We start from the raw sequence: 144,179 nt of genomic DNA, 5'->3' as shown, positions 1-144,179 counted from the left end.
AAAAAAATTTAAAAAAAGATGATTCCAAATGCTAGTGAACTCAGATTCTATATACTTGCTAAAAAGCTATTTCTTTATTTTTCACCTGTCCATTTCATTTCTTTTTCATTTCTTTTATCTTTACCTCCATATTCCCAGAAACATACTTTTTATTTTCTCTTAATTCTTTCAACTCATAGCTAGTTTTTTTTTTTTTTTTTTTTTTTTTTTACTTTCTGCCATCTAAGTACTAACCAGATCTGACTTTGCTTAGCTTCTGAAATCAGACTACCAGTCCATTCAGGGAAACAAGGGCATAGACCAGCTCTCCTACCTTCTAAAGCACTGGATCCATGAACATTCTAGCATTCTTGTTTTCTTTCACACTGAACATATGAATTTACCTCTGATTTCCAAACTGTTCTTTGTTCACAAAAATCGTCTCAAACAGAGTATATCATGTTCTTTACGAATCCATGCGTTCTCAGCTTCTGTGTTGCGTTAACAGCCGTCCAGAAATCTCTGGATTCCTGCATTATGATTTTCTATGGCTTTATCCATAGGTTCTCTTCCAAGACTTTTTCAGACTCCCTTAATCCAGTCTTTGTGAATTGTCTGCCTTGAATTATTCCTCCTTTGTTATTTTCTAACAGAACCCCGGTTTTATTTGGGCAGCAAAACGTTCAGCCCTAGAGTAAAATTTTGATTGATCTAAACCAGTCATTTCAATTCCATTTTCTCTGCTAATAATTGATCTTGGAATGACCCCTGACTAGTTTTGGCCAATGAAATCGAGATGTTTGCTGGTGGCTTCTGAAGAAGATGATGTCCATACCCTATGTGTGTACACATGTGTTTAGAAACATATTTTCCTTCTACTTCTGCTCTACCCACTTTGGAGCAGTCATGTGACATGATGCTTGAATCTGCAAAAGCCATCCTAACACTTCGGGGAAGGTAGAGAAAGTTTCAAAGATGACAACCCATCCTGGAACTGTGTACTACCAGACTTCTTACAATCCGAGACAACTAACTGCCTTTACATTACTGTTAAGAATCATGCTAATTATAAGCAAAAATATCCTAGCAGACCCACTTCTTAAGTTCCAACACTCACAACTGCTTCTTGAGTGGCCACAGACATTGCCTTGTACTTCAGTCAGACCCACACTGTCCAGCAATGGCACAGAAGAGTCATTACCCATTCTATCCTTCCTCTTTCTTAGCAAAATTAGTGCATGTGTCTTTTTGCTAGTTACTTTGCTTGTCCCTGATCTAGGAAATTGTTCCATCAATCTTTTCTTTCTCCTGGATCTTTCCTCTTTTTATTTGCCTAGGAGGGATTCCCATCTTAAGGTTGCAGGGATAGCCAAACACAGTCACCCAGAACTGTACACATAAGGCCCACAGTGGTTTATTAGTCACCAATACTCACAGTCAGGGGAGAAGGACACCACCTGCCACACACACTCACAGAGGGTAGCACTGGGCATGGCAAACAGCTAGAGGTGTGGCATCAGGCTTTGTAGTGCCAAGGTTAAGTGCCCTCTGGTTCCTATAGGAGTAATGTGATCAACCTGTTTGAATAACTCTATGGATTGAAATCAAATTGAAGCCTGCTACTTGAGGATAAGCAGGAGCTGTCCTGATCCTCTTGATGAGGAGGACTGGGTGATGCTGTAGGCTGGGTATTTATTGAGTGTCCTCAAGGCCTGGGTTAAAGGCTTTGTGGTCAGCCTACAGTGCTCCTGGGAGGTGGTGGGCCCCCTAGGAGGTGGGTCCTAGTGAGAGAAAGTGAGGTCACTGTGGACATGCCTTTGAAGGGGGTTTGGGGACCCTGGCTTCTCCTCTCTGTCTCTGCTTCCTGGCCAACATGAGATGAACCAACTTCTACTGTTCAATAATCATGACTTTAACTTATTTTCTAGTGTTTTCTCTTGTTCTGACTTCATAGTTGCAATATCCTCTGAGATTTCTTTGAAAGTTTGATTACAGGTTTTCTCAAATTTTCTTCTGCTTCTTTCAATAGCTATGTTCCGTAAAATAAATTTAGTTACTGAATATTCCTGCTTACCGATTTTTTATTTTTCTAACTTAGATTTAAATGGTGCTTTTAGATATCCCCTGGGTCCACATTTAAATTGTTAAAACTCTTTGATAGTTGGAAAAATAAGATTTACTCAAGTTCAACTTTGCCAGATCCATATCCAGGAACTTTGAGTGGAAATAGATACTGCGTATAGTATTCCAGGGAGGCAGGTTGACTTCTGTGCTAGAAAGTGCCTTTTGCATGACTGTCATGGCAATCTGAACATGGCCTAGCCAATGCTCCCCCTGGATCACTTCATTAGCAGCAGTTGGAATATTACCCATATTTTACTTAGCTTGTTCTTTACTTTGCAAATCAAAGGAGCAACTTCCGAAGAAAGTCTCTACTTGCCCCAAGAAACCAGTGAATCAACAATAGGCTTTTTGCCCCCAGAGACTTCTCCACTTTTAGTGTTTTATTCTTTGCACTCAAAGATGTTATTGCAATTCCTTTAGGTGGAAAGTGCCATTTTAACACACTTTTTCTGTTATGGGATGAACAGTAAGTTGCTCAGTAATTCCTTCAATCCTACATCACCACAGGTATATTCCCAGTGTCCTTCTTTGATACTATTCAAAGTGTTAGCATGTTGATAGAGCTCTATCTCTATTTCCAGTGTCAATATACATCTCTCCATTATTCTATTATTAGAACTGTTTTTTAAAAGACATTTTGACACAGACAGGAGATGGTTCTCTTCCTTTTATATTGATATTTTAAAAGAATAGCTGGCTTTCTTTCCTTTAATTGTTTATCAATAGTTCATTACTTTATTTTCATTTGTTTATTCTTTTTTTTTTTGGGGGGGGGAGTAAAAAAGTAAAATTTATTCAAATGAGAAGAAAAGATAACTCCTGTAGGGCAAAAGGATACCTGATAGGGGTTGCCCATTATTTTATTTTTAAGCTGAACTAAATTTTAATCAGTTTCTAATAACAAAGTCATTACTTCTGCCTGTGCAGTCAGAATAGGTTTCTGTGCTTTCCTAATATGAGTGGCTTTAAACAGCTGCAATACATCTTTCCTTGGAATTACATGCCCTTTGTGGGTTGGCAAGGGACTCTGCCACACGATGTGTCTTTATGTTCAGTCCCAAATTGAGGAAGATTATCTAAATCTTCAGCCACCATGGGAGAAAAATGAAAAAGGGACATTTGCACTGGCTCTTCAAGGTTTCAATGGAAAATAACACACAACAATTCCAATCACATTTCATTAGCCTAAACAAGTCAGGGAAACACGATCTTTAATGCACCACAGAAGAGAGAGAGAGAGAGCTGGAATATTTATGGGCAATTCTAATAACTACCACATTTCCTATCATTTTTAACCTTTAGCAGTAATGCCAACCCAAACTTCTAAAAATTCCCTCTTTTTTTTTTTCCACAACACAGAATACAAGTGGCCTCTCTTTCCTAGCTCTCTGATTGTTTATCATATTTTCTCCAACTCCTTTTATTTTTACGATGACCTAAGTGTACTTGATCCTTAAATTTCTGTCCTTGTTCATTTTCCATTTTATCTTCTTTCTGTCCTTGAGTGACCCTACTGTCTTATTCAAATATCTGTATGTCTACTCACTCTTTAATCATTCATTTAGCATGTAATTTTCATTGTTCTGTGGGATATAATCCCTACCTTTGAGGAAATCCAAGATTTGTGGGAAAGATGAAGGTCAAACATTTTCAGTAAAATAAGCTGTATGTTTTAACAGATGTGTGCGACATGTAATATTAAAACTTGTTATTCCAATGAGTATGATAATTAGGAAATTTGAAAAATGGCAGTATTCAAAGTTATTCTCATAAATTAAATGGGAAAAGTATTCATGATAGCTCTCAAAACTTATTTGAAATGTTTGACTTTATCACTTTTAGGTAAAATTTGCTTTATGAACATCTACAGGCAAAAACTCTGGAAGGAAACCAACTTGAAGAGGAAGTACCAGGAGAGATGGTAAAATTCCGTGCAGATATTTCCTAGCCGTGAAAACATTTTTCATCAGGTAATTTGAAACTACGGATGTCAACGTTTAGTTTTGTCCTTATTTTCTCTAAATTGATTAGAAATTACATAAACTTGTTCTCAGTTCTAGGAGGTCAAATACTCTTTGATTTTTCTGTTAAGGAGAACTCTATATACATCAGCACCTCCAAAGTATTTATGAAATAAAATGAAACCAATTTACCCACAATCTAGAGACAGCTGGCTTTTTCATCCTAACTATTACCTAGAGGTTAAAAAATATCCATGGTTACAGGAGGCTGGGGAAAGTGGCTTATAGGTGAAGGTGATCAATGTGTACTAAGTTCAACAGGAGAAAGTTTGGGTATGCTAATCCACAGTAGGTTGACTGCAGATAAAAAAGATATACTGTATGTTTCAGAAGGCTAGAAGAATGTGTTTTTAACATTTTCACACAAAAAAAGTGATAAATGTTTGAAAATTTTTAAACTGATTCAAAGATTACACCATGGTGGGCTGGGGTTGTAGCTCTGCAGTACAGTGCTGGCCTAGCATGTGCGAGGCCCTGAGTTTAATCCTCAGCACCACATAAAAATAAATAAATAAATAAAATAAAGGTATATTGTGTCCAACTACAACTAGAAAATAAATACTAAAAAATGATTACACCATGTATGCATGTGTCAAAAAAACTACACATAGTGACTGCGGTTGTAGCTCAGTGGCAGAGCGCTTGCCTGGCACAATGAAGCACTGGGTTCGATCCTCAGCACCACATTAAAAAATAAATAAATAAAATAAAGGCATTGTGTCCATCTACAGCTAAAGAAAAAAAAAACCACGAGTATTTACAATTTTGTTTTTACATCTTTGTTAAAATACATTCAAGAAAAATCTACAGGGTAGATAAAAAAGATAAATAAAAACAGTAGCCAAAAAGTTTTTTTGTTGTTTGAATTTAGATGAAAGATTTGGATCTGCCACTGGCTATGTATGACCAAGTTAGTCTGCTTTGCTGTGGTTTGGTGTTTTAACAAAAAAAGTAGAGTAATAAATTATTTCAAATCATAAAGGGATGGAAATAGGGAACATTTTGTTTTGTAGGGCTTTGGATTTATATGTATTTGAGTTGTCCAAAGAACTGGACATCTTTAAAACTCCTAATCCCCAAAGCCAGATCCTCTGTATATAATATTTTGAGAGTGGGGAAATGATGTAAAATGGTGACAGTAAGTTTATAGGGGTCAATATTCACCATTTCTAGAAGCAGACATCTCACGTTAGCATCCAAATACATACAAAATAGATATTTTCCCATAAAATTCAGTAAATCTCTGGCATTTCTCAAATTCAGTATCATATCAGAAAGTACAAAAGAGAGGAAGAAACAGGCTTTCCATTTCAGGACATGCATAGTCTCTGAATTAATTTTATATTTTCATAAATAAAGATCAGTTAATTGCAAACATTTACAACTGGATGCTTTGGGAAAGTCTTTATAGGCTGGACCTACATTAAGATAATTTGAACTATGAATAAGGCCATATTTAAGCCCCTTTTGTAATTTAAAAACAAGTATGTGTTTGATAAAACCCAGATGACCCTAGAAGATGATCCTGTTGGTTGAATCCTGTTTAGGGACAGTCATTCTTAATCAGAACAGGGGAGTAAATGCCCTCATCTAATTCCATGACAGAAAGCATAGGTTTAAGGCCTGGAACAAACTCAAGACATTTCATTAGCAAGTAGGACCTAAATGACTTTGGAGGCCAAGGCATCTAATCCTAATCATGAAGTACACATCAGTCTTCGCATACGCTGTCACTGGAAACATTCACTGTGGCAATAATTTTAGCTGATGACTAAGCCACAGACCTAATTGTCTATTAAGTGCTCTGTCGTGCTGTTTGTCTACTAAATCGTGTTGACACACTTATTTAACATTATTAAACTCTGGAATAGTATGCTTTTGAATATGTAACAAAGGGTTTAGCTTTTCATGTATAATTCCAATTTGCTTTTTAAACCGTTTTGTCATTTTGGGGCAGAATATGGATAAAAAATGAGTGATTTATATTACAGATTTGAGTAGATAGGCCTTAATAAAAACCAAATGTACCCAAGGATTAAACTATGTGTTTTTTTTTTTTCATAATGTCCTTTTGAAAACGGTATATTCAACCTGACACCTTGAAACTTGACTTATGTAGTTTTCAAAATTCTATTTTAGTTCCCAGCTTGGCTCTGAGAAGTGTGATTTCTTTCCCTAACAGAACTTATGTGAGTCTTTCCGTTTAATATATTTCGGTTTGGAACTCTGACTTCTCACTTATTGTTTGTAAGGAAATGGCCAGGAAAGATCACACATCAGCTTTTCAGAGTAAAAATAATGAATGGGCACTTGAAATGAATAAGCGTTCGTCTTCCCCTCTGTCCCACCAAGGCCACGTGTTTGCCTTGTGCCTCATTTCCCACAACTGGACGCTCCCAGCTGAATAATCAAATCCAACATGCTGAGCTAATTGAAGAAAGGTGCTATAAAAACACAAGGTACTGTTATTATGGTCATTTTCCCAGACCTTGGGCTTCCCCACCCACTTCCTCTCAATTTACAATGACAGGGCCAGCGTGGCCTCTTCCAAGTGGGCACATATCTGACAGCAATGCCTTTGGTGCCCCCAAGTGGTTCCCTTGTGTAGAAGTCACTTGAGCCACAGAGTCTGTTCACAGAAATTCTTTTCCTGAACAGGCCAGTTTAGAGGGGAGAAGATACACACACAATAAAAATGCCTGAGACCTTTAGATAAATATATGTAAGAAGGTATTTCCCTATGGGAACATGTCAGGCAGCATGTTCTGTTATTTAAATGTAACATGAGCTTCTCTTTGGAGTGATAAAGGTACCATAAATATTTTTCTTGCTAACCTAATCACTCAACAAGTTGTTACGACGAATGGTCCCATCCTTAAGCTGGGGCCACATTATAGATTTTTAAGGGGTGTGGAGGTACTTAGCAGGCAGCCAGTCATTTCTAAACGCTTCATACATCTGCATCTTGTCTCAAATCCACCGCTCTCTGGCTGGGTGAGGTCAGACCAGCCATCTGTCCTGACTGACTGAGAATTTCTGAATGCCTAGAAGGAACGCACTGAACCAGTCAGGGATGCTTAAAGTTTATCGGTTGGTTAAACCAGCTGAGCCCATTATATAGAAGAAATATTTGGCCAAACTCCAACATTTAGAACAAGTGACAGTAGAACCACTGGGCTTAGTCTGCTCTGAGGAGGCTGAGTTTTGTCTCTTCGGTTTTTATTTTTCTCCCAAAGACCCTGATATATCTTTAGGGAGCCCTAGAGTTTCCTGGGACATAGTTTAAAAACCACAGCACTAGTTTGTCTCTATTGCATATGTAGGCTCCAGTTTAAAATGCCTTACAATGAGGCATTTTATGAATTTATTTATGGATACTTAAAATTTTTTCTGTTGTTCTTCTATAAGACGTTTTGTTTCTACTTCAATCATCAATGCGTGCACGGTGGCAATGAGGTAGAACAAGTGAACTCCCATAGTTTCTCAGAGTTTGCTTTTGAGGCTATCTAAATCTGCTAATAATTCTATAAATTACACACACTGCTGAGAGTCAGATACTCAGCTTGATGCTGTATTGTGGCAGGACAAATATTCTGATGAGATTATGAAGCCCATACACCCCTAAATCACAACATGCCATTTATAGGAGTGCTGAAATTTATCTGCAAAGTAGTCAGATGAGTTAATGACTGTTTGGAGGAAAGGGAGATTAGTAGGCTTCAGAGAGAGGACAAAGTGACAGCTGATGCTTGAAATGAGCAACTAGGGGTGGACAGAAAGGATCAGAGGTTGATGATCTCATTTTTAAAGTCTGGGGTCAGGACTGAATATACAGAGCCCAGCTTTGTGAGGCTGCATGTTCTGCAAGAAGACCCTAAGCTTTGGAATGAGAGCCCATGGCTTGAGTGTGGTGACACTCCCTCAGTCAATGGAAGGATGCTGTGAGGACACAAACAATATCTGGCACCAACACAACATCTGGCACCCAAACCTGTGAATTTCTTTTCCTCCCTTAAAGGCTGATATGAGGAAAAAATGAATCCACTCTGTTCCCATTTACATATAATTTTTACCACCTAAAAGATTAGGAGATTGCAAGATATTGACTGTGCCAGTAAACAGAGCACACTGTATTTAGAAACATAAAGTTTTACCTTTGAGGAGATAGTTTCCTTTTGGGAGATGGCAGATCATTTATTTTTAATATATAAATACGCAATGCTAAGAATTGTCATAATATATTCAAACACGAATGCAGTAATTATAGGAAAAGTTTCTCACTGTCACATAAGCTCACCTAAGCAACTCTGTGTGCCAACATGATGATCCCCAGATGTCAACTAGCCAAGAAGTGGAGTATGCATTCTCTTGGTAAAGGAACAGGGAAAGTCCACTTCCCCATAATGAAGTTGATTTAAGTGGCTTTCCTCCTCTTATGTTGCCTTTGTTCCTGGTTTTCATTTGGGGCCTGCACTATAAGCTGTTATTGCTATTACAATTCATTATTGTAAACAAAAGAGTGAAGAGTTTATGTGCAAAGAAAAGGATTACTGAAGGAATTTACAGAAATTTTAGAGATGTCACAGAAATAAGCTTGTGGGTTACAAAGACATGAGAATGCTCCAAAGTATAACCCAGTGTGCTTCTGTCCCTGCTGAGATTCAAAAGGTACCTATGACAGATGATGAACACTAATGCCACTGTCACTGTGGCTGTGGGAACCTCGGAGCAGCTGCTGACTCTTACTATGCGTCAATACAATATTAACTTTCCATTACAAGTCAAGGTAGGGTTTCTGATTAGCACTGCATAAACCGTGTGACCACAACTTGAGCTGGGGAGTGTGAGAATGCAAATATCTCCCACTTACATGTCTCTGGGAGGTAGACTTTGCCCCTTCAGAAGAAGGGATCCATAGGTGTAGGAAAGGGTTCTGTGACTGGGCTACAAAAAAACAATGACAAGTACCAGTGGGAGCAGAAGTCCTTTGCCACCTAGTTTCTTTCTCAAAACCTTCTCCACATCTGTCTTATTTTTTGCCTCCAAAAAGTATCTTGCCTCAGTCTGGCTGGGCACAAAATCACGAGCCACTCACAGCTTTGTGGATTCAAACAGCAATTCTTTATTTCCGAACTCACACCGGCACTCTACAAACACGTTCTGGGGAAAATTCACATACTCCACCAGGCTCTAATCAGCAGGATATGCCCTATTCCTCGCAGGGTACATCTTAAGCCTGGAACCGCCTTAAATCCAAAGAGCGGGATACTCCCTAAAACCTGATCCGCCCTAAACCCGGATCCGCCCTGGTCCTTGAGCAAGGTCACCTTACTCAAGCATACATGCAATGTCACTGCAAATGACCTGAGTCTAAGACAAGCCCATTTCCACAATGGAGAGTCCTTCCTCTAAGCAACATGGGGTAGGCTGACAAGAAAATTTGATGTGTCATTCCTACTTGGCAATGGCTCTCAGCAGTATCTTAAGACTAATATATTTTCATATTATTAAGTAGAGTTCAAATTTTCCTTAGAGTAGCTTTACATCAATGAGACAGTTTGAAAAAGGGTACTCACATTTTTCTGATAATTCAGTATTTCCATCCAAGAAATTCCAATCCAAAGGATTCACACATTCATCTATGTAATAGTTTTTATATATCTTCACAAAAAGATACATTTACTAAATTTTGTCTGATAATATGATTTTTCCAAATGAGGTCTATTTTTAAAAAGGCTATTGTCAGTATGTAGAAAAGCTATTCACTTGTAAATTTCTTACACTGAAACATAACACACCTATAGGAAAGTGTGCATATCTTGTGTGAGCTGCAGTCAGCCCATCAGGACTGAGCACCTGGCGGGCTTGCGTCCCTGGTTGGCACTTCTCCCTCAGCCTCTGCCCCCACCTAAGCTCTCTGGCACCCCCCCATCCCCACTCTGCCTTCCTAACGCAGGAGACAGGGCAGCACGTCCTTGGTTCTTCCTTGCTGTGTCATGGGAAATTCTGAAGACTGGGGCGGATGTAGGAGTTTCCTCCCTGCTTCCCACCTTCCTAGGATCACCGTCCTACATTGTCACTGTCCTTCTCTTTTGTGATTTTGGAATATTTCATGAGGAGATTACACATTCTTTCAATATTTAGTAAAATCCGTCTGGGAAGCCATTCCGTCTGGGTTTTTCTTTGTGGAGATTTTTTTTTTTTTTCATTACTGATTCAATATTGACTCACCAGACATCTGTTGAGATTTTGTTTCTTCTTGCATCCGTTTTGATCAGTTGGTGCCTTTCTAGGAATTTGGCCATCTCTTCTTTCTCATTTTTAGGTGCACCATTGTTCATAGTGTCCCCCTGTACTCCTATGACCTTGGCCGTGATGCCCTCATTTTCATTCCCTTCAGTGATTTTTTTTTTTTTTGGGGGGGGGTTACTGGGGATTGAACCCAGGGATGCCTAACCACTGAGCCACATCCCCAGCCCTTTTCATATTTTATTTTAAGACACAGTCTCACCTAGTTGCTTAGGGCCTCACTGCAGTTGGGTTTGAACTTTCGATCTTCCTGCTTCAGCCTCCAGAGCTGTTGGGATTACAGCATGTGCCAACAGCCCCACCCAGCAGACTTCTCTTTTTACATAGTCATGTTATCTAAAGATTTGTCAGTTTTGTGAATATTTTGAAAGAATCAACTTTGGTTTCATTGATGTTCTGTTCTTTACTACATTTAATACCACTCCGTACTTTGTTATCTCCTTCCTTCTGCTTGTGTTGGGTCAGGATGCTCTTGTTTTTACAGTTTCTTAAGGTAGAACATTCGGTTATAGATTTGATATTTCCTGTTTTTAAAGACAGGTGCTCACAACTATAAATTTTTCTAAAATCAATGTTTTAGCTGCTTCCCGTGGAGTTTTGGTATGTTATGTTTTCATTTTCATACATCTCCAATTATTTGGCAATTTTCTCTTGATTTCTTTTTTGGTGTCGAAAATCAGCTCCCTAAAGATGCCTACACGCCTGTCCGGGCCAGCACTGAGCTGTTTTGATTACTGTTACGACCACTTCATAATGGGTTTTGAAGGTATTGCCATGTTTCGGCTTTCTTCTTCTTGCTCAAGATGGCTTTAGCTAGCCTACCTTCCCCGCATCCCTTTGGTGGTTCTATAAATTTTTAAATTGTTTTTCTAGTTCTTTGAAGAATGGCTTGGGGGTTTTGATAGGGAATGCGTTAAGTATGTAGATCACTTTGGGTAGTATGGACATTTTAATAATATTGATTCCTCAATTCTACTTTTTTTAGTTCTCATCAATTTCTTTTATCAATGTTTATGATTTACATTTTATAGGTCTTTTATTTATCTGGTTATCAGATTACTTTCTCTCTCTCTCTCTTTCTTTTTTTTTTTTTTTTTTGGTACTAGGTATTAAGCTTAGGGGCACTCAACCACCAAGCCACAACCCCAGCCCTATTTTGTATTTTATTTAGAAACAGGGTCTCACTAAATTGCTTAGTGCCTCATTTTTGCTGAGGCTGGCTTTGAACTCACGATGCTCAGGCCTGGGATTGCTTTCTTGATTTTTGTTTTAGATCATTCGTTATTGGCTTATGCAACACTACTCATTTTTGTATGTTAATTTTGTATCGTAAAACCCTGCTGAATTCATTTATCTATTATAAGAGCTTTAAGTTGGAATTTTGAGGGTTTTTAGGTTCATCCGTTTATATTAGGTGTCTGTATTTTATTTTTTTTAAATTAGTTTTTAACTGATACATTAAAACATAAAAGTTGTACATGTTAATGGAGCATTACATGTTTATATATATATATATATATATATAATATTAAAATAATTGTAAACATATTTATCTTCTCAAACATACCATTTACTCCTAGATATTTTATTCTTCTTGATGGAAGTACGTTTATTAACTTCATTTTTGTATCATTACTGTTTCCTTTATTTTGTGTTATTTTCCAGTGATATCTCTGGTAATTCACCTGATAAATTAAACACTCTACTTCAGATTAATATTGACTAATTTCAATAGTTGAGGCATGCTTCAGGATGTGGTCTTAGTTCCAGACCACAACAATACAGTGAATATTAACAATAAAGCAAATTATGCTCAATTTTTTTTGTTTCTCAGCATATACAATTATGTTTATGCTATCCTAGAGCATACAATAACATCATGTCCAAAAATGTACACACCTCAATTTAAAATGTTTTATTGCTAAAAATGACTAATGATATTTGGAACCTTTATCAAGTTGAAATATTTTCGCTAGTGGAGGGTCTTGCCTCAGTGTCCATAGCTGCTGCTGAGTGATGAGAGTGGTGGTTGGTGAAAGTTGGGGTCCAAACTTCTGTTAATGTTTGACCTTTTCCCACTTTGCCCCATGTGGTGGATACGAGGCTGCTGGTTTTCACAGCTACTGTGTATTTGTGAGGCTGTGGCTGGGAAATGGAAATTGGATCTAGACACGTTCATGCTCTTACTGAGAGTCAGCCACATTCATGAGTACAACCTATTTGGACTCTGCAAGCCTTAAGATTTGAAGAGTTGAACTTGACTTTTTTGCCAGCGTTCTCCTTGCTGGCTATTATGGAAGTGCTTACGCTGCCGTTCCAGAAGTCAAGTTCCTGGCATGGGTTGTAAAGTGGCAATTTTATTTTTATAAACATTAATCCAGTTTTCCAAGTTGCTGACTCTATCATCTGCAAACAATGTTAATTTCATTTCCTCTCCAATGCTTACATCATTTATTTCTTTTTCTTTATTTTTCCTGGACTCCTAGAAAGTCCAGAAAATGTTGAATGACTGCAATCAGAGGTGGCAGTTCTATTGTATTAGTGAGTTTAATGTCTTTACCTTAGCTTTTATTCTGAAAGAAAAAAAAGGAACTCTATACCCGGTGTTCTGATTTTTAAAAAAGAAATATGACATATTAAGGTGATTCAATGATAATGATTAATTATATTATGAAATAGTTTTCTCCTTGGATCTGAAAACCTAATAAACTTACATTATCAATGAAAATTAACCATATTTTTATTCCTGAGGTGGGTGATATCCTATTCAATTATATTTATTTTATGTTGTACTAAAATATATGCTAATAACATTGACATTTTAAATCATTTTTTTAATTAGTGAATTTGGTTAATGACTTATTATTAATATCATCCTGTGATTTTTTGGAAGGGTTTTTAAAAAAGCCAATTCAATTTTGTTTTCACCTCTGAATTTCTTTCCTTTTTATATGATTAAAGAATTTGATGTATTTACTCTTATTTATACAGATGACTTTTTTGGTCTTATCCATTTATCCTTTTATATATTTTTACTGTTAACTTTTTTTCTGTTAAGTTTCTCTATGTATTTTATTTCTTCCTCACCTTTGTATTAAAGTCAGCAGCTTATTAATTTTCTAACAAAGTAAACATTTTAAGCACATGTCTAAACATGTTTTTCTAACATGTTTAATATAAAAGGCATTATTTAGAATGTATGTTTTGAGTGAAAAGCAATCAAGGGACATTACTTCCTAATAATTCCATGTGTATCTGAAATTATGGTTGATTATAAATATCTATCTCTATATATAATATATGTAATTTTGAATTTTACTTTTTATGACTTCTCTTAGCTTTAAATAGCTGTCTCTTCATAAAAGTTCTTCCAGATGTTTTAATATTTATTTTCTCGAACACTGACATATTTATTTTTATATTTATTTCTTGCCTTATGTCTTTTTTGTTGATTCTCTACCTTTTAAAAAGAATCCTTAATTCATTTCTCCTAATTTGTTTTTGTAATCAAAGAATTTACTGCAATTTTGTCTGAATTTCAAACTTAGGGTTAGTCCCTCTTATTGTCAGAAGATAATCTAGAGCCTACAGTTTTACATTTTATTAGTCAGCAGTCATTGATAAAATACAGAGCAGTATGTTTGCTTAGTCCCACTCTATGAACAAAATACCTTAAAGCGTTGGCTATACGTCAATAACATCAAAATGTTCTCTGTGGTTTTTGGGACAGCCATAACTTTTGCCAGTATTTATTTGGATGTCAGTGCTTCAATGAGCACTCCTATTAGTCTATTCCAAAATTTTTGACACCATTACTCTATTGTCTGTACTTCAGTGTAACTTATGATAATAACTTCTAGTTTAGTTTATATGGTCTGTGAGTATACTTTTGTTCCAATTCTAAGAGATTAAATTTAAATAAGACAACACACTCCCCCTTAAGCTGTCTCACCACATGAAGCTGATACCAGTTACTATAGCTCATTGTCTAACACTCCAGTAGTTTTATAATGTATGATTTTTAACATATTTGTGAGGAAAAAGCCACTTTCAACTAAGCTATGATCAAAAGGCTTCTTTTCATTTAGTTTTTATTTTATATATATTGAAATATACCACTTATCTTTATATAGGTAAATTTAATTATTATTATAATCAAAATAGAGTAAGATTTTGTTTTAATTCTGAATCATAATGTGAACTTTTGTAGATATTTTAAATTGTGAGCTTAGTGTTTGGGATTCAAACTTTGGAAAACTTTGCTGAGGTGAAAACAACACAGATGTTTTTGATCAGATTCATGTGTGGGGACAATGACAGCTTTCCCATGACTCCAACTTAGCCAGCAGCTTTTGCAAGAATTCAGACTACAGCACTTGGTCTGCAGCCTGTTTTAGAATCCCTGTGAACTAAGAATTATTTTTACTTCTGTAAGGATACAAAAACCAAGAAGCAAACAAAAAACAGTATGAAACAGAGAATAAATATGGGATGCACTGAGTAGAGTACTGAATATCTCACCCCTTATGGAAAAGGTTTGGTGGCCTCTTTGTTAAGGTGGTACATATTTGATTGTGTTTATTACCAATAATTACCTGATTTGTGATTAGCTTAAAGGTTTCTTGATTCACTGAATCTTCTGTGACACAATTGAAAGAACAATCAAGGCTTGCTGTTGGAGAAAATGCCTGTTTATTGAGGAACAGCTCTGCATATTTATAGAGCCAGGGGTGGTTTGAGAGTTATGACAGTTTAATGGTTGAAGGGTTTGACAGTCGGCATGGGGTGCTTTTTGATTGGTGGGTAAGGATCATGTGAGCCAGCAGGGCTAGTCTGATTGGTGGGTAAGGATCATGTGAGCCAGCAGGGCTCACCATTGGACAGCTCTTCTTGGGGGATGGGGAAATTAGTCTTTAAAGCTGGGCCACTCCCAACAACAATCATTCCTTGTGGTACTGTAGACCCAAAGAAATAACTAAAATAAAGCTTTTTAAATAGTCACACAGGGACTGGGGTTGTAGGTCATTTGGGAGAGCATTTGCCTTGCATGTGTGAGGCACTGGGTCCAAACCTCAGCACCACATAAACACAAATAAATAAAATAAAGGTATTGTGTCTTTATACAACTAAAAATAAATAAATAGTGAGGTACAAAAACATAATAAATGTTTGTTTTAACAACTTATATCCATTTGAAAAACATAAAAAGTAAAATTTCAAAGAAATAATGGTATTTTCATTTCATTTAAAAATGAGCACATCAGTTTGTAATGAGTTTGTGTGGCTCTTAGTCCTATACAACTTCTTAAAGCCCAGAGTAAGACCGGACATAGTCACCCTCATTTCTTGTTGTACACAGCCTCCTAGTAGCCACAAAGAAAACACCTTTAGCACGGTCACCAAAGAGAGAAATGAATTGGCACCTACTACTAAACTATATCACAAAAATATATCAAGTTTAGAAGAAATAAACTATGAAATAGTAAAAAGAAGAAAAAGAAGAGGAGGAGGAGGAGGAGGAGGAGGAGGAGATAGAGAGTCCCTAACTGTCAACAATTACTTTAAATGTAAATAAATGGATTCATCACATTTTCTAATAAAAAAATAGAGTGGTTGAAATGTGTGTGTGTGTTTTAAGACCTAACAATATACTACCTACAACAAACTGACTTTCTCTTTAAGAACACCAATAAGTTTAAATTAAAGGGATGAGAATATATTCCATAAAAATAGTAACCAAAAGAGAGAAAGTATGACTATTATTTTATATCAGACAAGAAAGACTTTTAGTTCAAATCCATCACAAGAGACAAAGTCACCGTATAATAATTAAGGGTTCAATTCATCAAGAGGATGTAAACCTTGTGTACATATATGTATACAACATTGGATCACCTAAATATGTAAAGTGAGATATCATAAAACCAACAGAGAAATGGAGAGCAATACATTTGTAGTAGCAGAATTCAACACTTCACTCTCAACAATGGACAGATCTCCCAGACTAAAGGAACCGATGAGGAAATTGTAGATTTGAACAACCCTGTAGACCAAATGGACATAAGGGACATATTGGAAGATACTGTCCAATACGATCTTTTGAGCAATCTCTGGAACATATAATAGTGGACCACAGAAAGAGAATTTTACACATGTAAGAAGATTGAAAAGTCTTGTATTTTCTGACCACAATTCTGTTAAACTAGAAATTGGTAAAAGAAGGAAGACTGGAAAATTCACTAGTAAGTGGAAATTAAGCAATATATTTCTGCAACCAATGTCAAAAGAGATCAAAGGGAAGGATTTTAAAATACCTTGAAATCAGTGAAAAAGAAAACATAGCACACCAAAACCTATGGGATTCAGCAAAAGAGGTTCTAGAAGGGAAGTTTGTAGCAATAGATGCTTATGTTAAAAGATATATAGATTGGACTGGGGTTGTGGCTCGGCAGTAGAGCGCTCACCTAGCATGTTGGAGACCCTGGGTTTTATCCTCAGCACCAAATAAAAATAAATAAATAAATAAATAAATAAATAATGAAGGTATTGTGTCTAACTGCAACTAAAAAATAAATACTAGAATAAATAAGTAAATAATACAAAGATTTCACATAAATGACTCCACCAAAAAACTGTTAGAACAAAGAAATGCAGTAAAGTAGCAAAACAGAAAATCAACATGCAAAAATCAGTTGTTTGTATATATTAAAAATGAATTATCCATAAAAGAAATTAAGAAAGCAATAACATTTACAATGGCATAAAAATACTTAAGAAGAAACTTTTATCAAGCAGGTGAAAGATACGCACACTGGAAACTTAAAAACACTTGGTGATAGAAATGTTTTAAAAACACAAATAAATGGAAAGATACCAAGTGTTCATGGATTGAAGCAACTGCTATTGTTCAAATATCCATACTATCTTTTACAGATTGAATGTAATCCCTACCAAGATTCCAACATAAGTTTTTGTAGAAACAAACGTAAGATCCTAAAATCCACCCCCCCACACACACACACCCGCAGACAAACCTGAATAATCCAAGCAATCTTCATTAGGAAGAACAATGCCAATGGCATTACACTTTCTGATTTCAAACTATTTTACAAAGCTACATTAATCAAAATAGTGTGGTCCAGTTCTAGAAACATAAACACTGATAGAACACGATCCAGAAATAGACTTTATTTTAGTCAGCTTTTTGATGCTGTGACTAAAAGACCTGACAAGAAGAACAATTTTAGAAGGAAAAGCTTATTTGGGGAGCCAAGTTTCAGAGGCCTCAGTTCATAGACAGCTGGCTCCATTCCTCAGGGCTGGAGGTGAAGCAGGACATCATAGCAGAAGGGTGTGGTGGAGGAAAGGGCTCAAAGCATGAGGATCAGGGAGCAGACAGATAGCTCTGCTCAACAAAGACAAAATATATGCCCCAAAGGCATGCCTCTAAGGACCCACCTCCTCCAGCCACAACCTACCTACAATTACTACTCAGTTAATTCCTATCAGATGATTAAGGCACTGTTTGGGTTAAGGTTCTCCTAACTCAATCATTTCGCTTCTAAACCTTCTTGTGTTGTCTCTCACACATGTGCTTTTGGGGGACACATGTCTAAACCAGAACAAACCTATGTACCTGTGGTCAACTGATCTTTGACAAGGGCTTTAACAGAACAATGAAATTAGACTCTTCCCACACTTTCCAAAACCATCAACCCAAAATTGTTTAAAGCATTACATTGTACCCTAAAAAGGTATATAATTACTGCCTACCAATATGAAAATTTAAAGTAAAAAAAAATGTATATTTCTAAAAAATCTAAAGACATATATGATATAAAGACACATAATATTTGAAGGTCTGAAACTCTCAGAAGAAACAGGATAAAAGCTCTTGTTACTGGTATTAGCATGTATTTCTTAGATATGACACAAAGTATAGGGAAACAAAGTAAAGTTTATTAGACCCATTTCAAACTAAAAGCTTCTTAATGGCAAAAGCAAAAATAATAACAACAAAAATAAAGGAAATCTGTGGAATGAGAGAAAATTCTTACACTCCTTATATCTCATAAGAGGCTAATATCCAAAATACATTAGAAACTTCTAAAACTCAATAGCAAAATGTAAGTACAAATAAAATGGAGAAAGAATACGAATAGGCATTTTTTTCTAAAAAGACATAGGAATGACCAATAGGTATATGAAATGGTTCTCAACATAACAAAAAAACAGGGAAATACAAGTCAAACCATAAAGAGATATTAACCCACCTCTTTAGGAGAGTTATTATCAAAACGAAAAGATTAACAAATATTGGCAGGGGTGCAGAGGAAAGGGACTCCCTACATATGGATATGCAGACCCATGCTCATACAACTGCTGAAACTCAGGTTTTTAGAGACACTTCTTCAGAGGGGCTACTGACATGGGTCCCGATCACCAAGCTGCCTGTGCAGCCAGCCCACTGGCTCCCTGGAGAGAAAGAAGCAGCAGGGGACTGGGAAGCCAGAGTGATGACCCGTGGGCTAAAGGATAGCACCAAGCAAGGGCTGCAGGGCAGAGCCTCCCTGGCGCCCCTGGCCTGAGGCCTGACAGGCCAATGCTGAGGTGAACCCCAGCCAGCGGACCTGTCACCCTGCAGCAGCCCCGCCTGCACACACGGGGACTCCCACTGCAGAAGCTGGTCCCATACAGGCTGCAGCTTGGGACACCCCACTGAGCATGCTGAACTCAGTGGCTTCAGCCTCCCGAAAGGAAGGATCCAAATGCAAAGCGGGAAGCCTCCTGCCGCAGTCTGGCTGGGCACAAAAAAACCGTGTCACCACAAAAACTTGTAGATTCCAACAGCAACTCTTTATTCCCGAACTCTCACCCGCACTCCACACGCTCGTTCTGGGAAAAATACACTCCCTCCACCAGGCTCTGCAAACCAATTCTCTCAGAACCCGGGGAGAGCTCAACAGGAACTCTAAAGGAGCAGGCGCCTGAGACAGCAGGATCCACCCTAAACCTGGAGCCGCCCTAATCCCTGAGCAGGGTCACCTTTCAAACCCAAATGCCGTGCATCATTCTTACTTGGCTATGGCTCTCAGCATCCTCCCTCCACCATTGGGCAAGTCAGTCTGAAAACCAACGAAGAAGCCAACCCTTGAACTCATCTGTCGGCCTGGTTCTGGTTCCAAAGAGAAGCCAGAGCACAGCTCCACCGATACTCCTCATAGGGACCAGGGAGACGGAGCAAGCTCCTCCAGGTGGCCCCACACAGGCCTCTAGACCAGCCTGCGCTATCTGCTGCTGCCTGGTCTTTTTCAGAGATATTTCTAAAAGGAGTATAGAACTCCAGGGGATAAAGCGGTAGTTTCGTTGGTCCATTTTACTCACCCTTCCAAGGAGTCCCATCTGCGTGGTCCAAAGACGGGAAGTTTCCCCTTCTAACGGCGGTGGGGTCTGTGCAAGGTGCAGGCCTTGGTAGCTGAGAGGCGTTGCAGCTCTTACTGGGGGGCTGTGTCCTCCAGTGCTGCAGCAGACCCCGGCAGCTCAGCGTCAGTTTCTTCTTCTAGACTTGTTCTTGTTAATTCGGAGAATGAAACCCACAGACCAGGATGTGTAAGTGTTAAGAGTAGGACTTACCTGACAAAACAGGAACAGAAAACTCTCACAGCAGAAGACAAGACCACACACTGACCTTCTTCCACCCAAAAACCCTGGTCTAAGGTTTATATAGCACTTGGGTCACGGCTATGGGTCCAAATTTATGTTAATTAGGGTTTGGAAAAGTACTAATTCTATCCGTCCAAACTTAAACCAATCAGGACTTGGAAGAGTAATATAGCTATTGGTTACCCCTGAATCCTATTCAGGTTTGCCTGATTTCCCAGATTTTGGGAAGCAGGAGGTTGAAATCATTGAATTGCGCATGCTCAGTAGATCTGTGGCGTGAGCTGCTGCAGAGGGCATCCCTGCAAAGCGCAGGGGTCTGCTGCAGGGTAATAGGTCACCTCTGCCCTGGCCTGCCTCTCCTCAGGCCCACACCGCCCCCGCAGGCGCCAAGGCAGCCTGCGCTTGAAGCCAGGCTTCAGCCCACCTGGCTCAAAACTGCTCTGGCACCGCTCCCCTGCTGCTTCTCTGTGGGCACCTGTGGGCTTGCTGCAAGGCTTTTGGGCGGGTACCACATCACTGCTCTGGAAAGCAGTAAGGAGATTTCTTATAAGATAAAAAACAGAAATACTGTATGATTTGACCAACCAACTTCTGAGTATATAGCCAGAGGAAGTGAAATCAATATCTCAAAGATATCTGAGTCCTTGTGTCCACTGTAGCATTATTTTCAGTGGTCAGTATGGAAGCAGTTTAACGTCTATCAACAACAATAAAGGTGTAGCCTGTCCTGGTGGCGCAGGTCTGTAACCCCAGAGGCTAGGGAGGTGGAAGCCGGAAGATTGGAAGTTCAAACCAGCGCCAGCAACTTATTGAGGCCCTGTCTCTAAAATATAATAAAGGGCTGAGGATGTGGCTCAGTGGTTAAACGTCCCTGGGTTTAATCCCTGGTACCAAACAAACAACAACATGAATGTACATAGGAAATACACAAACATGGTGATATCATGAGGCACCCACAAAATATATGAGACTCCTCATGTTCATTTTCTTTTTTTTCATAGGTAAAATCCCAGGCTAAGAAGATGTCCCTTGGTACTTGTTCTGCCTTAGGGGAGGGGTGATAGAGGTAAAAAGAAACTGTTGTTTTAACCTTCCTCAATGCTTCCATTTTCATATCTTTGCTTCAGTGAGGTGCTTGTACCTGTCCACTGGACACTTGGACTTCCACAAAGGTACTGTGACCTATGGGTAGTTGGCAAAATCAGTATTTCTATTAGGGATAGCTGAAAACTCTTCTTATATTTCTTTGGTCACAATTTTGTAAATATATTTCATTACATTCCTATTGCTTTAGTATTCAATTGATTTTTAGTGAATAAACCATGTTAAGGAATTTAATAATTGAGAAAATCTTATGTATATTTTCCCGTTTCTGATGCTACTCATTCTTTTGTTAAGATACCACTAGAGAATGAAACTGCCAGGCACAGACCGAATGAATTTATTGGAAATAGATAGAAAATATTATAATTTCAAAAAGGAATTATACAGACATATGAATAAAGTAGAACACTTGATATATAAGACTCTAATAACTTATAATTTGGTAGTAAGATAAAGAGTAACAGAATGGGGATAAGATTTGAATGCACATTTAACTAAGGAAGGTCTTGCAAGCCTGAAATGAACATAAATAGATACTTGACATCATGAGTCACCAACAAAATATCAAGCCAAAAGTATTAGAATCTACATATCCTCCAGTATGGACATAATCAGAAAGTATAGCTAAATTTGATGATATCAAGTACAGGAGATACTGTGGGAAAACACAACATTCTCAAATACTAGTGAAAATATAAAGTAGCAGCAACACTTGAGAATACTTTGGCAATATCTAAGTTACACTTTTGAGAACAACCATGAAATTTAGCAATTTATCGTTACTTACTCCACCTAAATAAAAAAAAAATATGTTCATATATTATCTTGTACACACATGTTCTTAGCAGCTTTATTAATAATACCTTAAACTAGAAATTCAAATGTTAATGTATGAATGAATAAATCATAGTGCATTTACACATTGGAATCCTACTTAAAGATAAAAAGCAAGCTTCCCCACACAGATACTGACATTGATGAATATCATAAACATTTTACTAACTGAAAGAAACCAGATGTGTAAGAATAACTACTGTATGAATCCACTGCTATATTCTATATCAAAAAGTTCATCTCCTACACAAAGCATAGCACTGGTGATGTGGTGGAGACAGAGGAATTGCCTAGACAGGGACGTGAGGCTTCTTGGTGTAACAAACCCAATGTACAACTCCACTGTGGTCGTGATGGTTAATTGGGTGTACATGTTTTTCCAAACTCATCAAGCTGTGTAACTAAAAGAATTGCATTTTTTTCTATGTATATTATATCTCATAGTCTTCATTTACAGAATGAACAATGATGATTTGTTCTCTAAAGGAACATCTAAGCTTAGTCATTCTGGGGAAGGTAGTAGTTTTGATAGGGAACAGACAGACATGAATGGTGGGAATTTGAGGTTAAAGGAATAATTCTATAAACTGGCCCTACTGTACTGACCCCCACGTGCTTTCTTTTTCAAGAAGCAATATATCTGCAGCAGCCTGGCCTCAGTGGACAGGATATGTCATATCTCTCAGCAAACTACTTGTTATCTACAGGAGAAATGCAGGCCCCAAATAATGTCCATAAGAGAAATTCAAGTTACCCTTCAGGGGGGAGACTTTGTGACCTTTTTCACACACCAGGTCCCCATACTCAGGGAGAGAAGGATAATTCCTTCTAACCATAAAATCTGTAAGAATTTACAGTTAAGAATCCAGTTGGAACTGATCAGTATGGGCCAAAGTGACCAGAGTTGTCATGGCAGTGGGGACTTGAAAGTCAGATGCCACCCTGATGTCAGTCAAAGTCAAGAGGTGGACCTGGGCAGAACTCTCTGGAAATGTCTCTGGGATTCTCAATAAAACTGGAGTGCACGCTGTCCCTCTCCCCTCTGAGAGACCCGACGTTCTCCCTTGAGAGTGTGCCCTTTTCCTATCCCTTCAATAAACTTATGCCTCTCACTCTGAGTGACATGTCTGTAATTTTTTTGACTTGATCACAACAATTGGGTTTGAAGGGAGCCTCCATTTCCTGGAAAGCCCCAGCTCTGTATCATTTTAATAACTTTTTCTAATTATTCTTTGAAAATCAGTGTTTTTATTTTCTGTGTCTTCTGGAGTCCAAGTCTAAGTGTAGGATATATTTTTAAAATATTTTCTATTTCATTAATATTTTCCAATTGATTTTCACAGAGAACAAAATTATCTTCCACATATCTTCATTTCTCTCTCTTTCTGTGGTCATTTAATCCTTTTAATTCTTATTTTAAGTAATTGTGCATTCTGCCCTTTTTCTTGACTAGATATAGATGCTTATTTAATTGGTTATAGAATCACATTTTTAGATTGTTTTATTAGTGTTACCTTCTGTTTCCCAGCATATCTTTACTTTTATCTATCGAGTTAACTTTTCATTTCTCTTCAACAGATTTTGTTTTTCCTTTAGTATTTCTGGGTTGTATGCTCCATTCATTTACTTATTTTTCTTTAGTAAAGCTACAAATTTTTCTATATGCTATACTTTGACTGAAGCCCAGAGGTTCTCAAATATAATGTCATCATATCGCTATTTTTTGGATACTGTGAAATTTTGGGTTGACTTCAGGCTACTTAAAATAGAATTCTTTAATTTTTTTTTTTTTAAGAAATAGGAGATTTTGGTTTTCTGGCTTTCTTGGTAGTTTCTAGTTTCTTGAAAGACTCTTTGTCAAAAGGTTTTGCTATCTTACCTTTAGAAAGAACTAAAACAGCTTGTTTCTGAGAATGTTCTCTACCTACTGAGAATGTCCATGTCATGGCATTTCCGGTAATATTTTGGAATTAATTCCAGAACTCCATTCATTTGAATTTTTCAGAAAAATAAAATGTGTGAAACTTAGTATTTTCTAAAACATAAAATAAAGTAGGGATTACTAAATATAGTAAGATAGTGTTTCCTCCTCAACTGGTTCTAAAGTCACTTCCTAAGAAATTCCATGACATTATCTAGGGCAATTGCAGAAGGTCTTTAGCGTAATTAAAGAAGGAGAAAGCTTTTCATGCCTGACACTTCAAAGTCAATAACACTCACATAGAGTTGCAAACTCTGTATTGTTTTTGAAAATCCTCATTTGGTCAACACAGTCTTGTTCAAAATTGACCACATTTGAACGGTCAGTTTGGAAGGGCCTAGCTTTCTCCTACCTTGGCTGTTCCTAAATGATTTGATCACTAGATGGCAGCAAGATGTAGGGAAGGATGCTGGAGCTCTGTCATGTGCTTGTGAAAGTGAAGGTTCTGCAGAAGCAGAGGCGGCTTTGGGCTTCCCTGTTGGTGCTGTCAGCCCCAGTTCCTTCCAGTCACTAGGAACACATTTCATAGCGGATGCTAATGAGCAATGCCCCAGTTTCCTTTTCAAACACCTCAACAGGATTGTTAGCATGCCCTTGGGAATTTCAAACGTTTTTGGTGAGACGTATGAACAATGTACTTTAAAAGTTGATCCCCTCCGCACTTGGACTACCTCTTGTTTGGCTCCCATGAGCTTGTCCTCTATTGATCTGTTTCTGTGGTTACATCATGAGCCCCTGGTGAGGGTATCTGACATCTTAGCATTTTTGTTTGTTTGTTTGCTTATGTCTTACCACCATTCTCGAAAATTTAGTTATAATTGTCTATGAGAGACCAGTCAGAACAATAGAGTTTAGAACTAGTTGGAATATTTTCAAAAAGTATTTTGAAATAAATTCAGATTTTTAGAAAGGTTAAAAGGATAGTACACAAAATTCCACCTATTTTTTTCCTGGTAAGTGTGTTTGACTTGTCTCTGTAGCTAATCCTGGAGGCTGTATCTATTCCTCATGCAGCTAAGTGAACAATAATGACTCCAGAAAATATTTGATCCATAATGGATTTTGTCAGATGGTCTCAGTCACTTGGGTTGCTGTAACAAATACCATAAACTAGATGACCTTTTATCTCGATTCTCAAAGGATTTTCACACACTTACCATTTACTGCAATTTTTCCACAGTCTTGGATGAAGCAGGCATTTGTCTAGGGATTGCACAGATTTTATAGACAATTAAGGTGAAAATTGGTTCCAGATGCCAAAACTTCACCCTCTATCGTTAGAGAGTGGGGAGAGATGCTCTTCTGGTAGATCCCAAGAAAATCTTAGGATTCACTCTTTCTTTTTGGCCTGAATTGGATATTATGACATTTCATCAAATGAACCACACAGAGCAGGAGACAGGATTTGCTGAATAGCTTGAAACTAATCAGGAGCCATTCCTACAGTCAGAAAGGAATCCGTCCCGTCCAAGTCATGTGCGCAAACGATGGCAATGTGGATTCTCTGAGAAGGGAATCTGGGTGGCTTCCTCAGCTTAGTTCCTTGTCAATTGTTATCTCCTCATATTTACTCCGAGTTCATCTTCTCTCTTTGAATTCAGATACCTTCAGTGGAATTTTTAAGAATTGAGTCCTTCTGTAGTGTGAAGGCCCTGTATCGGGAATCTTATCTGGTGTGGTTCTTGGGTGCAACATTTACCAGCCATGGAACTTAGTCACATTAGAAATTCTCTGATTCAAAGTTTCAACAGCAAAAACAATGGATCCTGCAGTCCTAAATTCTTGAGAAACTGAGATAGAAGTAGGATAAAGTCCTAAATTCAGACCATTAGTTCTCAAGAGGGGGGGACTTTGTCCCCTTATGGGTCTCTTGGGAATATATGATGGAGCCATTTTTTGAGTTTGCAGATGAAGAGGGATGTTAGTACTGGCATCTAGAGGATGGAGGCCAGGAATACAACTAACCATTCTATAGTGCCCTGAGCATCCCCTGACAAAAAGTTCTCTCTACTCAAGAGCATTACTGCAGATTATGGGGGAGAAAAAAGAAAACACTTTTCTCTTTGGGGAATTTTTATATTCTAGAATCTATGAGATTTGATGTTTGTCCTTAAGTGTGTGTGTGTGTGTGTGTGTGTGTGTGTGTGTGTGTGCACGTGCATGCCTGTGTGTGTGTGTCCTGTTGAATAATAAGGAAAATAATCATTCATTGGGGTGAGAAAATTTTGAAAGGACTGGACTTGGAATGTTAGTGGCTGCTTTAAGCCCTTTCATAGAAGGAGTTTGAGATATAGACCAACAAACACCTTACCCTTGCTCTGCCACTTGGGAATTTCTAGATCTAGTTCAGACTGTGAAATTATGCTTCTTGGGAGGAGGATTGTATTGTGGGTGAGATGGTGATTCCCAGAGTGTAGGGGAGAGTCACTCAACAGAACTTAGGAGAAACAGCTGTTTGCAATACAAGTACAAATGTTTGTCCTGCTATGTCGTAATTTTTAAAATTTTCCCTAACGCTTCCATAAAATCTGACATAGTCACAGATCTGCAATCAGAAAAGAAAGCAATAGGCTTGCCTATCTCACCCTCTCTGACACATGGCAGCTGACTGCAGAGTTTAGGGACAAGAGTGGTACCCACAGGAAAACAGAGAATAGAAGACTAGGCAAACAAAAAGGATGAGTTCTTTTAATTTAAATTCTTTTGATGAAGGACTTGTAAAGCTAATTTAGTTGTCTAGCCGTTAGATTTTTCTTGCATCGTAAGCTCATTTTCTGCATGATGCTTGGTTCTGTTTGTATATCATTTAATCATCTATTGTCTTCATTCCCAGCACAGTTCCTCCCTGTGCCTGCCCCAGTGTTGGGTGCAATGACTCTTCCAACAGCGGCATCTGGCATTCTTGGTTCTCGCTTGTCTAGCTGGCACTTCTTCTGCTCCTCACCTGGCTCTTGGCTGTCATTTTGTTTGTGGCCTCCCTTTTCCAGGTTATTCATTGAGTCCCTACTCATGTTCATCCTTGGCACATAGGAAAAAAATAACAGCAATGCCCTGCCTGGCCTTATGAGATTGGTGTAAGAGAGGAAGGAATAATGACATTTGTGGACTAGACCAAGATCTGAGAAGTAGTGTGGAAGAAGGAGAATGCCAGGAAAGCATGTTTGTGGAGGTTTATGCGGCATGAGCAGAGAGGAGAGCATAAAGTCCAAAGAACAAAGAGCAGCCTAAGTGGGGTATTCTCTCTTCTGTCTGGCCACCAGATCATCTAGAGAAGTTTCTAAAATGTGGATGCCAGATCTCATCACAGACCTACTCAATGAAAATTATCCAGAGTGGTTCCAAAATGATGTGTTTTGGAAGTGTTTCAGGTGATCCTGGTGATTGTTCAGGTTTAAGGTGCTGGGCTCTGGTGATTTCTGGGGAGGTCACGCATATGGTTTCTGCCATATGCAGGAATAAGCTTCCAGAGCCCCAGAGGTTCCAGACTCACATTCCTGGCACTTGAACTCTGCCTGGGCCCAGCCTAATTTGTATCCATTTGTCCTCCTGCACTCCAGCCTGGAGTCGGGTCCTCACCGCCTCAGCTCCTGGATTTAGATATTGTGCTGACCTCGTGCATCCATCCACCCATTTGGACTGAATCTTACCATATTTCCTTTGGCTTATTCCAGTGGCACAAAAAGAGAAGAGATTAATCTCTTTAATTTGACATGATAAAATATATACATTCATTTTTTTTCCCCATAAAATCTATTCCACAAGGAAGGAGTGGTTTCCAGGCCTGAAAAATCTTCTCACTATTGGCATGTGTGCTTTTTGAATGGCCCCTCTAAGTGGTTTGGCTCATCTCATCGTTTGCAGCTGGGGATTTTTGAGCTACAAGACATTTGTAGCATGGTTTGCAGGAAATTGGCCTAACTATACACAGTGAGGCTTCAGTGTTTAAAAAGGATCTTGTCTCCAATTAGTACATGCATATCTAACCTCTTATTCATAGCATTTTTAAAAAAATTTAAAGATCTGTATTTCTCTGTTTATCATACTTCCCTGGCTCTGTAAAATGCTACTCTTATATTATTAAAAAAACATTAATTTTGCAGTAATGAGACTTTTAAGTACAGTCTTCCCACAGTTCCTTCTATTAGGGAAATCTAATATTATTCTTTACTATTATTTATGCTATAGTAAGTGTAGTGTGCACACGTTTCAGTAAACAAATACAGAGGTTTGGAATTTGAAAAGTAAAAGTGAAAGCTAATCTCAAACCTGGTGAAAAAGGGGCTTGAAGGGCATTTCACGAAGTGAATTCTGAGATGACATGGATATTGCTAATTATGAGTCAGCAAGCAAGACGAGTTTACCCATAGCATCTCAGGGTCACCTCCCTGGACTTTGGTATGAAAAGTAGAAATCTACATCATAGAATATAAATCCAGGATCTTCAGCAGTATTCTATATCTTGTGTAGTATTTGATACTTGATATCTCATGGATTTCTTCCATCATGACCTTGCTCCAATTCCATTTCATGTGCTTTTCGTCTATATGACAACTGAGGTTGCTGAGCTTAAAATTCTCACTCTCACTATCTTCCAAGACTTATTTTGCACCAGCCTGCCATGATTCTCAGTCTCTCTCAGATTCACACAATCTCCTCATCCCCAAGATCTTTGCTCAAGATCTTCCACTCTTCAGAAAGACCTCTTCAATGAAAATCACAGAATACTAAAGAAAGAAACTGAAGAAGACCTTAGAGGATGGAAAGTTATACCATGTTCTTGGATAGGAAGAAATAATATCATCAAAAATGGCCATACTACCAAAATCATTCTACAGATTTAATACAATTAAAATCCCAACAATATTCCTCATAGAAATAAAAAAAGCAATCATGAAATTTATTTTGAAAAATAAGAGGCCCAGAATAGCTACTTTTCTCTTTAGTAAGAAATGAAAAGTAAGAGGCATCATAATCCTAGACTTTAAATCATACTACAGATTTATAGTAACAAAAACAGTATGGTATTGTCACCAAAACAAACCTAGGAATTAGACCAGAGACCTTGTGCCTAATAGAAGAAAAAGTAGGCCCAAATCTTCATCATGTCGGATTAGGCCCCAACTTCCTTAACAAGACTCCTAAAGTGCAAGAAGTAAAATCAAGAACCAATAAATGGGATGGAATCAAACTAAAAAGCTTCTTCATAGCAAAGGAAATAAGCAAGTATGTGAAGAGAGAGCCTACAGAATGGGAAAAAAAATCTTTGCTACATGCACCTCAGATAGAGCACTAATCTCCAGGATATATAAAGAACTAAAAAAAAAAAAAACTAACAACAACAACAAAAAAAACCCCACAAATAATCTAATCAATAAATGGGCAAAGGAACTGAACAGAAATTTCTCAGAAGAAATACAATCAACAAATATATGAAAAAAGTGTTCAACATCTCTAGAAACTAGAGAATGCAAATCAAAACTACACTGAGACTTCATCTCACTTCAGTCAGAATGGCAATCATCAAGAATACAAGTAATAATAAATGTTGATGAGGATGTAGGGGAAAATATACACTCATTAATGGTGGGACTACAATTGTTTCAACCACTATGGAAAGCAGTATAAAGGTTCTTCAGAAAACTTGGAATGGAACCATCATTTGACCCAGTTATCCCACTCCTCAGCATATACCCAAAGGAGTTAAAATCAGCATACTACAGAGCTAAAGCCACGTCAATGTTTGTAGCAGCTCAATTCACTATAGCTAAGCTATGGAACCAACCTAGGGTAACGGATCAAGAAAATGTGGTATATAAACACAATGGAATATGACTCAGCCTTAAAGAAGAATGAAATCATGGCATTTGCTGGTAAATGGATGGAACTGGAGAAAATTATATGAAGCAAAATAAATCAATCCCAAAGAACCAAAGGCTGAATGTTTTCTCTGATATGTGGATGCTGATTCACAATAAGAGGGTCAGGGGATAGCGGTATTTGGGACTGAACAGAGGGGAGTGAAAGGAGGGGAGGGGGCATTAGGGTAGGAATGATAGTAGGATGAATCAGACATAATTATCCTATGTGCATGACCTATGTAACTCTAAATCATGTTCAACCAGACGAATGAGAAGTTATACTCCATTTATGTAAAATGTGTCTGATATATTCTACTGTCATGAATAACTAATTAGAACAAACAAAAAGAAAGAAAGAGGAACCAAATTCCTTTTTTTATTACCGAGTCCTAGTTATCATTTAATACCTGTTAGCATTAGACCTAAACCTAGATTGTTTTTCTCAACCCTCAAGAACAAAATGTTCTTTCCCCAAATTTCTTCAGTATTAGAACCCTTCCTTTTTTTTCAGTCCTCATGTATGCAGTCTGTGCTGTCAGACACCTGCATTTCCATGCTTGCACTGTCTTCTCTCAGCCATGCTGAAAACTAAGCTTGGAGATCAGCACATTTCCCTCCACATTCTCCTGAGCAGACAACTAGCCTCTCACACCATATTCAAGAATGTATTAAATTGATGAATGCATCCAACGCAAGTAGATATAGTGTATGCACAGAATTTCTAACTGATTATTGATAACAGCATTTTTACATATGAAGAAAAACATATTGGTATTTATCCCAGGCAAGTATTTTTTCATTTTTATATTAGTTTTAATAACATGATTTATTTCTTCAGTAAATTTCATCAGCTACTCATTTTTAATGTTTAAACATAATTTTGAAGGTATAAAATGCCAATTCTAGTTAAAAATAGCCCTCGTTGATTGTGCCAGTCCTTGGACTGAATTTTGGAAGGAAAAAAATCAATATTTTTTCCAGTGTTTCTTGTTAAAAGTGTAATAAACACTTCCAGAGCTGTAAAGTACATCACAGTCAAATTTGTTTGCACAGGAGCCAAAAAAAAAATCAAAGAAACATCTGTTAGGTAAGCAGGATGTCAGATGATTAGTTTAAATGACCGCAGGATAAATCTGCATTGAGTTTTCCAGGATATAGAGGTTCCCAGACAAATCTCACTGCAATCAGACAATCGAGGCAATAAGCAGAGCATGTAATTGTGGTCATTTCTCCACATTTCTTCATGCTTACCATAACTGTGTTATTTTCTCCCATTGCTAATACACGTCTGTTCTCTAATATTCCATTACCCAGTTGGAAAGCGATAGAGCACACATTTCCGTGATGGCTCCACAGCATACTGTCTTAGGGCCAATCACCCCAACACATTCTGCTTCAGAGTCATTTTCAACCGTGAAGCCCTTACATACATCTCTAACTTCATACACAGGCAATTACCACGGTGTTATTTTCCAACAGTTTATAACTTCCCTAAATATCCTGAGGGACCAGACAGAAATACAGGCACTTGGCCCTCCCCCACGGGGCTGTCAGAAAGCAGTGCAGCATTTATTTAAGTTGTTTCTCTCTCAGAATTTGACTCTCCAGAATAGAAAAGAAACACATAGTTTTTAATTAAAATGTAATAAGAACTCACAAAAGATCATTTGTAAACAAAAGAAAAAAGTAAATAAAAAAGAAAGAACTTGGAGTTAGGAATGCAGCTCAGTGGTAGAATGTTTTGCTGGTCTGTGTGAGAGGCCCTGGGTCCCATGCCAGAGAAAGCCAGGCTGTTTCATATTCCATTCATCTATAATAAACTGCTATTAATAAATATTTTACTGTATTTCTAGTTTTTCTGGAATATACAAAATATTCTTTTTATATAGAATTGAGATCACACAATATTTTTTACTTTGCTTTAAAATTTGGTGATGCATCTTCTTTATTATACCATGTAATTTATTACATGATTTTCTATGTAAATATTTTAAAATATTTTTTTAATATTTAAATATTTACCATTTAAATATTTTTTTAATATTCCATGATCTTACTATCATTTTAACTAATTTTTAATAATGAATATATATGCTTCCATTCTTACTACAATATTTTTCTTGCTACATCATGATAATTTCCTGTATAATATTCATACTATATAAGATAGAGACATATTTTGTTCCCCTTCACTTTTATACTGAATGTATATTTTTCTTCTAAATTCCAGTAGTATTTCTCAAGCTTGTTTTCCAACTCCCTCTGGGACCCAGTCTAATGCATCTGCCTCCCATAACGCTTCAGTGGATATTATGTCTTTCACCTCTAGACATTTCCTTGTTTGAGCTTTTCTCCTCTTCCAGAAAGACATGGTCTAGCATTTCCTCTCTCCCAGAAAGACATGAGTATAATATTTTCTCAGATAACTTAATAAACAAAAATTAAATATTTGCTAACTTTTTTCTATGTATTCCCATATATCTGTTTTATTGAGGGCTATTTAGTGATGTCTCAGCTCAATTTTCTTTCAATAGCTTAGTCCTTTCATGTGTGGTTCATTTATAGATGACGTCACTGAGGTTAATGATAAGGAGAACAGTTATTACTAAATGTTACTAAATATCTGAGTAGATTTCTGAGCTCTTTCATTAATTTGGCTTATAAATGCAGTATCACAGATGGGTCTCAACCGTCAGAAGCTTCTTATAGAAGAAAGTAAGAAACTGACTCCTTTTTGTTAGAACTTTCTTCCACTTTGGTCTTACTTTAATCTCAAGACATTCAACTGTTTTTTAATTTTTAATTCTAACTTTTGGTAAAGTGCTTTAGTCTGTTTTTGCAGTACTGGGGATCAAACTCAGGGCCTTGTGCACACTATGGTAAGCGCTCTACCACTGAGTTATATCCCAGCTCAGGTAAAGATTGTTTTGGAAAAATCTATTAATGTCTAATTTCTCATTAGCCACACATTTCTGAAGATTTTTTTTTTCTGTTTTGGGGGGAGAAGTTTCAGGGGTGTATTTATGGGAGTGTGTATTCTTCCATAATTTTCAGGATGTAATGGAAGAAATAAAGAAAAGTGGGGAGAGTAGAGGCAGGAGAGAGGCTCTAGTTAGGCTAAATAAGAGACATGCTTTCATGTGGACATCATAGGAATCGTTTAAGATAAACTGGGTGAGAGCAAGAATTGACTGGGCTTAGCAATTGCAAAAAATAATGGAGCAGCAAATACCACCCAACTCACAACCCTCTGGGGAAGACAGGTTTGATGCGTGCAGTTGAAGAGCCTGGGACCCCAAGGCACTGCACCGCTAGTTTTAGCTCATGTCCTACGAACAGCAACAAGAATCTCATCTAGTTTTACTAAAATTCGTTCGGGAAAACCCCACATTACATTTGACATATTACTAAGGTGTACAAAAAGTGTTTCAATTATTAGAAGAATAATGTGTATGTCTTTCTCAGCAACCGAGGAAGCCACCAAATAAAAGCGACCGCATTGCTCACATCTGAGTAATATATTCCCTTACTCAGTGATAAGTCATTCAGTACACTCTGTAGGAGACAGTAGACACTGAGTGAAATACACAGGATCAAGTTAAGAAAATATGACCCAGGGTAAATCATACTTAAAAGAGTAGATAGAATAACCAAGGCATTTGGTTGAATTTGAGTTCTGACACTATATTGTAAGTTGGAATTCAGAAAATGTTCACCAAACCGCTTGAAAATGCTTTCCATCCCTATCCAAGAGATAATAAATAATTTGTGCTTCAAAACAAATTTTTTTTCCATTCCAATTATTACATTAATCTTAAAGGCTGCTGTATGGCAATAAATACATATACAAAATGAGGTATTTTGTTCTTATTTTGATAAAAACGTACAAGTTCTTAGTTTACAGACCATCTTTATCTGCCCATTAAACTTTAAAAATCTTTCTTTTCCTCTGTCTGTGGTGCACAAGTAAATAATGTCATCCACGTTTAGTAAATGGAGCAGAGACTGGGAGGGGCTTGTCTAAACCACCCAGTGAGTAGGTGGCAGTTCCTGGATGACGAGGACTCCCAGGTATTATCATGAGTCTTCTTAGCTGGCATTTGTCTTGTCTGTCCACCCCTGACACACAGGAACATCGAGACACAGGCCCTCTTCAGGTGCTGGGTTCCACCTCTGCTCCTGAGGGCTTTGCAGGGTTCAACCATGCTCTTATTTCTCACAGCTCAATTTAAAGAGTGTCTTGGAATCTCCTGATGGATGCTTGTTTAATATATAAGTCCTGTTTCTAGGACACACTCCAGAATGTCCTCATATGTGATTGTACCTCATGAAGATTATTTAACACATTATTCTTCCTTGGTCTATTATTTCACTTTTCTCTTTTTTATATGGTTCTGAAAAACTAAAGAGAAAGAGGCCAGGCCCAGGCAGAGGAGAGTTGGTATTTATATTGTGCATCAATTATATAACTGGAATAAGCTATAATGAATGAAAGTTTGATAGTTTGATTTTTGTTATGAGGTTTTCCAAATACATATGTACTTACTTGCTGAAAGTTTAGTTGAGTTTTGTTTTTGTTTTTTAACTTGGTACCAAGTGACAGAGCAATGACTGTCATACCATAGATCAAAAAAGTGAGTGCTTAGTTACCTGTATTAACTAGTATTTTGCTGTGTCATCTGGTTATCACCCTTTTGCCCTGGTCCAGATATTCCAGCCAAAGACTAATGTGTGCAATTTTTAAATTTGTCAGCTGTAGTGGTTATAACTGCATTTATTACTTAATTTTATGAGATAAGATCTCATAAAAGATTAGTTTACCTCTGTCAAAAAGTACTTTATATATAGCAAGGTTTAAGGTGATGCAAATGCATTAATTCTTTTTAGGTTCCTAAAAACTAAGGATATGGATGTAAGCCTTCACATACAATGCAAATAAACAAATATATACCAATTATCCACACTGTGATTAACTCAATGGAGTAATCAAGTCTCCTGAGGGCTCTTCAGTCAGATTGAGAATGTCACAACCACTTCTATAACCTGTTGGACTGTTCTGGGAACTTTGTGGGTGTATGAACTCATTGAATTTTCACAATAATTTAATGAGACAACTACCATCATGACCCTCATGAGAAAATTCTGGCAAAGGGAAGTTATACTTAACTAGTATATGAGCTAATAAATACATATGCAGAAAGGTGATGTTAAAACAGTTTACATTAAATGCCTTAAGATTATTGGAGGCATTAAGCCCTACAGGTATTCATGAGAAGAAAGAATCAAAGTCAGATTTGTACAGTCAGGGAATGTGCCTGGTAAGTAGGATCTTGACAGGTATAAACTGTCTTTTCAGCATAAAAGGAACTTACTGAAGCAGAGCTGAATGAGACGATGTGAAGCTCTGCCCTTTATCCCAACCACTGATGTGTGGCATGAGTTCAAAGTCAGCTGGGTGGCAGAGGGCGGATGGGGGATAACAGCAGCCCCTGGTCACCGCATGTACTTCCTATCTACCCTGTTTTTCTTGTTGTTGTTTTTAAAGACTATTGTCTGTTTTGTTGATGATTTCGAGGAAAGCACACACTTCAAACAGGAGTCAAGGTGAAATAGATTCAAGTTAACTATGGGAAAATGGTCTAGAAGAGTCGCTTGTTTTCTTTCCTTTCATTTTCTCTAAGAGTCTACATAAATCTGAGCTAGCTTCTCCCCGTCTTTTTTGAGGAGCTGAGGTTTCTCCTTCAACTAAGTCCACTAGAAATTGTGCAGTTCAGGTGCCAAGTGAACACTGCCGAGTTGGCTCCGTTGTAATCCTAGCTCTTGATGCTGTCGACTCGAACAGCATCAGAAAAGGCAACGCTTGAAACTTCCCAAATCCTTCTCAAACCATTGCTGAACTCTTCCTGTATGACAGCTTGGTCTTCATCCACTTTAAACCAGAAGTCCTTACATTTTTGTTTTCAATTTTTAGTGAGTGGCTTTCTCAGATGAGCTTTAAGAGTAGGCTTTTGCTTCTTTATTTCAGCATTTATGAGTCAGCTCCCAGCATAAAACTCTTCAGCAACACTCAGGAAGAGTTATAATGGTGAAACAAGACATGAGGGCTGTTTACTCAAGAGACAGGAGAAGTTACAAGTGGAATAATACAGCCATCCAAAAAAATAGGTTTTAGGAACCTGTTTATTTTAACCAAGTGAATTTATAGACTGAAAGACTGAGGTCAGTGCCTCTCAAGCCTGGCTGAGTATTTGAACCACTTGGGCAGCTTTTACCAAATATGTAAGTCTGGGTCTCATCCTTGGAGGTCCATACTTAATAAAGCTGGAGGATGTCTGATCATTGATGTTTTTTGAATAACTCTTCAGGTGATTCTGAAATGCAAGGGGTGTGAAAATTACTGACCTTAAAAACTATGTGTATTTCAACTGACCATATGAAATACACAGTGTAATCAAACCTGTATTTTATTTGTGTTTTCACAGAAAGTGCAGATTCATTAATTGATCTTTAAACTTCTTTCAGTTACAATAAATGTAGGTAGAAACTAAACACTTTTAAAACACCAAAACTAGTGTTAGAGCTTTGGTTAGAACACTTAAATCCAGCGTTAGTCAGATCTTCACAGTGATTGAAAGGATTCAGTCTTTAACAGGATCTTTTGCTCAATTCTCCCTGTGGGAATAACTGTTGCAGTAAAGACCACTGGTCTTTTATAAAAATAAGACAGTACAGTATGTACTCCTAAGAGTAAATGTTATAGTTTGGATGTGTGTTGTCCCCAAAAGCTCACATGTGAGACAATGCAGGAATGTTAAGAGGTGGAGTGGAATGGTTGGATTATGAGGGCTGTAACCTAATCAGTGGATTAATCCACTGATAGGGATTAATTTGGTGATAACTGTAGGAATGTGGGGTGTGGCTGGAGGAGGTGGGTCACTAGGGGAATGCTCTGGGGTTTACACTTTGTCCCCTGTGAGAAGAGCTTTCTCTCTGCTTCCTGGCTGTCATGTCCTGAGCTGATTTCCTGGGCCATACCCCACTACCAGGTTCTGCCTCATCCTGGACTCAGAACTATGGAGTCGGCCGACTGTGGGCTGAACCTCTGAAACCATGAGCCAAAATAAACTTTTCTACCTCGAAGTTGTTCTTGTCAGGTATTTTGGTCACAGGAGGGAAAAGCTAACTAAAACAGCAAATATTAGCCCAAGTTCTTAACCAGAGACTCTGGATAGGAATTAGCAAATTCTATGGAAAAAGTTGCCAGTGTTCTTTTATTCATTCCTGTTGAAAGGTGAGAGTGGTAACGTGTGAAGAGTGAACTTAGAATAGCAGGATGGGGTGAAGCCCCATGAGCCCTCCACACTGAAAAAGTACTATAGTTCAAAGCGGTTGGGCCAGGGTGGTTGAAGACCACGGGGGTATAAATCTGTTAGCACGACAGTTGAAAATTGATATGGAGAATGTTTATATAATTCAACATGATGAGGAAGTAGGGTCTTACTCTTTAAAAAATGAAAATGTATATTCTGACATTTTTTATTTCTTATGTTTATTAGATTGTACTATTAATTGAACAAACCTTCAGGGATTAGTCAGAAGTCATCTCTGAAAAGTATAGAACATTGAAAAGGTAGCAGAGGGCAAAACCCTGCTTCCACAGACATATTGGAAACCACAGTGGAGACCTGCACCTGATCCTTTCTACATAGTTTTCTTCTCCCCAATTATTAACACAAATGGACTCCACAGTTTTCTACTCTGTGGATGTCATTGTCACCCGAGGTTGTGATCTCTTCTTCAGCCTCTCCTTCCATTTTATCTGAATCCCTTTTGGCAGTTGTCAGGGTACCTACGAAAATTTCTCTTGAAATTCTCCTCAACTGATGGATATTTACGTAACCTTTGCCAATCCCATTTTCTTTATTTATTATTTTATAATAAAACTGAGCATAATTTATGGGAAAACTGTGCTGTCAACTTTTCCTACTGAAATGTTCCAAAGCCCAACTTAGGAAAATTCACATTGTTTACTTTAGTTGTTGTTGTTGTTGTTGTTGTTGTCAAATATCACTGTAGTAACTACTGCATATGTGCTAATTCTACCCAAATTTTAATGGCAGGTTGTAACCCATTGGCATCCCACAATCCTTTTATTTAACTTTTGTGGCCTCCCTGTTGCATTACTCAGAGTAACTCTTCCCTTCCTTCTCCAGTCCACTCAAATCTCTACTCCTTCCCCATCCCAGCTTCTGTGAGCAGGCAATCTCCTCTGCCCACGAGTCCATTCAGGGGAAGAACCACTGCACCTAGATTTTGATCTTCTCTATTCTCTTTCCTCCTGTCAAGAATCTCTCCTGATGACGCCCTTGAATGAATCCTATCCCCTTCATCTATGAGACATATTATGCCACTGTATGCTCTCTGCCCAGGATCCTCACGCTCACCCTGTTTGTTGACCAGTTGCTTGGCGGTGTATTTAGGTTTCACCATCTTAAAACACCGCCCCCCACTCTGTTTCTATTTTATATTGACATACTCTCTCATTCATGTGTCCTGAGTCATTTAAGTGGTTGGTAGTTCTCACACCCTTTTGATCTGTAACCTCTTCTCATCTCCCTCTACCTCCTTCTCTTAAACCTCATTTTCTGTGACCTCTTGTCTAAATTTGCTAGCCACCATTTTTATCTTCATGGCACTATCTCTGTCTCCATCCTCTGTGATAACGGCTGTCCTCATTCTTGTGTTCTATCTCACACTCTTTCATTGACACGTTTTTCTCCAGTGGCCTCCAAGAAGTTCTGCACTAAATCCATTCCATGGCCATCCTCCCTGTTTATAATGTCTCCCTCAAGGATATCTTCCTTTCCCACAACCTCTGATAGGTATGCGAGTCTCAAATGTGTATGTTCAAGACCAGTCTCTAGGTCTCTTCTTGCATTTTTAATTTTTTGATGGTCACTCACAACAAATGCATCTTTAGAACTGAACGTACTGTTTCCCTAAAGCACATTTTCCAGTATTTTTTATTTCTATTAATCAGCTAACTAATATGGATGCTCCAATCTCACTCAACTGCCCACTCAGCTCTTGTATAATTTTTATGGTTGGTTTCATACTACCTTGTTATTTATTTAACCAGTGTTGACTCCAGAGACATGCCTAAAAATGTGGGCCTGTGAAGAAAACCCAACCTCTTGTTTTGAGTGCTGACACAGTCTACCCTAATGAAATGCCCCAGGTAAACAGATGCCCTCCATTCATTGTGGGAAGAGGACTCACCTGGTTTTCAATACTCACCTGGTTTTCAATACAGCCATTTGCTGAATCGATGTGCTGCTACTGGTCACTACTTATACGAGCAGGCTATGAAATTAGAAATACTTTATAGGAAAATACTTTATGCTGCTGATGGTATATTTTTAGTAGATATTGTATATTATACAATATGAATATGAATAAGACTAATTTAATTTAGTCTTAATTTAAATTAAACTCTTGAAATTTTTTAAATTGATAGTTTGAAATTGAATTTTTTAGATTCACACATGATAAGGAACACTTACCTGGGAAGAAACAGGGACAAAGTGAAGATGTGAGAAAAAGTTTTCCATGATTTTCATTGTCTCTTTTAGTCTACATAGGCAATACAAAGTTTAGAATTCACTGTAAAATGTGTATTACATAAAGTTAAGTCAAATTAGATGAAAGACTGTTAGCATCAAAACTATAAAATTGTGTGTGTGTTAAATAATATTATATTGCAGTACAAAGTACAGTAATGTTGGATCAAATGAATCAGAACAGTTTGGGAAATAATAAATGAGTGCTGTGACAGAGAAAACTCCTTAGTGCCAGGAGAGATGTCTTTCCTTCATCTTTGTACCTTTGCAGAAGGTTGATACATCTTTGTGTGTGTGTGTGTGTATTTATAATTTACTGAGAATCAGTACTACCTTTGCAAGCTTACTTTGTAAGCTAATTGTCAAAAATTAATGTGTCTCTTGTTCTGTGGAAATATAAATGGTAAATTCAGAATAGTACTCCTGCAGAACAGAAATGTCTATGGTTGACATATGTTACCCAAGTATACGGCCCTACAAAAGCATTATGATGAAAATATGCTGCCGATGATATATTTTTAGTAGATATTGTATATTCTACAATGTACAACAAATGGAAGGAATTTATACTTCAAAATATCATGCCCACAAGTCTCTGAAAAAAGCTAAATCCATCAGTCTGTTTCTCTATGCACAAAATTGAAACCATTTCCTAATGGGCTTTTAAGATTGAATAAATGTTCACTAAAAACGTAGAACTGGGGGCTGGGTTTGTGGCTCAGTGGTAGAGTACTTGCCTCGCATGTGTGAGGCCCTGGGTTTGATCCTGAGCACCACATAAAAATAAATAAATAAATATATTATGTCCATCTACAACTAAAAACAAAAAATTAAAAAAAAAAAACATAGAACTGGAACTCCCCTGTTTGATGATTTTACCAGGCTCTCTAATCTCACCTTTTGCTGGAGATCATCAACAGTGCAGAAAGGAGAATTTTAAATGATCTTTTCTGGCTCTGTTAATTTACAGAGGAGAAAAATAGAATGTTTGTATGACTAAGTGGTCACACAGTCATATTGCTCTGAGGCCAAACCCCAAATCTTCAAGTCAAAATCTGCCCCAATTTCCTCACTTCCTCACTGTCTGTAGTGAACTTCTCAAGCTTTGAAAATTACTAAGTAACCACAGATTAAGAAGATGGTGTACTAGGAAATGGGTGAAATGTTCCAAGACCAGGTCCCCAGCCTGGCAGACCTTCCTGACAAAGAAAACAGAGGTAGGCGGCTTGTTGGAGGCAAGACTACATTCTTTCCTGGCTGGTTAGATGGAGGGGGTGACTTGGAGTTACAATAGGGTAGGTGCCTCCTGGTCGCCACTGTATAGCTTGCCTTTAATATTAGGAACCAGTACCTGTTCCAGAACACTGATTTTGCAACTGGATCAACAAGTGGACTTCAAGGGAATAGTACTTCCCACTTGAAAGTTTATGCAGCATTTTGTTTATTTTATTTTTATTTTCTTGTTTTTGTTCTTATCTGGAGTAAAGTCCATAACAGCTTTCCTCAGATTTTTTAAAGGATTTTATGAACCAAAGAAGAGCTTTAGGAGGAGACTTTAGGAGGAAGTGAATCCTGTTATAAAACTGAAGTTGGTACTCGTATCTTTGGTGTTTCTGGTCTCTCTGTAATATTTTGCCTTCATTAGTAATTTCCCATTCCCATAATCCCCTCTCATTTCAGATAGTCAGTGTTATCATCTTTTTCTCTTTCTCCAAAGTGCATCTTCAAGAAGGAAAATTCTGGAAACTGTACACCCAACTGAGCTGTATATGGCTGAAGAGGCAATTGTACACCTGCTCTTCCTGCTGAGTCCAGCTGGGGGTTTGAGGCAGACCAAGCACTTTCTGATTTGGTAATAAGAGGACTCCTCAAAGTGCCTTGGCTCTTGCCATCTCTCTGCTAAACCAACTTTTAATGATTTTGGCTGGAATGTAGTTCTTGTCCTTCATTTGTCCATTTAAACTTCTACACAACACAGAGCTTTGACTGAGGGAGTGAGAGGTGTAGAGAAAGTTTATTTGCCATGCCATTCGGGAGGGGCAGCTCCATGTGGACTGGTTGGTAGTTATTGTAGGAGATCAGGTATGCTCGAATGTGACAAAGGTTTCCTCTCCACATGAGGAAACATCCAAGCAAATAAAAAGATGCTGGAGAAAAAGATTCATCAGTTAAGGTCACAGAAAGAAAGGTGGCAGGCTGAAAGTGGTCAGTCGGGAAGAGTTTAACAAGGGGACTGTTCACAAAGGTGTGGGCAGCGTTTAAGGAAACCAGTGAAGGTTCATACATGCCTCTGTGTTTAGTAAAAATAGAGGAAGTTGATCACTATGTATGACCTGAAGGGGCAAAGGAGAGGAGTCATGGCAAGAATCCAGACAGAGAGATGCTGCCTGCCAAGGGCCTCACAGTAGAAGCTGAGGGTGGGGGTAAAATGAAGAGAGAGAAAGCCCAGCCTGGAGAGGCTTTCCTGTTGGAAAGTAGCCACTGTGATACAGAAAAGGGTCTAGAACAAGCTGAGGTTGTTCAGCCACAGCTGGGGGGAGAAAGGCCAGCCAGCCAAGAGGAGAATCACGGGTGTGTGGCAATACCCAAGTGGGGCTGGGCCAAACTCTGCTGCTCCAGGTCCTAACTCCTCCCTGAAATCAGCATCCACCTTCTTGCCCTTTTCTTGAGGAGGTCTGTCTCTTCTAATCTCTCGGGAAAGTCTACCCTGAGCAAAAGCTTTATCAATGACTTAAGCAATGATAGAAAAAATAGATTTAAAATATGTGTCGTATGAAATTGATGATGGACGGCTGACATATTGGATAACTCAACTTGTAATCATGACGATGGAGTGATCAGTAGTAGACGGCCAGGCACTTTTAGAGATCTGTTAGTAGCATCTGGGAAGTGGGCATCATGGAAATTCCTTCTAGTAATTTGTGTGTTTGCAAATCTTCATGATAAAATGCTGAAGAAATAATCTTGGTAGACTTAAAGCATAGAGTTAAGAACAGCATAACAAAATTCAATAGGGATTCAGTAATATTAAGTTCTTAGAATCAACTATATAAAACCATATTAACTATGATCAATCTAAAAGAGTAATTTTAAAAAGAGTTCAACTGAAATGTATTTTAATTTGTTCATTTCCACATGAAGTGGTCTCTGATTTTTTAAAAAGTTGGAACTAGTGAGTTTCAAAGGGCAACTGAAAAATTTAGGCAAGAGTTAGAAGGAGACTTACTTTTAAAATGAAATATTCATACCATGTATCATGTATTCAAAAACTGTTAAATAAAAGAAGGATTTTTGACATCTTTAGAGGGATGGAGAAGGAAACATGATCTATGAAATAATCTTAATCCCAGCTCATCTCAAACTCAGCAAGATTAGCTCTAAATTTTCACTCTGGAATTTTCTTTTCTTTTCCTTTTTTTCTTCCTGAACCCATTTCTTTCAACTATAAACAGCCGGTTTCATCCAGGGGGTCGGGGGTGGGTGGGAAATTAGCCTGATACTTCTCTTTTCCTCAAAGAATAGTTTTATAAACAATGTCCTCGTGTGGGCTCTCCAATCAACTCTGTTTTGACTGCTCCACTCAGACTGCTCTTGGCAAAGACATCTGTGACCTCATGACCACATCCAAAGCCCACTTTTTACTTGCTAAATAAAAAAGTGGAGGTTTTTATTTAGCAAATAAAAAGTGGAGATTTGGTGCTGCTGGCCACTTGATTTATTTAGAAATTCCCTTCTGTAACACAAGCTCCCCAAGTATCCATCACTCTGAATCAGTTACCTGTTCAAGCTCTCTTTCCCCTTCTTGTACTCACTTTATGAGTGCCCCTAGCATTTGATGAGTTACACTAGGCTGCTCTTCTTTCCTCCATGCCCTAGTAGACTACTAAACAAGGCCAACAGGAGAAGAAAGCTGGTTTTCCTGTTCTTGGAGAAATTTGGGTTTTTGATTTTTTTTTTTTTTTTGGTACCAGGGATTGAACCCAGGGGTGCTTAACCACTGAGCTTCATCTCCAGCCCTTTGTATTTTTTATTTTGAGACAGGGTCTTGCTAAGTTGCTGATACTGGCCTTGAATTTGCAGTCATCCTGCCTGAGCCACTGAGATTCTGGGGTTACAGAGGTGTGCCACCACTCCCAACTTGGAGAATGTATTTCCATACCTGTTTCAATCATTTCTTCCTCTGTTATATCTTAAATGATAGAAAAAAGAATTTGTAACTCTATACAAGGAATGCATCTAAGATATATTCTCTATTAATCAGGGTTCTCCAGAGAAATAAAATCAACTGTGTGTGTGCGCACTTGTGTATGCACACGCGTGTGTGTGTGTATGTGTGTGTGTGCATATGCACATGTATTCAGTAAATGTAGAATCTGCAGGGTAAGCAGGCAGGCTGCAGATCCAGAGTGAAGCTGCACTTCAAGTTCAAAATCAGCTGGTTTGCAGAAGTGTATCTTGCTCAGGGGAGGTCCATTTTACTGTGTTAAGGCCTTTGACTAGTCGGATGAGGCCCACTCATATTATCGAGAGTAATCTGCTGTAATCACTGTCCACTAATTGAAATGCTAACCTTATCTAAAATTACTTTCGAAGAAACACCCAGAATACGATTTGACCAAATATCTAGACTTGGTCAAGTTTATGTATAAAATTGACCACAAGATATTTATATGAAATTCCAAACCTTACTTTCTTCAGACTCTTCTCTCAGTTCTTTTATGTCCATTTGCATTTATTTCCTCTCTTTCTAAGTCATTTTTAGAAATGAATTTATTCTTGACCTGCTAAGCAGATCCATCTGCTAAACAAAATTAATAGACTCTGAATATATGAATGGTTGTCATCCAGACATGTGCACAAATGGTCACAGGTTGACCAGAGTACAGGCTAACAACTTCAAGCAGTTAAAAGTTGAGAAAAAAAATCAGAAAGGATTGCCTATTCTTACATCGTTATTCTCTCAACTTTACTGATTGCCTCATCCACCCCAGAAGCACATGTCACGGAAGCAGACAAGGACAGAACGCAGTAGCAACTGAATAAATATTTGCATGTGGAATTCATGATTGAAGGAGGATCAGTCTCAAAAAACAAACAGAGCATGGAAGTTATGGGTATTAGAAGAAAAAGGAGAAAGGGGTTGTAAGTCTTTTATCTGCTTTGTACTCTGCTCCCACAGATCATGTTCCCTAGCCAAACAACTCTCCTCGTCAGGGGACCAGGCCCAGTTCCTACTTATTCCTGGGTGGTGAGCTTTAGTTCCCTGCCATATGCAGAATCACTGATGGGAACCACTCACATATTACTAGGGGAACAGGAGCCACCTCCTTGGTTGACCCCACAAATCCTGCTTCTCACAGCCCTGGTGATTGACTGAGCAACCTCAGTTTCACCCAATTTGGCATGTGGCCCTTCTCCCCATGCTGCAAGTACATGACACGAACTGTTGTCAACCTCTTCTGTCCGTTGTGTTGGTCAGCTTCTTGTTGCTGTGAGCAAAATACCTGACAAGAACAACTTAGGGGAGGCAAAGTTCATTTGGGCTCACAGTTTCAGAGGTCTCAGTCCATGGTGGGCCAACTCCATTGCTCTGGGCATGAAGTGAGGCAGAACTACATGGCAGAAGGGTGTGGCAGAGTAGAATTTCTCAGCTCATGGTAGCCAGGAAGGAGGAAGGAAGGGAGGGGGGGCGAGAAACAGAGAGAGAGAAGCCAGGGACAAGATATTATCCCCAAGGATACACTCTCATTAACCTGCTTTCTTCCGCCATACCCCATTTCCCCACAGTTACCACCCAGTGGTCCATTCATGAGGTTATATCTCTCATAACCGAATCTTTTCACCTCTGAACTTTGGGACATTGCCTAACACATGAGCTCTTTGGCGATATTTTTAGATCTCAAACACCTGTGCAGAAGATCATCATGTGTTGAGCCTTCCCCATAACACTGGGATGGGAATCCCTCTCTTATCAAAGAGTAGATAGAAACAAATAAAACAGTAAGATATGTCTTTCCCATGTGCAATTCCTCTTCTAACTCAGTGAATAGAATGCCTGAGAGAATAGTTATTCTGGTCCTGGGGGCACAACAGAGTTACAGTGAGGTCCTTCTGGTGTTTCAGAGGTCAAGATAAGGTCTCCCTTTCTGTAACTGATGGTTCTAAGTTGTTATTGTTATTATTAGGATTGGACCCAGGGGCACTTTACCACTGAGCTGCATCCCAAGCCCTTTTAATTTTTTTCTTTGAGACAGGGTTTCTCTAAGTTGCTGAGGCTGGCCTCAAAGTTTTGATCCTCCTACTCAAGTAGCTGAGATTATAAGCAAGTGATACTGTGCTGGGCTCTTAGAAATTATTTTTGAAAGTATTTTGAAGCCCTTGAATAACATAAATATATAGAGAACACAGCACAACAATTATATATATATATATATATATATATATATATATATATATATTTATTTATTTTAATCACAGCCAAAATTATGAATCTTAGGAAACAGCCCATGGTGGGTTCTGAAATCACAATAGAGAATATGACATGGGTACTAGCCCCAGGGATTTTGAAATCTAATTGAAGAAGAGAATCGTTTTTTATGTATGAAATAACAACTCAAGGTACCCTGTGAATTCATTCTTCCTTAGCCATTTACTGGAGACAGTGCTGTGCCTGGGTCAAGTTCGGCAAGAGCCTTCTCAGGTTGGTGGGACCCTTCCCATTCCCAGGATTTCCTTACTGCACCAATACCCAGTATCCCCAATCATAAACCAAGGTGCTACAGTAGATCCTCGTCACTCTTGTCCACTTCATTCTTTGTTGACCACAGTGCTACTTCAGGGAGCCTTCCCTGCCCTGCTGGGGAAGGCCTCTGACCTCTGTCCACACCCGTCATTCACTAGAAGAAGAGGCCGTGATGAACTGGTGACATTGCCTGAAGATCCATGGTAATGATCTTCCTGTCTCCTTCAGATGAGTGACTGATTTTTCCAGTTGTGATCTCAATGTCTGACATACGCTAGGTACTAATGAAATATGTACTGAATTAATGGAGAAAAATGGGTGTAATAATTCAAAAGTGGATATATCCTGTCTCTTCCCTGCAAAGCACAGAGTTATAGAACTTGGGTTGTAGAGGCAAGGAACTATTTATGAGACCAAGTATTTTTCATGTATCCCATGAGATTCTTAATCCTGGTGGTTGAAATGTTCAATAACTATGATAGGCTATAAAATAATGATAAATATTGTAATAACTTAAAAATCCCTATGATTGTTGTTTGATGCTTTTATGATGATGTGAAGGAATTCATTTTCATTGAAATCATTCTAAGATGATGATAATATGCTTCTGAATCCATAAAGTAATATGTAATTTTAGTGGCCTGGATGTGGGGTTTGTAGTAATAAATTGTTCTCAGGGATTTCTCTTTCATAGGAATCTTATCTGTGTACATAAGTCAGCTAATTGAGAAACACTGACATATATGGCTGAGAGCTCAGAAAGTACCTCTGCCACTTTCTATATAAGTGACTTGAGCAGACTGCTTAATCTTCTTAATCTATGTAGTAAAGATGACTTGAGTCTTAATCTTTTGAAATCGTTTATGTTTTTAAACTCCAATTTTTTTCACATGTGAAATGGAGGTAAACAGTATTTATAATACATGAGTGTCCTTAGCATTATATAATGTTATGGTTTGGATGTGAGGTATCCCCCAAAAGCTCACGTGTGAGACAAGGCAGGAAGGTTCAGAGGAGAAACCATTGGGTTGTAAGAGTCTTAATCCAATCAGTGAATTAATCCCCTGATAGGGCTTAACTGAGTGGTAAGTGAGGTGGTAGGGTGTGGCTGACGGTGGGAATTGGGGGTGTGGCTTTGGGGTGTGCATAGTTTGTATCTGGAGAGTGGAGTCTCTGCTTTCTGATCATCATGTGAGCCGCTTCCCTCTGCCAAACTCTTCTGCCATGATGTCCTGCCTCACCTTGAGCCCTGAGGAATGAAGTTGGCTGTCTGTGGACTGGGACCTCTGAAACCAACCGTGAGCCTCCAAATAAACTTCTCCTCCTCTATAATTATGCTGATCGGGTCTTTCAGTCAGTCCTAGCAGCGAGTGTCTAAAACATACAACAAGTATAATGGATTTTGGAGAGTCCCTGGAACTGAATAAGAAGCCCAATTAATCAATTACTTTATCAGTTATGAAGTATGATTTCCATTCTTAGTCTCACTATCACAGGCCCCGAAATATCACCCTCTGTGCTTCAAAGTTTCCTGTTGCTTCCCGGAGACACCCCAGAATCTGGAAAACTCCATGCTCCTGCTGTCATGCATTCTTATTCCAGGATGGTTCCAGCTCCCTGGGATAATGTGAAAATAGAACCCAGGCTGATGGGAAAGGAGAAATTGACATAATAATCAGATTGACTTGGAGATTAATCTTCAGAACCACATATGTTCGTGAGGGAAGAATCATATTCTGAATGACGGTTTGCCAACATAGCTAAAAATTATATATCAGAATATATGTTTAATTATATATATAATATATACTACATGTGCTATATACATGGCACACATATGCATATGTATGTTCTATACACCACACACATATGCCTACGATAAACTGCCGGCACATTTATCATCATACGTGAAAGCAGTTACCTGCAGGTGACCATTGGGCTATAGCAACATACTGGAAATGGGCTTCTTTTGCACAGGGAACAGGGAGAAAAGGGGGAGAGAAACAACGGCTTATGATGAAGGAATCTTGGAAGCAGCCAGGAGGGAAGCAGCCAGCACTTCCGCCTGTGCCTTTGTTGCAGGACCACAGTGGAGGTTGTGCAACACCTTCAGTAAATACTTCCTGCATGGAGACAGTGAGCCAGGGAGTTGCATTCCGTCTCACTCAGGAGGCAGGGAGGGAGCCAGCCGCACAGGTGTGCAGGTGTGAGCAGAGAGCTGCTCCTGGAATCACCCAGCATGCTGCCAGGGAGCCTTCTGGTCCTCACTTTCCTCCTTTCTCCAGCCCCAGGTAGGCAGTAACTCTTTTTTTCAGGTTCTGTGAAGTGCATCAAAGAACTGCTTGCTTTTTATCTGTTCCCAATACCTTTGTTATATAAAATATTTTGAACAGTTGTATTTTTATTCCTCAACCAATTTTGCTAACCAACTGGTCTAATCGTAACCTATCAGTTGGGGGCTGTGAAGACTGAATGCCAAGAAGACAGATGAGAGGTCTCCAACCAACATTTGCAGGTCTGATGTGAGAATATTTAGAAGTGAAAGCTACATTTCCTACAGCATAACTTAAATAAGCAACATGGTCTCTGAGTCAAAGAGGGGGATTGATCAAAACTCATATTGACGTTTTAAGTGTATTAAAGATGCAACAGATTTGCCAGGTTATGGCTGTGTAAAGATTTTGGAAAATCTCTGCTACTATGATTGGGGCTTGGTAGGCTCTTTATGTTCCTTTGGACTGCATATATGAATATTTAGTACTTTTATTACTAGCAATTATAAATATAACTACTAGAAATAAACTGTTCACCAATTTTATGTGTAGAAAGCATTCTGATTTGACTTCACAAAAAGGTGTTGAGGTTAAGTATTAGTTGATGATTCACTTCCATTTTGCTTGTTGTATCAAATGGTTAAGAATTTAAATGTGCAGAAATACTAGTACTTAATGATATGTTACATGGAGCCAGTCTTGCCATTCTGGTAAATTCTCCATTAAGGTATGGATAAATGAGATTTGGAAACACATTCCTCCAGCTTATTTCTATTGCCACAGCTTCAGTCAGCATATTGGACTCTGAGTGTCTAGAGTCTCCCCAGTTAACCTTTTCTGGGGTCTTAGAATGCCTGCTGAGACCTGGGGACGGAATCAATTATCAACAAAAGGTCTGGAGTTAGGAGGGAAAGACGCTTCTCTCCTATGATCTATTCTGCACTAAAAACACTAAAACAAAACCACTAAAACTAAAGTGGTTTTCCAATTTGATTTCCAGACTTGTAAAAAATTTTATTTCATATCCTTAAATAAAGGGATGATGGTAGTCCTTCATGTACTTGACTTAAAATTCCTACTTTTTGAGTCAAAATCCATAGGAATCTTCATTCTTTATCTTTTCCAGAAATGCTATCAGCCACAACTCTTGAGGAACCCACTCAGTCAAACATAAATACTGCGTGAGTTCTAGCTGTGTCCAAGAGGGTAGCCATCAGGCTGATCTACTGACCAAGTCTCATGGCTGACACTGGGTGCCCATGAATATTACAACATTTACAGTGAAATTAGGGACCCCCACTATTTCTGCTCCTCCTGAATGCACTTTCACAAAACAGCACCGAGAGATGCAGTGTCCCTGGAAGTCATGCCCCAGAATGGGACCTCACCCGTAGGACATGGTGGTGGGTGAGAATGAGGACCTGCTCCCTCTCATCTTCCACCCCGAACAGAAAGTTGTCCCACTTCTTTTACCACCTGGTGTATTTTCAAAGGTCTTTCCTGGGTCACTGAAATATTCATGCTACTTTTCTCATGGGGGTTTATTTTTTAGCCTGAATGTAAGAATTTAAGCAATTTTTTCCTCATTTCTTTGTTTCTCTGTCCCCATCATCAATACGATGCATATGTGCCCCTCCATGATGATTATGCCCAGTTCTTAGACACTTGAAATAAAAGAATGAGATGTAAAATAAGACCAGATGCTTGTAATGAGCTTCACAATCCCCTGAGAAAAATGATATGGGATTTCATCATAGGAAAAGAAAACAAAAACACAAATATTTAAAAGGATGTGACAGGCAGTTGAGGGGTGAGGAAGTAAATAAGTTATAACTGACAAAGGAGGAAGTGTTGATGGTATTCCAGGAGAATATCCCGGGGATACACTGATTTTCAAAATTATTTTTTCTCAAACTGTCAGTTCTTTCTTGCCATTATAAGGTGACTGGAAGACAGAAAACAGTGTATACAATGTAATCTCAACAACCAAAATAATATGCCTCCTTAGGATGTGTTTTTCTTAAGGTGTGTACTCATTTTTACTGCTTGAAGTTTAAAATGTCAAGGTGTTTTGAGGAGAAATACAAAAGCTCAGAACTAAAGTCAGTGCCATTACCTAAGTCCAAATTCAGTGCTGATGTCATTGTTCAGTTAAAATGTTTCAAACAGATTTGAACAGAAATAAAAATATCAATATTATGTCTTAATTTTCTAATCTCCAAAATGGCCTGAAATGCTTTAAAAAATAAAGTAACAATCCAGACTAAGGTCTCATATTGCAATTTTTTTGTTATTGTTGTCATATTAATCTTGTAAATAAGTTTTGCTTTTTCTGAAACAATGAACATAGATATATCTCACCAACTCAAACCAAAATAACAATTTTCTTTTTCTTGATCCAGTTTTGCTGGCCAAACTAATCCAACATATGAGTTCTGTGGGAGGGAGAAAGCAAGTATTAAAATAAATTAGTGGAAACATATTGTGTTACACCTTGGATTTGTGTAATCCCTGGATGGCAGTTAGCTGTGTTTGTTCCACAGGCTTCCAAATAATTAACTTGATGTTATTCTGCTGGGAGGAGGCCGAGCTATCTCCTTCTAGCTTGAGGATGAATATTTAGGTCAATTATTTCCCTATATCTGCTGTGCAAATTATTGTGTCTCAGATCTTCATTATTTCAGGGGCCTTCCAACCTTCAGGAAACAAAAGCCTTTCAGGGAAATTTTGTCTGTTTTTGTTAGAGAATTTACTGTGTTGCAAGAGTTTAGAATTACTTGGAAATTCACTTGTTTCATACCAAAAAAAAAAGAAGAGTGAGAAGTTGTTTAAAAAAATCTTTTTTGTTTGTTTTGCTTTGTTTTTGGTTTCCATTTGGAAGTGTTCAAAGAAATTGTTTAATGAACTTGCACATTTTGAGTCCGTGTTTAAGAACCTGTTTGTAGTTTCATGATTGCTTGGGACATGAGGATGCCAAGCCTTAGCAGAAGCCTGGGGCTCAGCATGCACAGCAGAGAAAACTGGTATGGAGTGGACTGACTCCTCTCCCTCTTGCTCCTTCTGAACAGAGTGTGTGTATTACCACCTTCTACTTTTCCGCAAAGAGTCATTTGGGCAGTTATCCCTTTATCCAAAGGGAGCCTGCTCTAATAATTCTTGTTAGAACCATGCGTGTTGCGGATAAAAACCACTTATAGAGATTTTAAGAAGTCACTGAAGTTGCAACATTGGTGAAGTACAGCTTCAGCAATTCAGTGTCAAAGGGATGAACTGCAGCAGGATGCACTGCAGCATGCACGCTGGCCCCATATGGCACACTCATTTTGTGTCACCGAATTAAAGGAGGCAGCAAGGTAGTGTGTCAATATCATCAGTGGATAAGAGTAATCTTCTTACCTGTTGGTTTCTTATTGTTCTGAAATAACTGGGAAAATTGAACTGGATGGAGAGAAAATGGTCATTTAAAATTTCTTTAGATTTGTGTATGTTTGTTTTGAAAAAAGTTTTTGTAACTAATGGTATTATTTCTTGTCCAAAAATCAATTAAAAATAAATTGTACCTAGTGACTGCATCCAAGAAATGAGTAACGGGGGAACCTGGTGATGTTGTTCTCGAAGTGTGACAACATGAAAAGGCTTAATTTGTCACAACTGACTAGAATTTATCCATCCAAATGAACATGGCCCCTTCAAACACATTATAGGGGATTCTGCATTTATTTGCATAAAATTGTAGACTACTTGAATAAGCTGTAAGTACTATTTAATCTGCACCCTTTTCTTCAAACAATTAAAAAACACTTTAACCGAAGCCCAAATTAAGTTATTCTCATGTCAGCACCATGGATCTAAGTGTTTTTTGAAATGCTTATTAAGAGCAAATCTCCCGCCACTTAAAAGAAAAGCTCTTACGTTATTTTAAGACCCCATTTTTGACTCTAAGAGTTCTTAGTGAACTTGATATTTTTTTTTCTAATCTTCCAAGTTAAATGGAAACGGTTCTTGAGTGATCAGGTGAATTAAACCCATCCTAAAATGATGAAAAGTTGACATCACTAGGAATTTGTGAATTTCTGCTCTCATTGTAGAAGAAAATGTTAAGAAATGAATGATTTGTTCTGTGGGAAATCATTTTGGATAAGGGATAGAAGTACAGACCTCCTGGGTGACTGACAGACAAATAACACTCAGAGACTCAGTTACCTTTATTCAAAGGCCAACCGTAGCAGCATGAATTTCTATTGCCAAAGAAGTTTAGTGTGAGTCTTTTAATGAGATGAGCATGTATTGCCTGAAGAGGGCCTCCTGAGAAGAAAAGAAAGCCTTTCTCTTCCAGCCTTAGTTAGGTGTGGGGCTGGGCTGCCGCCTGCTCTGAGGGCTTCTGCTCTCTGCATCCTGGATTGGACCTAAAAGCAACCTACAGCTGTCCAATAGAGCATCTCTTGACATTTCCTCAGGAGTTAGGCCCTGGGCACAAATGGAAAAGAAAGTAGAAAACCAGCCTTAGCTTTGGGCAAGCTCTGAACTTCTCTCTACAAGGACTTCTAGAGGCAACCTGGAGATGAGCATGCAGGATTCAAATAGGTTGTAACCTATCACGTCCCAGTTCCCTCTCTATTCAAATTGTGTTTCTCTAATTTTCATGGTTTTTGAATATTGAAAAAAAAAGTTTCTTTGTATTTTTAATGCCAGCTCAGCCCATTCCATGAACCAACCTTGTAGAAGAGACTTTTCTTTCTGGGACTTAGTTTCAAATATTCCTATTGGCACACCCGAGAGAGAAAACCTTAGAATCCGCCACGGCACACATGGGTTATCTCATTTTCATAACACGTTTCTCCAAGTGCTTCCACTCAATTACTGTGGGGCCAGTTAGCTTCTGAGATCCGGGTGGCATCTGCCTCTTTCCTTTGCCTTGCGCTACTGCTGTGTCTCTGCTCAGGGAGCCACTGAAGGCCTCCAGGAGAGCAGAGGAGGGGGAACGTGCGAAAGAAAGACTGTCACTCAACAGAGACGCAGGCACACTTTTAGTGGGAGACATCTGGAGTTGCAGATTCTAGTAAAGAGTTGGGAGAAAAAAGTATGTTTCAGGCTGTGTCTGTCTCTTGGTACAGCTGACCTGGATCTCACACAGTCTGTGTGACATCATTCACAGGTGACGTAGAAGGATGGCCAGTACTGACCGGCCCACTTTGGTTCCGTCTAGCTAACCTTCTGTTTTCCCCTTTTATTTTTCCTCAGTAAGTGCTACCAAGGAATTCCCGGAGGTAAAAGATTATGAAGTGGTTTATCCCGTAAGACTCCATCCGCTACGGAAAAGAGAGATCAAAACACCAGAGAAGAAGGTACAGCTTCTGAAACATCTCCTAATTTTAATTTAAATTAAAATATGTGTATGTGTATCATATATACATCTCATGCAAATACATCATATATTTATATTTCATGTATAACTGGACTTTATGAAGTTTTTAGCTTTAGGCCTTGGGGGTAAATAACATTAGTATTTATGTTTGTGGTCTTTTTTAAAAAAATCCTTTACACTATGATCCAAAATTTTACTTTTAACCTTATTTTGCAAGTCCAGTTCTAAGGAATACAATTTACCTAATCTTATAATTTATTCTGTGCACTTCCAAAAAATTAGATGCAACTTATTTTATCTATTATGGTTCCTTCTCTCTACCCATCTACACACATATAACCACGGCCGTTAAAACAGGAGAATACTGCAAGTGAATGAGTATTTGTATTTAAATTTGAAAATTATACCTTTTCTAAACAGGCAGCACTGAAATTTGGATAATGCTTACAAATGAAACAACACGTTGTCAGTCAACATTCACTCAACAAACTTTTATTTGTTGTACGAAGAAAGCTAAGGAAAGTCTTGATACACTCAATAATTACCTGCACTCTGAAGTGTTCTTCACTTACACAAGTATTCTAAAATGCAAGTCCCTGGGAGAACATGTGCCCCTACTAGTCAGGGATCCTCACAGTAGTTCTTTCAAAGCAATTTAGGAGAGCAGACCCCAAAACAGACCCTACTTCCAATAATAGGTGTCTATTAAAATTATTTCCACTAAGTTTGGTGGAATCCATGTGTGTTGGATTCTTCTTCAATATGGCTTTCTTCAAATGCTTTCGTGTAGTCTCTTAAAATTATCAGATGCCATTTCTCCCTCAATATTTTGAGAAAAAAAATTTTGGATATAAATAGTTTTCTCTCACAGCTATCAAGCAATTTCTTCATCACTGTAAGAATAAATGTTTTTATTTGGAAATTTTTATTTTGATACAAAATCACAGTCTCATTACAGGTACATGCTAGATGATCAATATTAATCTTAGGAGCTATTGAGTAGATGGAGATGATTAATGAATGCGGCAGATGTTTAGTGTAGATTTATATGACTTGTGAAGTTCACTATTAGGGTGAGTTGCTACACAGGCCTTATGTTTTTCTAATCCATCATGGTAGTGTACAGGATCTAAATTCAGAGGACTAGCTTGTGTTCACATCTTAGCTTTGTGAATTCTCCCCTTGTAAACTCAGATACCCAGAAACCTGAAATCTTTGTCTTAAAGATGATAATGATGGCATGTGTACTGCATGGATGTTTTGAGATTTAATGAATGAAACATTAACTCCATGTTCAAGATTAGATTGACACTGCCTATGGAACCCATTATATCACACTTTTTATGACTAATTTTCAAGGCTTTTTGTGGCTTCACGTCCCAATAATAAGACATCTGTTTTTTCCCCTTCTGCTCCTTAACATGACATGCTTGTTAGTTGCCGCAGCCCGGCTGGCTGGGCAAAATAGCTGGGGGGTGACGAGGAACTTGTGTACATTGATACAGCAGGAGTGGGAGCCATTTATTGTAGGACTGGAGGAGCATATATACATTCCACACAGCTTATCTTAATTAACATAAACTAGATACAGCAGTCAACCAATAAGGAATCTCCACACTTAAATGGCTCACTGGTGTTACTTCACAAACCACTCCCTCTGCAAAATGCCAGGCGCCATCTTGACTTGTTTACAGACTCTAACAATCAGTCACCCTGAAATTGTTTTTTCTTTCCTTAACAATGTACTTATTTCTACCTTTGTGCCTTTTCTTATGGATTTCTTGCTACTTGAGATGTTGATGTTTGAAGAGAGGCCCACCTTGCATTCTTTATGAAGCTGATCCCTTTCCTGAATTTATGCTATAGTCATGGGCAGGGTTACACAATTTAGCTCTTCATTTTTAAACACATATTGATTTTATATGTGTAACATTAGTGTGTGTGCCCTTTTGTGTGTGCTCAACATGTGTTTTGTGCATGCATGTCTGTGTGAACACAGTGCAATATTATTTTTTGTTTGAAGCTGTCCCAGTTGATCAAATAAAGGCATTCCTTTTTTTTTTGACGTGTTCCTGACTCCCCTTACCTTCATCTTCTAACCCCTGTCCTAAGATAAATATTTGTCATATGAATATTTGTTGATTCAAATATATCTTTGCAAAGCACATCAGTTTGGATACAAAGATGTCAGATGATTTATCCATGTAGTAGCCATAATGGCTTGAGCTATTAAAGTAAAAGAGGTAGACATTTGGTATCATGTAGTCTACTGCTAAATAAAAGAAAAATATTGCATGCTAATATTTAAACAGAAATAGCCAAATAAATGTTCATATACACTTATTAATTACTGGTAAATTTTTTTGTATTTTTTGTAGGAAAAATTCGAAATTGAAGTAAAGTATGAAATGACAGTTAATGGAAAAATTGCAGTGCTTTATTTGAAAAAGAACAAGTAAGTACTTTTATATCTGATGTCCTCACCAATAGCAATTAGGGTATGGAAAAGTGCTGTTTGAGTCTGTTCCTTCTTGTGGCTCTCACAAACATTGACTAATCATTTTTTCCTCTTAACTGTCTCAAGAATTTCAGTGAATATTTCTTTCTTTTAAAATAATAGAAATTCATTGGATAAAAGTTTTCTAGTATTTCCATATTTTTATAAGTAAAAAACAATGAATGAGGTGTGAAGAAACATATTTTATCTATTTTATGAAACAGCAGAGGAAAATGTTCCAATGTACTAAGCTCTAATGAAAAAAAAATCCCTCTATATTAGTACAATCTACCATCCTAGCGTTAAAGGATTATATTTCGAAATCTTTTGAAACTCAGAAGACATAGAAATTCAACTCCAGGGCCAAATAAAAAGTCAGAGTCAAGACCAGAGCTGGACTGTCCTCACTCCAGAATTGGTGTTCTTCCCACTGACTTTCCACTCCCTTCCCATGATTCTGTGCATCATGTTGTTCTTTTGTCCCCATTCTCTTCATTTGGTCCATTTGAATTCAACTTTTCTTCTCAAATTTCACTGCCTCTGCTGTTCCCCAGATCTTGCTCATCCTGTAGCTAGACTATTTCAAGAGTAATTTCTCCTAAATCTGTGCTTTCAATCTCTTTCAATCTCCAGATCACTCTCTATAAGACAGCAGAATTTCTTTCCCCCCTAAGACAATAGACTATTACTTTTGCAAAAAAAAAAAAAAAAAAATCGCAATCAATTCAAGTTTGGCAACTGTGTGGTATCATGGAATTGCACCAACTTTGGATTCAGATTTCCTAGCCACAGTTCTTTACATTTTAAACTCTTTATTCTCATCTAAAAATAAGAAGAGTGATATGTATCTCACAGGATTATTCAAAGAATTTAAATTATGCACATTACATTCTAACACAGTGCCTGCTAGAGAGATGCCTCTCTTTAAAAATAGATTCATTATTCACAATAATTCAGAATAAAGATATGATATGGGATCAACCTAAGTCTCCATTGATAAATGAATGGATAAACAAGTTGTGGTATATGTACACATACATATGCAGTGGTGTATCATTTAACCTCAAGGAAAGGTTTTTGCAATAACATGGGTGATATTATGCATAGTGAAATAAGCCAAGCTCAGAAAGATAGATATGTAAAACATAATCTCACTAACTTTGAAATCTAAATGAGCTCAACTCCTAGAAACTAGGAGTACAATGATGGTTAGGAGGGTTGGGGGGGCAGGAAGATGTGGGTCAAAGGTTTCAAGGTTTCAATTGTAATATGAATAAATTCTGGATATCTAATGTGCATGCATAGTGACTATAATTGATGATGATGTGTTTTATACTTGGAATTTCCTAAGAGAGTGGATCTTAAATATTCTCACCACCCATATGTGCATGTGCACACTTAAATGGTAATTGCGTGAGGTAACAGGTGCTGATAAGCTTGATTGTGCTAATCATTTCATAATGTATATCAAACCATCATATTGCATACCTTAAATAGCTTCAACTTTTATTTGTCAATTATACTTCCTCTCTCTATATATACCATATATAAAAATAGTACTGTATATATAGAAGCAATGCATTGCTCATGTCATTCATTTTTATCAAGTTTGACCTCAGTTCTGCTTCTTCCTAAAGTCTCTCCTCAAAGCAGATGAAGTCCCATAAAGCAGCAGGTACTATTCCACATCACTCAAGAATGTCCTTGTCCCTCCCATTCATTCCAATTTAAACAGCTCTTCCATGCTTGGGCTTTTCTTACTGGGGGAAGGACCCAAGAATTTAACACTTTCCTGTGCAACCAGAGAAAACTTTGAGTGCTTGACTGTACAATCAGAAGGAGTAGCCCCTCTATTTTTTATTTTCTTTTTCTCCAGGAATCTCATTGCACCAGGCTACACAGAAACACATTACAATTCCACAGGGAAAGAGATCACTTCTAGCCCTCAAATCATGGTAAGTCAGAGTTTCCTCAATTCGTTCTTAGTAGGAATGTAACCCACACACCTGAATACAGCGTCCCTGCCAGGAAGTGGGACTGAGCCCACAGCCGTGGTACCTTCTTTTCTGTAGTAGTAGCTACTTAAAAGATTTTCCAGTGTTTTTCCATTTACCAAGCACAAAGCCACGGCAACTCGGATCATCTTCTCCAGCTTTGAAGGGAGGTGGCAGGAGTAGGCTGTTTTCTCTAGAGTTTTCTTCGGGGTTATTTCAACAGTGGGGAGTTAAACACCTCTCGTGTCCTGGTGTGTTCCCCAGCCTTCCTGTCGCTCCCTGTGTTAGGGGAGCTCATGGCTGCGGCTTCCTCGAGGGCAGCTGCAGAATTCCGCTCTTGATGCCCTTCCAGAGCCCCACTTTGTTCAGACGAAGCAGCTGACAGCCTGGGATGGTGCTTCCCTTTTGGAGTTCCCTTTTCCATTGAAAGCTTTCAAATATTCCCGATTGCAGCAGTAACATATGGGCCAGTCTCTCATCTGTCCCCAGACCAAGAGGTCCTTCATGGGACACCCACAAGGAAAGATGGTAGAATATTGTGAGAATTCATTTAAATGTGGCGAAACTCTGAATAAATTAAGAAATAAAAATACAACCTGAAAAATGCATCATTTGGGGGAACAGGGGCATGTTAGAAAACATTTAATAAAAATATAATATAATACATTAATAATTTAATGGCACATTTGCCATTAAAGGGAAGAATAAATGTCTACTATTTGGGGGTCTCAGATTTAAAATTTATTGTATATATATACATATATATATATAAATTTATGAGATATACATATTATTTTTCTTCTAAAGAGCATTCCTAATTCAGCAACATCAATCAAACCATCACATTTCTTACCTTAAATATCTCCAATTTGTCACCAATATGAAATCAATACTTTATCAGTATTTATGTATTCTTTAAGGATTTTAATACATAAAAAGGTTTTATTTCATTACTTTTTAATATCATTAAATTAGCTGTTGTTCAGAAGTAGTAGTTTGAAAGCATTATAGGTCCTATTCCAAGATTTCAAATTCAGATTTATCAGGGAATGTAAAACCTGTGACTACTTTCCTTTTCAAAACCCCTTTTCCTTTCCTCTAGGATGACTGTTACTATCAAGGACACATCCTTAATGAGCCAGATTCTGATGCGAGCATCAGCACATGTAGGGGTCTAAAGTAAGACTCTGTGAATGTTTTGGGTGAACCTGTGGTTATAGTGTGTGTGTGTGTAACAAATCTGAAGGTGCTCAAGTACAATTGATTATGCCAGAGTTGGGTGTGAATCTTGAGGGCTCTAAAATTTTGAAACATGAAGGAAATACCGTTTCTTTTTATAGTGCTTTGTAAATTTCACATCTGAATTGCTTTCAGAGTTTGCTTGCTTGTTTGTTTTTAACATGTGGGTTTTGAGTCTCAGTTTTAGAGTCAGAATCTCTCCACCCTCTCTACCCACTATGAATTCCCTCCAGCTGGTTGCACACAGGACTCCAACATCCATTCCTTTCTTTCTGTCTGATAATAGCTCCCCATACCTCTGTCTACAGTAAGACATCTCTTCTGATGCTTAGACTTGATTATCTAATTTCCTCTTCCATATCTCCAGTTGGAAATCTTAAAGAATCTCAATCTCAATGTGCCCTAAACAGAACTAATGATTATCTCACAAATCTGATATTTTCCCTGAGTTCTTTATCTCAGTCAATGGTATAATCAAATTACCAATTGCCCAATCCAGAATCCCAAATTCCTTTAGACTTCTTACTTGTCAACCCTGATTGATTACATCTTTTAAATATTTCCTGATATTCACTATATCTCAGCTGCAACATTCTAGACCACCCAGCTACTGTGCTCCTTTATCCAAACCATTGCAAAAGACATGAGATGTCATCTGCCCACATCCACTCTTGATATCTTCCAGTTCTAGGTACACTTAATCTAGTCTCCTTATTATGTGCTCTTGTACCTTTTCGTCATACTAGTATCAGTTATAATTATATATTTTACTCATTTATCTCTCTCTCTCTCTCTCTCTCACACACACACACACACACACACACACACAGACACACATACACACTCAGTGATAATTTGATACACATCCACTTTTCCCAGTTGAATACAAATTCCTAGAAGGAAAATACAGTGACCAATGCCTAATAAATAATGGGCACTCATTAAATATTATTTGAAGGGATCTTAGCTCAGGCCCCTTCACTACAGGAATTGAGAAGAAATTGATAATATTGACCATATGTTGTTCATTTCTTCTGTTTTGATCTTTAGTATTATCCTATTGGGTCAGTATTATATTTGCATATTGTAGACGAAGAAATTGAAGCTGAATGAATTTACATAATCTTTTCATGGTATCATAGATAATAAGTGACAGACCTAGGATTTTAATGCTTTATCTATAAGACATTGACATCTTCAGAAGAACACTGGATGAGTCAGGAAATGTCCCTCTTAATGCCAGAACTGACATGGTTCACTATATGACATCATAGTAATCCCTTCTCTCTAATAGGTCTTATTTCCATATGGAGAAAATAAGTTTAGGCAATATTTAGAAACTTCTTCAACTGTAACTTTCATTGTATTTTATAGACATGAGATTAAACTGCTTTGGAATTGACTAAGAATTTTTGTGAGGTCCCTTTCTGGAGTGTCTACAGCCATACTCCCCAGTGCAAGAATATCTTATTAACCATCTTGAATTCTCATGCTGTGCAGGGGCTACTTCAGCCAGGGGGACCAAAGGTACTTCATTGAACCTTTAGGCCACACAAATCAGGATGAACAGGAGCACGCACTCTTCAAGTACAACGCCGAGGAAGACAAGGTTAACGGTACCTGTGGCGCGGATGATGTGTCATGGCCACCTGGATTGCAGCAGAATGTGAGCCTGCACGGCACCAGACTGGTTGTACGCACAGTTCTGCACTTTTATTGTGACTCTATAATGCATTGTGTCCTAGGTTCCAGTCTTAGCAGAGCAAATGACTTAAAATTTCAGTCTTTGTTGAAATTAGTAGATGATAGAAACACTAATCATAAAACATTGCTGTGCAATCATGGTTCATTTAACAAGTACTTATGGATCTATTCTCATTATCAACAATATTCATGGGTTAGAAAATAGTAAAATGTAATACCTGCCCCTAGGACCAGGCCAGTCACAATATTTTCTAGAGCTGCAGAAAAGTGTCAAGAGCAATGTTTAACGTTTTGAGATGACAGCCTGCTCCCTTCAAGAATGCATGCAACTCTTCTTCATTCCTGAATTACTTCCACGGGTGCTAGGAATAGAGAATGGAGCAAAATAGACGCAGCCTCTTCTTTCCTCTCTGGAGTTGAGCTTGTAGTCACAGAGAAGAAATCCACACAGCTCTGTGTTTTAAGTTGTGAAGTGGGTGTTAAAATATCTTTGTCGTTTATTGCTTACATTTCCTTCAGGATCTCCTTTGCATCTAATTATCTCTCCTAAATTTCCAGTGAGCTCACTCTGCTGTGGGTTTATGTCATACCAGCACTATCTAAGAAGACAGAAGAACCAGTCCTGGCTGCATGTCACTGTAAATGTCACCCTCGTGGTCCTTGACAGGCCTTTTGTCCTCCTGACTCACCAGCTTGGCAACCATGCAGTGCTGGTCTTGCTTCTTGACCCGAATCTCTCTCTGGCTCTCCTCCCACCTCGCCAGTGCTCCTCCTTCTGAGTTCCTCCCTGTTACCCCCTCTTTGATTGACCTCTAAATATTAGAGGACCTCAATTCCAGCTGCCTTCTTTGCTTCATCTCATGTTCTTCCTGGGTCACCTCCTTCTATCCTAAGCCTTCTTAAAATAAGAACTTTGTGCTCATTGGTAGTAGCTTTGGTTCCAGTTTTGGCCTCTTCCTTAACCAGCAGATTGTTATAATTAACCACCTACCTGATATAGCCTTTTAAATAATGAGTATCACAAACTTAATATGGTAAAGCAGAACTACTGATTTTTAAGCCCCAAACAAAACCTAAGTCTCTCGCCCTCTTCCTGTCTCAACTCTTCCTGCCTCCACTCATCACCAAAGAAGGCCATATCTGGAGATGATTTCTCTTTCCTCAGCCTGTATCTGTCAGCAAGTGCTTCCCAACACATTCCAGATCTTTACTCTCCTGCCTTTTCCCATGGTCCTTTCCCCCCACCATCGCACAATTACCATGGCAACAGAGGCTGACCTTCTGCTCCCATTTCTGCCTTAACAGAATCCACTCTCCAAACACTAGGCCAGATGAATTTCTTATTGTAAATCACATTGCATTCCTTATCTAGTTAAAGCTCATTGACTTCCCATTGATTTAATATAAAAATCAAACCACTGACCATGGGTTCCGGATCCTTGTATGATTAGGGCCCTGTTTCCCTCTCCCAACTCCTACTCTGCACTGCCCACCTATTGCTGATTTTTCTCCATTGTGTTCTGAAAAGCATGAACTTATTTTTCTGTGTTTTAAACCTACCAATCAAATTTACCTTAGAGTCTTTTCACTAATATTTTTTCATTGCTGGAATGATCTTCCTTTTTATCTTTATTTCCCTGGCTTCTCGTTTTTATTAATATGTTTTCTTATAGGCCAACTCTTTAAAGGAGCTTTTTCTAACCATCTATTTTGAAATAAGTATCTAATCACTCAACATCATATCAGCCATTTAGTCTAGCCCATGACGCTAATGATCATCTGATCCGTGTGTGTGTGTCTCTTGTGAGTTCCCTAAGCAGATGAACAAGTCTATTTCCCTGTTGTATTCCTAGTTCCCAGAACCCTGTCAGTGCTACTAAGTGCTACTAAATATTTTGTTCCTGTGGAGAGTGGGAGATAAGTAAAAATCTCATTACATAATACCAAAAAGTCTACCTTGAGTAATTTGTTCTTGGTAATGGAAACTTAATCACCTATTAAAAGATAAGGCCTTTCAGAAAAACAAGCTAATAGACTTTATGTTTTATTATTTAGTAGGAATACTGCATCGGCCACTTTTCAATGTCACAATCCACTATAAAAAGTTTTGTGTTTTCCTTGGAAAGGAAAGAGATTCATCTCTACATGAAGAGAAGAAAAGAGAGCAGGGTATATGCTATGGTGGCTCTGGGCATTGAACCATTGGCATTTGGCAATTGGTATTAACCAAGATAGGAGTAAAGGGTCAGGAGAAAAACAACAACAACAACAACAAAAACCCAGCAAAGATGTCAGAGTCAAAGTTTGTCTATTTCATGACAAGATAATAGGGAAAATTTACTGTTCAAAATACCCAAAGACTTGTTCCAGCCCACTTAAAATTAGTTATGCAATCATTTAAATGGTAAATTTTGGTAAAATGAAGGGATCATACCAGAATATTACTGATGTCCATTCTGTCTTGAACATTCTGAACCTTCTCTCTGCATAATCCTGGTGGTTGAGGTGGAGATAAAATGGTAATACTGTCTCTCTTTGTTCCCAGTGATCACCCAACTTCTTGTAAAAATAACACTTGTCAAGTAAAAGAAAAATTTTCAGAAAAAAGATGGTATCTTAGTAATTGTCCTTATATTTCAGAAGTTGAATGACCAGAAGCTTCAAGAACGTAAGAAATACATAGAATATTATGTGGTCCTGGATAATGGTGAGGTAATCATATCAGATGAACATATCTTTTAAAATCTTCCTTTACATTAATTTATTTGTTATGTGACAGAGTAAATGTCAGGATCAGTTTTGAGGAATCATAAATACTAGTTATAGCTACAAATTACTCTGAGCTTCCAAAATTTGGTATCGGTAATCATGGTGATATATATGGTTTCTCCTTTCAGAAACAGGAGACTGATGCTATATGCATAAATTAAGTTGTTGGCCTTATAATGGCCCTTTCCTGCCGTGTGACAAGCTTCAGACTTAGTTTCCAGTTAAATTCTCTGTCACATCTTCTGTGAAGTAGTTAACATTTGTAAATTAGAATGCCTGAGCCTCAGGGAGCAGTAAGTATAACACTGCAGTGAATGGGGTCTTCAGTAAAAGGCAAATTATTGGTGATAGTCACTACTTATCTTCTTTTAGAAGAATGCATTTTCATGTAGTAGGTTTTCTAAACAAGGGTCCATGTGTTTAATATCAAAAACAAAAGTCTGAGTTAACAAAATATGAGCAAGTTACTTATTGAATTAATTTACTGCTCACATTTTTTTTTTTTTAATCCCTCTGCACAGCCGACTCTGTACCCCTAAGGAAGCCATGAAATTTAACTGGAAATACATTTTGAAAATTCCCAAGAGCTTAGAGAAATAAGGAATCAATTCATTCCTAACGTTAAGTGTTAATATTAATAATGGATCCTTATGATTACTGACAAAGAATGTGTACGGCTACCTTTCTTACCTTCCAATTGTATTAACTTTTAGTAATGCCTATTTCTGTCTTGATTGTTTTTAGTTTAAGAAGTACAATGAAGATCTGGATGAAATAAGGAAGAGGGTATTTGAGATGGCCAATCACATCAACATGGTAGGATATATTTTATTAAATGGATTTTTTTAAAGAGAGTCCCGCTGGGACTTTGCATGACTCATCATGAGCCAGCTCTGAGAGCCAGGGCTGAGGTGTGGTGTCTCACATGTACATGGCTGAAAGATTGAATGACTGAAAATAAACTGAAGGGATGTCAAGGCAGAAGCAAGAAGGCCAGCAGGGGGATCATGACACAATTCTGGGCAAGAGGTGACGGTGGCTTGGGGAAAAGACAGTGAATTTGATGAGAGAGCTGAATTCTTGAGTAGGGGAAAGATAGGTATCCTGATTCGGAAACAAGGGATGTCTTTTATATGTCTAAGTGGAAATGCTGATAGGTAGACCTTATAAGATCCAAGTTCAGAGACAAAGTCTGGGTGGAGTTATATCTTCAAATATATAGATTCCGGAAGGATTATAATTTGGTTGAAATTCTTTTTTGGCTTCTCTTTTAATAACTGAATTCTTTGATGGTTTTTTGACTTTCCAAATAACTTTATGAGGAAAACAAAACATAACTTTGTTCAAATCTCCCGCAGATGTTGCCATGAGAAGTTCTGTCACTGAGAATGTTTAGAAACTATGGTAACAACTTAGGCTTTATATTTAGAGTAAGCATATTGTCTGGGAAACTTAACTCATGACTTCTGAAGTTTATCTCATCTACATTGTGGATGATTTGATTCAGTCCAGGCCTAAGAAGTTAAGGATGACTGTCATAATATGTTCAAGCTACTATCACAAAATGCCACAGACTGGGTAGCTCATAAGCAACAGAAGCTAATTTATCACACTTCTGCAGTCTGGGAAGTTCAAAATTGAAGTGCCTGCAGCGTGGGTACTGGCAAGGCCTACTTTCAGACTCATAGATGGTGCTTTCTTGCTATGTCCACAGCTGGTAGGAGAAGCAAGACAGCTCCCCGAGGCTCATTTTGCAAGGACCCTAAGCCCAATCTAGAGGCAGCCACTTTCACAGCCCACTTACGTCCCACAGGCCCTGCAGTCACTTTGGAAGACAAGACTTCCATGTGTGAATCTGGGGGTGGCAGAGAGGGGCACAAACATTCAGACCCACAGCAATCACTTATCATGGATATAGAACATTTTTTTTTGCAATATGTTCCTTCACTAATGCTCAAATCAGGATTGAGCCAATGTGGCCAATTGTTAAATATTATCACTATAAGAATACTGAAAAACGTAAGAATAAATATACGTAAAGCGAATCCATAGTGGTAAGCTGTTAACACAACATTGTTGCATTTCTTTGGTCACAGCAAAAAAGTTTGTGTCCACAGAGCCTTTGCTCTACAAAAAGGAGTCTGTAAACTCCAAATAGATAAGGTCACCTGTCTTTCTTTTTGAATGGGAATTTTTGCATTTGCAAAAAGACGTGGTAATTTGTGTTTCACAAATATGTTTGGAAAAAGGTTTTTACAGTGCTGTTATGAATGTTTTACAAAATAAAGTTCCTTGGAGGTATCAAAATAAGATAATATCTGATGATAACTCATTGCTTTGCCATTTATTCTCTTTGCTCAGCTTTATAAAAAACTCAATGCTTATGTGGCATTAGTTGGGATAGAAATCTGGACGGACGAGGATAAGATAGTGATAACCCCAAATGCTTCCTCCACCTTGGAAAACTTTTCTAAATGGAGGGGGAGAAGCCTGCTCAGCAGAAAGCACCATGATGTTGCTCAGTTGATCACGTATGTATGGATTTCCTCTTTGCACTCCATGTGGTATTTAACGTCAAAGCTTTTCACAGCCTCACAAAGCAAGGGGCATCTCAGGGTAGAGATAAGAGGAGGGGTTGACACAATGGTAACTAAAAATGTAAAAATCAATCATTGGATCCAGTATTGAATATATTTTATTTTTGACCCAAGCATTTTATTTAAAAGAGGTCAATAATTTGGCAATAATTTATAAGTTTGTTTTTACTGGGTTTATAAAAACAAAGAACCAGTTTAGATAACAAAAAGGATTTAGACTCAATGTTTTAAAAGAACTGATTAGCTTTAGTCTTTACTTCAAAGAACTTATAGAATCAAAGGAAAATTAAGTGTTATATTCTACCTCCACACTTCCAGTATCCTGTTGAAATGATCAACTAAAAACAATAGAGGATATAAATCTAATGGCTATAAATTGCATAAGACCTGAACATATCCTTTTAAAGAAATCAAGATAATGTTGCTGGAAAACTAAAGAGATTTTAGTGGAACCAGACAAAAGGAAGCAGCAATGATTGTCTTGACATTACTGGAGAGTCCACTACCTACAAAAACAGTGAATGTCATGTGAAATTAGTGGACTATATCCTGTCAGAATCAATTAAGGTTTCTGTGCTGGTCAATTGTTACTGCATAACCAATCAAAACTCCTGAGCTTAAAATAAGCCTTCTTAATGTATGTGTTGGATGCCCGGGTTGGTTCATGTGACTAACTTAGACTTCCTCCAGTATGACCATCTCAGGATAGCTCACCTCTACCAAGGAGCACTCCAAGAAGCTCAGGAGGAAAATTAAGGCTTCTTATGGCCTAGCCTCAAAAATCACACAAGTATCACTGCTGGTGTGTTCTCTTGATCAAGAATATATGGTAGAACCAACCCAGATTCAGGGGAAGGCAGTGTGTAGACTGTGAACCCTGTGTGGCTGGCTCAGTGGACAGTCATATTTGGAGAACAGCTGACACATCTTTAATCTAGATAGGTGAGCTCTCGACTCAAGGACAAGCCTAGAGACAGAGCCCACTCTTTGTAGAAAGGATTAGTGATCTCCAGGTTCTTGAGGATAGTAAATAAAAGGGACTTGGACTCTTACCAGACCCATTCCAAAGCAAAATTCCCATGTAGAGTATATTCTCATGTAGAGTTATAGAGTAGAATGATAGAAAATCACTGGCAAAATGATCAATGTGGGTAAAGAAATGGCAATCCAAGTTGAGAGAGATTTCTTGAAGAGAGAATAAATAAGATACAAGCATTGATTAAAGACACAATGAAGAATCTATCTATCCTTCCATTTATAAATGGAAAGCTTTATCATTTGCCAGACACATTAATAAAAGACACCTGTACCTAAGTGTAACCAGGTAAGGATATGAGAGGCCAAATATATTCCACACGGAGGAAAGAAACCAAAAAAGAAATAACTCCAGAACTAGGGAAGGAGTTATTTTTAAAAGTGTAGTTGTGGTGGAATTGAAGCCAGACAAATGTAGAATTAGTCATAATTAACTACAATATAAATTTAAAAGAGAATATAAATGTTAAAAGTCTTTAAAATACATATACCACAAGATATATTTTCAAAATGACAACTATCTGAAATCAGATTGAATATGGGATAAAACCTTCAGGGAGGGAACAGTGAAGGAAGAGTTAAAGTTATTTTCCGTGACAGAATCAGTACTCTTCGTTCTTGATGTTTTGTGGAAAAATAGAGGTTCCATTTTCCAGGTAAATGCATATGCTAGGGGGATTTATATTTGAAAATTTTCTAGGGATAGACAAAGACCAGAGCCTGTAGAGACTGCAAAAGAATATAAACAAAAGAATAAGCATGTTATCTTTACTAATGAATTGGAAAAATTAAAAGAATTTCCCCCCAATTAAAATTACTAAAGATCAAATGGCTCATCCTTGTAAATAAGTGCAATTGGTCCAAACCTCTTTTCAGTGGGACTGATATTTCAATAGCATAAGTAGCTAAAGCAGTGCCAAAGGAAAACTAAAGTAACTAGTTCTAAAAATATAAGAGAAAAATAAAAACTAAGACAAAGTATTGTGGCAATGCAATATCAAAATCAGATATATAGAGAAAAACATTTTTGGGGGGATCAAAAGAAAGATGGACAAAGGCTAAATTTCAAAATGAAAAGTAGAAGAATAAGAACTTGCATATAAAATATTAAAGGTGATTACATTCTAGTGCTTGGATTTCAGGTGATATGAAAGACACTAGAGAGAAAACACCTCATGCAATTTTAAAAGCTGAAGGAAAAATTAAAAGTGATAGTTCACATTATGAATTTCTCTGCTAGCCATTTAAAGTTCTGGATGAACTGTCTATAGAAAACATCACTTAAGATTGTGATTTTCATGTCCATCAATTCCTTCCTTGTAGCTCAACAGAGTTGTCTGGAGCCATGGTGGGCCTTGCCTTCATGTCCTCAACCTGCTCTCCGTATCATTCTGTTGGCATCATTCAGGTCTGTTTCAAGATGAGCTCCTGGTCCTACGATTTGCATTTGCCAAATGCCTCTTTCCTCTGAAACTATGAGGGAAATCACTAACATTAGTCTCCCTTAGTCAACTCTCATGGTAAATAACTTCGGTTGAATGAGAAATGGCGAGCCAACCTTGAATTCCAGGATAAACCAACTTAGTCATAATCTTTAACTTTGATTCAAAATGCTGATATATCCTCAGGGTTGTTGCAGCCATATTTGTGAGGGATGGTAGTGTGTAGTTTTCTTCTTATAATTTGTGTGTGTATATATATATATATATATATATATATATCTTCTTTTTTCTTGTTCTCTGTTATCATAGTAAAGTTAATCACATAGAATGATTTGGAATATGTTCTCAATGCCTAGATTCTCTGGAATTTCAAATTAGAGCTGTTATCATTCCTTTCAAAATGTTTGATACTATTCAGCAGCAAGATTATGTGGCTAAGACAGTTTTGACTACAAATTGACTATCTTCAAAAGATTATTAGGACTATTCAGTCTCTCTCTTTGCTTGAGCAAGCCTTGGTAGTTTTGTCTTTAAAGGAAAGCTGTTCATTTTTTTTTTGTCAGTTGGCAAAGAATTATTCATAATATCCCTTATTGTCTTTTCAACATAGAATTTAAAAGTAATGTCCCTCTCTTATTTATGATATTAACATTGTGTCATCTGGTTTTTTTTGTGGCCAATCTGGGTAGGATTTTATCATTTTATTTATCTTCTCAAATGAGCAACTTTTGGTTTCACCAATGCTGTGATTTTGCTGCAGTTGACTTCATTGATTTCTGTTGCCTTGAACCCTCCCTTCCTTTCCCTGCATTTAGTCTGCTCTTTAATGCAATAAGTCCCTCACTCTCTACTGCTTTAATTGCCTCCAAAATATTTTTTTTATTTTGGGGGGAGGCTCTTCTTTGACTCATATTACAGAAGAGCTATAATATTTTCCACTAATGATTGTTTTTTTGGTTCCAAGGATTGAATTCAGGGGTGCTTAGCCACTGAGCCACATCCCCAGCCCCTTTTTAGTTTGAAACTGTATCTCATTGTGTTGCTTAGGACCTTGTTAGGTTGCTGAGGCTGACTTTGAATTTGTGAACCTCCTTTCTCAGGCTCCCAAGCTGCTGGGATTATAGGGGTGCACTACCGTGCCTGACCCACATTTGATTTTTTTAATGGACTAAAACTTTGCAGAACTTAAATGTTTTCAACTTTTTGAGGTTTGTTCTTAGCCAGTGCTCTATATAAACTTGTTATTCTGCTGTTGTTGAATAGAGTGCTCTGTATTTGTCAATGATGTCAAGTTAATTCTTAGTGTTGTTCAGGTCTTTCAAATCCTAATGAAGAGAGAGGGTATTAAAGTACCTAAGAATAATTACAGATTTTTCTATGTCTTCTTTTAACTTTTTAAGTTTTTTGTTTCATGAATTGTAGAGCTTTATTAGGTATATACATAAGTATAGTTGTCATGTTTTCTTAAAGAATTGACCTCACATCATCATATCATCATCCTGAAATATACATCCCTAAAATATTACTTGTTCTGCCACTGACTTTGCCTGATATCAGTGTAACTATAATTGGGCAGCTCAAGTTTGCATGACAAATCCTTTTCCTTATTTGTATATTTAGCCTACATTTTTCTTTATACTTAGGAAAGGTTTCTGGTGGACAGTAGGTAATTGAATTTTGTCTTTTAACTAACATGAAAATGCTTTGTTTAGCATATTGAGATTATGTATATATATCCTTGGGTTAGAATCTTTTGTCTTTCTAGCTGTTTTCTACTCCACCTAGTCTTTGGTTTATTGCAATTTTTATTGCCATCTTTAAGATTGAGTACTTTCAATAGTAATTTTATTTATCTCCATCTTAAGTTTTTTGTTGACAACTTTATTTGTTTTAATGTTTGCCTGAGACTTATCATACATCTCTGTTTTTCAGTTTACCATTTATAATTTGTGTATATATTTTTTCTTCTTTTTTTCTTGTTCTGTGTTATCATAGTAAAGTTAGTCACATAGAATGATTTGTAATATGTTTTCAATGGCCTAGATTCTCTGGCATTCAGAATAAAATTGGAAGAAAGATGGTTATATGTAGTGATGGGCATTTAGTACCAAAGAGATTTGTGTGTGTGTGTGTGCGCGCGCGCGCGTGCACATGTGTGTAAGAGAGAGAAGGCTGATAATGTTACACTGCTTCTATGTAGTTTAAGAACTTTTAAGAAAATACCTTTAATTTTCCCTCCCATCCACTGCACTATTGCTACCATGTTTAATTTTAAGTCAGCCATGATTCACATGCATTGCTGCTAGCATTGCTATAAACAATCGTCTGTCATTGCAACTTGAAGTAAGAAGAGTTGGCTTTATGTTTACTGCCATCCCATCACATTCCCAGCACTCTTTAGTTTTTTTTGTAAACAATCGACTTTTTATCCAATATTATATATATTTTTCTTTCCAAGGGAACTTTAAAATAAAAGTTTCTTTAATCTAGTGAGTTCTTTCAGTCTTGTTTGTCTGAGAAAGACTTTATCTTGCTTTCATTTTAAATATATTTTCAGACTCATTGGATTCCTGTAACCCCAACTTACTGGTGGAGGTCTAGTTGTTTATGTGCTTTGCCCTGGTTAGTGGAAGGATAACAATATCCCCAGCTCTCTACATCCCAGGTGGAAATGGGACAAAATACTTTGACTATCTATGAATCTGGATTTGTGATAGGTTTCATGGGATGAAAAGTAGTAAAATACACATTGTCTGCTCTGAAAGAGCTCGCCATAAAATTGGAAGAGAGATTGGCCCAGTTATATGTAGTGATGGGCACTTAGTACCAAAGAGATTTGTGTGTGGGGGTGTGTAAGAGAGAGAGAAGCTGGAATGAATCTCTTTGTTCCACTAGACAACAGCAAGAGTTTTAATGAGAAACACATCCTTCAAGTTATAATTCCTTTTGGAAATGAGATTCCATCCCCCCATTCTTATCCTTAGGACCACAGTAGCAATCTTCATAGAGTTGCGGGGACAATGGCCCATGAAATGGGCCACAACCTTGGGATGATTCATGACTCCTATGAATGCAAGTGCCCCTCCACAGTGTGCGTGATGGAGCAAAGAGTAAGGTGAGCCTCTGGAAGTGAGCAGTTCATTTCTGAGTTTGACCCCGGCTGCGCTGCCCTACCCTTTAGGTCTTCAACAATGTATTCAGTTTTTTTAATTTAATAACTACAGTACTCATGGGTACATCTGTGCCACACTACCTTACCCTTCATCTATAAATGATGTTTTTGTCAACTAAAATGTAGTTTCAGTAAATTATCTTTCTGCTCTTGGGGCATCTCATCATTTTATCCTGATGTGCACAAATGTGGCTGCAGAAAGTTATTAGCATTTATCAAAATTCCCATGAATTCAGAATGGTTGGTGGTATGGAAAAGGTTCCTAAAGAAAAGTCTAGTTAAACATGAAGTTTCTCACTCTGGACAATGAAGATAGTCTGTGATGAGATGACATATTCCTGTCTGGCTTTGGGCAACACTTCAGCCAGTCTTATCTTTTAAGCTGTCTCAGACTCTTTTTGACATTCATTTCCTCTTTTTTCATCCCCCAGCTCACTCAAGCCAGGGTTATTTCCCCATGCCCCTTCACAAAATAGGGCGTGTCTTCATGCCAGTTACATAGTTTGATAGGTGTCATAGACATTAATGTGTTTTTAAGCCTCATCTTTATTTGTGGGATGAAGAAATTTATTTGAAAGTTGAAATTTATTTGTCAGTTGAAATTTATTTGAAAGAAAATGAATTCTTAGACATGTACATAAATACGATTTTGCTACCTTTAGGATTTTTGCAACACCGAATGATCTAAGGCTAAATGAGACTATCTGGGTAAGGCAGACATGTTTTTATTGAAAATGGCCAGCGCTATGCTTTGAGATGTGACCATATGTTCTCACTAAGCTAGGGTGTTTATGTCCACCATGGTGGATTAATTCAGGCATGCCAATGACCTCATGATTTAGCAATTGATCAGAGGATTGAATTTGATCTTTAGGGGAGGGTTGTAGATATAATCGTACCCAATATGAGACATGGCACCCCATATGCTAAGCATGATTGTATTCCATTTTCTCTTTTTCTACCTTCACAGCTTCTATATACCTACGGACTTCAGTTCCTGCAGCCGTGTCAACTACTACAAGTTCCTTGAAGAGAAATCACCAAATTGCCTCTTTAATACCCCATTTCCTGCAGATATTATATCTACCCCCATCTGTGGGAACCATTTGATAGAAGTGGGAGAGGACTGCGATTGTGGGACCCCTGAGGTACTACCAAGCCCTTTCTAAAAGGTTCTAGTTTGTTTATCATTGCTAAGAAGAAAAAGTATCGTAGAACACGTGGCATGCTGTAAATCTGTCTGTTTGGGGTCTGGTCACTGGTGGGGATCTGTCAGGCCGGTCTTCCTGACCAGGAGCTGGCATCGCTTAGTAGACCTTGCTAACTTCCCTCTCAGTGCTCCTCCCATCCCTCACCAGCTTGGGCTCTGTGTCCCCATCCCTTCAAGTTTCTCATGTGACTCATTGTGACTCACTTACGGCGTGGCACTGTGACAATGCTGAGAAAGTGTGAGTGGCTGGCTTGCTCCAGGTCAAGAGCTGGTCAGTGGAGAAACTAGGGTCTGAATTTGGGGGTATTCTTTCTGGAGCCAAAGCACCAGTTACATCCTGTCCTGCTTCAGGACTGAGATGCCGCCTTCAGGAGACCTCTCGATCTCACCCTATTCACATGGCAACCATGTTTCTGAATGGGGTCTTTGCCCCCCATCTTATTAACCCTGATAGAAGTAGTGCCTCAACCCTCAGGGTCTGGCTGTGCGCTAGCTCACTAATAAAGTTCCACATTTGTTCCTTCCATGAGCAACAATATTTTTTTCCTAAAAGATGTTCATATTGCAAGTAAGGGCTATAAGGGCTACAGTTTTAATTTACAAATATTATAACTATACAAGTGTCCCTGTTGTCTAGGAATCCAGACAGCTGCAAGGGACATTGCCCAAGGCAGGAGTTTCTCCAGGGCCTGGGGCAGGCAGGCTTCTAATTTCTTGGAACAAGGCAGGGAGAGTGAGACAAAGCATGTGTCTTATAGAGTTAAAAATCAGAGTTGGATAAAGGACTTTAAAGATAGCTTTTTAGTTCATATTCTAGACACTACATTGACTGCTGGATAGGTACACAACTGACAAGTTGAAGTAATTATTTCTACAACTATTTAGATAAATTTTATTTTTTTAAAAAACCTATCCTAACTATACCTTTATTTCTTTGTTTTCCTTCATATTTTACCAAGAAGACTACCTCTTCTTTTTTTTTTTTTTGTGGGGGCAGGGGGGAGTGGTATTGATATGGAAGATTAGGGGAAAATTATTTAAGTTTAAATTTAAAAAAATAATAGAAAAGACATTTAAGTTATAAAAAAGAGATGTAAGTAGAATTCAGATAAATACAAACCACCATTTACTCCATAATCTATTTTTCTAATGTTTGATTTTTGGTTAGGGCTGGCAGTATAGCTCAGAGGTGGTAGAATACTCTTCTTAGCTCTGTAAGGCCCCAAGTTTGAGACCAACACCAAAAAAAAATTTGTTTTACTTTGCTTTTCAAAAAAAAAATATTTTTAAAGTACTGTCTCTCTGATAAATAAATTATATAATTATATGATTTGTGTTGAAATGGGACCAAAAAGTAATCCATCATTTTCATTTGTTTCTGTTCTGTCTTAGGAATGCACCAACATTTGCTGTGATGCTGAAACATGTAAAACCAAAGCAGGGTTTCAATGTGCGACAGGAGAATGCTGTGAAAAGTGCCAAGTAAGATAAACTGGCTCTTTCTATATGAACACCTCAATGATTTTGTTAAGTGAAACAAGCAAAATACTGGTTTCTTTCTGTAAAATTTACCAAATACCACATTTCCAAGTCCTCCCTCAATAATTTACACGCAAGGAAATAATTTTCCAACAATGCAAGGAAAGTGATATGATCTAATTTTGTTTTGGAAGGAATGGAGGCTCAGAACAGAAAACATGAAATATAAAATGGTCACTAGGTACTGTAACGACTGGAAAAATCTTGGAGTAATTATAATTATCAAGTGAAAAAGTTAGGCACAGAAAGAAAAATATCACCTGATCTCATCCACACGTGGAATATGAACAAGGTCAAATATAGACACAGAGAGTAGAGCAGTGGTTACCAGGAGAAGGGAGAGGGGAGATCTGGGGAGAGACTAGGTAAAAGGTACATAGTTTCAGTTACGTAGAATGAATGAAGCTAAAGATTTAATGAGTATCACGATCACTGTAGATAATAACAGTACAGAATGCTGGAAATTTGCTAAGAGATTCTTTGTGTTCTCACCGTGCGCACATGTTAACTATGTAGTAATTATTTCACCCTGTGTACATACTTCAAAACATGCTGTGTACCCTAAATATTACTTACAATTAAAAATAAATTCAAAAATAAGTAATATGGTCACTAGCTAGTGGGTAAATCCCAAACATGACCTGCTACAATGCCACACTAGTTATTCCCATCCTTGCTTTATCTCACGATGTTTGGTTAAAGAGTTTTTAAAAATTTGAATAGTGTAGCAGTGCTCCTATCTTCAATGTTTGAAGCCACTTCAGGATTAAAGTCTTAGAAATAAGACATATTATTTTTATTTGTGGGGCTTTTTGACTTTTATTTTAAGGTGGAGTGTAGTATTTACATGCTGCATATTGTGCTCATTTCTCTGTATATTTTTCCTTCTTGGTTAGATTGGTTCCTAAAGGCAAGAAAACTGATTCACTTCCACCTAGTGTAGATTTTCATCCATTTTAAAGGCACAAGAACTTTTCACAGAATTAATTTTTAGATGACATACCAGGTTATAGAAAGTGTTTGCCATATTTCTTTGTTATTGTCAGAGGGAGAGTACAGTTGAAAGATCAAAAAGAAGTGAATTTGAGAACTTAGTATTCAACAAATGTTTACTAATTGCTATTTGTTAGAGATAAGATAAAAAAATCAGTTTTCTCCTCAAGGAACTTGTTATTTATTCCCTTTGGGAAATCATATACACACATGAACCAGATGAAAAAATAATGCATGATTAGATATATGGCTATATTGATACTATGACATTTTTATGCATATTTTCAGTTACCTTGTAAAGTAGATGTTGAAGAAATGGATTTTCAGTGAGATTAAATCCATTTTCTTATGTTAAGCACCTGGAAATAGGCAAAGAAAAGATTCAAAACCTTATCATCATCTAAATTCATTGGTCTTGCCCACCCTGTATAGAAAACAAGAATAGCAATTTGTACTGAAGAGGTCAGGTAGTCCATCATGAGGAAGAGGGCTTTCAACTTGTCTGGAAAGAAAAATAAAGTATTGATTTTAGATTTAGATGTATGCAAGAAGGGAAAGAATCTACATATGGGGGCAAATTAAGAGCAAACAGGGCACAAGCATCCTTGTACTGCAGCTAAGGAAGGATCTCGAATGCTCTGAGAAGTGGGTTTGATCTGGTAACTGATGTAAGGATGGCCGAGGTTGTTGAGTGCAAAGAGAATGTGCCCAGGCACATACCAGGGAGAAAGCCTGCTCCCCCAGATGCACATAAAGGGAAGAAGTAGTTCTGCGTAGCTTTCTCTGAGGAAGTAAGAGCAAAATTTGCAGTATTAGATTGCAACAGAGTTAAGACATCAAGTAAACTTTTGGTTATTTTTTCCTTCATGATGAATCGTTTCTGAGAAAGAAAGGAATTGAAAAGAAATATCTAAACCTTATAATAAAAGGAATTAAGACTAAGGAAACCTGATGCCTGGGAAAGTCTCAGGTCATGCTGATCTGCTGCTTGTAAAACTATCTTCCTCAATACAAATGATTCAATAAACCTCTGAAGCTGCAGATTTAAGTTTTGAAAATCTCCACGTACATGCATCAAACAAAGAAAGAAATAACTTCCTTCTCTGCATCTGAGATGTGCTTGATTTTTCTTGTGGACTTTTCTCCTCTATGATTCTTTAGGGGTTACACTACAAATTCAAAACATTGATTGCTTAAAAACTTAAGGCGTTGATGGACATCAACAGAACAAGAGCTGGCTTTAAAGTATTCAGAGCAAAAATAAACTGAAGAAAATTATGCCTCTCATTTCCATGCCTCTAAAGGTCAAAAGGAAAAGATTATTTGCATTAATTTGAGGTATTGGGGCAAAGGAGATGAGAAAAAAGCCTTTCTCTACTTTTCCCCCCCCTGCAGCTTAGAAAGGCTGGGACTGTGTGCAGACCTGCAAACAACGAGTGCGACCTGCCGGAGATGTGTGATGGTAAATCCAGTCGCTGCTCCAGTGATAGATTCCGCGTCAATGGCTTCCCTTGCCAAAATGGGCGGGGCTACTGCTTGAATGGGCGGTGCCCTACGCTGCAGCAGCAGTGCACAGAGATGTGGGGCCCAGGTAGGCGACCAACCTCACTCTCTATGCGACGCAGAGAAAGATCTTTTGGATGACAATGTAATCATCAGCAAAGGGCCGTTCTTTTCCATCTTCTTTCAACTGTGTCACACTCAAAACCGTGGATGAGTGTATTTTAAGACTTAACGAGTTTAGAATTGCCAGATTTGGCAAATAAATATAATGATAACCCAGTTAAATTTTAATTTCAGATTAACTACATCTGTGATTTAGTATCACTATGTCCCATGCAGTATTTGAGATACACTGAAATAATAATAATAATAATAATAATAATAAACAGAAAGAAAAGAAAAACTAACTAAAATTCTAATTAAACTGGATATCCAAGGTTTTGTCTGTCAACCCTAAAATGCTTTGCAGACAAGCAAACTTTACAAGTTTGTGGACGCTCGCACGCGGGCGCATAAGGGTGCAATACATACTTGAGTGGCAGGAATATTGGGGAATGTTACCAAAAACAAAGAAATGGCTGGGTTGTGGCTTTGTGGTAGAGTACACTAGATTTGATCCTCAGCACTAAAAAAAAAAAAAAAAAAAAAAAAAAAATCAAACAAATAAATAAATAAATAAAGGTATCGTGTTCATCTAAAACTATTTTTTTTTTTTTAATGTTGAGGCTGGAATGTGGAAGCACAATGAGGAAATGGGAAAACTCTTCAGTGGACACTTTGGTCACTGGAATTTTAGAGATCAGACTCTGGTTAAACCATAATAAAAACTTTCAAAATAAAAGTGGAATCTAAAACTCTCCAAAAACTTTAAAATTTAAATTATATTACATAGCTTGGTTGGAAAGACAATTTTAGATCATATAAGTGATCTCATATGTAAAATCTGAAAAACAGTGGAATTTGTAGAAATAGAGAATAGAAAGATGACTATCAAGGGCTCAGAGAGGAGTCAGAAAGATGCTTAGGTTACAAAATTCTGTTTAAAAAAAAAAGAAGGGTTGATTTTTTTTAAAGCAATTATTTGGATTTCCTGAATATGATCTGCATTGTGTCCATGTATTTAATTTTCATAGCCCTTCCCACCACACTTTCAAATTTCTACTTAAATGACTGAGGAAATTCTTATTCAAAAAGAAAAAATCTACATATTCCTAAAAATATCTGAAAAGGGACATTGCATGCAGAAACATTTCCTAATTCCTGAAAATAAATCAAGACTGAGGAAATAAAAAAGCATTCCTGATGCACAAAATACCCAGAAAATCAAGAAACATCAGAATCCTATGAAAATCTCTAAATAAAAATAAAATAAAATAAAATAAAAATCTATAAATAAAACCTTCTGTGTCCAGCAAGAGACTTAATTTGAAGACCAAATCTTGGTGCCATTATGGTATCAGGAAGTGAGGGATGCGCTGGAATCTGACGTCAGCCATCCTGTCTATATTTCCTGTAGCTGGGTATGCTGCAGTAAAGGTGGAATGAAACTGGTTTTGCTGGCTGACTTCATGCTGCCCTGGCTAACTTGGTTATATGACAAAAACCTTGGGAAAGAAAATCTTTAGTACAGAAGCAAAGCTCTAAGCATCTCCTTTATGGCCTGGTTAAAAAAAAAAAATGTGATAGATGTTACCTACTGCCTAGTTTGACTGACTGTATTATCTGTCTTCACTAAATCCTGTAAACTTCCTAGTATAGGGATACGATCCATCTTCTGTATTTTCAGTACCTCCTACTTGACTCTAGTAAATATTCAAAAGTATCTATTGAATTAATGTTGCCTATTCTTATTTGATAAGAATGGGGAAGACCTTTTACATCTCACATTAAAAACTATTATCAAATACTACAGAAGCAGATTTGGCCCCCAATTCTCAATTTTACAATTTATAATAACAAATTTATCTTAATCTGAAAAATAGCATAACATAGACACATAATAAAAAATCACTTTTGAGCATCAAATCATTTCTACAAATCAATAGAAATTCAAAGTACTAGAAATGTGGTCAAAATGCAAGCAGGCTGTTCATAATGATGAAAAAATACAATAAAAATAAAAATTACTCTAACTCACCACTAGTATGAGAACTATGAATGAAAACAAATTATATTTGTGTCCTGGGAAAGATGTGTCACAGGTATTAATGCTCAGGGTTGGCAAAGATGTGACAACACACCTAACTTCCCTATGTCACTAGTAAAAATAAGGATTAGCACAATCTTTAGAGAGAATGTGGAAAAACACATGACCTTAAAAATATTGTTTTGTACTCCCTAGCAATCATACCAGGAACTATATATTAACAATAATTTTTTCTGCCACCCTTTTTGAAATGATAGTGAATAATATTAAAATATTTCCAAATTCAAAAGTTAAGGATTGGTGAAATAAACTATAGTTTTTAATCTAATGACATTTTTGCAGCTGTAATGCCATAGCATATGTAATGTCTGGAAAGGTACTGACATATTAATTGGGATAAAGCAAGTTAAAATGCAGCCTATGAATGATACTTTCTGTAATCTTAGCAAGAGGAACTCAGAGGTTTGGGATTAGGAATACGATTACTCATACCTAATTATTCTTTTTTTCCGTGTATTTTATTAGTATAATAAGCAAGTAATTTTACTAACATTCAAATAATCATGAAAATATAGTGACAAAACTCATTGTCTTGAATATTGAAACATGGAGTTCATCTATAATGTTTTGAGTTTGCAAAGCAATACAATATGTTTAATAGGTTTTTCTTGAAAATGACACAGTATCCTCAGAGACTTTTGCTTATTTTAACCTTGTTTGTCAGTTGTCAAAGATTTATTCAAAATTTCCCAGTGCCTAAGAAAGAGTCGTTTAGTGATCTTTCATAAGGACAGCCTAGCCCAAGGAAGAACATAGGTCTTCCACTCAGCAGTGGGCGTGAGTTGTTTTTTTCACTTCTCTATGACTTAATATGGTTCTTAGTTTCTTCATTGATCAAATGAGAATGACAATAAGAAAGGCTAGTGTTCTTGGCCACATGCTGCTCACCAGGCACCTTTCTCTGTGGCTGTCATTTACTCACCCCTTTAGCAGATGTCCTCATTTTAGGGATAAGCAAACCCAGGGAGATCAGACACTTGCCTGGGTTCACTCAGTTGCCTCTGTTTTGCTTGGAGCCTGACCTCTTAATCGCAGGTTTGCGCTTGTCTGATCTGTCTGGGGGAGACTGCATGAGACTTTAAACACATTTGCTACTTGCTTGGCACATAGTAGGAGTTTGAACATTAAAATAGAGTCACCATAGCACCATATATTAACAAGGTATTTTATGAAAGTTTTTCTCTTTATTTTTTTTTGGGGTACCAGAGATTGAACTCGGGGGCACTCAACACTGAGTCACATCCCCAGCCCTATTTTGTATTTTATTAGAGTCAGGGTCTCACTGAGTTGCTTGGCGCCCCACCATTGCTGAGGCTGGCTTTGAACTCGTGATCCTCCTGTCTCAGCCTCCCGAGCTGCTGGGATTATAGGCTTGTGCCACCGTGGCTGGTGAAAGTTTTTCTCTTTTATGTGGAAGCTGTGCACAGGAATATTTTCAAAAATATTTTATCCAACTAAACAATTTTAGTCCTACTACTTTCTATTATATTTGAGTATTTATATTTTGGTAGATCTATATTTAATAGATGAATAACCGAAATCAAATACTTTGTTAACTGAGTTTTAAGTTGATTTCCTTATTAAGCTAATTATGACTTTTTAAAATCTTCATTAGAATGTTTATACACTATTTCATGTTTTCTCAAAACTATGAATAACCATAATATTTTCCTCATGAAACTCATATAATATCATACTTCAAAATAAATTTCATCATTGATCTAAAAAAATAAGGTAGCATTTGAATATGGATGCTTGAAAGCTGGTGACAGAAAGTATCTCTTCTGGCTAAGACTCCATACTTACATGGGTTTTTAACCTTCAGCAAATCATTCAAATACTTCTAAAATTTATTAGCTATATTCAATAACAGAAGATTTAAAAGATTATTTTAAATTCTAACCAGATCCTCTGATACCAAACATTGAAATTTGTACTTCTGAGAATGGTCAATAGAATTATGCAAAAATAGTACAGGCTGAGTGTCTCTAATCTGAAAATCTAAAGTCCAAAATGCTCCCAGACCCTAAATTATTTTGACTACCAACAGGATGCCACATCTACCTCACGTGAAAAGTCACAGTCAAAACGTAGGTACACTAAAAATATCATATAAACTTACCTTCAGGATATGTGTATAAGGTATATATGAAACATAAGTGAATTTTCTATTCAGCCGTGGGTCCCATCCCCAAGCTTTCTCATTATGTATATGAAAAATTCCACCCACATCCCAGATTTAAATCCTAAACAGTCTGGTCCCAAGAATTTTAGATAAAGGTTACTCAATATGTACTTTTCATTCTAGTTTTAAATTTCGTTAGTCTTTTGCAGAACTAAATTTCTTGCCTCCCCACTTGCACCCAGGAACCAAGGCTGCAGATGAGTCCTGTTACCACAAGAATGAAGATGGGTCCAAGTATGGATACTGTCACATAGAAAATGACACTCGCATTCCCTGTAAAGCAAAGTAGGTGACCTTGTTTGAACCTTCTGCTCCACAGACTAGGGTAATGGCCCACTTCAGCCCACATTCTGATTTATTCCAGTTAAAGGAAAAGAGAATCCGGAAACAAGCATTTTGACATACTTTCATTGACGACTATGTGCCATGTTTGGGCTAGGTACTGAGTCTCTTTCTGCAGAGGGCACCAAGCACGGTTGTTACAGTAGAATGGAGATTGGAGATCAAATATGCAGGAGTGAACGGTGCTGGTTGGAAATTTGCCAATGAACTTTCCAGTATTCTTTAGCTTCTTTTTAATCTACTGCTTTTCATTAAGAGTCTGGCAGATAGAAATATTCACCTACCTTGAGGAATAACCAATACAGGGCACCAGCAGTTTTATTTATTTAACCATGGAATTACATAAAGAATTGGTAAGAGTCAAGATTGACAATTTGTTTTATTTTTAATATTATATCCTGCAAAAAAAAATTTAGAATATCTCAGCAGATGCAATTGAGATTTTTTCTTTCCTTTTTTTTTTTGATTCTGCAACTTAAAATAGCTTAGAATTCAAATTATACTAAACTCTGTACCAGCTTCGAATTCTGTATACACGAAGTAATTTATAACAAGGGGCTTGAACAAGATCGGTGTTTCCCAGAGTTTTCCTACTGAACACCAATGTTTCTGGATGATGAATATTACCAAACAAAATTGAGTTTGAATACAGGGTCTTCTCTTAGGGGAATCTTGGCCTAAATAACAAATCATGGTGGGGGTCTCTCCTTGACAGGAACCCAGGGCAGATTCAGAAGAGGGAAAATTATGTAAAAAGCAATGTGTGGGAATCAGAGGGTGATAGGTGGTGAGTGAGAAGGAAGTTGGGTAGTTCCATGTTTCCTCTGCACCTGTGCACCCATGTTATCCTGCATAACTGTGTGGATGGACACTGGGTAGTTTCTGCAGCATGAGGCTCAAGTGTCTCACCACCCCACAGCTTGCTCTTCTAGTCACTTCTTAACAGTGGAGAGGCAGCCTGGAGTTCCAATTGCTCATGGCTGGCTGTCCTCATATGGTTCTACCCCATTGATTCATGGAAAACACCCTCTCTCGTTTAGAGGGAATGCATGACTTCATCTATTCTTCATTATACTTTCTGCAGCTACAGGAGACATTGGAAAAAATCTAGTGGAATTGTTTTCAGAATACTTTTTCACAGCCCTCTGAATTTTGTACAAGGAAATTAACTCCAATTTTATTGCCTTTGCCTTTGCTTACTTTTATTGGTGGCAAATGAATGACTTCCTTGAACGTTAAGTAGTTTAATCTGCAAATGCTGGAGACTGTTCTATTCGTAATCCCACTAAAGCCTTAAAAATCAGGGAGGCTCGGTTTTGTATGCACCTAACTCTAGTTGAGAATTAAGGGTTTTATCTGTTAGAATTTTTCTGCTCAAAGTCATAAAACAAGTATATTACTCTCTTAGGTGCCCTCCATGATGTTAGGAATCCATCCTCTGTGTGTCTTCTAGCAGCACCACACTTACATCCTCTGTTCTCAATTACTTCTCTTGATCTGTGAGGGCTTCTCTAGCTATCACATCCCAGTTAGCAGAAAGGAGAAAATGCTGAGAGCTTGGACATATCTTCTTATTTTAGACAATCTCATAGAATCTAGGTTTAAGATTCTGCTTCTTTCCCATTGACTTGAACTTAAGCAACTGGTAAAAATGAGGTCTCCTGGGATCTAGAAAAGGTTCTTATTGGAGCAACAATGTATTTTGCTAATCTCTAGAGTTTCTATTACTGAGGAATGAGGAGAAAAGGCATATAAAGTACAAACTAGTAGTCTCTGCTACAGAGAGAAGCATTAGGTATTAAATATTGATAGCCACTGAGCTGACCTGTGTTTGTATAAAACTACAATCTGAATCCTGCAATAATTGTGGCTTTTTCCTCAGAGACATCATGTGTGGCAAGTTGTTCTGTCAAGGTGGGTCAGGTAATTTGCCCTGGAAAGGATTTATAATATCTTTCCAGACATGTAAACTATTTGATCCTGAAGACACAAGTCAAGGAATAGACATGGTGGCCAATGGAACCAAGTGTGGGAAGAACAAGGCAAGTTGAAATTGTGGATGTCACTCAGAATGTTTTTTGTTGTTTGTTTTGGGGACACTTGGTTTGGTCTGTGCTGTTTTGCTTCTCAGTTTGAATTCATTGTGTTTTGATACAATAGCTATGAATTTGAATTTATTTTACCGATAAGCAATTTAAGATATGAGAATGGTAGAGAACCTAGCAGAGAGCAAGAACAGGAACTGTTGTTAATATTCCCAAACATTGTGGTGAAATTTGAAATAATGATTTACAGGTATGATTTCAGGAAAGGTGTGATATGCATGCCGGCCATACATGGGTAGCTCATGTTTTACTCTCCTAGGTTAAATCTGGAAACCACTGATTTATGTGTGCGATACTATTTTCAGTTAGCAATCTATACATTCATTAAAAGTATAATAATCTCTCAATCTCAGGTAGAGGGACTACTTGACTGAGGCCAACAACATGAACTTTGATAATGAGGTTCATCTCCCATAGAAGATTAGAATAAACCTATGTATTGCATTCATATAGCTATAGGACCTAAGAATTGCCCCGATTTTTTATTGTTGTAAAGCTGATCCTGAAAATATTATCTTATTTCCTAACCTGTTTGAGCTATTAAAACGTGGATTTATTGACAAATGAGTCTAAAATTATCTTTGTGGTTCAGTGTTGGTATTATTTAGTTTTTAAAAATCAGAAAACAAATTCAAAAATATTTTTTAAAAAAAGCATATGGAATTGGCATGGCCCATGAGTCTTGGAGCCAAACATATAAATTTAGAAAGACTTAAATTCTGCAGATTTGAAATGAAATGTTAGTTCTAGATTCTTAAGAGGTCCTAGCATCTAATTTTCCTTCCCAGTATGTTTCTTAAAATACGCGCCATCATCAAGGACAAGAATTCCCAAGTGAAGCAGACAGTCTTTAACTGGATCTTCCAGACTTCAGATGCTGGTCCCTTTAGGTTTTCTAGAAGCTTTTAAAGGCTTTAAGACATCTCACAGTAGCCTGGATAAGTTGCAGTGCTGGGCCTTAAGGGAGGAGGGACACAGACTGAGGCAGAAGTTAGGTATCCCTGGGTTCTCTGCCATTAAGATCATCTTACCATTAGTGTTAGACCCTTAACTTCTCGTATAGTCACTGTTCCTGAGACATAGAGTGATCGGTAGTTTTTAAAAGTAGATCACTGTTTAGGTAAACTTTATCAATCCCATGGGGTTGGCTTAACTAAGGGAAGGGCACAGGCAACCGAGGTCATCTCCATTTCCCTTTCACACCGGCACCTGCAGAGGAAAGAGGAGGATTGTGTATCTTTACCTTCTCCCTTGACAAAGGCATGCCAGGGCCACTTTAGACAGTGCCTGTCAACCTCATCACACACCCTCAACTTTCTCACCTTCTTACAGAGCGGATGTCACTTCAAAGGCCTGTGCTTCTCTCTCTGCACTTGGCTGTACAACATGACTTCTACCCATCAGCCACTTCCCTTTTTTCTTCTCAGTTACAAAATCTCTCCCGTCAGTCATGATCACAGACAGATGATTGGGTTCTGACTTTACAACATTGCTTGTCTTGTGGCTCCTGTCGCACCTTAGCATCAGTTCCCCCACTGCATCAGGCTGCTTTGGGTTAAACTGGACTTCAACAGTCAGGATGTTGATTAATTCAAGCAACCCTAAGTCCAGCACACCACATGGTGGATTTGGTGGTACCCTGGCACCATCAAGGAGCTAGCTCCTTTTCTCCCTGCCCCCTGCTGTCTCCAGAACACTGGCCTGCATGGTCCAGGGCACTGACCACTCTCCAGGCTGGAGTGCGGAGGCAGAAAACACAAGGTTTTCCTTGGGCAGCTTTTCTTAGAAGTGAAGAAATTTTTCTTGGAAGCACATTTCTGGCAGACTTGACATCACCGTTTCTCGCCCATCATTTTATTACCCATTCTTAAACTAATACTTGTCAAGGGACAAGGAATGATTGTGGTTGACTTGTGTTCACCTAAATTCATCCTTTGAAGTAGGGAAGGCCTCAGTCCCCCCAGGAAGCACACGTGGACCCTACATATTAATAAAGTTGGACGTCTGCAGCAAACACCAGCATCTGCTATGTGCGTGTTAAACAATCAAATTAGGAACAGCGACTTCAACACGTTTAGATGTTTTATGTTGAAATCTTCCCACTTGGTTTTCACAGTAGAATGATTTAGTCGAATGGAATCACATGAGGAAGCCCAGAGGTGCAAAATAAATGAGAGCAGAGCTGCTCTAGGGAAAACGGGTCCCAAAGTCTGTTCCTGCAGCACCTCCTAGTGTTCTAAGGCGCTCAGTGTTCAGAAGAAGGCTCAGGCATTCACCTGCCTAATTCTGCATTACGTCCTCCAAAAGCATTTCACAAGTGCCTATTAGGTACTTGGGACTAGGTTTTCAAACTTCATGAATTTTAGTGTTCCAACTCTGGTAGGTGCTCAATGAATGATAGCAACTCTGATAATTCAGAGAGAAATAAGAAAGATATTTTTTTCTATATAAATGATAGTTGTTATAATATGGCATGTATTGGGATATCAGCATGTATTTTCCATAATAATTTTATTTGAAATGGGTACCTGTATTATGTGAAGAGCCTAGTTCAGTGCTATTCATCTTAAATATGGGACTGAAGCTGTAGATTGAGGGAAAGATCCACAGGAATTAAGCAAAGGAAGGAATTTATCGATGAAGGGGGCTTCCCACATGTTTTATCATAAAAAATTTTCAGGTGCTATCTTCATCTTTCAGAAAAATACTGTGATTTCCTTAGTAGGAAGGCAAGTTGGATAACAATAACAGTGACTAACAGAAGACCAGATTCCACACAGTCAACCACTGGCAAAGCTGAAGCCACCAGCATCACATTTTCACGTCCCTTTCAGGTATGCATGAATGCAGAGTGTGTGGACATGGAGAGGACCTACAAGTCGACCAATTGCTCCTCCAAGTGCAAAGGACATGCGGTAAGGGGTAAAAATGAGTGTCCCCGAGCCTGCTGAGTCATAGGTAATTTTAAGTCAGTTGCTTGGAAGCAGAAGGAATGCTTTCGGGGTTCAAGGGTCACAGTTGAGTGTGGCCTACCCCTGGGCAGCTCTGACTCTGAGACTTCTCTTCTGAGGACAACTACTGAGATGCCTGCGATGCACTCAGACCTTACCTGGGCAGGTGAAGGACGGCAGAGGGGAGGAATGATTGTGTTGCAGAGTGGGCTTGTGGTGGAGGAACGGGGCTTGGGAGTGTGTGCTCAGTCTAGTGGGAGACTCACAGCGCCCTTGCCCCTCCAGGTGTGTGACCACGAGCTGCAGTGTCAGTGTGAAGAAGGATGGGCCCCTCCCAACTGCGATGACTCTTCCACCGTCTTCCGTAGGTGACCTGCAGCCTGGGAAACTGCTCTGCTCCTCCAAGCTTTGGTTTTGTATCATGTAGGATTTTGTTGCCTCTTCTCTCTCCTCTTGGAGTTCCTCTTCTATAGTCATAGAATCCATAATATTAATCCTCAAAGCCTTTTTAATGACTATTAAGTCATATTTTCCATAACCTATGTTTTTACTCTTCAGACAAAGAAATCTCAAATTTTATATTTGTATTGTTTTAACACACCAAATTTTCTTGCTTTATGATGACTCCTCTGACCTAGGGGCCGTGACTTGTTGGATAGGTAAAATGACCTCATTAGACTTTCAGAGAATACAGTTTCTGCTATTTTTATAAGTTCAGTGCATCTCTGGCTACACTTCTTGCATTTTAAAGTAACACTTCTCAGAGACTAATACAGCTAAACTATACATCAGTTTTCCATACTTTTACTTTCATCCTTTCTGGATTCTCTTTATATCTGTCTTTTATTAAAAAGAAAAATGCATGCAAATATTTCTCTTTCTTTAGGTTTTAGTCTCATGCTTTGTTTTTTTTTTCTTTTTAGTCTTAATTTTTCTTTTTTCAATGTATCTGGAAAACTGATTTAGTTTAAATTCAATGTAATTACTGATATATTTAGATATAAATCTGTAATTATAGAGTTTCTATTTGTCTTGTTTTTGTTTCTTTTTTTCTGTCTTCTAGACTTATTGAGTATTGTAATCATTCCATTTTTTTTCTTTTTATTAACTTAAAGGTTATGCTTTTCTTTTAGACTCTTTTAGTGTATTTATCCTAAAAAATTCTACTTCGTCTGCTTTTTAAAGTAGATTTTATTTTTAGGGCAGCTTTAGGTTCACATCAAAATTGAACAGAAAGAACAGAGTTCCCTTATACCCCCTGCCTCCTGGTATACAGAGCCACTCCCACTAGAGACATCCAGAACCAGGGTGGTACGTTTGTTATAATCAATGAACTGACACTCACAATTTACAGTGTACACAAGGGGTCTCATTTGATCTTCATTCCTTTCTGAATTTCCTAACTAACTCTCTCCAGGATAATTTTCATGTCTGTCTCTGGATTCCTGCCCGCTCATTAATCTCTACATTTTTCCAGGGTTTTTTTTTTCAATTATTTTTTTTTCAATATTTCCTTCATCATAGGGAGTATTTTATTTGGCTTTTTAAAATTCTTTTTAGTGGGAAGGTTGATCCAAATTTTCTAGACTGCCATTACGAGAATTAAAGAGATTAGATACACTCTTCAATTATTTCCATTTTAAACTGAACACCCAGTTCCTGTTATTATACTCCTCTCCGTCTGTGCCCTGACTTTACCTCCAGACCATGTGCCTTCAAATTAGGGATTTTTGTGAAGCCAACTTCCTCTTTAGTTCCTCTGATATGTTGCTATCTTGAAAATAGAATTACAATTTCATTTTTAGTTTAAATACTTTCTTTTCATTTTCATTGTATCGAACACAAATGCCTACAAACTTTATTTTCTTTGTACTTTACTAAAAAGTAATTTTTATGGAAGGGAAGATGGGGAGACTTGAACTGACATCATCCTCTTACCTAGAATTTTATTTCTGAGGTATCTATTTCCACCTACCTGTATGCTCACAATTGTGAACTTTTCTTGCATTTATATAACAACTAACCTTTTTTTTTCTTTTTCATATTGGGGACGAATGTAGGGGTACTCTACCACTGTGCTACATCCCTGATTCTTTTTATTACTTATATTTGAAACAGAATCTTGCTAAGTTGCTGAGGCTGGCCTGGAACTTGCCATTCTCCAGCCTCAGCCTCAAGAGTAGCTGGGATGACAGGTGTGCACCACTGCACCCAGTTATAATGAGTTACCTTGTGACAGGTCTGCTAATCTCTATAATGACAGCAGTATTCCTTTGCATTCCTCTTCAGATTTGTACCTCCTGATCTCTTGTAGTTTCTGATTATTATAAGAGAAATGAACTCTTGAGGTGGCAGACATTGTAAAAGAGAAAACACCACAAGGACCCAGGAATATTGGTTAAAAGCATTCCCTCATGGGGCCATGTAATTTATTTTATCTCCAATATACAACAAATATCAGAAAAACAGTCGTCTGCAAAAGCTTTCTTACTAATATCTCAGCTCCTTATTTGCTACTGACAAGAATAAGATTTCCAGGTTTCATTTGCTGGTTTCATTCCAAGGTGAAGTTTCAAAAGCATTTCAGTCCCACTCTGACATCCTCTCTACTCTGCATTTTCTTCTAATTGCCAGCCCTTCATTTACCTGTTATCTCACAATCTCCCTTCAAAGAATTCTCAGTGGTATGATGCTTTTTTTTTATCTCATATTAAATGTTTCTTACTGATTTCCTTTTTATACATATTAATGCAATAGTCATGATCAAAGTACACTTTCCTTGTGTTGGCTGTGAGATCTTTTCCAGGGAAAACAGGTTTATTTGGGGAGGGGGAGACGAATTTGTGCACACAGTAAAGCAAGCGGTGTGTAGATGCCGATTCTGCCTGTCCTCTCTGTTGCAGATTTCTCCATTGTGGTTGGAGTGCTGTTCCCAGTGGCCGTCATATTTGTGGTGGTTGCTATAGCAATCCGGCACCAAAATGCCAGAAGAAAGGGGAATAAAGTTCAGAGGTAAGCCTTTTTTCGGCTGGGCCTTAAATGTAGGAGTCTGATCCAAGCTCCCAAATTTAGTTTTGGTTTTCTTCACGTATTCAGAAATACATCTTGGGCCAGAGTTTGGGTATCCCTTTTACTGGGAAATCCTTCATAGCACTAAGTATTTTATTCTTCTATTAATCACTGTATTTATAATTAATAATAACATGGTATTAACTCTCATTATTAAAGGCTGATGCATTTATTATTAGAAGAGCACTGCATCTAGCAATTATTCATCAGTAACTATATGATAAATATTGTGCCAAGCCCTATTATACCCACTATCTCACTTAATCCTGACAGGAGATTCATGATGTTGTTACTGTTATTTCCATCGTATAGATGAGAAGGTGATACCTATCAATCCTGAAAGAGTTGTTGTGACTGAGGTGGAAACCAGTTCAGAGAGGATAAGGAATTTACAGTCTTGCAGAGTAAATAACGGAGCCTTGATATCCATCTAGATCTGTCTGACTTACAAACGTTTTTACAAAGGTTCTTATCCAACAGAATCTTTTTAGCATTTTTAAAAGCTAATTTATTCATCCATAATAATAAATATTAAATGAATAAAGATAATAAAATGACATGATTCAGATTTTTAAAAATTGGTTTTAACACCATTACTAATTCGCTCTGTGGTAAATGAAAAACAAAATTATTAATGTTTCTCAATTTTATATATATATATATATACACACACGCACACATACATACACACACACACAAGAATATTCTGGGGAGCTAGGAAAAACCCAGCCAAGAAGCAGGCCGGACACAGTGGGTTGTCTTCCATCCTTTCCCCGGCATGCTGAAGGAAGAGCTGTCAATTTATACAATGTGTCTTTGCTTTCAGGCCACTATCTCCCACTGACACCGGGCCACACATGCAGAAGAGTAAGCTCCAGATGGTGAAGGCCATTCAGCCCCAAGAGGTGAACTCCAGTTTACACTCTGCTTGCCTCGGCCCCAGTGTGTGACTTTTTCTCACTCTCCTATCCTGACTACATACTTAACACTTTTGCCCTGCAGTGTTTTCTCAAATCTACCCAAATTTTCCTTTTGTTAATGTGAAAGAGAATCCCTAAAATGCAGGGGTTACTTGGTTAGGACTCATGGAAGGCAGAGGGTAACAATGAGAACTGATGTCTCCTTCTGTTTCTTCTGTACTCTGGGTTGATTCCTTGTTCTTTGGGCAAATGTCCCCATAGATAAGGTGATTCATATCTTTGTATGACAATCTATGTAATATGTAATACTCTGGTCATGTTCTACATATCTAGAGATTTTAGTTGATGCTGGTTAATGGTAATAACATTGGTAATCATGTTTTTGGGGATATACTCCTATAAATGCCCCAACTGAGCCACTGGGATTTCCTGTCTGGTCCCTTAGTGTTTGGCTCTGAGCTACCAGGCCTGGAGTGGGTGACTTATTGGAAGCTTACTTAGGAAACCATTGGTTTTATTTAAAAATATGATTGTTTGTTTTGGATGAGTTGGATGAAGCTGCATGTATCTTCTCTGCCTGTGGAAGGCAGTGGGCCTCTGCTTCTCTTGTGAGTTAGTAGCCTCTCTGTACTACCCTGCCCACCCTCGAGGAGATACCAGTGAAAGACACAACCCACTATGCCCAAGTAATTATCCGGAAGAATGTTGAAACTTGTGGAATATAATATAAAATATAAATTCTTCTGCAAAATGTTTTGAAAATGTGAAGTACGAGAATGTGTACCTCTCCATTATATTCCTAAATTTAACCATAAACCTGAACCCCAGGGCTGAGAAATTGATAATGCCTTAGAAGAAGAGTACCAGTCTGCTTCATGAAGCACCATTATTAGTCAGTTTGGGCTGATATAACAAAAATGGCATAAACTGAGTGGCTTAAATAGCATCTATTTGTCATTTTTGTAAAGGATGGAAAGTCCAAGATGGAGATGCTGGCAGATTTGGTGTCTGGAGAGTTTATTTCCTGGCTTGTAGATAGCTGCCTTCTCACTGTCTCCTCACTTGGTGGGGAAAGAGAGATAATTTCTTTGTGTCTTTTCTTGTAAGGGCATTAATCCTATCCTGAGAGCTCTTCTTTCAAAATCTACGTTCTTTCCAAAGGCCCCACCTCCATGCACCATCACATGGGGATTAGGGCTTCGACATAAGAAATTATGGAGAGACACAAACACTAAGTCCATAGTAACCATCTTCCAGTGTCATTGGACTATGCATGAATTATATTTGTGCCCCAACATGAAAGCAACTCATGGGTTTAGAATATTCTCATGGGTAGGGTTATAAATTCTCCATTTCTGAAAATAATTTAAACCTTTTCATTAAGCACAACTGTTTTCAAGACCTTATCTTCAAATTACTTTGTTTTTGTCTTCTTTCTAGCTAATTACAAAGCCTGATTTTCCACCACCACCGATTCCTACCTCTATAACTTCTTCATTCCTTGTAAGTATCAGGTGTTCACTGGTGAGTTTTTTTTTTTTTTAAATGTCTCTTGAGCTTACCTGGAATATGGTGTCTAAATCTTTGGGATTTTTTACTGGATTTTTGCAGGGTAACCTAACACATCCTACCACCTTTGTCCTGGGGTATCTCAAACAGCAAGGCCTATATATTATCTATAAGTTCATATATCATTGGATTTTAATATTGATTGATATTGATTGTAGTTATTGAAAAAGTGATATACTTCTGTTGTATGAGGTAAAATTTAAAGAATCATTTCTATATTTTCATACTAGAGAACATAAAGTTTTATCATTTATGGTACTTACTATCACTTGTAGGTGGAATAATTCTTTTTTTTTAAAGAGAGAGAAAGAGAGAGAGAGAATTTTTTAATATTTATTTTTTAGTTTTTGGTGGACACAACATCTTTGTTGGTATGTGGTGCTGGAGGATCGAACCCAGGCCGCACGCATGCCAGGCGAGTGCGCTACGGCTTGAGCCACATCCTCAGCCCTGGAATAATTCTAATTAGAGGGTTTTTTTTTTTTTGTAGTAGAAGGTAAATGTTTTAGTCAGATTTTTCTCCACTATGACTAAAAGTCCCAACCACACAGTTGTAGGAGGAAGAGTTTATTTGAGGGCTCACTTTTTCGGAGGTCTCCATCCATGGACAGCAGGCTCCATTCCTCAGGGCTTGGGGTGAGGCTGAACATCATAGCAGAGTGTGTGGCAGAGGGAAGCAGCTCACATGGTGATCAGAAGCAGAAAGAGAGAGACTCCACTCTCCACATACAAATATATACCCCATAGCCACACCCCCAATTAACTATCTCCTCCAGCCACACTCCACCTGCCTCCAGTTACTTCTCAATCAATCCCATCAGGGATTAATCCACTGATTAGGATAAGGCTATAACCCAGTCATTTCTCCTCCAAATCTTGCATTGTCTCATGCATGAGCTTTTGGGGGACAGCATATCTAAACCATAACAGTAGAGTATGAAATTAGACCACAAATTGGAATAAAAGTCAGTGTTTGTGAACTAAAAAATGGAATTCATTCAATCATAAAACAGTTTCTGAGCATATTCTGTCATGCCTGGTACTCTTTTGGGGATACTTGAAAAAGGTATGAATTTAAGTTCCTTTCCTCCCGCCCCCCGAAATTTCATATTTTTAGCTGAGAGACAAATCACATATACATGAAGTACTTAATTCTTCACATATTACTTGTGCCAAAGTGAAAGATACTGTGTTAGTTACCTTTTTATCACTGTGACTCAAATACTTAATGAGAATGACTTAGAGGAAGAAAACTTTAATTTGGGCTCATGGTTTCAGAAGACTCATGCTCAGCCGGCTCCATTGCTCTGCGCCTGAGATGAGACAGAACATCATGGCAGAAGGGTGTGGTGGACGAGGCAGCTCAGCTCATGGCAATAGGAAAGCACAGAGGAGGAAAAAGGAGCCAGGAACTAGATATCTTCCTCAAGGGCACACCCCTAATGACCCATCTCCTCCTACCAAGACCCATCCGCCTACAATAACCACCCAGTAGTCCACTCAAATTATTAAGCAAATTATTGCCTAAAAGCCCAACCTCTGAATCTTGCTGCCTTGGGGACCATGTTTCCAACACATGTGCTTTTTAGGGACATGCCAGGTGGAAACCATAACAGATAGGAATGTGAGAACACAGGAGAAAATGAATGGGTTTATAGTGCTTAAGGAAGAGGAGGATCCATTGACTGAGTAGTTGGAATCTGAACTGGCCCCTGACGTTGGGTAGAATTAACGAGTGAAGAAGAGGTAAAGAATATTTTTATGAAGGAAATAATTCTATGAAGATGGGTAAAACATTGCATTTCTAATGACCTACCATTATTTTTGCATCTAATTTAGCACAAAGACTGCTACTGTTTTTAAAGATAAGCAATGTCTTCATCTAACATAAGAGATCCGTGGTCTAATTATTATAATAACGTATCATTCCTTACTAACAAGGGAAAAGTTCCAACCATGTGTTCTTAGAAGAAGTTCACCAAGAACAGTACCTGTTGATTGTCTGGTGGGTGCTAACATGAAAATCTTGCTTCTGAGTGTGGCCACTAACCAAGAAGAAGAAGATGGAAGTATCTGAGCTAGAAAGCTATGGTGACCTCCAATTTCCCCACTTTCTCAGGAATAGTCCCTAAGGACAGTGGGAATGGACTCCATCTCCCAGAGAATAATGACCCACATCCCATAACGTCACCGGGTCACCTCTCCTTTCCATATTATGATAAGTGTCCAGATGACTCTTTGGACCTCAGGATGGTATTTTTCTCTCCTTGTGTTCCTTCCCTCTCTGGTTTCCATTTCTTCACTGTTGGTGTTTCCAATAACCTATCCAATAGGAAGTAGGATATCAGAGCATTGGTTTTAGCTTCTTAATAGTTCCAAGTTACATACATGCATAAAATATCTACATTTGTAGGACAAGTTAATTAACAGTTTTACTTTTTTAGGACTCCAATCCAAAAGTCTGAAGCAGCAACTAAGCAAGAATTAATGGACCTGGGATGAAATGGGAAGTCTTGAAAACCCGGAGAACAGAGAAATACACTTACTTTCTCACTAAGTGCTCCTTACACTAAGGAGGTTAACGTTTCCTGATTCCTGCTATTCCTCTGAAGAGATTCAGTAACATTTTTCAAGAAAGCCTGACTCTTGAGAATATGTGTATCAATTTAAAAAAAATTTTATCCATAGTTTGGAAAGGAAGATGATTGAAAAGAGATATGTATAAACTTTAAGTCTCTCTAGTTAGTTGATTTTTTTCTTATGCACCCCTTCTTTTTATTATCATGCTAACTAATTGCTTGAGTGTCCTTGAACACTTTGATTTGCTCATGTGATGGTAATTAATGTACCTGCTAATGAAAACAAATAAAAATCACAGGGGACTGGAAGGGAAGGGGGAGATGCACATTTATTATTAAATGCATTGTGACTTCTTCATTGTTTTAATACTTAACTTGTCAAATTAAAACCCTCAGTTAAGAAGAAAATTCTGTAAATGTTGTCTCTTGCATGTGGTGTGTCTCCTGCCTACATTGTTTTCTGAAATATTTATTAACTGTGTCATTTGAGGTTTTCTAGAGTTGAGCAAAACCTACCCGATCAAAAAAAATGCGATTGATATTTGGATAATTCAGTTACTAACATGGTAAAATTGAACTTTACTTTCTAAATAGAGAAAGTTTTACTTAAATAAACCAGTAGCATACACCAGCAGTTGCAAACTGGTGACCTGCAGGACATGTTTGGACTATAGATGTCTTTTATTTGGACTGAAAGATGTTGACCACATAGTGTTTTTAAATGTTTTGAATTTATTGCCGACATTTTTTTAAAGTGGGAGATCTTATATAAACATCAAAATTCCAAGCTTCTAAAGTAATCAGTTTGTGAACACTAGAATCACATGGCCCTTAACAGCCACAACTTAGTTGACAGATGGTGGGGCAAATATTGCTGGTTGAATGCCTAATATCCCCCTTCTTCTTTGCTTTCAGAACCCCAGTTTTATGCACTGTTCATTTTTAGAGAAGGTGATCCTAACTATCACCCAGATAAGTTCTTATCACTTGAACTCAATTATAATGATCTTACTTTGCATGCCAGTGGTCAGTCTGGAGAGGAGCATACAACTCTCCTTTTTTGATAGAGGAGGAGTGTTGGGGATTTCTGGGAACTGTGTTCTCATTTTCTCTTTGGGATGGTGGCATCTGCTACTGCTGTAGCTGACCTGTGATTGTGAAGGCCAGGATGATATGCTGAAGAAGACAGAATGAAAGATTCAAAGAAGAAAACCTGGTTTTATTAATGATGCCACAGATTTATAACTTCTGGAGTCACCTCACACTTTATTGGGGCTTCAGGTTATATTTCCAATAAATTTTCTTTATTGTTCGAGGCATCTCGAGTTGGGTTTTTCTCTCACCTGCAAGACAAGTCATCCTGACTAATACAGTGGCCATCTGCTTCACCAGGGTGCCTGCCCTCTCCATCGTCACTGCTCCCCTCTGTTTCTCTTGCCCTTGGCCTGTTTCATCCTTTTCTATCACCTCCCTGCCCGATACAGGCTTTTCTTTTCATGAGGAACTTTGCGCATGAAGAGTCCATATGCTCTTCTCGTATGGGGATCTGGATAAATTCACTCTGGCCTCAAGAGTGAAGCCCAAACATTCAGAACCAATGAAACTCCACATCATGTACAACCTGAAGAGTGAGATCCTAATAAGAATAAGGTGTACTCCATGTATGTATAATAGGTCAAAATACACTCTACTGTCCTGTATAGCTAAGGAGAAGAGGAGGAGGAGGAGGAGGAGGAGGAGGAGGAGGAGGAGGAGGAGGAGGAGTGAAGTTTGATCCCCTGCAAGTGCACAGCCCGCCAAATAACCCTGGTTGGTGTAAACTTCATTTTTATCTGGGCGTTTACACAAGAAAACTTTAAAGCAAACAAACAAACAAACAAACAAAAAACTAGCTGAATCTGCAGTTTGAAGCTTCCGAACATCCTGTCCTGATCCCAGACTAAATCCCCATTTCCTGTAAGGCCACAATCTACTCGTGAGCAGCCTCTGAACTTTGACACTTTTCTTTTTGTTCTTTGTTTTAATACCTGTTCCCAGCCACAGATTAACTTTATCTTTTTTAAAATTGATGAAATGGAAATCTATGAATTTTCAAGTAGCCACCTACTAGGGCCAAAGCTAGAAATAAATCTCAGGGAATGATGTCTGAACTTTCCTGGATGTTCCTAAATGATGCCACCATGTCCTTGGAGCAGAGGCCTGCTAGGTCCCTTTTGGAGATAGGCAACCCCAGCACTTCCTTACCATAAGCTTGCTTGGCAAAGCTACCTAGGGAGCTGATGACAGCTGACAGCCATTCAAACAGTTCAGAGCAGATGCTGATTCAGACAGGGATCTGCAGTTGACTAACTTTGTGAAAATCCCGCTCAATTCACATTGAACCAGCTCAGGTATTACACCAAACCTATTCTCACCGACTATTTTTACCATCTGTATTTGTTTTTCTGAACAGGTTAAATGATGGTTTTATTCAGGTACATTGAGGCACCTGAAGTTTCTCTACACTGCTTATCACCTTACCAAATCATTGCTTTTTTGGGTGAGTTTTGGGAATGCATTTACCTTTGAACAAAATGATGAAGTATACATGAAAAAAAAAAAACAATCAAATTGTAGTTGGTTGCAATCAGAGATATGGAAAAATGTTTTTATTATTATTTATATGAATTCACATTGTTAACAATGACTCCCATATGACAGGTCTGAGGCTGACCTTGGGCCAACAGTGAGAAACTGAGCTACTTGGTTCAGCAGCCTCGAGGAGCTGAATTCAGCCACAACCACTGACTGAACTCAAAGCTGACCCCTTCCTAGATGTGTCTTGAGTGCAGCCTTGTTAGGAACTTGGGGAAGAAGACTGGGATAAACTTTTCCCCTATTCCACCTACAGAAACTGTGGAATAATAAATATGTGTTCTTTCAAACTGCTATGGTTTGGGGGTAATTTGCTATGTATCAACAAAACACTGATACAAAGCAGTAGGATCAAATAATTCAAATACTCCAGATTGATGATTTAGGAAAAATTATCTTATTTACAAGGCTCTCAATATTGCAAAATTTTTTAATTTTCTTTATCTTTCTCTGTTGTTTCATGTGTTTTCTGTTCTTTAGGAGCACCAATTAGCAGCTGGACATCTCTGATAGCTATTCTCATTTCTCACATTTCCTCTCACTTCAGTTGATGTTTCTTTGGTATTTGTGGAGAATTCTTTAAGTTTAACTTCCACATTTCAGAGTTTACATTTTATACTCTCAGTCCTCCCCTTTGCTAATTTTAAGGTATTCTATAACTGTGCTATTTGCATATTCAACCATGAAGCCATCTCAAAACGTCGACTGCTAAAATGATAGAGTGGTGGCCCGTCACGTCCATGTCATTTTCCAGCAGTACTCTGTATTGCAGTTTGGGTTTCTGGGGATGCAGATTTTGAGATGAATTTTAGCAGGCAAAAATTTTATTAGGAAACAGTTTCAGGCATACCATTTGTGTAATGGAATGAAAGAAGCAGGAACGGGAAAAGGAAGAACTTGGGCTTAATGTTTTCCAGTCAGGGCCTTAGAGAATGCCACTGTTTTAGTCAGGGTTTTTAGTGACTATGACCCAAAGACCTGGCAAGAACAATTAGAGGAGAAAAGGTTTATTTGGCTCATGGTTTCAGAGGTCTCAGTTCATAGAGGGCTGACTCCACAGCTCGGGGCCCAACTTGAGGCAGAACATCCTGGCAGAAGGGTATAAAGGGGAAGAGCAGCCCTTTATCCCTAGTGAGCGGAGCTCTTTCTCTGCCCACTAGGGATAAGATACCTACTCCAAAGGCATGTCCCCGGTGACCTACCTCCTCCAGCCACATCCTGCCTGGCTAGTAACCACCCGTCAATCTGAATCAGTAGATTAAGCCTTTGATTAGGTTACAACCCTCATAATCTAGTCATTTTGCCTCTGAATGATCTTGCATTTTCTTACACATGAGCTTTTGGAGGGTACCTCATATCTAAGCCACGATGCCCACCTCATCCCTGAACCTGGGCTGGTACTTCAGAATGGAGCCAAGCTGGGGGCAAAGAGGAAAAGAGTTTATTTCCTCACGTCAGCCCTTCTCAGGTTCAAGATATACTCAAAAGGGATGTGGTCTTGGGAAAGATTTATTTAGTAAAAGTATTTCCAAGCAAGACTTAAGGCTGCCTGTTGGAATCACTAATGACAACTGGGAAATGACTTCTTCCATGTTAATTGGGGATCTGGGCAGCCCAACATAAGGGTCTGCTGCTTCTATTTATTTCCTTTGGATACTATTTTATATGTTGCATGGTTTTCTTGAAAGTTTTCCAGGTTTTTGCTGCACATTGCATATTTTTATCTAGAAAGTTCATTTGAGTTTAAATTTTAATCAGGGCCTGGGGTTGTAGCTCAGTGATAGAGTGCTTGCCTAGCATTAGTTCAAACCTCAGCACGACATAAATAAATAAATGAATAAATAAATAAATGTACTGTGTTCATCTACAACTAAAAATAATATTTAAAAGTTTTTAATTAGTAATTTACAAAAGTGTTCCTACATGAATGACACACCAGCCAGTGTGGTCCAGTTCTCCAGTAGCTGATGACAAATGTAACCTCAAGAATTGTGCTTCCTCTAAAAGGGATAGGTCTTTTTATCCTTTAATTCAAGCCGAGAAAAGTAAAGAGAGTTTCTAAGTGGATCAGTTTATTGTGATGCACACAGAAGTAGCCTATAAGAACAAAGGAATATATACAAAAATATAGGGAAATATAGGTAAAAGAAAGTTGAGCATAGAATGCTAGTAACAAACCAAACACTTTGCATCTACAAAAGAAATTGTCCCCGTAGTCTAGGGAGACCATGCTCATAAAGGTGGCACTCATCCAGTTTGCAATGTCATCAAGTTGCCCAAGATAAAGTCAAAGAATTATCCACTTGGGCAGGGCTTGCAGTAGCCAATGCTTTTTCGTAGTGAATAGAAGTAGTAGTGTCCCAGGGAGATGTGTGTAAATGACAACATGAAGTCTCTGGTATCTCTAGTCCCAGAAGGTGTATTATTTCAGGTTCAAATGGTCAGTTCTAGGGGAACTCCTGGACACCAACTATTGCATTTACATACTGGTGCACAATTAGTGAAGGGTGACTATCAGCCATCCACTTGGTTCAGTTACAGCTTGTGTTTCAAGAGAAAGCTCAAAATGGATTTCATGCAAAGTGCAGCCATATTGATCAGAATTAAAACACCAATGGTTATTGAACAAGAATCATAACCGTGAAACACAAAGCACAACAATAAATATTCTCATTCTTAAGATCCACCTGACTTAACACTCCCATGCCTGCAAGATTCCCACAATGAAAGTCTCGGTGGCTATAGGGCTCCCTTGCCATTGCAGCCACCAAAAATATACTTCCTTGCTGGGACAACCTAGTTATGATGGAGAATCTGCTTTTCAGACACACCTTCCCAGAGCTTTGAATCAGGAGGTTATAACATAAGTCAGGAAACACGGAGAATTGGTGGATACTGCAGTAAGGATGAGTTGGTTAGGAAGCCACAGCAGTTGGGCCAGTTGCTGGCTCAAGTTTTTTTTGGTTGAAAATGGTATTGTCAGTATGAGATGAATGACAGCACAGAGGTGAGACACAAGTTTTGTGTTAGTTATTCTAAATTATTTGAGCTGGAATTCCCGACTGCATAACCACCCACTCTGGATCTCCTGTCCTCTTGCTCAGTCACCTAAATTCTGTTTTTCCCCCTAAATATATCTTACTGTGGTAAAACACACATGAAATTTAGCATTTTAGCCAATTTTCAGTTATCATTCAGTAGCATTCTGTACATTCACTATGTTGTGCAACCACTACAACTATCAATTTCTGGAAAAGAATACCTTTTTGTGTGTGACTAAGTTTTATTTAATACAGGCACTTTAGAGAGTAGTACAACACTCTAAAAATGACCATGCAACCTGAAACCTTGCAAAGTAATCATAATCAAGGGGGGAAATCACAATTATTCTATGACCTCCATTTTTTAAAAATTTTTTTATTAGTGCTTTGTTGTTATACAGCAGTGGGCTTCATTCTGACATAACCATACATGCATGGAATATCTTGCTCAATTCCAGTCTTCTGCACTTCCTCTTTCTCTCCCCTCCTCTTTCACTCTGTTCCCCTCCCTCTGCTCTATTGATCTATTTATTTTTTAATTTTTCTTATTGGTGCTTTATAAATACCCACAAAGGTGAAATTCACTGTGGTGTATCCAGATATACACAGAGCATAATTTTTATGTAACTCAATCATTCCTTCCTTTTCCTGTCCCTCCTCCCTCCCCTTCTATCTCCCTGCTCTACTCCACTGATCTACCTTCTGTTTTCACAGGATCCTGTCCTCCCACCCCCACAGGGATTTTTGTCTTACCTTATTTTGCTCTAGCTTTCACATAGGAGGGGAAACATTAGGCCCTTGAATTTCTGAGTCTGGCTTATTTCATTTAACATGATCTTCTCCAGTTCCATCCATTTATCAGCAAGTGACATACATAATTTCATTCATCTTTATGGCTGAATATATATACATATATATATATATATATTCTTATTCCATTCATCTATTGACCGGCACATGAAATGTGAAATGGTTCCATAACTTGGTTCTTGTTAATTGCACTGCCATAAATAAATGTACCTATAACACTATAGTATGTTAATTTTACTTCTTTTGGATAAACACCAAGGAGTGGAATAGCTGGGTCATATGTTGGTTTCATTCCTTATCTTTTTAGGAGTCTCCATATTGTTTTCCAAAGTTGTTATACTAATTTGCAGTCCCACCAACTATATAAAAGTGAACCTTTTACCCTGCAACCTCTCCAGCTTTTATCTTTATCTATGAATAATAACTTTTTGTTTTTCTTCTACCAATCCCTGGTAGCCTCCATCTACTTTCTGACTCTGTGAATTTGCTTATTCTAGGTGCCTTGTAAAAGTGGAATTATACAATATTTTTATTTTTACATCAGGCATATTTCACTTGGTATAATACTTCAAGGTTCACCTATGTTGCAGTATGTATCTGGATTTTATTCTTTTTTTAAGATTGAGCTAATTCCTTTTTCATATATTTATATTTTCTTCTGTTTATTTCCTCCTTAATACAACTGGAGACAATTTCTGTGGCTGCACAAACTCAATAACTTATAAACATTTTTTTCCTTGTTCATTTTCTAGCTGAAATAATGTTTCTATTTCTTTTTTACTGGCACATAATAATTATACAGAATAGTGGTTTCACTGTGATTTATTATTCATAATGCACATAACATTATTTGATTAATTTCTTATTTTAATTTGCACTTCTTGTACAGCAAACATATTTTTAAGTTGATCATTTCATACACACTATTCCTAGTATTTTGGAAACTCTTTTTCTTTCAGGGTATTTCCGTCTTGCTAATAAGGGCCATTTCCAAGGTTGCTATTGTTGCAATCAACGTAGTGTCTGGGTGGGTTCAATGTTGAAATGCTAGGCGTGCAACCCTGATGGGAATGACAGTTTAAGGAAGTTCAGAAACTTATCTAAGTGCAAACTAAAGTGACACAAATGTGACTACACTTAACAGTCTCCTCCTGATGTCCCAATGACTTTGATGAAAGATGGTTTGAGCCACTTAACTGCAAAAGTTGTTGTATTTCTCACAAGGCCTCAGTCCTCAGGCCAAGTGTTACAATTCAGCAGATAGCAGTTTCTCCTTAAAAGACAACCCCTTTGACCAAATTGGCCTTCTAACCCCTGGAACTGCTGTGACACAGCTCACAGAGACTTGTGTGTCTTTGGGGACATGTAACTGCAATTGACGTGGAATCTGCTGCCAATTCCAGGCAAAACATTTTAGTCTTTCATGCTAATAGCAAAACTGGGTAGATCCAATAAAAAGCTGAAGTCTCAGGCAGGAAACAAGGGAAAACTGAAAAAAGATGTAGTGGAAATACAAAGAGGACAAAGTAAGGATTCATAGGAAAATAAACTTTTGGTGTGGGAGGGTACAATGTGGACAGAAATGAAAGTGTCAGCAATCTTAACTATCTTTTCAATGTTATGCAAGTAATTTAATTTATTTGACTATCTTTTCAGTTCTCCATCTGTAAAATGGAATTAACAACTCATGACTTGCCAGTTTCCACAGAGCATGCTGTAGTTTGGAAGCTGAATGATCCCCAAAATGAACCTTTCTCTTTGGAAGTTGATGATCTCAAGTATTTGTTCTTGTAATGAAAAGCTGAGGAGCATTGAGGAATTTCTAAGAAACATGTAATGAAAGTATGAAAATATAAAGCTAAAGAGAGATGAGAGGGCTATGTCCTTGAACTAGAGAGGTAGATGGTATGCATTTATGGAGGACCCACTGGAGGAGGACTGTCATTGAGTTTGCCACTGACAAAGCCTCTCTCTACTGGCTCCTGTCTTTGAGCAGAAGATAGAGTTGGGGGAAGACTTACTTATTATTTGTGTTTATTTCTTCTGTGACCCTTTATTTTCTTGGACTTTTATTCCCCCTCTGATGTGCGTTTAGCATTTTTCTCCATATCCCTAGTTGGTTTCCTCCTCTTACATTAAGTCTAATCTCACCTAAAGCTTCTGGAACAAATGCTGTTCCAGATTTGAGGCTACCCTATGTGATGCCTCTGAAGGTATATCTTGGTAAAATCAATAAGTGCTGAGTTTGTACAGCTTCTAAGAAGAAAATGATCATGATTATAAGTTTGATGATGTAAAATAATCAGGATAGCCTAAGGTGGTAATAAAAATATTCAGGTGTACATTATGACCTGTATTTGATTATGTGAACTCACTTAATCCTTATGATAATCCTGTGCAACAAATAACTGTCATTATTTTGCACACGAGGAAATTGAGATAAAACTGAAAATAGGTGGTTTTTCTTTGGATCACACAGCTACAAACTGTTGAAGAGGGACCTTTAATCCAAATTCTTAGTTCCTTCCACACTCCACACTGCCTGCTATAAAACTATCTTGTATGAAAAAGCACATGTAATAATATAGTATTCACAGGAAAATTCTATTATTGTGTCTGTAGTAATAATCTCTTTTATATATAATGCTTCTAGTGAAATTTTTCTAGTGGTGCAGTCATATCTCATAACCCATTGACCACTCTTGAAAATCACCCCTCTCCCCCATTTTGTTACTTATGATCAGCCCAATGCCTGGAAAAAATGATAAATACTCAATAAATCAGGTAATAAAATATGTTCCATCAAGATTATGGATTTAGTACATTGTGCAGTTTATGCTTATCTGGTTGTTTTCTTGAGTTCTTTAATAAAAACCATTACAAAGTCTCCATTTACTAAGTAGAGATTGGGGATAAAAAGATTAATGTTTCTCCCTGTTGTCCAGCCTAGTTCTAAGAAATACAGAGTAAAATCAGGACATACAGAGGAAATGTTCATCAGGAGAATCTTGTTTGGGATGTGTCACTTAAATCTTGAGTTACAGACTGTTTATTAGACCTATAAAGGAAAAAGAGAAAACCATCATTCTAGTGAGATAATGTGGCTAAATGCTCTTAATTCTGGAAAAGGGACAAAATGTCTAGGGAACTGTAATCAGAGCATCAAGAGTACAGGGAGTACAACATTTTAATTTATTTTTAATACCCTCTCCATTAAATATACACACACATTTATGCATGCACAAATTTAGGAAATTTAAGAAAGCATAACATAAAAGGACAAGAAACCGTTAAGAAAATCAGAAAACAAGAAATGACAGGATCCTAAAGCCCTGGGTCAGATGAGACACATGAAAGATAAAGTACTTCACCCTGCATGTTTAACCATGAGCTCCAACTTTTGCTCCAAACTACTTAAAAATTAATAAAAAAGCAAACCAACAAGAGAAGTAAACAGGACTGACGTAAGATTCCCAGTGTCCATAAAGTTAGAATAAACACAGCATGACCAAGGACAGTAAAATCACATAAACAAAGCAAAACCACCCGGCCAGAGAAATTTTAATCACTGGATCAGAGGGAGCACAGCTTTTCCTGTTTCTGGGACCTGAAGGAAGTTTTCAGGATGCCTTACTGGGTTCATGGAGAGAACCTGGCTGTACCTTGTGCCTGCACCCACCCAGGAGACCCTGTGCCCTTCATATATGCAGATCATCAGCTGCTTTCTCAACACATATGCTGGTCACACCCATTCAGAAAGTCATCCCAACAGAGAGCAAGGGATAGGCTTGAATTAGGGCACCCTTCCAATCCTTCACCAGTGAATGCGGGAATGGAGTCAGTATTTCCAACTGAAGTGCCTACTATGCATTGGGAAGCCATTATTCATCCATCATTGAACAAGCAGTGCTTTCTCCTGTTTTTAAAGAAAAGGTTTTTTAAAAATCTATGTCATAGTCTATAAATTTGCCATTGAGGGACTTCATGTTTGAAAACAATGATTTTAGTGACATTCTACATCATTGCACATTTATTACAGATGTCTTTATAAACCTCAACTATTTGATTATCTCCCAAAATTACGGAGGATAGATGTAGAAATGCTAAAGTCTAGATGGTAGGAATTCAAAAACATGAAACTAAAGCAATACTTGAGAGAATGGAATCTATTTTTCTATAGACTTATTCCCAGACTTATTGACCTTTATTAGTCATTGAAGCACATATAGGGTGTTACATTTTTCTCCTTACTCCTGTAGTTATTTTTATTTGTAATTCATTAGGTTTAGAGTAAAAGAAATATCAGTCAAGGATTGTCTGGTTATCTTCATTTGCCAGAATTCAATGTTGAAGGTGTTCCGCATGTAATAATGGTTCCCAGCCAAATGGGAACATCAGAATCGACTGTGTAACTTCAACACCACCAGCATTTGGTGCTGTCTGGGTTCTGGATTTGGGCCTTTCTAAGAGATGTGCAGGAGGATCTCATGGTTATTTAATGTGAAATCCCTAATGACATGTTAGGTGGAACATTTTCACATGCTTATTTGTCAGACACCACCTTTAGACAGATCCATTTGCCTTTTATCCTGTGACAACTGGAGATAATGCCACCAATAGGAATTACCTTTGAGTCCTCTAATTTCCCTTTGGGTGGCGAGTCCCCGTGGTTTGACCTGATGACCTCAACCTCTGCAACAGCAAATGTGGGGCTTCGTGCAAAAACATCTCACCACAAAAGCCACAGGAACTGCTGGGTTGAGACTTCCACTTCTTCTCAATGCACCGAGAATGGAGAATGAAGAGAAGAACGATAGTGAGGCTACAAACTTGAGGTTTTATATTACAAGGGGGCTTTTAAGGACCCATTCAACTGGATGATCTAGTTTTAAGTAAATTTAACGGGGGGGGGGGGAACATGAGTAACTTCATCTTCATTTAGAAAGTCAGTACTTTCAAGAGAATTCCTGATGTGGAACACATTTTTGTTTATTTGGTTGGTTTTGCTTTGTTTTGATCCCAGAAGAATTTAAGAGAACTGGAAGTATTCTTTGGGGAATGTGGGAATGGGGGATGGGCTTAATACTACTACAGGTGCATGTTTGACTTAAAATGTGAGGCAGCTTGACAATTTTGTGAGAGGGTAAAGGAGAAATAGAAAATGCTGAACTCACAGTGCTGTGTGTCTACCTGCAGCCCCAGGCACCAGTCCCATGGCACTCGAGAGTGAAGTCAGGGTAGAGCCCTGCCAGGAAAAGGAGCCCAACAGACCCCTGAGGTTGCTTTGCCACCCAATTTCTTTCATCAGTATTTTATAATTATTATTGTAGAATTCTTTCACTTCCTGATTTAATTTATTCCAAGGTATTTTACTATGTTTTTTGGTTTTTGCTGCTATCATGAATGGGATTTCATTGATTATTTCTTTCTCAGAAAGCTCCTTAAATGCTGTCTTAAATGCTAAGGTTTTTGCACATTGATTTGTGTTCTGCAACTTTACTCAACTGACTTATCAGCTGTAATAGACTTTTAGTGAAGTCTTTGGTTTTTTCCTATGTAAAGACTCATATCATCTACAAACTGGGATGATTTGACTTTCCCACTTCCTATTTATTGCCTTTTATTTCTTCCCTTTCTTAACTGCTCTGGTTAAAACTTGCAGAAATAAGCAAGGTGCCGTAGCTTACATGTATAATCCCAGTGGCTCAGGAGGCTGAGGCAGGAGGATCATGCATTCAAAGACACTCCACAACAGCAAGGCACTAAGCAACTCAGTGAGACCCTGTCTCTAAATATATATTTAACAAAAGGGCTGAGAATGAGGCTCATTGGTTAAGTGCCCCTGGGTTTAATCCCTGGTACCAAAAAACAAAAAAAAAAAATGAACAACAACACAACAAAAACCTTGCAGAAATATATCGAACAAGAGCTGTGAGAATGTCTTTGCCCTTGTCTTGCTCTAGATCTTAAAGGAAATGCTTTCAGATTTTTCCCATTTAGTAGACTCTTGGCAATTCGTTTGTCATTTAGTCTGTATTATGTTGGGGTATAATCTTGGATTCATAATTTGTTCAGGAATGAAGGAATGTTGAATTTTATCAAGTGTTTTTTCTGCATCTATTCAGAGGATCATATGCTTTTTATCCCTCCTTCTGTGATGTATTACATTTGTTGATTTGCTAACATGGAACCACCTTTGCATTCCTGGGATAACTCACTCTTGGTCATGGTGAATAATCTTTTTAATATGCTGTTGCATTCAGTTTTCTGGCATTTCACTGGAGACTTTGGGGTCTCTGATCATCAGGGTGTTGGTCTGTAGTTTTCTCTCTTATTCAGTCTTTTGTTGTTTTTTCTTGTGTTGTGGTCTGATTTGGTATCAGGATCATGCTGGCCTCACATACTGATTTGGAAGGATCCTCTCATGTTCATGGATTCAGAAAGCCCATACTATTTAAAATGACAATAGTACACAAAGAAATTTGCAGATTTAATGTAGTCTTCATTAAAATACCAATTGAAAGGAAAGTGACCACAACACTCGAGCAACCAAGAGATCTTTATTGCAGCAGTGCAAAAGAGGAGAAAAAGAGAGAGAGAGAGAGAGAGAGAGAGAGAGAGAGAGAGAGAGAGAGAGAGAAGAAAGAGAGAGCAAGGGAGAGTGAAAGCAAGAGAGGGAGACAGAGAGAGCAAGAGAGAGGGGCCCGGCAGGAGGGAGTTTTATAGCCCAAATCTAATGGGGTCTCTGGGTCTGCAAGCTGCCTTCCTTGTTGGCTGACAATGATTGGATTACACAGTAGTTGCTAAGGGTGTCATCTTCTGCCTTCAGGCAGATGGGGCAGGGGTCAGATGTGGGTTTCTGTTGCATCAGACCAATGGGGGTCGAGTGTTTATCCTTGAGTGGGGTTAAGTGTTCAGACTTGACACAAACAGGTGATAAAGAACCAGCAGAGGGCTTGAGTGGCCAGGTCACCCTGCAGCTTACTTTGTTTGGCATGCCCTGCAGACAGCTCAATTCAGCCTGTCCTGCACCTAACATTCCTCCCTTTTTGTTTTTCTAAGTGACATGGGGACGGTGTAAAATCCTCTGGCTACTCCCTGCTTAATGGTGGGCTGCGTGGGACCTAGGAGGGAAAGTGGAGGAATGTTTGGGGCACAGGTCTGGGAACACCAGGGAAGCCAGAAATAACACCCAGTGGCTATAGTCAGTTTTCTTGGAAGGGGCAAAGTCCATAAAAGTTCCTTGAAGCCAAAGGTTGTCAATGGCATCAAACTATTTCTGAGTGGAGGAGATCTTTGGTATCAGCCATTGGTCCTGTCATAGGGACTCTAGGAAGTATAGGAGGTGGCTTGGTTGAATCCTGTAATGTTAAGGGTGACAGCCCAATTGCAGCCAGTGATAGGGCAATCGCCTTGACCCATAAACTGAGAGTGGGTGGTGTCATCCTGGTGCCATGTCGCTTGGATGTAGAAGCGGCATCTGTGTTTTGAGATAAAAACTTGAGAGAGATTAATGATTAGTAAAAGAAGAGAGTTGGCAAAAAATCTTGAGTTTGGTGGTCATGGTGGAAGTCCAAGACTGGACATTTGGAACAGGTGCCTTTTTAAGGCAGGAGACATGGTACCGGGGGAGTGTCTAAATGCTTGATCACCATTGGGGTAGTAAGTATGACTGTATGGGGTCCCATCCACTGAGGTTCCAATGATTGAGGAGATAGTTCTGAAGTAAGACTGAGTTACCCAGTTGAAGAGGATCCAATCTGGTTTGTGGTTGTGCTGGGATTGAGGCAATGTGTGTGCAGGAAGGCACCTGTCTGTGTGTTCCCTTAGGAGTTTGTGTAGAAGTGTGAGATAGGGCAGGTAGGACACAAGGGGAGGAGGGGTGATTGGAAAGCTTTGGTCGATTAGGAAAGGGCACCCATAGAGTTGCTCAAAGGGGCTAAGGCCTGAGGGGGCCCTTGGGGCTGCCTGATTCAGGTGAGGGTCAGTGGCAGGAGATTGGGTCAGGAGAGCCTGAGTTCAACAGCAAGTTTAGTGAGATGATCCTTGAGAATGCCATTAGGCCTCTCAACCTTACTCGAGGATTGGGGTCAGTGGGGGATGGGGAGCCTTCAAGAGATGCTGAGGCCTTTGGAGACTAGTTGAGAAAAACCTGAGAAGTGAAGGCTGGACCGTTGTCTGACTGGATGGTGGCGGGAAGTTTGAACCTGGGAATGATCCCCTCATTGAGGATGGAGGCAACGGTGTCAGTAATTTCTCTGGATGTAGGGAAGGGATCTATCCAACCTGAAAAAGTATCAACCCAAGTAAGTAGGTAGCGAAGCTTTGTGTGCCTAGGCACGTGAGTGAAGTTGATCTACCAGTCTTTGTCTGGCTGGTGGCTTCTCATCCGATGTGTGGGGAGTTTAGGTTTGATGCTTCCTTGTGGAGATGCTGTAGAGCAGACAGAACAAGCAGATGAACAAGCAGAGTGGACCTGCTGGAGAGTAGTTCTCATTCCTAGGAAGTGAAAGAGGGGTTATAAAATCTGGAAAAGGGGTTAGGGAGGGTTTTAGGTGGGGGCAAAGTCTGGAGCCAGAGGAGTTGGTCATGAATTGTAGGTCTCTGTCTTGGGCATCAGGGGCTGGTAGTCTTAAAGAAATAGTTGATTGACCGGCTGGTTGGTGAATTTGTGTATCTGATCTTGTAGGAACTTCTGTAGGCAATTTAATAGACATGGTCCTATTAGGAGAAGCATAAAGAGGACTAACAGGGGTTTTGTGAAGGGAAGGAGTCAAGGCCATAATTGACTGAACATTCCCCATGGAGACTGTTGGCTGAGTTGCTGTCTCTTCTTTTCTAGCTGTTATTGTCCTTCATTACTCCCAGGAATGTGTTTTAGCTTAACTATTTTTGGTAGCTGTTTAAGATCAAGCTGGTCAAAATTGACTTCGTTTCTATCTATTGTTAAGAGTCAGCCGAGTTCCCATAGGGGTCAACCCTAACCCTAACCCTAACCCTAACCCTAACCCTAACCCTCATGGGGAAACTTGAGAGTAGCTTCTCAGTTCTGCTAGTGCCATTTGCGCTAGGATGGGTCCAGGTCTTGCTTGACCATGTGGCTTCCCTTGGAAGCATCAGGGATGTCTCCTGTCTCCAATGACCCTCTGATGAGAGCCACAGTCAGTCAGAATGGCCCCTGGCATTTTGCCAGAAGTAATGGTTGAGAGGCGAGCCATTAAGATGACCCTGGATTGATTCAATTGTATATTAGACCTTTACTGTCCGCCTAAAGTGCCTGCTACTTTGGAGTCCATTAAGGTGACCCTGGATTGATTCAATTGTATATTAGACCTTTACTGTCCGCCTAAAGTGCCTGCTACTTTGGAGTTCTCGGGAGGATTGCCTGGGGAGTTTGAGTTGGTTGGGGAGAGTTCCCAGGGAGAGTTCTGGTTGGTGTGTGGTGTGTTCCTGGGGCCCGCGTGGGTGGCGGTTGGGGAGAATTCCCAGGAAGTGTGTGTAGAGTGCTGGTGAGAGTTCTGGAATAAAGAGTTGCTGTTTGAACCTACAAGGCTTTGTGGCAGCTTGGTTATTTTGTGCCCAACCAGACTGCGGCAACCCTCCTATTCACAGCAAGTGCACTGATTGGCTTTCCATTCTCCAGTGGTCTCATTAATCTCCCTGATCAGGAGGTTATGTGGCCCAGAGTTGCAAAGCTCTTTAGAGAAGTTCTCTATTCCCTAGATTCAGACTGACTCAGAGGGTAAGAGCCAAATATTGGTTTTCTTGGCCATTTTAATTTAACTTTAAGTCTTGATCTTAAACTTCTAGCAAAGTCAGTTTCACCTTAAATTAAGAGTACTGGGCTTTAGCTGAAGTCTGGCCTACTTTGGAATCATTTTGACATGTAGTAAGGTGGAAGGCAGAGCCTTATCTCAGGTAAGGCAGGGCTCTTTATAAATCTTAGGTAAAGTGTTCTAGTATTGAAGCCGATCTTTGTTTCTTAAATATCATTTTATAAAGTTTACATATATTGTGCTTGATGTCACATGAATACTAGCTAACTCAATATGATGTTACATTTAAATTGTACCCCAGTTTATAGAACTTTATATTAATCTTATTGATAACAGGTCCAGTTATGGAAAATTAAATGATATAAATAAATCTCCAATGTTATTCTTATAAGCCTAAAATTACCATGCAACTTTAGTTTGGAGAACACCAGCTTGATATATATATTTTTAAAGCTTCTATCTTAAAGACTTATATACCTGGAAAATATGAACACATTTAATATACAAAGAAGAGTAATAGCACCACAATTACTATTGATTTTTTAATATTAATCAAGTTTAGCTCTTAAATAACATATTACAATATTGCAAAATAACAATTGTTGTTTAACCATAGTTGAATAATGCTTAATTCCTTCAAGATTACTTGCTCAAAAAACTTACATATATAACCCACTTACACAGACCTTCTTTATCACTTACTTAAACCTATATAGCCAATGTACACAGACCTTCTTTACCACTTGCTTAAACCCTCTTATTTACTTAATCACATAGTCTCTCTTATCCAGAAACACATTTTCCTTCTATTAAATCCAAACTTAGAACCTTCTAAATTCTCTTTCCCATCTGTTAACTCCTTCTTTATTCACACTTTGAAACAATCCTTGTGAATTTCTGAATTTAGGCAAAATATTTCATTTTGATAAGAGATATTTTGTTACTTGCAGTACACATTTAATCACATCTGTTCACTATTTCTGAAAACATAAACAATGTTTAAGTGTATAGAATTATATTGTTGTAGGGATGGACGAGGCAAGGCACCTAAGATAGCACCGAAGGTAGGGAAACAGTTTTATTTGGTTGCAGTCAGATTCAGAGGGCACAGCTTCTGCTGTAATCAATGAATCCACTGAACCCCAAGTTTAGGTAGTTTCAGAATTTTGTACCCAGCATGTAAGGGGAGAGGCTCAGAAGTTCACAGTCTACAGAAGTTCACAAAACGCAGTTGTTTTTTTCTCTGTTCTGGGCAAGTTAACTCTTCAAGGACACCTGGGAAGGGGGGAAGGGGAGAGCTTTTTCTCCCCTTTCTTCCCTCCCCCTGCCAGCTGTTACTGTAAGGGACTGGCGAACGATGGAGGAAGAGACCACCAAGAGACTGCCTCATGCAACAGCAACAGGGGTTTATTGAAGATCCAGTGCGCTGGGGCTCTGTGCTCACTCAAGGAGGGAGAGCAGCCCAGAGCCCCGAGCAGAGGTTAAGCAGTGCTTAAGTACACTTTTTGGGGAGGGCGGGGGCTTTGCATACATCAGAGCAAATCATCATGAGGCGGGGAAAATCAAACAACAACTCTCAAACATGATTAGCACATTCATTGGTGGGAACAGGTTGGGCCGGGGTGATAGGTCAGTCCTAAAGTGGGGTATACATTCAAACTGATTGGTTTAGGCTCTGAGGTGCCTACTTGCTGAGCTGCACCAGGTTGTTAAGCAACTAAGTGGTCAGGGGGGATTTCGACACATATCTAATGGGCAGTCCCGGGAATTGTCTTAACTGCTACAGGAATTTCAGGCTTTGAGTGTAGCTTAGAAACTTTACAATACCTGGTCCTTCACATTTTAACTCAGGCTTTGCAGCTTAGAAGCTTTACAATACCTGGTCCTTTACATTTTAACTTCAGTTTCTTTTATTCTTTCATTACCATGGAGCCCAGTTGGTAACTTCTCTTATCTTAGAAATGTAGTCATCACTGTGAATCCCCTGCTCAAGGACAGAGGCCTTGTTTACATATTTTTGTGAAAAACTAGTAAGGGGATGTCTAGCACCTGAAGTGCTGATTTTTTCCCAGCCAGTGGCCAAGTAAAACAGGGCAACATGAAAAGAGGAAGTTTATCTACATTAAACTATAAGGGACTTTAATTCTTAGTAACCTGTTTTCAGTGATGACAAAGCAACTTTAAAGGCCATTTTTATTACATCTTAGATAGGGGTCTGAGGGCTCTCCTCAACTACTTTGAGCTTTGGGTTAGCTGGTAAGAGGACCTGGTGGGACCAGTTGTGGGCACTGACAGGAGAAGAAAGGAGTGAGTGGGTGGAGGGATACCTCAGTACCTGCTACCTCAGCAAAGGGGCAATGGTTTGAGGAAGGGCAGTGGTTTGGGTTTTTAAGCTAGTCATTGGAGGGGAGAAAGCAGGTTATTGAGGCGGGGGAGACGGTGGAGGGGCTGGGGCAGAAGGTTGAGTGTGAGGACCTGTTGGAGCTGGGCAATAGGGTGGAGGTTCACCAGCAGAGTCAAAAGTAGTGGATGAGTCCGGAGGAGGAGAAGGTTAGGGACTGGTGGTTGTGGGGGTTTGTTTGCAAGCTAGAAAAAATTGTAGAGGTTTACAAGAGGTGCAGAGAGCAGAATTGGATGGGAGCAAGAAGAAAGTTTGGACATAAGGGATGTTTACCCATTTTTTCAAATGCTCACAGTAATTGTAAAGATCCCTTAGAATGGAGGGATTCAGAGACCCAAAAGGGGGCCATTTGCTTTGGTTGTCTAGGGGATAAGTGGGCCAGGCCTGGGTGCCAAGGTCTCGGCTTGGCACAGAATCATGAGCCACCACACACCTTGTAGATTCAAACAGCAATCCTTTATTTCCGAACTCATACCGCCTCCACACAGGTTCAGGGGCAATCTAAAATCTCCCGCACAATTCACCTCCTCCACGAGGCTTTCTCCAAATCCCATTTGAATCTCACGAGAACTCAACGGGAACAAGCAACAGGAACAAGCAACAGGAACACCCTAATCCCAGCAGCAATAATCTTCAACCTCCAACTTCCCTAAAACCCCTATTGTCTTAAACCGGGAACCCCTTAAACTCAAGGAGCGGGAAACTTCCTCAAACCTGATCAGCTCTAAACCCGGATCCGCCCTGGTCCTTGAGCAAGGTCACCTTACTAAAGCATACATGCAATGTCCCATCGAATGTCCTCTAAGCAGCATGGGGTACGCTGGCAAGGAAATTTCGATGCGTCATTCCTACTTGGCAATGGCCCTCAGCACCTGGATGCTGTATTTGATCAGTTTTGGGGGTTTGATGTCTGGTGTCAAGGAGATTTTGAGGTTATCCAAGAGACATTGTAGGGGAGAGCCGACCAGCAGAGAGGACGAATTACCCATGTCGCAAACGCAGTATAAGGGAGAGGGAAGGAGACACAAAGATAGTGTAAAAGAGAAGGAGGAAACTGATTAATAGGCAAAAGGGGCATCCCCACTAGAGCCAAAAGTCAGGAGTGCCTAGTGGCAGGTTGCAGCTGCAGATTGGTCGTCACCAAATCCTGACAGCCGAGGCTCCCATCCTGGACGGTGCGGAGCCATGAGAGACCTTGATTGAGGCCTCTCCTGGAGAGGCTGGAGACTCTCAGGGCTGGAAAGAGGGGAGAGAGAGAGGCAGGGGAAGAGAGAGGAAGGGGAGGGGAAGCGTCTCTCTAGCGGACGAGTCTTGAACGTGCGAGGACTAGGACTTTATGAGCCACCCAGACCGTGAAGGTCTGGGTAGGGTGATGTTCAGTTCTCTGTTATGTGTCCCCGGAGGTTACACAGTCCTCTGAGGGAGACCTACCAAGCCTATGCTGGGAAACTACCAGCTGGGAAGGGAAGGGAATAGTTTTGAACCCAGGAGTCTATTCTGCCCGAGGAAGGAGTCGCTGAGGGCCACGGAGGCCTTGAAAGCTGCGGTGGGGTGCTTTCCTCCCTAAAGGTGGGCAAAGAGGTTTGCTGGACAATCAACGGCCAAATCCTCCCGACACCACCATTGGTTTAGGACTCCAGGAAGGGGAAACTCACCAAACGAAGTTCTGGTGATCGGGAAAATGGGTTCAGGCCATCCGGTGAGTGGCACTTCCAATGGAGGAGGGACCCAAAAGTGGGTTTTAACCCTCTTCCCGGGTTTCGGCACCAATGAAAGGAAAGTGACCACAACACTCAGAGCAACCAAGAGATCTTTATTGCAGCAGTGCAACAGAGGAGAAAAGAGAGAGAGAAAGAGAGAGAGAGAGAGAGAGAGAGAGAGAGAGAGAAGAAAGAGAGAGCAAGGGAGAACAAAAGCAAGGGAGGGAGACAGAGAGAGCAAGAGCAAGAGAGAGGGGCCCGGCAGGAGGGAGTTATTATAGCCTAAATCTAATGGGGTCTCTGGGTCTGCAAGCTGCCTTCCTTGTTGGCTGGCAATGATTGGATCACACAGTAGTTGCTAAGGGTGTCATCTTCTGCCTTCAAGAAGATGGGGCAGGGGTCAGATGTGGGTTCCTGTTGAACCAGACCAGTGGGGTTCGAGTGTTCAGCCTTGAGTTGGGTTAAGTGTTCAGACTTGACGCAAACAGGTGATAAAGGATCAGACAGAGGGCTTGAGTGGCCAGGTCACCCTGCAGCTAACCTTGTTTGGCATGCCCTGCAGACAACTCAATTCAGCCTGTCCTGCACCTAACACCAATGACATTCTTTACAGAAGTAGAAAAAAGTACTAAAATAAATATGGAAACACTAAAGACCCAAAATGGCCAAAGCAATCTTGAACAAAACAAAGTAGGAGGCATCAAAATACCTAATTTCAAGGCATATTACAGAGCTACAGTAATCAAAGCAAGACACTGGTGTCAAAACAGGTACATAAACCAGTGGAACAGGAAATAAACCAAACATCTACAGCCAACTGATTCTAGAGAAAGGCACCAAAGCATACATTGGATAAGCATACATTCGATAAATGATGCTGGGAAAATGATGTATCCACAGGTGGAAGATTGAATCTTGACCCCTACCAGTCACCCTGTGCAACAAAGATACAAATTAAAAATTTAAAATCTTCACACTAGTAGAAGAAGACGTAGGAAAAACACTTTAAGACGTTGGTACAGACAATGATTTTTTGGACGTGACTGTAAAAATAGGAATGAAGGCAAAAATAGACAAATAGGATCATGTTTCACTAAAGCCTTCTGTACAGCAAAGGGAAAAATCATCAGAGTGAATTGACAACCTGCAGAAGGCGGGAGGAGATGTTTACCAAATATTCATTTGAGAAAGGATTAGTATCTAGACTGTATCGGGAACTGAAAAGACTTTCATAGAAAAAAGAAAGTAATCCAATTTAAAAATGGACAAGTGATTTGAATAGGCACTTCACAAAGGAAGAAATATAAATGGCCACCACACACACACACACACACACACACACACACACACACACACACGCTCAAATCTACCTCCAGATCCATGTTTCCTGCAGAACTATCACAATAACCAAGATGTGGCTGAGTAACTGATGGATACAGGGAATCTGCCAGGGATTCCCAGAGGGTCTGGACAAGCCCAGGCTAGAAAATTGATTAGGTAATTCCAATATGCTGATATACCAACCAAATCGGGGGCATGACCTCTGTCTCTAGTGGGTTAAATACAAGCAAGAGATTCCTGGTCAAGGAGAATATTTAGAGCAAGGCTACAGCACTACTTCTCATCTCAAACCACTCACCCAACCCTCAGACCCCTGCCCACTCATGCTCTTGGACTAGGTATTCTCAAGGCAATTGAAGCCATCATGAAGATCATTCACTATAAAATACTTGAGATTCCGTTGTTCTGATACCAAGCACCTCTTTTCCCACCCAGGGACTTAGGAAATGTGCATTAAAGACCTTCTAGGTAACTTAAAGTCAATCACTTAACTTCTCTGAGTCATCTACAATGTAAGAATTATATTCAAAACTATTTATACCTATTGTTATGATGCTTAATTACAAATAATGTGTGCAAGAGTCTTTAAATGCACAAGGGATAGTTGTAACTTTTGTGAATGCTTTAATTTATTTTCTATGTAGTCCATATTTAAACATCTTCCACAAATACTTTATTTCAAAAATACTTTATTACAAAACATTCCAAAATGTTAAGTTTTAAGCTTTATGGGGACAAAATTCTCTGTAATCAGGATGCTGGTCATGATTTCTTAGTTTTATGGTCACAAATTAAGTCCTTTGTTTAGTCAATCCTTGAATATTGTAATCAATAAGGGTTTGTATATGTGACATTTCTCATTTCCTTCAGACACACTGAGTAAACAATTTCTTCACTGTTATTTCTACTGTTTTAATTTATTGAATGATATATAGACATCTAATAAACAACATCTAAATCTCATAGAGTATTTTTTAAACTTCTTTCATGGTGTATATGTTCACTGAATATTTTAAAAAATTTATTATCTTCAAACTGCTGTGTTCCTCAAGAGTACACAGGGACATTTTTATTTGGTCTTTAAAAGAGTTGACAAACTGCAACTCCTATCAACTCACCAAATTGGAAGATGTCTTCTGTAAAATTCAAGCAGAATCCTAGAACTCATTCCAAATTCCTCTGTCTCTCTCACTTAACTATATCCAATCAACCAACAAGTCTGACAGTTTTATGAGCTAAGTATTTCTCAAGTATCCATCTTCCCTTTTAAGGACAATGGCATTTTCCTCTTGTAACTTGGCCCCTGCATATACCATAAACGTTATGCCATATACCTATTACCTTTTTTGTTATGTCGCAATCATGGGAAACATACGGAGTTAACAGACTTTATACTTTTCTACACACCCGTGTCTTGTCTTTTATACTCAACTCTTCTTCTCCTTCTCTAACTAATATTGTTTCACTCTTTCTACCCACCGAGTGATGTCTACCTGAACACCATGCCCAGACCTCAAACACAGGACTTCCCACTTGTGTAGGCTATGTCTATTTGTAGATGTCTTCATTATTAAATTTATTGCAGGAAAATATCAATGGCAGGGATTCTAACATTTTGTAATACACAGAAATGTAGTAGTAACTTCATGTAAACTTAAATAAAGTATGATCCCAATAAATATGCAACTAACCTAGCAAATAATCCTAGTTGTATCATTGATAAACAAAAGTTAATACCAATTAGATACCCTGAAAGCAGTATTATCCACAGTGATAGTTATCAAACATGAGTTAAATAATATCTCGAAAGTTCAGAGAGACATTAATTGTTATCCTAAAACTATACTTCCAACTATGCTATCATTAAAGAATAGGATGAAGGAATACACTCTCGGAAAAATTGTTAAAAACCATAAAAGTACCTATTGCAAGAAAACTTTAATTTACTAAACTTATTAATTAACAAAAGGGATTTATTGAAGAATATGTTTTACAAAGAAGAAAATTATTTGTTTTAAAAAAGGGGTCCTACAAGGACCTTTGAACAAAGAAGTTGGTAAATAGGTGAATAATTCCAAAAACCATCATCTGTATAAAATACATACACACACAAAAAATGATGATTCGTGTTGGGGGTGAAAGTCATGGTAAATCTATAAAAAGGAAAGGATGGGCTGCTTGTAAGTGCTGATCAATTGTAGGTTTTCTTTTTTAGTATTTGATGCTAAATATATTAATTAGTATTATACTTTATTAAAATTGCAATGATAACTGGTAATGAATAAAGTAGAATGCTTATCTTTTAGATCAGGAAAATATTTTTAAAATAGACAGGAAAAAGCTATTAATTCAAAGGAAGGTAGAACTCAAGCACAATAAAGAGAAAGGTGACATCAAAACTTACAATCAGATGCTCAGAAACTTCCAAACGTACCAGTAAAGAGTAAGTTCAGCAGGTAATGAGTATAAGTTTTCAGACTGGGACAATCTTTTAAATGAAAATTTAACTTGGGATTAACTCTCTGAAAAACTCTGGGTCAATATGTTCCAACAAAGTCAAATAACATCACCTATAGGAGTTTATCCCAGAAATCAAAGACATACACTCAACCACACATAACAGATGCATACAATGCAATAAATATTGTATTAAAATATCAATATTTAGTATGAGGAAAATTCTTATGGTAAAGTACTATGCCAAAAATAACAGGTTGCTAAAACCCTTTGTATAATCAAGATTAATTTTCCCTCATTTCTTCTTTTAATTATTGCATTAAAAAAAGAGATGACAATAAATTGTCAAAATGGCAACAGAAGTAATTTATTGTTGTTGGAACAACAATCAGCATTTCCCCCTCAATATATTTTGAATATTTATGACTATGCAAATATCATTTTTCTGAGTGAGAACTCACAATACACTGGAGCCATACTTCATATGCACTATAGAGCTTGATTGATGCTGACCTTTCCAAGATAATTTATTTTTGCACATTTCTTTATAGTTCCATGTGCTGCACATGTGTGTGTGTGTATATAATCACATGGGGACTTTTGTAAGAAACTTAGAGTAGTGGTATTACCAGTTTTTCTTTTTTGTATTAAGAAGAATGAGAATCAGAGAGATTACACTATCCTGGCTGCAAGACTGCTAGGTGATTATATTTTAGCTTCTCAGTTCTTTGTGCCAGTCTCTTGAAATATGTACAGAATATTGATACATATTCTATATTTGTAGATGTGTAAATAACTGTGCAAGTGTTCTCTTGGGTGCCCCTGTCTCAGTTGGCATGTTTCCATCACTCCAGGAGGACCCGAAGCTAGCTGCTACTCAGATGTGTGTGCTTCATGAGCAACAGTCCCCAGACATAAATACCTCTCACAAATGAGGAACATTCTCAAGATCTGACTACCGCAATTTCTTGGCAATTTCCCAACACCATGAGGAAACATTCCCCACTCTCAGAAGAAAAGTTTTGTGTCTTATTTTCTTTCACAGATTCTGATGAGAAGTAGAGGGAGATAAAACCAACATCGGAGGAGACCACATCTTGTCCTCAGCTACTTGTAGTAGCCATCATGTCTCGGCTGCTGCTTTCTGTACTGTGGCTCACGGTTCAAACACAAGGTAAGCACATTATATTGGCATCTTACATAAAACCAGAATTATTTGATGAGTATTTAAAGCACCCTTGTTAAAAAGATTTATGATCCAAAGATCAATACTGTATTCATTTTAGTATATTATTGCCTACCTCTTTCTTTACAAGGAAAAGTGCATCTATTTATGTATTTAAAAATAACTTTTTGAGTGGAGATATTTTTAAATGACTGTGTTAAACATGTACTCTAAATCTTGTCAAACTTTTTAAAAATGATTATATATTTTGATAAATGAAATCCATGTTTGCACAATATTTCCTAAAAATGGAGGAAGCAAGTTTACTTCTTTCTCTGTTTATATTTTTTTTACTAGTAAAGAAATTTTACTGATATCTTCATGAATCAAGACTGTTTTTAAAAAATCTGCATTTTGGGAGATTTTCATAAGAAACATTCTGAAAAAATAGAATGAACAGAGTCAAAAGGACCAGTTTCAGAGATAAAACTCCTTCTCTCTTTGAGGTTAATTATTGAGAAGTCAACTTGATGGCCACCATAGATACCCTTACTATGCCATATATAAATGGAACTCCCTAATGGTCCTCATGGTCGCACTAAAGGTTACTCAATCATCACGTTAAAAGTCAAGTGCTGTGAGCCTGCATGTTTCCGTATATAAACACATTTGAGACAAACCCCATCCTGGGAGAGGTAAAGGACCTACTGAGGACTTGTCTAAGCTGACCACAAAATTATCACTTGCTTAACGGTTCTGTGCCAAGGTTGCCAGCTCAGGGCTGGCTCATAGCTAATCTTCCTGATGTGTTTCTCACATTGTTCAGTCCTAAACACAAAGAAAAGATAAAGTAGAATAATTATTAAACTAATAATTATACTATACATGCATACAGATCATTGAAGTGCTAGAAACTCAGTGTTCATCGTTGACTCTGAATTTATGGTTTGTATAATAGCTTAGCAAGAATGTTCTGAAATTGTATCTCTCATTGAATAATTCTGCTTATTTTGTCATCCTTTTTTTTAAAATATTGCTTTGCTGGTGATTGAACCCAGGGCCTCCTAAAAGCATCATTTTACCACCACTGAGCTCTAACTCAGCCCTTATTTTATTTTCTCCTTTTAGCACACAGTGAATTATTCTCAGGAAAGCATCATGGCAGAAATTTGGGAGCTGTCTAGGAGGGAATTCTTCCTTTACTGTTTCCTACAGGGTCTCCACATCAGCCAGGTGTAGAATTGCTTGGTGTCCCTAAGTCACACCTGTTGTCACAGGGGTTGAGAAACAGGCTTTGAACCCAGACACTAATGTGTAAAATGTGAGCATTAGAAAATAAGACTGATTTTATATGAATAATTGAACAGAAAAGGTAGACTGCCACTTTCCTGGCGTGGTACTAAACAATTTTATGCATTTCATCTCAAGTTTTCTACAAATCTCTTAGATAAGAAGTGGTAAGAAGGCAAAGTGAGGTCATTTAATTGGAATACAAGACAGCCTCTTTTGGTTCCATTTGAATTTTTTTTCCTACTATTTGTAAACAATGGGAAACTATGTGATGTAAATTGAAGTCCATCAAGAAGGAAACTTTGTTTATAAACAATGTTGCTACTTATGAATATTTTCATAAGAAACATTCTGAAAAATAGAATTTGCTGCTTTCAAATTCCTCCAATAGAGGTCTACAAGAACCTTATTTCCTGCAGAATCTGCAGTCTTGAGAGGAAACGCTAATGAGGCAAAGAGCATCAGAGTTGGTCACACAGGGAGTAAAATCACTGCTCCTAGAGTCCCTTCTAAGAATCAGGTTTTACCTGCCAAAGAAACATGTGATTTTTGCAGTGAGTACTCGGTTGTTGTACTGCCCTGAGAGAAAGGGACATAGAAACGGAAAAGCAGAAGTCCCTGAGAGCTTTGGGAGAAAAGATATCACAGTTTTGAAGGGGAGTGTGGAGGAAGAAGGGACTGGATTACAAAAGGAGCAGCAGCCCTCCAGGTTTACAGTTCAAGACCGACTGACGTTCCTGGTCGTGTGGTCCAGAGCTCACACATACAGACATCATCCAAGAAATTCTCATCCTGTTCAGGTTTTCTTAGAGGGGAGTAGGGGAGGCTTTATCATCAAAGCTAAAGTAGGAGAATCAACCTGTTGCTCGTGTTGGCACTCTGGTCTTTCATGCCCTTTCAACAAACCAACCAACCCAATCCAAAGGAAACAAAATAAAAAGCTTTCAGTTTTTATATCAATGTTCTCTCTCTTTCTCCAGCCATGGTCATAATGCAAACTCCTGGAATAAAGCTCTCTGAGGTAGTTTATCCTAAACTACTGCACATTTCACACGAAGGAGGGATGGAAAACAACCACACTAAGAGGCAAGGCAAAGAGGTAAGCCTTAGGATGGACTGGAAGATTCCAGCCACCCAGGACACCAAGAAAGAGCCCCTTCACCACAGTTAACTCTAACACTTCTGGCTTCAAGTCCAGCTTGAAGTGCAGCTAGCTGCCCTTGTCCAGGACAGAGCGTCTGACTTGTACACATGCTTTTATAGTTAAGCAGCAGGAGTTAAAAGGATAAAGATTCCTGGACAGTTCTTCAAATTTGTGGGGGAAAAGGAAAAGATCCTTGGAAGGGCAGCCATTTCTAAAGAGATGTCACTTCTCAGTCTCTCCAACCTGTGTGTGCCCCTCACCACCTCCCCTTTCCCCAGTGGTCACCTTTTTCTCAGACATTGTGCTTAGATTGGAGGATTCAATGTTATCTCTATAGTTTGCAATGATAGCGTTTTGTTTATTAAGGTTATTGACTCTTTGACTAATACATTGTTGAAAATATTCCCCTCAGTTTGTAATTTTCATCTGATTTAATTTTGGTTAGCTTTTTGATTGGTTACCTTTAGTATGTTTGGATTGATTTTAAGGTAAAAATGCATGCCTTCTTATTATCTTATTGGTGATCTATTATGGCACACAGGAAAGCATACTATGTGTATAGATCCATGGATAACTTATTAGTGCAAACAAAAAGACCCCATTTCACATATTAGGGCTAGGTTAATTGGTAAGTTTGATTGCCACCTAACTAAACTTTTAGGAAGTCTGTCTTATTGTGCAAGTTAAGCTTTATTTTAGGTATTTTAAAGGCATAACAGAACTGCATTTAACCTCTATGAATTTATGATTGTTCTCCTGACATAGACTGCATACATCTTTTATATTATTATTTTTAAGTATACTCAGAGATACAGATTGTATGACACTTTTATACCATTAAATATTTTTAGGAAATATATGCACCTGAAGTTCAGTATCAGATTATCTTAAATGGTGAAGAAATCATCCTCCACCTGCAAAAAACCAGGTAAGTTGTGCTTCCAGAAGCCCAAATCCCTGGGTTATATTATGAGAATGTGGAAAACAAGTCTTGGGACTCTGTTCAGCATGGTTGGCACATTGAGCTTGCGATGATATTAATTTGGGTTAATGTTATCGAGAAGGGTCGATGCTTTTCTAGGGAATTATATGCGCAATGTAAAAGAGCTACACATATAAACTACTTTCTTCCTGGAATTTTCCTTAATGTACTGAAAACCTTTGCTACTCAGGTGAGCTTTGATGTGACTTTCCATTGCTTTTGTAAGAACGGTATGTCCAAGGCTGAGTCGGGTGCACAATCTTGAGACAGATTCCAGGAGATGAAACTCCCCTGAGTTCTATAGCAGTCCGTGAAGTTCTTCAGGGGGGCGATGGTTCTTCAGCCACACTTGTGACCCAGAACCCTATAGAAACTTCCTAATGGCTGTGTCCTTGGTGAAAAATAAAAATCCTAAAGTGATCCATTTACAGTAAAGAATTCTCTGATTGGCTTCAGGGGCAGAGTTCCAATGATGGGAAAGGACCAAATGGTCAAACGTCAATGATTCCTCATCATAGACATGTTACTCCCTTAGTGTTGACGGTTATGTCAGGTGAGTCACCTTTGTTGCCACATTGAGTGTGTCATGCAGGTTTTTGCTTCCTCCAGGCATCTCCTGGGTCCAGACTACACCGAAACATATTACTCATCCGCCAGGGAGGAAATCACCAGACACTCTCAGACCATGGTAAGGTCTGCTGCTTCCTGGGATCTGCTCCTTGCTTGGAAAAATGCATAGGTCCATGGATAACTTTAAAAAAAATCAAATGACCTAAAATCAAGGTGCTTATCTGTGACTAGTGAGACAACAGGTAGAAAATCTCCTTCGGCTTTTAGAAGGTAGGAGTGATAGGGGATTTCTGTGTGGTATTTTTAGGAGCCATCATAAGTCCACTTGTCCCTAGATCATTTTGACTATAGGATAGAAATAGTCTATGCTTTAGGTAACTGAAAAATTGTGTCACTGTTTAACTACCTCCTGAAGATATATTCATTTATCATAGGGTGAGTAATGGAATATCAATTATATAATTGATATATTTACATCTGGTTAGAGCACCATCCTATACCAATTCTAGGGCCTAACCTTCAGATGTAGAGAATAACTGTGCAGAGAATCAGAGAAGAGCAGGAAGAACATACAGGTTCATTCCAGAAGTACTGATAAGCTGAGAGAGTTTCTCAGAGCCTTTCTCCATGTACCTTAAATACAATACATATGTCTCTCTTTCTCTCTCTAAAAAAAAAAAAAAAACACATCCAAAAAGAATCCTCCATGCTCAAATATTAATGCCTATGATATGTTAATGTAGTACGTTGTCTAAGTCTTCTATAAGAAAATATTACAAGAGTTTCTTCCCAAGGATGGACACACACACATACATGGAATTTCATATTGTGCAAAAAGACCATTTATTTTGAGCCATAGATTGGTCATTAGCTTTCTAAAATCATTGCATGTTAGTGGCCCCCTACTTTGCTGATGTGAACTATCAATCATATGAATTTGTAATTGTTGACAAATATTCTGGAGTTGAATTCTTTGGAAGGGATTCCACTAATAGATCAATTAAAGTTGCTGAATTTAACCAGTCAGTTTGAGGATCTCAGCTATGGAAGCATAGCCTCTTGAAGATTCTAATGTCTAGAAAACTGGATGCCTGGTTTTGTTAACATATGATGAACAGTGTCTTTGGGGACTCAACACAGGGAACCCAATTCCTAAGGGTCCAAGACCTGAGGTTCTACCAGCAGTAACATAATTCCCTCACCGAGGGGACTGGCCACTTAGAGACAACATTCACTTTCCCCATGAACCCATATAACTGCAAGCACCTCAGATTTGCTTTAGTGCAAATTCATGTCAGGAAAACATCTCAAACATCAAATATAGAGAGTTTCCAGTGTCAGTTTTGGAGAAATTTAGAAAATCCCTGATGTTTTCACTGTTTTTGTTTCTAGGAACTGCTATTTGAACTACCGCACATATTCAAGATGGCGGCTTTCCCCACTACTATAGACCATGTACTTTCAGAGTGTATGCCTATATTTAAAGCATATGTCTTTTTCCACTCCAGAAACACTGTTACTATGAAGGTCACATCCTAAATGAAAAGGATTCTGTTGCCAGCATCAGTACCTGTGATGGGTTGAGGTGAGAAGCACACCAAAAATATTAAATATCAAGCAACATTCTGTTATACAGAATTGAGTCTCACAGGGCATAATGTCTTGTTACTATTTTTGTTGATTTTTTTTCCTTCATCACTAATTGCTGGATATATGTGGTTGAAGTGGAGAATGAAGCATCACCCTTACAATCATTTTGTAACTGATGTCTTAGAAGTCAGGCCCAGCTCTGTTGAAGCAAGAGAGCTATGCTCTAGACCTTGGTGATATCTGGGTCCAGTTCCAAGTTCATCTACCTCATTCTGAAGCCATCATGTCTTCTTCTCTTTAAGATTCTAACCTGCAATTATCACTGCTGGACTTGGTTTTTAAAAATTATTTATTTTTCTAATTTGTTATATATGATGGCAGAATGCAATACAATTCATATTACACATATACAGCACAATTGTTCAACCACAATTTGGTTGTACACAAAGTAGTTTCACACTGTTCGTGTCTTCTTACATGTACTTAGGGTAATGATGTCCATCTCTCGTTCCACCATCTTTCCTAAAAATATAGGATGCTTCATGAATTTGCATGTCATCATTGAGCAGGGGCCATGCTAATCTTCTCTGTATAGTTCCAATTTTAGTGTAGGTGCTGCTGAAGCAAACACTGAACTTAATTTTTTAAAGCATTTGTGTGTATATTTTTGTTTACACTGGTAATTCTTGCCAACTAGGAAACTTTAGAGTAACAAAAAGCACAAATAAAAAAAACAGTAGCCACTACAAAATTTTACCTCTGAACTATCACTATTACTAACATTTTTTCATGTCTGTAGTCTTTTATGCACTTAGAGAAGTATTCTTTTCACACATGATTGAATAATGAAATAAGACACATAATTGCTCTTCCAATATGGTTCATACTTAATAACATGTTCTCACATATCATAAAATACCTTCATAAACACAGTTTCAATGGCATTTTTGTTGGATTCATAATATTCCATAATACGGACTCACTTTCTGTTTCTGAACTAATGGTCTTACCAGAAAGAGAAATTCTTTAAGCTACTGATAATCCCATATGTTACTCTGGCTGGTCTACTAATCCTTCTTTCTCTCCTCTGGAGCTCTTGGTTTCTAAATGTTCTTTTAATCCATTCCCCATTATATCCCTAGGATTTACCAAGAAATAATTGTTAAGTGAATAAACAAACTATGGAAAAATACATACATGAGCTCGTGGTATAAGATCCAAATTTGGGGGGATTGCTTCATTTTAATAATTCTTCAGAATTTTCTGGGTGAACTAACATAGGCTTTATTTAAACATTGACAAATACTGCTTACAATGTAAATTAACAAACGTTAGTTAAAAGGTCTGTGGATGATAACTGTATGTGTGGAATTGGATGGGAAGAGGAATCCATCCTTTCTGAGCAGTGTGTGTGCTGTGTGTGAGGAGATCCTGAAATACAGTCTCTGTGCCTCACAGAGGACACTTCACACACCGTGGCCAACGATACCTGATAAAACCTGGGAAAAACACAGACCGGGGAGAACATGCTGTTTTTACCTACGACCAGGAAGAACTAGACACAGCGAATCACACTTGTGGCACGAGAACTGTTGGCAGGAGACAAGGCCATATTCGAACTTTCAGATCCCTCAAAAACACAGAGGTGAGTGTCGTTTTCTGCTTCATCATCGATATCAATCATCTCAGCTGTGATGTGTGACGTATGACATGTTGTCATTGATTACTTATCCTTCATTTCTTTTCATGATTAAAAAAAATGTCATGTAAGCTTTGGAATCCTTTAGGATAAAGATACTGATTAACAATGTTCTTTTGTTATCTGTAAAGCAAGAAGACATTCTTCAGGCCCAGAAAGTCATCAATCTCTTCTTGGTGCTGGATAACGCCTTTGTAAGTAAGAGATGTTTGTGGTTCCGGGACACCGTGCTCCACTGGAGGCTTAGCCATCAAGCAAAAGCCATGCATTTCTGCTAACAGTGCCTGTTGTGTGCCTGTTTTTCTTGGCTTCTCTACCTACTTTGCAAGCAATAGGTTTTAATCACCTTCCCTTTTAATACCCACCAGACACCATGGATCCTTAATACCAGGGAGCTATTGGCAATCAACCACAAAATAAAAATAACATAATATATAGGTTAAAGATGAAATGACTTTAACCTTTTAGTGTAAAATATAAATATGTTTAATATAGCCTACAAATATAAATTAGTTGCAAAACTATACATAACTTAAAGTGTTAATTATATATACAGAGAAAAATACTGGTATCTACATTTTTACCTAGTAAATATGGCTTCATGTTCAAATATTAATTGATAGTGAATTGATTTCAAAATATTCTAAATTATTAATTTGACATATCTACTTAGAAATGAACAACCATGACATTTTTTGACCCCCACACTCTTACATTTAAGATAGAATTTGTTGAAATAGCCTTTCACAAAACAGTCATAAGTAGCCATGATATGAATAAATGTCAATTATGTTAAAATAGGTAATTTTTTTCTTATAAATGTGAGATCCTGTACCCATTCAGCCACTTCACTTTAATTTCCTTTTTAATTGTACTCTGTGCTTTGCATTTTGCAGTATAAGATGTACCAGGGGAATCTAACTGTGATGAGAAGCTTTTTGTTCGATGTGATGAACCTCCTCAATGTGGTAAGACATCTGGCGTGTGACCCTGTGCTTCCCCACGTGGGCCTGGGGCTCCTGCCACTTCATATAAGCAGTCAAGAGAGTCACCATGCTTTACAGGCAGCAGTTCTGGGGACATTTTAGCAAAGCAAACACCAACCTCAAGGTAAAATCACACACACTACAGCAAAGGCCACCTCTGGTGTTTCTCTTTTTAAAGTGGAAACTCCCCAATTATGGTGCATCTATTTATCCATCATTTGTGGTCAGCAAAAGTTCTAAAACCCTAAAGGAATCTGAACCGTTGTGTCCACAGATTTATAAAACTCTCCATGTTCGTGTGGCCTTGGTGGGTATGGAGATCTGGTCAGAGAGTGATAAGATAAAGGTGGTCCCCAACATTGGCCAAACCTTCAAGAACTTCATGAGTTGGCATCGTTCTAACCTGGGCAAGAAGAAGATCCACGACCATGCGCAGCTCCTCAGGTGGGCACGTTCTGGCCAGGGCAGGTGCACGTGGGCAGAGTGAGAGCCTTGGCAGAGACGTGTGCTCAGTCAGATTTCCCTGATCAGTCCTGAGAAGCCCTGATGTCCTGCCATTAGCAATTCACCTGAAGGATTTCAGAGGCCCCGGTGCAATCTATGTGGTGGGCTCTAGGATGGGAGATGATCAAAGTGGCCATGATACTGCTGTGGGATAGTACAGGCTGCGCTGAGGCCCACGAAAAGGCTAGGCAGCCAGGGAAATCTAGAACAGCAGTGGGAAGAGCTAGTGGTTCCAAAGACAGGCTGTGACAGTGTTTCTGTGCCTTTCACACAGTGGGATTGGCTTCAATAATGGCCGCGTGGGAATGGCCGCCTCCAATTCCCTGTGCTCGGCATCTTCGGTCGCTGTCATTGAGGTTTGTGAACTTACACTAAGGTTGCCTGTGGTTCTGCATCTCTGGGAAGACGTGTAGAATGCTTTGCTCGGAGTGGGCATAGTGAACATTTGCTGAACCAATCAATAAATGTGGACAGGAAACCACTGGCAGATCATTGTGCTGCCGATTCCCTGGACGGTGAAACATCAGCCCACACTCGGGTTGGTATTAAGGAATGCAGCAGAAATGCTGAGACGGAGATGGGAGCCAGGTGCACTCTGTGGCCTGAGACTACTCTAAATTAGTCTTTTAGTATCTGTGACCAAAAGAGAACATCCAGGGAGCAAAGGAGCATGCAGGGGTCCTAAGGTATCAGCAAGGTGACAGTTGTTATAGGACTTTGAGTCCTCATTAGGATACTTCTTAGGACTTTCTGTGGACAATGTAATTACTTTAATAATTGATTACTAAGAACTTAGTGTCTGTTAGTTCAACAAGCACTTATCGAGTACTGACTCCGACCAGATTCATAGGATCCAACCATCTCCCAGGTTTATTCAGCCTCAGGCTATTCTTTTTAAGTGATGAATATTGACAACAACTGAGAAATAACTAATTAAAATAGAAAGTAACAGATGATCTTTCTTTCTTTCTTTCTTTTTCAGGCTAAAAGGAAGAATAGTGTGGCTCTTGTAGGTGTGATGTCACATGAGTTGGGCCATGTTCTCGGGATGCCTGATCTTTCATACACCGTCAAGTGCCCCTCGGGAAGCTGTGTGATGGGTCAATATCTGAGGTAAGACCGTGTCACTCTAAAGTTAATTTTTTTCCCCCTCAATCTTAAATTATTCAGGATGCATTCTGCATTTATTGGATCGGTATTTTTTTGCCCAAAGGCTCTACATCCTGTTAATTCAAACCCCAGACTCTTTAGGCACAATATCACATACCATTCCGTAAGATTTTTAAATACACAAAGAGTTTATAATTAAAGTGACTGTGTCTTAACTTAAAATTACTTTAACTTAAAGTGACAGCATAACTTCTGAAAACATTAGCCTAAGATGATAACTGTATCTTCATATAGCCTGACCCATCGATTAATCAATCCACTTCTATACATTTATGAATTACTTATTAATGTCAATCACTTTGCAAGGACTTGGGATAAAAAAATGAATAAATCATGCCTTGTTCTTGAGATGTTCACAAATAAGGAGAAATATGTCCACAGAATCTTAAAATCTGCAGTTATTTCCCCTTCACTGGGCCATTGTTATTGTCTCTTACACACATTCCTCAGTGTGAGATGAGTGGATGGTAACCAAAGGAGATTTTCATTGCTGTTTTTGTTTAGAAAAGTATTGATTCCACATGAGAAATTAAATTCTTTCACCTCTACATCTGAGTCTATAGAAAAAAATTTCAGTTAGCTCCACTATCCACCAGATATAGTATCATGTAGTCCTTAGCAGTTACTAAACTTGCAATTGCCATCTAGCCAGATGATAGAGTTAGATATGTTAGATTTTCATAATCACTTAACATGAAAAGCCACTGCACTCTATATCGTGCTACTTCTGAGTATTTTTTCTGGTTGCAGTTCAAAATTCCCAAAGGATTTCAGTTCATCCTGCCTCTCATATTTTCAAAAATACCTTTCATCTAAAAAACCAAAGTGCATAATGCAAGCACCTCTACCTGCAAATATAATAACAGAACCTGTGTGTGGGAACCAACTTCTGGAGGTGGGAGAAGACTGTGACTGTGGCTCTCCTAAGGTACGAAACTCTACGAGATCCAAAACAACTTTTAGAGACCTAGCAGGGTAATTCAATTACGCAGCTTTTATTTTTTTCTTTTTTAATGTTTTTTTAGAGATTCTAAAGATAAACTTGATATCAGAGTAAAAAGTAGATTTGCGCTTTGTTTTGCTATTAATTTTAGTTTTCTTTCCAAAAGCATTTCAAATCCCATGATAACATAATGACATTATTGTGTGAAGTTAAGAGACCCACAGGGTTATACAAAATTACATACAAGAGGAAGTGAGGGGAAAGGGAAAAATAATACAAGGGGGAGGAATGAATTACAGTAGTGGGGGTAGAGAGAGAAGAGGGGAGGGGAGGGGAGGGGAGGGGGGATAGTAGAGGATAGGAAAGGCAGCAGAATACAACAGACTTGAGTATGTCAATATGTAAATCAATGGAAGTGTAACTGATGTGATTCTGCAATCTGTATATGGGTAAAAATGAGAGTTCATAACCCACTTGAATCAAAGTGTGAAATATGATATATCAAGTACTATGTAATGTTTTGAACAACCAACAATTAAAAAAAATAAATAAAAAGTGTTAGGTAGTAAATTGCTAACTCTAAGATGTTGTTTATGACCTTTATAGACATATTCATGTAAAGTCCTTGCTTTGCTCTCAAGGTCACTGATATTTCCATAATATTAAATATTGTCTTTGAAAGAAGAGCTGGCTTCAAAGTTTCTCAGGAAACATCTTCTTCATGTGGTGCTTACACAGTTTGAAAGTTTATTCTAAACTATTTTTTCTCTTTTGCTGGATGTGCAATGTTTTCTCTTTATTTAGGTTCTCCTTCATTATTAATTTTGATGCCATCTTAATGACTCATCAAATATTTTTAAATCAATCCTCTGTTTTCTTCTGGGTAGAGAATTGTACCCAAACAAACAATGGAAATATGATTTGTTCTTGTCAATTCTTATTCCTTCATTTTTTTTTTACCTTTCTTGTGCTATTTTTTAGAATTTCCATAAAAACACAGAATGTAAGTCACGCTTGTCTTGTCCTTCATTTTATCAGCTGTCCTTTTACAAGTTGTCACCTAGATTTTCCATATGGTGACCATGCATTGTGCCAGCTGTACTTTTCATAGGTGATAGGTAACTGTTCGGAGATTCAGCAATGGCTGCCGTCGACTAACTGCCGTCGACCACCATAGCAATGTGGTTTCCTCCACTCAGTCTCTCAACAGGATGGATTCCATTGCCCTTTCTGTACAGACAAGCTGTCCTTGCACTTTGGGTGGAGAAAATTCACAGTTGTAATGAAGAGTTGTTACCTGAATAAGCTGGGATTTTACTGACATCACTTTATAGTTTTTGCATTTGTATTCATCTATGAGAATAGTATCTGTGATCCCAATCAGTCAGTCTCATTGCCAGAATTTTGTGGGCTTGGTAAAATGAATTCAGGTTTCAGTTTTTCTCTCTAATTTCAAATGATTTGAGTAGTGTAGAATATTTTAATTAATGTACATGTAATAGCACATGGACCAAACTCATTAAGGAAATGCTTAGATCATTTTTTTTTGGTTATTGAAGAGATAGTTTTCATTATTTATGATATTTTTTCCCCTATCTTTATTTTCCCATGGTCATTTCCACTGGGGTTGGTGTAACAGAACAGTTTAGTTTAAATGGTGAAATTTGATTTCATTGCCATCTTGTACCTAAATCCTCTGCACTTGTTCTGTGGGAACAACACACTGACCCGACTCTCCTGGTCTTGTGTGTACTTTGAAGGAATGCAAGGATCGCTGCTGCGAGGCCAGCACTTGCCAACTGAAACTTGGACCTGAGTGTGGAGAAGAGGCTCCCAACCCTAACACGTGAGGCCTTCTCCTCGGTTGTTACTACATATTTTCTCACTTTTATCTTGGGCTTGAGGAATTTGCTCCATTAAGTGCTATAATACACTAAAACACAACTTATTTTATAGTTTTTTAAATGGCTCAGTTTGGGAGAGAAGAAAAGGTGTTATAAACATTAATATGTAAGGCTGTATGGGTGGGCACAAACGAAATCACAAAAGGGACCACTTCAACATCTGTGAAATTAGGACTGCTGAGGTCTACAGCAGAAACTAGAATTTTCTGATAGATGATGATGAGTTTGATAAAAGCTAAGATGAGGAAAAGAAAAGGGTATTTTTTTTAAAGACTTGATGGATGAGCACATTTTATTCTTGGTTCAGAGTTCATAGTTGTAATTTGCAAGGTAGGCAGAAAGTCAATAGCATTTGAGAACATGATGCAAGACTTGGCAATTTCATGCCTTTTAAAGTGTCTCAATGAGCCAAAATCCAGATATTCATTTTTGTGTTTATAGAATCCCATTGCTTGGAATTTGTTACTTGGTTTTTGCTTCAGTGTAAAATATCTCTGAATACAAAAAAAAAGGAAGCAAGAATAATAAAGATCTTAAAGAGGAAAGACTCAAAACACATCAGATGGCAAGAGTTATATTATTTATTTACCCCCTTTCCATAATTTCTTTTAAAACTTCAACTGCATACAGGAAGCAATTGACTCAAGTGCCATTGACTACCACTTCCTCAGGAAAGAACCAGTGAGGTCAAAAGACAAAGACGGTCCTTCCTTTATTCACCAAGTACCTTTGCATATTACCCTGTGAACTCTAGTTGGTCTGCTCTCCAGGGAATTCTGAAAATTGTGCCTGGACCAGTAGCATAGCATATCAAAAAGGAAGGAGGAGGAGGAGGAGAAGGAGGAGGAGTGACAGAAGGGGGAGGAGAAGGGAGAGGATGGAGGGAGAGGAGGACAGGAAGGAAAAAAGAAAGAAAAGAAAATCCACCCAACTCTTCAGTGGTTTGGAACGACAGGTTGGCCTGCTTTAATTCTACTAAATACTAACTTGAGATTATAAGCTATTTAATTTGTTTTCTCAACTGTCAATTGGAGCAAATGGTATTATACCTCAGCAGAGTATTCAGTTTTATTTACTACAACTTTCTGATTTTAGTTGTTACATAATATTTTATAATTTACAATAACTATGGCTTTGAAACTTTTTTTTCTTTTAATCAGATCCTGAATCAAAGAGTCTACTTCATTGAGAGGTTGCTTTGCCAAGACAAGAATCAAGAACTCTTACCAGGAGTCTTATATATTTTCACCTTTGTACCTAGATGTACATGCAGCTTCCATATTCTGGGTTCCGCATTTGTAGAGTCAATCAACCAGTGATGAAAAATATTTGGAAAAAATAGTTGCACCTATGCTGAGCATATAGACTGGTTGTTCTTGTTGTTATTCCCTAAGCTATACAGAACAAATAGACCTACTGACATAGCATCTATATTGCATGAGGCATGAAAGTCATCTAGAGGTCATTGAAAGTTTATGGGAGAATGTGTGCTGGCTAGATGCAAATACTGTGCCATTTTACATAAGGAACTTTGAGCACCCATGGATTTGGGTGTCCCTGGAGGTCCTGGGATCAGTCTCCAGGGGATTTGTTCTTCTTTTGTGATTCTACTTTGTATGTTTACCCATCCAGTCATCAGATAAACGGATGTACTTGGAGAAGTTTCCTATCTACTTAGACCTAATCTTCAATGCATTTCCAAGGACCATGAAGCTGTGGCTTGGCTTGGCTCTTTGGAGAACAAAAAGAAATTATCCTTTGACCAAGGTACTTCAGAATGTACTATTGAATTATTCAGAGTCAATCCAAAATTGTAAAATTACAAGTGACTTGACCTTAACCTTACTTGTCCTTGACGCATGAAAAAGTCACACCACCTGGGAGGCGGGGGTGCAGGCTCTCGTAGCAGAGAACGGAGGAGAGCTCAGGGGTCTTGTCACTGCTCAGGGTGCACCCTGCTGTACTCTTGTTAGTGTGATGTTTTGCTACTTCATGGGAAGATTAATTAAATATGAACATTTCTTATTTTAGTGAGGTGTAATCCTTCATGCATCTCTTTCACCATCAAATTCAAAGTTTAATTGGAGAGGACCCTTGCTTACATGTCAATGGAGGGTAGAAGGAAGGTTTCATTCATCTATTCATCTAATAAATGGTAGTATCAATAAAAATGCAACTTTTTGAGGTTTTTCTGTATGGTCATTTAAAAAAACGAGCATTTCTGTAGGAGTCAAGGTCTTAGTTATTGCCTTCCTTAAAAAATGTTCTGCCTCAATTGCCTGACACGGTGTAGATCTGGGTGGCTGGAGAGGGCATGGTGTGGGGAAGGCCTTCACAATTCTGCCTATTAGCATCCCTGCCCTGAAAGCTGGTGGGTATTTTGGAGGGAGAGTAGCTCTTAATTCGAAGTGATTTTTATTGTCTTAAGTCCTAAGCCTTTACCTATTAAAATGTCCTCTCAGATGAATTTCAACTTTGAAATAATTCCATATTTTCCATGAAAAGATCCACCCCTCTCCCTTTTTCTCCAGGAAGCTGAATTAGAGATTTGGACAATTTTTAAAGTTTGTGCATGATTGATACATCATCAAATAACCAATTTAAATGAAAATTTTCCATTGAATTTACCAGGGGTCATAAAAATTTTCAGAAAAAAAATGATTCATTACTAAGATAAAGAATTAAACACTATTTCTGGAAACTTCCAGATGACTGACGTGTTGGTAGACCAAACATCTGGATGGTTTGTTTTGCTGATCGGCAGTGTGCATCCAGCCCAACTCTCACACTGCATGCACTTGAACAGCTAGCGATGACTTTTCACGGGGCACAGTTCTTTTTCCAACCACAGCAAAAACAGAACACATCTTGCATCTATTCCTTGCATAAATTTCCAAAGCATTTCACTTCTTTCATCTAGTTTGATAAGGAAATGGATAAGACGTGCAGGCAAAGCATTATTTTATCTTACTGGGGGAGAATCTTGGCCAAAGAGGTTAATAAGTGATTTGCCTAAGGTTCCATAAAAAAACTTATGACAAACATAGAACTCCAATTCAGGTCCTAAGTTCTAATGCTTCATGCTCACCATTTTATCCTCCATTCAGATGGGATTATCGCTAGAGATGGATGACTCCACACACTAAAACACCCAGAAAGAACTTTATTTTTTTCAGACTTACAACGTGTCCTAAATCCCAAGGGAAGCCAGGGTGACGCTGGAAAGTGCCCATGAACTCAGAGCAGGGGTGTCAAGGGATAGTGCTCAGTGATTTGCTTTCTAAAGGTAATGTTGAAATTGCCTAAACTTGCTCCTTGCTCAAATTGCCTGACACTAGAAGCTTATTGTTAAAATGAACAGTACTCATAGTATACACGTGACATTGAAAGTATAATTTATTAGAAGAAAACTGAGTTCACACAAGGATAAAGCAATATACCTTTCTTTGGTAACTGAAAAGCACATTTTTCAATTAGACATTCCATTCTAGAATAGATGTGTTCTTGATGGAAGCTTTTGGATCTATACTGCATACCGAGCATATCACAGACAAGAAAGGCAAAGAGTATTTTTTTCCTCCACCAGAATTTTTATTTGAAGAAAACATGAAATATCTGCACATGAAATATTTCCAGGATAATAATAGAAGGAAGCAAAGGTAACAGGTAATTTTAACCTCTGTACATACACATTGATAACTCTTTTAAACTCTGAAGTACTCTATGTAAAAAAATAAATCAGAAACGTGATTATTGAGGTTTACTTAGAGTGGAGAAAATTATAAAAAAAATAAAGATGAGAGAACAGATTGTGTGATGCATTTGCCTGCGGGGGGAAAAAATCTATATTTGCTTTAGGAAGGAAATCATCTGGAGTCGGTACCCAACAGCGAGAATAAAGCACAGTAACAACCGTGATCACACCAACAAAGTTAACACTTGTAATTTTGACAATTTGCAAACAAATGTTAAGATTCATGAAAATGAAATAATTGACACTCCTATGGAAGAATTCTTTGCAATCCATAAGAGGGCTACTGTGAAAGGCACGTGCTTCGTTAATGAATAAGCCAAGCCAGGCCCAGGACAGACTCCATGTCTCAGTGTGGTACCATTTTGCTGTAGCGGTCTGTTGAATGCCCAGTTAACCCTGAGAAATGAGGGAAAAATAATAGGAGATAATAAGGAAAGGGGTTGGGAGAAACAGAGAGTTGTCTGTGAGAGGAGAGAACTGTGGGGGAGCTCAGATTAGCATGTTTCCCTTATCTACAGAAGTAAGAATATGGTGGGAGGCCCAGGCTGTGACCGGACTTAGGCTCAATCAGCAAATATCAAGGCTCTCGCCACCCCTTCCATGGGCTCAGTTAATTGCTAGAGATGCTCACGGAAACAAGGAGACACATTTACTGGTTTATTTCAGAGGACATTACAAGGGATACAGCTGAGCAGCTAGATGGAAGCGATGCTTAGGGTGAGCTTTGGGGAAGGGTGCAGAACTCCCACTTCCTCTCCAGGCCCAGAGTCTTTCAGGAACTGGAAATCCCACAAATGCTGTCCTTTCTGGTTTTCATTGAGACTTTGACAGGAGGCATGATTGACTGCACCTTTGGCCACTGGTGATCAGTCTTCAGCTCCTCTCACACCCTGGAGGGCGGTGCTGAAAGCGCCACCCTCCAATCACAGGGTTGTTTCCCATGGCAACCAGCTGCCCTCTGGTGGCTCTCCTGAGGCTCCCACCACAGTCACCTCATTAGCGCATAGAACAGTGTTTACCATTTTGGAGATTTCAAGGGTTTTAGAAGCTATTTTTCCAGCAAAGGGGGAAGAGGCCAAATATGTTACTTCTGTTACAGGCCAAGATGTTCTATCTGAAAATCAACACAAACAACCCCTAAGACATTGTAAGCCTCATACATTTCAGACCTTCTGGAAGACCAGTGAGATGGATTTGACCTCATCCCTTTTCAGCAATCCTGGAAAGCCTTGAGTGCTGTCAATTAGAAATGGGTTCCAATATTATCAAACTGGAGCTTTCTTTCTATGGTGGCTTCTGCCTCAATTTCTATGCTCCCCCACTTCTGTCCATTCTTGAGATGTGACATGTTCCTTTTTACTGACCTTTGTCTCGCTGTCTGGACCTTTGCCCTGTCTCAGTGGTGTCACCCTGCCTTCCCGGCCTGCCCCTGACCTTAAGGGCACCACCTCTGTTGCTCAGGTGGGCACACGGCCCTGTCTGGCCGCCCAGCCGCCCAATCAGCTGAATTCAGCAAGGGTTGCCAGTGCTCTTCAGAGTTTCCTTAACCAGTCTCCTGTTGGGCTTCTGAAGTGCTCCCCACTTGGGCTGGTGACTCACCCCCTGCCTCTCTTCTCACATACTGACTGCTCTTCTTACAGAGATGCACCAAAGCTCTCCCAGGTCCACCGTCTTCCTTTGCTGGCATCAGGCCATCACTGAGTCCTCATTTCTGCCAGAACCAAGGCTCCCTGACAGCTGAGCATCTGCTCTTTCCCTAGGGCCGCCTCTAGGAGGATGAGTCTTTCTTTATTTTAGTGTAGACTCCTTCACCCGTGTTTTCCTGCTCATTTCCTGCCTGACTGCCTTCAGGATGACTCCACTGGAGAGGTCCCTCTCTTTACTGCCTTCAGCTGTCTGCATCTTCCTTCTCAGCTCTCTCTGCAGTCACTCCTCCCCATCCTGTTCCTAAAACCCTCACCACAAATCCTCCCCAGCTGCTCTTCTGCTTTCAGTTGTCCCTGGTTGGTTCCCCTGGCCTCTCTCTTCCTCCCTTCCCCTCCTAGAAACCTGCTGAGAAGAACCCTCTGCACAGACAACCAGTGGGAAGGAGAGGAGTTGGGCAGGCAGCAGGGACGTCTGTTCAGGCCCCTTTGAAGACAGCTCGTTTCTGAGTTGCTGCCTGGGTGCACAGGAGCCACACATGTTCTAGAACGTGTGCTTGTTTTTCTCCTGTTAGTCTGCCGCTTGTTACAAGGAGCCCTGGTCAGGAACTCCTGGAAGGTGGAGGAGACAGCTCTTTTCACTCCCCTACATTCCCTACTGGATCGTCCTTTCTTAGCTCCTTGAGAATGTGACTCTGACCTTGGTGCAGTGTTGAGTCTCCTCCACAGCCTTCTCTCTGCCAGGGTTGCTTGCTTTTTCTGACCTCCCTCTTACTTTTTACGGCTGTGGACTCTTTGATCCCCTCTTCCCACTTGAAACCTCTTCTCCTGATATTCCAGGATGCCATGATGACTTTCCTTCTCTTTTTCCCATTTTCACTCTGGGAAATAAATTCTGGACCCTCTAAACTACCTTAAAGGTCAGCTTGACTAGGCCCAGATGAGCACAGCATGTGTCCTGTGCACCTGCTTCCTGAGCTGTGGCCACCAGTACTCCTAGGAACCTGCTCTACATCTCCTCTGCCTGCCTGGTTTATATCTGCAATTCATAAGGGAGTTGCAGTCTGATTATTTTCTCCCCCAAAGAGCCTCATTTTCATGTTTTGGGGAAACCTTGAAACTATTTTTTTCCCCCTCTCTTATTTGGGACCACATGCTTAGTCAACAAACTGTAAGACAGATGCTGAGAGCTGAGTCATGATCTGGAAGAAGAAGCAAATTCAAGCAACTGGAAATAAAAGGGGAGGCAGAAAAGAAATTTTCTCCTTTCTACTGATTAAGCAGAAAAGACTTTTTTTCTAGGCCAATACTGCTCTATTCCAGATGACTCAAAAATGATTCTTCATTTTGAACATTGATTATAAAAATATCAAAGTACTGAAGAGTTACAGCTTTTCAGCTTTACCTCAATCCCACCATCACCTAAATGGGCAGAATTTTGCAATTTGAAATCATATTGATCTGGATTTTGCTATGTTCAGAGGCACAGGATAAAAGGGCAAGAAAAGATAAGCACACAGGAAGAAAGAGTCCCCCTGCTCTGGGAGGGAGGGAAGAAGATACGAAGGGGAGTGGAGACCTTTATCCCAAGTTAGTAAGGACCATGGACAAAAAGCAATGAGAAATCAGGGCAAACGGTAGGTAATAAGGTTCAAGGACAGGTGAAGAGAAGCTGAGAGGGAGACACGAGCATGAAAACTCAGTACTAATCAATTACATTGGAACTAGGCAGTCAGAAGAAACATGCTTCACGCTTCAGATCTGGCCAGGCTGCACGATGACATTTCCATCAAAGATGAGCTGCACACGTGACCTGGGCCCCTAAGCTCATCTGCCGGGTGAGAGCACAGCTGCGCTAGTTCTAAGTACACTGTGAAGCTTGTGCATTGACACAACTGCCTATCTGCGCGTTTCTCAGGAGGCAACGCCATCCTTCAGCCAGCTTGACCCCCTCCCGAGAGAGCGCAGTCCCTGGCTGGGGCTTGCTCACCTTCTCCTGCAGACCCACCTGCTGGAACTCCAGATGGGTTTTGCTTTTTTTCCCTTTATTATTATTTTTAAGGTACACAATCAACAGTATAATAAAACACAATCCTGGAGGCATCTTTCCAAAGTACAGCAGTCTGCTCTTAGGACAGACTTCAGCCCAAAGGACAGGTGACTCTTTCTGTAGGGCGCCTGGTGCGCTTTGCCCTCCTCTTGATTTCCAAGCGGGGAATTCTAACGTATGCATCTTACTACTGACGACTAATCTTTCTTCCTCGATTGTTGATCCCCTTCGTTCCTAAAAATCTTATTATGAGCCATCCCCATAAGTCGTCAGAGAATTTACGGACTAACTTCCCTGTAGGCAGCTCTGTTCCATGGACCCTTTCCATGGGGATGGGAGCCACTTAGCCAGGGACAGGGGAATGCCCCAGGTTCGCCGCCAGGGGCCGCTGTGCCCTCGGCGCGCAGGGAGGGCTTCCCCTTGTTCCGCTGAGCTGCAGGGACTCCTCATCTTTCCCCGCCCTCAAAAGCTCTCTACCGTATCTTTTCTTGCATCAGGGGGGCAAGGCAGTGACCAGTTCAGTGTTCCTGAGCAATGGAGAGGACTCCAGAATGAAGGCGGGTGGGAGACCCTTAGTTCTGGAAGCTGAGCCGGGGCTCATGCCGAGCCAAGGTTTGTGGACTCCAAGTCAACTCGGGCCTTTGTTCACAAAATCTAGGGCTTTGTGCGCCCTCCTGTGGCCACGATGCTTACTGCAGCAGCGCCCTCATCTTCATCCTCTGTTCAATTCTTCATGATGATACAACTGTTCTTATAATTGGATATCAAGATTTTTTCCCCCTGAAATAGCCTTGTAATTAGGTTTGATAACGGAAACCAAAGAAAAGATCTTTTATATTTCATTATGTAGGATGTTCCATTAAGAGGCAAGCACTACCTACCTATGCCCTAAATCAGTGTGGTTGATCAATAATCCCCGTCTAGAGGACTGGTATTTTGTCCCTGGACAGGGGTTCAGAAAGAGAAGACGATGTATTGCCCGGACATATAATAAGAAGGGATGGGCTGGGGATATAGCTCAGTTGGTAGAGTGCTTGCCTCGCATGCATAAGGCCTTGGGTTTGAATCCCCTGAATTCTGTGTGTGTGTGTGTGTGTGTGTGTGTGTGTGTGTGTGAAGAAGGGAGATGGATTAGAGGAGTCAGAGGCTTGTGTTAAAGACCTTGGGGGCGGTTTCTTGCTGCAGGGCCATGGCATGTGGATGGAGACTTCCTCCAGGGTCTGCCTGGTCCTGGCGCTTCCTTGCCCTCGGTCACTCCCTCGGACGTCTGCCCAGCTCTGTCCAGTAGACTTGCATTCGTCAACCCTCCTGAATCTAGTTATTAAGGACATAACTGGCAAGAGGTCACGTTATCTTGTTCTTCCTGAGAATTAAAATTAATACTGGGGGCTAAATTGGAGCAATTTATATTCCATGCTTACATAATCATGTCAAAATGAGCCCCAATGTAATGTGTAAATATAATGTGCTAATGATTTTTTAAAAATCAGTCCAATCGAGGTGTTTCCTATTTTAAGGTTCATTGAATTTTCCTTTCCCCTATAGTAAAGGCAAAGCTAACCAATCATATCCTATGCATTCTCCTCAATCTCAGTCTCAAGCCAAAAATGCAGAATGGCTTCTTGGTTGACTTTTCCTTGGTGGTTTTGTGGGGAGCTGGAGTCCACCTGATTTGTCTCCCAGGTTGAATCTCATGGATACTATCCATAATATTATCTATTATGAGAATCTCATGATACTATCTATTATGGTCTATAGGACTTACACCCTAGACCCAAGTCCCTATTTCATATGTGTATTGCATATATGTCACATCAATATATATTTATACACACACACACACACACACACACACACACACACACACACACACACATATTTGGTGCCCAGGATTCAAACCCAGGGCCTCATGCATGCGAGGCAAGCACTCTACCAACTGAGCTACATCCCCAGCCCATCCCTTCTTTTTATATCAATATTTCTCCCAGGCTAGGGTTTTTTACTTTTTTGTTTTCTTTATTTTTTTTATGTTTTTGTTTTCTTTATGTTTTCTTTATCTCTGCAAGGCTTAAATTTTTCAATTTTGATGAAATCGGATTTATCATTCACCCCCTTTACATTTCTTATTTGCTCTGAACCAACACATCTCCCTTCCCCCTTGGTTGCTCAGATTTTCTCATGTTTTCTTTCAGGACTTATATTCTTTTAGCTTCTACATATAGGTGCATGATACATTTCAGATGAATGTTCACAGTGTGGTGTTTGGTAAAGCTCAGTGTTCATTTTTAACAAATGTAGTCAGTTGTTCTAGCAGCGTTCTTTGAAAAATAGTATCTTGTTCCCATTGAATTACCTTGAAACATTTGTCAAAACAAAACAAAACAAAAAATCAATGAGCAAATGTGTGAGACCCCATTTCTGGCCTCTCTGTGCTGTGCCATTGATTTATGAATCCATCCTGCAACCTTGTTAAATTAGCTTATTGTTCTCCACTGACTTTCCCCCAGTATTGCCACACCAGTGCCCACTCCTAAAGCAGCTTGTGCAGCCAGTGCAGTTACCACCAGCCCTTGCTGGGCCTGGGCCAGGCCTGGGACTCTTGTTGCACACCCTGGCACCCCACTCTTTCCTAATGTCACCATGAGATGACCCTCTGGACCACACACACCACCTCCCACCCAGGTTGACAAGCGTATTGTCCTCTCTTCTCCTTCCTCCAGATCAGAAACATCATCTATATTTTTCTTAGGCATCAATTTTAGCCCAGTGTTTAAGTTCAGAGATCTTCCAGCTGTTATCCGGAGGGGGCGACCTTCGTGCAGAAGACAATAGATCCCAAATTCATTGGTAATTGACAATTTTCAGGATCAAAATTTTTCTGATTTATTTTTTATTACTTATTTATTTGTTTAGGGTAATATTTCTTCCCCTCAGGAGATAAACAGAAGAATAAAAGAAATAATAGATTCGAAGGAAATGTACTTGTGATGGAATATACCAGGGCCCACTTTTAAGATATACATCTTAAAACATCTTTTAAGATATGCAGCTGCTGTCCTGCAAAAGAACACTCACAAATAGAAAGACTTCCTAACCTTAACTAAATGGAGGGCTCGGGATTGAGTATGAGAG

At 38.6% G+C, this 144,179-nt stretch overlaps 2 protein-coding genes and 1 non-coding gene across 3 annotated transcripts; 2 read left to right on the top strand and 1 right to left on the bottom strand.

Annotated features, from left to right (window-relative positions):
• The first annotated feature begins 48,474 nt into the window (after positions 1–48,474).
• Adam28 (ADAM metallopeptidase domain 28) lies at positions 48,475–91,957 on the top strand. The gene is made up of 21 exons (XM_077792466.1): positions 48,475–48,526; positions 53,750–53,853; positions 56,252–56,328; positions 58,247–58,325; positions 59,467–59,543; positions 61,104–61,296; positions 63,948–64,019; positions 64,821–64,892; positions 66,438–66,607; positions 69,032–69,116; positions 72,135–72,265; positions 73,293–73,470; positions 74,925–75,014; positions 77,460–77,655; positions 82,141–82,243; positions 84,183–84,342; positions 87,240–87,320; positions 87,642–87,720; positions 90,260–90,368; positions 91,252–91,329; positions 91,888–91,957. The coding sequence occupies exons 1-21, from the start codon at positions 48,475–48,477 to the stop codon at positions 91,955–91,957; spliced, it is 2,256 nt and encodes a 751-aa protein (XP_077648592.1).
• Positions 91,958–115,836: 23,879 nt separating this feature from the next.
• On the top strand, positions 115,837–133,546 carry Adamdec1 (ADAM like decysin 1). The gene is made up of 14 exons (XM_077792465.1): positions 115,837–115,854; positions 120,761–120,827; positions 123,089–123,207; positions 124,104–124,180; positions 124,844–124,922; positions 126,313–126,389; positions 127,853–128,039; positions 128,225–128,287; positions 128,990–129,061; positions 129,354–129,523; positions 129,858–129,939; positions 130,566–130,696; positions 131,504–131,681; positions 133,457–133,546. Exons 1-14 carry the CDS (start codon positions 115,837–115,839, stop codon positions 133,544–133,546), a joined length of 1,410 nt encoding a protein of 469 aa, XP_077648591.1.
• Positions 126,919–127,025, bottom strand: LOC113188970 (U6 spliceosomal RNA). The gene has a single exon (XR_003301596.2). It is a non-coding gene; the product is annotated as a U6 spliceosomal RNA (small nuclear RNA).
• Positions 133,547–144,179: the final 10,633 nt, after the last annotated feature.

This window comes from Urocitellus parryii, chromosome 14 (genome assembly GCF_045843805.1).
Source record: "Urocitellus parryii isolate mUroPar1 chromosome 14, mUroPar1.hap1, whole genome shotgun sequence".
Taxonomy (NCBI): Eukaryota; Metazoa; Chordata; class Mammalia; order Rodentia; family Sciuridae; genus Urocitellus; species Urocitellus parryii.
Note: the sequence above shows the minus strand (reverse complement) of the source record. Positions and strands in the feature narration are given on the sequence as shown.

Excerpts from the sequence above, each read along its gene's own strand:
- Adam28 (XM_077792466.1), top strand. The coding sequence starts at position 48,475 with ATGCTGCCAGGGAGCCTTCTGGTCCTCACTTTCCTCCTTTCTCCAGCC. Across the intron at positions 59,544-61,103 it reads AGCACATGTAGGGGTCTAAA|GGGCTACTTCAGCCAGGGGG; the intron begins GTAAGACTCTGT and ends CATGCTGTGCAG. Across the intron at positions 72,266-73,292 it reads GTGATGGAGCAAAGAGTAAG|CTTCTATATACCTACGGACT; the intron begins GTGAGCCTCTGG and ends CTACCTTCACAG.
- Adamdec1 (XM_077792465.1), top strand. Across the intron at positions 120,828-123,088 it reads GCTCACGGTTCAAACACAAG|CCATGGTCATAATGCAAACT; the intron begins GTAAGCACATTA and ends CTCTTTCTCCAG. Across the intron at positions 129,062-129,353 it reads TGATGAACCTCCTCAATGTG|ATTTATAAAACTCTCCATGT; the intron begins GTAAGACATCTG and ends TTGTGTCCACAG.